The 111,051-nt window shown below is 38.7% G+C and overlaps 2 protein-coding genes across 2 annotated transcripts; one reads left to right on the forward strand and one right to left on the reverse strand.

The window, feature by feature from the left end:
* Positions 1-232: 232 nt before the first annotated feature.
* Positions 233-104,567, forward strand: NECAB3 (N-terminal EF-hand calcium binding protein 3; the record flags this gene model as incomplete). Its single annotated transcript, XM_081324736.1, has 13 exons — positions 233-349; positions 47,768-47,792; positions 50,961-51,069; positions 69,727-69,752; positions 71,341-71,438; positions 97,133-97,269; positions 98,237-98,358; positions 99,815-99,894; positions 100,804-100,857; positions 101,787-101,899; positions 103,688-103,765; positions 103,989-104,080; positions 104,539-104,567. 13 exons carry the CDS (start codon positions 233-235, stop codon positions 104,565-104,567), a joined length of 1,080 nt encoding a protein of 359 aa, XP_081180862.1.
* Positions 73,865-74,944, reverse strand: ACTL10 (actin like 10; the record flags this gene model as incomplete). The annotated part of the gene is made up of 1 exon (XM_081322444.1): positions 73,865-74,944. The coding sequence occupies one exon, from the start codon at positions 74,942-74,944 to the stop codon at positions 73,865-73,867; it is 1,080 nt and encodes a 359-aa protein (XP_081178570.1).
* Positions 104,568-111,051: the final 6,484 nt, after the last annotated feature.

The following is a 111,051-nucleotide window of genomic DNA, read 5'->3' on the forward strand; positions in this document are numbered from 1 at the left end:
CAGCGCAATCTAGGGGAGGGGTTTTAAGCATACACTGAAAGTTGCCTGGAGGCTGGCAAAAGCATCTCTTCGGTGCTCAGTTAGTTGCTGTTTCCAGCTCTTGCACAGCAGCTTCAGCAGCTAACCTTCACTGAATCCAGGACAACCAGGGGGGCAGCAACTTTTTGGAGGGGGAGAGAGATCAGAAAGATCAGCATCGGTGTGAAAGAGTTGACAAATCTCTTGCACGAAGATGATGGCATGTACAGAGATGCTGACAATGTGTTTGCTTTCTGCCAAACATGCTTACCGCATGAAAGCCACAGAGACCCCCCAGCACTATGACAAGGGATTAGCAATTTTTCATGATGTAAGTAGTTGCACAGTGCATGCTTTCTATATTTTGTTCATAGAGTGGTTTTTAGAGAGGTGGGTAGTCTGGACTGTCAACAGTATATGTATATTTGACCTGCAGTTCTTCTCCCCAGTAGTCCCTATTCAAGCTTTCTGAAATGTTGTAGCATAGAAATCAGATTTTTTTTTAAAAAAAGAACTTATTAAGCATCAAGAAAGAAAACAAATAAAACTCTTACTTTTCTGCCTAGAAACTCTCCATTCTATACTTTTGCAGCAAAATGTGTATCTGTATACACAGCGCAGAGATTACAAAGGTCAGAAATGGAATATTAGAAAAGGAGGTAAAAGAACGTAGTTGCCATCTTTCTTGGGAATATAGTCCATGATTTTGAGTAACTGGTGGTTGACAGAAGGGCTTTCCTTTCCTAAAATGGGACTCTGCGTGCACCCTGTCTTTTAGGTCTGTCCTGAAATATTTCAGCTCCGTTCATTTTTGCCCCTCGTCATCCTGCAACTAATTTATATTTCTTTCTGACCCTATTTTTAAAACAGAAATTCTAAATAAAAGCAAATTTATGCATTTTCACTTACGCTGTAGCCCCTGTATTAATAAATGTGATTTATGGGTGGATCTTGATAGAAAGCCATGAAGTATTCAGGTTTCATTTTTGACAAGTGGGATTTCAATTACAATAACAAAAATATGCAAATTAATCAAGCATTATATATGCTTATATAAAAGCTAGAAAATCCAGATGTTTTGGAGAACTTCCAACATCTGCTTGCAATGGCCAGGTTGGCTGGAGATGATGAGTTGAAGTCCAAAATCTATCAAGGATATCAAGTTTCCACCAGGTATCAGCGTTATAGGCGATATACATCCAAAGAAATCATGGCATGACCCCCTTCTTGTAGGCATAGCCATGTTGCAGCGAAGAATCTTGAAGCACTTTGAAGAATAATACATTCACCTGGACATAATATAAACATGCACTTGTTATACACCTGATATAAACTGCAATGGATTGAGATATATTTTTAACCTAATAATTTTTAATCAACTAAATGAAAGAAACTTTTTTTCAGGGAAAAAAGAAGAGGAAGCACTAATTACTATAAAGTTATACAATTATCAGTAGCAAATTGTGTTTGTGTATTGGAGTGTCACTGAATGTATCCAATGATTAATTCATATGTTATATGGATGATGGATGAAGAAAGAGACTGGTAGGATTCAGATTGTATCAGAAGTGAGCAAGGCAGGGAGTTTAGGGCCAAGGTCTAAGGTGCCACTCCATAAAGTTTCCCGTCTTCATTTAAGAATAATACACATTATTTCATTGTCACTGAAATAATTGCCTTTCTAAGGGCTGACATACCAAATTTTAGACCATTTAACTATTTAAGGGAGAGAGAGGCCTATAAGGTTGTGATTTCCAAAACTAGAATTACCTCAACCACTGCAGAGAATTAATACATTAAAATTCGTTTCTTTCTGGAAGTTTCTGGCACACAAATCTGTGTTCCATCTCAGATGCTGTTCAGTTTTTTTCTTCTGCCCATTGATCATTTCTGTGAGCTCTTTTCTCTTTCCCTAGAACTTCTGGCACAAAAAAGGCAATAAGAACTTTGAAAAGCTTTGCAAATGTTCCAAGTGCTTTATGGGAAATAACTGACATGCTGTATTCATACTATTTGTAGACCACTTTTTGGTTAAAAATGCTAATCTAGGTTTATAATACCAAGCTAGGGAAAGCCTGCAAAGTATGGCTTCTGAATTCTTTCCAACATCTTTACCTGCAGTGATCATTCGAGGTGTTAGAATATATGAGAATTTGTGTTTTTGCTCTATTCTTATACTGTATCTGTGCAAGCTGTGGGTAGGTGTGCACTAGGAAGGACAGAGCAGGTTGTCTAGATCAGAGGTCCTCAACATTTTGGACACCATGGAGAAAGTTTTTTCCATGGACAGGAGAGTGCATTGTTTTGTGTGTTGCCTGCATCCCACAGATGGGGCTTTGCTTGTTTGTGCGGACCAGTTGTTGGCATGTCATTGTCTGTACTGGTCCACGGACTGGGGGTTGGGGACCCCTGGTCTAGATGAAGGGTATCTAACCTCAGCCACTTTAAAACCTGTGGACTTCAATTCCCAGAATTCCCCAGCCAGCATGGCATGGCATGGCAGGCTAGGGAATTCTGGGAATTGAAGTCCTCAAGATGACAAATTTAGCATGAAGATGACAGCACGTACAGAGACTGGCTAGGCATTTCTGAGAGTTGAAGTCCACAAATCTTAAAGTGGTCAGGGTTGGACACCCCAATCTATATCATGTGACCTAGAGGGAGAGGGAAAATAGCAGCAGCAATCTAAGATGCTGCCCCATCACCAAGGGATGCAGAACCATGTTTTTCTCACAGCTGCCAGCCTGATTGCCCTTTTCCCTTGCCATTTTCAGAGACCATCTTTCTTTTGCTGGCTTAAGTCCTGTGATGGCAGACATGGACAACCTCTTTTACGTAATAGTTTGGAAAGAATAAAAATGTGCATTCCAATAAAAGTAAAAACTAAACAACTACAGAGCACCAAGTAATAGCAATTGTTCTATATGATGCTTTCAAGTAGGAAATACTATCTGGAAGTATAATGTCATGTGTTCTAATTAAGTGCTCTTTATACTACCAACATTTTCATCGTTATTCTTGACGATATTTTCTAGGCTTCTGTGTTGCCCGGAGCCCGCAAGTTACAAAACTGTAAAATAATAGAGAAATAATGCTGGTAGTCCTCGACTTACAACCATTCATTTAATGACCATTCAAAGTTAAAATGGCACTGAAGAAAGTGACTTATGACTATTTTTCACACTTATGACCATTGCAGCATCGCCAAAAAATTTGGACACGTATTTAACTTAATAGCTCCAGTAATTAACTATGGCAAAGAAACTGGAGCAAAACTTGCTTAACAACCGTCTTGAGCACAATTGTGGTTAGCAGTTGAGGACTATCTGCAGTTGTCATATGTGATAAAATGAATAACAATGTAAAAGACTTTTATGCAGTTGATACATTTGCTCCATAATAGTGTAAGAATGGCTTCTTTTGCTAGACCATCTAATATTATATAGGAAAGTCTGCCTGTATTTTCCCAGACTTCTCTCCTAGCCTGTTCTGTCCTTGACATTTGTGATTGAGTAGACATTTCTGAAAAGACCAATTTTATTGAAATCTGCATAAATTCATTTACAATTCCATCCAGAATCTGAAGTCTCCTAATTGTGTGGGTGTTTAGCCAATCCTGGTAAAAAGTTTCACCACAAAACTTTAATGGGAAAAGGGTGGGATATAAATGGAATTAAAATAAATTAAAATAAAATCACAAATTCAATGGGAAAAACATGGTGGCACCCTCTATTTTCTCTTCCTTTAAGATGTCAAAATGTAACTTTGGATGGGAGTTAATGTGTTAAAATAAGAGCTCATTCTTTCATCAGTTTGTGATAATTACTAGTTGGACTCCTGGTGAGATTTGTCCAGGGTAAAAAAAATACTTTTTGCTAGTATTTAATTTTAAGCTCTTAATAAAATAAGATAAAACAAGTAAGCTTTAAAATTCTCCTGCACTCATATTTAAAATAAGTATATGGGGAACATTTGGCAAATACATTTGCAGCTAAGTTGTTTAATGTATCACTAATTGTCATGCATTGTTAAATCATTATGTTTCAAACACTTAAGAAATGAACTTTTCTAAATGATAATAATAATAATAATAATAATAATAATAATAATAATAATAATAATAATAATAATAATAATAATAATAATAATAATAATAATAATGTTGGAAGGGACCTTGGAGGTCATCTAGTCCAACCCCTGCTCAGGCAGGAAACCCTATACCATTTTGGACAAATGGCTGTCCAGTCTCTTCTTAAAAACTTCCAGTGTTGGAGCATTCACAGCTTCTGGAGGGAGGTTGTTCCACTAGTTAATTCTTCTAACTGTCAGGAAGTTTCTCCTTAGTTCTAGGTTGATTCTTTCCTTGATTAGTTTCCATCCATTGCTTCTTGTCCTGCTTTCAGGTGCTTTGGAGAATAGCTTGACTCCCTCTTCTTTGTGGCAGGCCCTGAGATATTGGAACACTGCTATCATGTCCCCCCTCGTCCTTTTCTTCATTAAACTAGACATACCCAATTCCAGCAGCTGTTCCTTATATGTTTTAGCCTCCAGTCCCCTAATCATCTTTGTTGCTCTTCTCTGTACTCTTTCTAGAGTTTCAACATCTTTTTTACATCGTGGTGACCACTGGATGCAAGTGTGGCCTTACCAAGGCATTGTAAAGTGGTATTAATACTTCATGTGATCTAGATTCTATCCCTCTGTTAATGCAGCCTAGCACTGTGTTGGCTTTTTTGGCAGCTGCAGCACACTGCTGGCTCATATTGAAGTGATTGTCCACTAGGACTCTGAGATCCCTCTCACAGTTACTACTATTGAGCAAGGTACCCCCTATACTATACCTATACATTTGGTTTTTCTTGCCTAAATGTAGAACCTTACTTTTTCACCATTGAATTTCATTTTGTTAGATAGCGCCCAGTGTTCGAGTCTGTCCAGATCCTCCTGTATCTTAAGCCTGTCTTCTGGAGTGTTGGCTATTCCTGCCAGCTTGGTGTCATCTGCAAATTTGATGAGTTCCCCCATCTATCCCCTTGTCCAAATCGTTAATGAAGATGTTGAAGAGCACCCCAAATGTAGGGTTGAAATTTGGTGCATATTTACCTTGGAGTTACACTTCCTGTATACAATAGGAATTCTTTTCAAAGGGAACAGATCTAGCATTATAATTTTAAGAGTTACAGGAATGCAGTGATTCTGACAGTTCCAAACTTCTGTTACTACAGTATCTTCCCCATTTCTGAGTACAAGGGGGAATCAGTCTTTTGTCTTTGATTCCATGTATATAGATAATAGCTTTAAGCCTTGTGACTAACTACACAAATGTAAAGCTCATAAAACTTTGAGAACTGTTAGAAATTGTTGTGCAGAGGTCTCCTTGTGCTAGCAAAGAGTTGCACAAACAAGGAAGGGTACTGAGAGCAGTAAGAGTCACACAGTAACCACAAGAGTACCCTGAGTTGTGAAAACAGAAAGTATTTTACTTTTGAGGTGGTGTAAAAACAAAAATGCACGGTCAAAAAGAAAATAGTCCAGGTCATACACAATAGTAACAGTCCAAGGAGTATTCTTACCGGTCCAGAGGTCAAATACACAGTTCAGGTTTATCACAGTAGTAAACTAACAGTACAGCAAAACAGTAATAGTAGAGAGAGCAGTGAATTCAGAGAGAGAAAGAAGCTACGTTCCTAGCTCCCTCTTATGGTGATGAGAACACTTACGCACCCATTGGCCAATTAACATCTTAAAGTCACAACATCATAGTTTATATATTTTCAACCCAACTATGTAGGCTATCACCATATGCCTAACAAGAACTCAGACATTTTACTCTAGTTACATCACTGCTGTGAAGAATTACCAGTTTTATTTTAGAATCTCTCTCTTTTAGAAACTTTTTTAACTTTGTAGTCATTAGGTATCAGTGGCAAAAATGTTGTTACCCGATGAAGCAAGTTTATCAGATTTTGGTATTTGGAGCAAATGAAATACAGATTTCTCTTCAAAAATGCACAGAATATTTTCTTCTTTCATATAAATGTTTTAAAAGTTGTTTATGACAATACTGGGCAATATCTATTGGAAATAACTTAAGAAATGGCTCAATTTTAAAAAGAAAATAATTTTAAGGGAGGGAATAAAACATAATAACAGAGTATTAGGAACTATATGCACCCACAGTCAAATGGGGCAACAGTACAATAAGCTACTTAATAAATAACTATTATTTCACCAACTGGTATTCCATTGCTACAAAATTCAAGTTAAACATTTTTAGATGTATAACAGATGGTCTCTGTTGAGCAGTTTCATATTCTAGAAATTTCAGGGTTGGAAAATGACCTTATAATTTGATATAAACTCAACTAGAAATAAATCATCTGAATACATAGACATATTCCTGTAAAATACATTAAATTACTTCATTTGGCTAGAAGCAGAAGTTAAGTAGTGATTATTAGTAGCAGTTGATATAATAGTCACTTTAGCATTTAAGAACAGAATACATTTTAAAAGATTGAAAGGAATTTAAAGATATATGGCATTTAAAAATTAAATTAGTTAAAATATTTAAGTATCATCTTAAATCAAAATTTCAATATCTCAAAGTTATATTTTCTATGGTACATAAATACCTTGCAAAAGCATAATATAAACTAAATTAACAGAAAGTTCATATATAAATTAAAATAATAACAAATCATTAATAAATAAAATTAGCAAAACACTGAAATATCAGTGAAGAATAAAGGCATGCTATTGAGTCAAATGGAAAGAACTGAGTTTTTTTTAATGGAAGACAATTTCTATAGAAAGCACTTTAAATTATCTATGAGTAAGAATTATCTTCATTGGCATAATGGAAGGGGAGCCATTTAAGTCTATGGTGGTTAAAAAAAACTGAAGGAATCTGGTTGCACCATTTCAGATCAACAAATGTTATTAAAAGTTTCTTCCTTTCCTTTCCTTTCCTTTCCTTTCCTTTCCTTTCCTTTCCTTTCCTTTCCTTTCCTTTCCTTTCCTTTCCTTTCCTTTCCTTTCCTTTCCTTTCCTTTCCTTTCCTTTCCTTTCCTTTCCTTTCCTTTCCTTTCCTTTCCTTTAGAAGTTCACTTAATCACAAACAGAGTGGCTAAACCAACAAAGGATTTAAATTAGGGTGGCTAGAGATGGACAGGAAAATAGATTAACTAGCCTCTTACCTTTTATTGTCATAGTGACTGTGAGAACACATTGTATTAAACCATAATGAGGTTTATTTTGGGTTGGGTCTTTGGGGAGTTTCAGTCCAATACAGTATATCAACGGAGGGTTAAGCTATTTTATTATCTAAAACTGAAGAAATATTAATGGCTATCAGAGAATTATTATCTCTTGGATTAGGACTAATTAATCCATTCTCTCCATGGAGATATTTGTAAGATGTTGTTGTTGTTAGTTGCGAAGTCGTGTCCGACCCATCGCGACCCTATGGACAATGTTCCTCCAGGCCTTCCTGTCCTCTACTATCTTCTGGAGTCCATTTAAGCTCACACCTACTGCTTCAGTGACTCCATCCAGCCACCTCATTCTCTGTCGTCCCCTTCTTCTAGTGCCCTCAATCTTTCCCAGCATTAGGCTCTTCTCCAGTGAGTCCTTCCTTCTCATTAGGTGGCCAAAGTATTTGAGTTTTAGCTTCAGGATCTGGCCTTCTAAAGAGCAGTCAGGGTTGATCTCCTCTAGGACTGACCGGTTTGATCGCCTTGCAGTCCAAGGAACTCGCAGGAGTCTTCTCCAGCACCACAGTTCAAAGTGCTGGGTTGGGTCAATTCTTTGGCGCTCAACCTTTCTTATGGTCCAGCTTTCACTGCCATACATTGCAACTGGGAAGACCATAGCCTTGACTATACGCACTTTTGTTGACAGGGTGATGTCTCTGCTTTTTAGTGTGCTGTCTAGATTTGCCATGGCTTTCCTCCCGAGGAGCAAGCGTCTTTTAATTTCTTGGCTACAGTCCCCATCTGCAGTGATCTTGGAGCCCAGGAAAATAAAATCTGTCACTACCTCCATTTCTTCCCCATCTATTTGCCAGGAATTGAGAGGGCCAGATGCCATGATCTTGGTTTTCTTAATGTTTAATTTCAATCCAAGTTTTGCACTCTCCTTCTTCACCCGCAACAAGAGGCTCTTTAGTTCTTCTTCACTTTCTGCCATTAGAGTGGTATCATCTGCATATCTTAGGTTGTTGATGTTTCTTCCGGCAATCTTAATTCCAACTTTTGATTCATCTAGCCCTGCCTTTCTCATGATGTGCTCTGCATATATGTTAAACAGGCAAGGCGACAGTATACAGCCTTGCCGGACTCCTTTCCCAATTTTGAACCAATCAGTGGTTCCGTGTCCAGTTCTCACTGTTGCTTCTTGGCCCGCATATAGATTTCTCAAGAGACAAATAAGATGGTCTGGTATGCCCATCTCTTTAAGGACTTGCCAGAGTTTGTTATGATCCACACAATCAAAGGCTTTAGCATAGTCAATGAAGCAGAAGTGGATGTTTTTCTGGAACTCTCTAGCTTTCTCCATGATCCAGCGTAAGTTAGCAATTTGATCTCTAGTTCCTCTGCCTCTTCGAAATCCTGCCTGTACTTCTGGTAGTTCTCGATCCACATACTGCTGGAGTCTAGCTTGTAGGATTTTAAGCATAACTTTACTAGCATGAGAAATGAGTGCAATGGTGCGATAGTTTGAACATTCTTTGGCACTGCCTTTCTTTGGAATTGGAATGTAAACTGATCTTTTCCAATCCTGTGGCCACTGTTGAGTTTTCCAAATTTGCTGGCAAATTGAGTGTAGCACTTTTACTGCATCGTCTTTTAAGATTTTGAATAGCTCAGCTGGAATACTGTCACCTCCACTAGCTTTGTTGTTGCTCAGCTTTTCTAAGGCCCACTTCACTTCACATTCTAGGATGTCTGGCTCGAGGTCAGTGACCACCTCATTGTGATTATCAGGGACGTTAAGCTCATTCTTGTATAGTTCTTCTGTGTAATTTTGCCACCTCTTCTTAATCTCTTCTGCCTCTGTTAGGTCCCTGCCATTTTGGTCCTTTATCATGCCCATTTTTGCATGAAACGTTCCTTTCATCTCTCCAATTTTCTTGAAAAGATCTCTGGTCCTCCCTATTCTATTGTTTTCTTCTATTTCTTTGCATTGTTCATTTAAGAAGGCATTCTTATCTCTTCTAGCTATTCTTTGGAATTCTGCATTTAATTGGGCATATCTTTCTTTTTCTCCCTTGCCTTTCGCTTCCCTCCTTTCCTCAGCTATTTGCAAAGCTTCCTCAGACAGCCATTTTGTAAGATAACAAGATAATTAATGATAATGGGGTTTTACATATAGCCTCTTTGTTGAGACAAAAGTATAATAGGGATAAACATTAATAGAATAGCAGAGAGTCTATGATGATCTTAGGGTTTATAAGAGGTGTGCTTCCAAATGTTTTCACTCTACTACATAGAAGTTATGGAGAAGGGAAATTCACTAGCTGTATGTGTGAATTTTCCTTGAAAGGAGAAAACTTTTTTTGTTTGAACAATTTGTTTTTTGGAAAGGTCCAGAAGCTATTTACTCAAATGTTCCTGAATTCATGTCTATTTCCATGATATTTTCTTTGCAGTAAGACAGATATAGTGTGCTTCCTTCCAGAATGTCTTCTGAATTCTAAGTCTAGTCTACGGCTCTGAAATTTCTTATAGTGATTATCTAAGTACAAAACAAGACCAAGCACACTTAATTTTGGGGGGATCTACTAAGATCAGTTAGATGCTACAAACATTATTCAAAGATGACAGCCTCTCCTAATATGGCTTTATTAAGCTATTTTAACTATTTATCAATAGTTAAAATATTATAATATAAAACAGAGCCAGTTTGGTCTAGTGGTTAAGGTACCAGGCTAGAAAGCAGGAGACAGTGAGTTCAAGTCCTGCCCTAGCCATAAAGCCAACTGGGCCTTGAGTCAGTCGCTCTTTCTGAGCCCTATAGACTTCTTGTGGGGGAAAATATGAGGAGGAAGGTGTGTTGGATATATTCACAATAATAAAGATCAGTTGATACACCTCACATTTCTTATAAATAAGTTATGTTATGGTTTTTAGTATATTAAACAAATATATTGAAGTAATTTCTTTAGGAAACAATTTCTATTTTCTTTTAAATTAGAAAGCTCAATAAGACATTTTAGAATAACAAGCAAAATAGAAATTAAACAAACAGTAGAAATTAGCAGTACAAAAGACAAACAGAAGAAAACCTTTAAGCCTTGGCTAGAGTTCTTGTGTTTTTAGGCTTTATTTGCTTTGCATAGCTGTCATAAGTGGAGAGAAGAATTTGCTAGATAAAGACTGGATTTGTGCAAGGTGGATGTGGGGACACAAAAGGTTTTTAAATTAGAGTAAAGTGGAGAAAGAGCTCTAAAGGGATTCTTGAAGACTGTGAAGATTTATTTCCTGTATACAACAATTGAAGGAAAAGAGTCAACAGCAGACAAAAAGAGATAAATGCATTCACCGCTACTTGACAAGGAAATTGGTCTGAATATATAGGAAAGCTTCAGATCAAATTTCTCTAGAGATAGAAGAGACAATACAGTACAAAAGATTAGTTTTCCTAAGGATCCTGTTCAATCAACTCCTTGGAGCACTATCTGGCTCTGTGCAGTCTGTGAAACTATTAAGCTTCCACAGAAGGGCATTTTTGTGATATCCTTCTCTGAGAAGCTGGAAGAAAATGGAAAACAAATCTGTGGGGCATCCACTTCTGCTTGTCTAAGAAAGTGGACTTGCCCAAAGAGAATCAGTGGATGATTGTCCAAATTGCTGGACTTGAGTGACTGCAATTATAGAACTCACAGCAATCTGCAACACAGATTGACTGGTTTCAGTCCACCAAAATGATGCGTTAGAATAATCATGTCAGTGTTGGGGAAAACAGTATTAGCTAGAGATACTTGACTGACTCATTAACTAAATATTCCATTTTTGATCAAATTAATATATGCTCACTTATACTGAGAAAAATTATCTGGTAGGCTCAGGATCATGTCATGCACACATATTCAACCTAGAGAAACCATTGCTGAAAGAAAATTTTAAAGTATCTTCCAAAATCAAGATTATAGGATAATACTCTACACAATGCACAACTGTTGTCTTTTAGAATACAGATACCTGTACATATTTTTACTTTCCTTATATAGACTCAGAATGAGGACAGAATTATTTTAAAATTTAAGACTAATAGTTTTACATGCATGTAGAATGTAACCTTCATAAATTGGGTACTCTGTGACAGTAAATTTGGGACTATATTTTGTTTACAACATATAGGTCATATGGTAATCTTCACGCTTTAATACATGCATCTCTTTTTCTTTTAAAATGTGTTCCAACTCACAGTTTTAATGTTTTATATAAAAGGGCAGCTATAAAGTCCTGATCAATATAATTTAGTCTGGGAACTTGTCTCCTGCAGAAAGACACTCAAGTGTTTATTGGAAACCACAAATTTGGAACCAAGAGTGTCTCATGAAAGAAGATTTTGGAAATTATTGTGAGTTTATAGCCAATATCATATCCCCTTTTTGATGCTCTTTTATTTTTAAGAAGCATGTTTCTTAGGCCACAGCTAATATCTAGCTCTATACCTGTGAGTAGGGGGAAGTGCTAAAGGGAATAGAATTGAAGCTGGCAGAGGAACAATCATATGGGGTTTGTAGGAAAAAGAGCTATAAACACAATGTTTCTCTGCATTCTCTTTCAAAACAGGCCAGCATAACTCTACCATGGCCTTTGCTATCAGCTCTCGATATGACTTTTATCTGGTAAGAATAATCTATATGGGGTGGGGGTGGGGGGCAGGAAGAAAAGAGGGCAGGTGATCATTGAGTGTCAACTTTAAGGGAATTACCTGCTTGCCCATATTGCACAGCACATGATACAACAGGGCATTGGAACGGCAAGTCTAGATGAAGCAGGAGGGGGTAGGATGGAAGAGCTGACAGGAAGATGAATGCCAGTGCCATCCAATTGCAGCAGTGTGTATCAGCTTGAGTCAGGCCTAGTTAATGAAGCTTGCACAAAGGAAGCACATTATTTTGTTGCAATTAATCAGTCTACATAATTATCTTGCTAATTAGCGCTGAACATCTTGAATTTTGGCTAACATTCCTGCTATAATGCAAATTTTGTTTGTTTCTTAAGCAGACAGATTCTAGGAAAGTAAACTCTGCTTTTTAGATTAAATGAAGATGGGGAAAGGTCATACCCAAACCTATTGCACACATATAAACATACAAATATACATGTGTGTATACATGTTTATGTACATGTATGTATACACACACCACATACATCTAATAATTAATGCTATGATTTTGCTATATGAAGTGCTTTATAACCAAAAAAGATGTGTTAAAATGTATTTTAATTGCAAGATACCTCTGTCCAATATCAAAGCCAGAGAGGTCCAATAAAGTTCTCAAATGAATGAAAGTCTTTTTCCTACTACTGTATTCATGAAATTCTTAATGTGGAGCAGTAAATCAGTCCTTCAGAAGACTTTAGTAGAACAGTCAAGAGACTAATATAAAAATAGGATTTTCCAATGTTTACATAAAAATGTTACTGTAGTTACATTTGATTCTATTTATAGTAATGATAGATACCAAATTTACATCTGTTTTATGTATGCTAATGAGGTACCACATTTAGGGTAGATTGAAATGGAAGAACACAAATAATTGTTATATAGCTGAGTCTGATTTGAAAGAAATGTAGCCACTTGTGTTGCTCATATTAATTCTTCTAAGAGTTAACTATAGTGAGCTTTTTGTATTGTTTCAAAAGTCTGCAAAGCCAGTTTGGTTAGAGGAGAAAAACAATGTCAGTAGTAATGTGACAGTTATTGATTCAAATAGTATTATTTAGATACATAGTACTTACCTTAAAAATAATACTTGCACAGAAAAATAAATCATACATTTTCTGCATGCCAGCTGCAAACAGGCCTTGTAAAATAGGAATTCTGATGTGTTCTTAAGAAGCACAAAACCATTTTTAGATAATGGTGTAAAAATGATTGATAATTTAAAAATGGGCCCGCCTACCGTCCCTAAAGCAAACAAACAAAAGAAAGAAAAAATAAAGATCTGCATTGGTAGAAAACAACTCACTAGCCTAAAGGATGGTGGAGTATTGAACATAACCTATAACATATTCTTAACATTTTAATTGTGCCCACCAGCTAAAGAATGTTGGAAACACATACTGCTAGCCCTGAAAAGATTCACATAAGAGAATTGATCTCACAACTGTTGTTTTGCTAAGCTATTTAAAACTCCAAAGAACCATGATTTTTTTCCCCAGAAGGGCCCTGGAAATCAGAGCCAGAGTAAGACATGTTCTTAGTTAAGGTAGAAGAGCAAAAGGAACTTCTCACCAATCAAAGGCAGGGTGCTCTGTAGCCAAAGTCAGCCAACTTATTAAGGGCTTTGCAAGGAAAATCTCACAGCAGAAATCCCAAAAATAAATAAACATTTGACTTCTCAAAATATCCGAATCAGTTACCGGAGACAGTTACCTCACTCTACTAAAGGTTCAGCCAGTCTTGCTGAGAAATAACTATGCTCTTCTTGCATATGTTTAATGTGATTAGGACATTATGCTGTGGTAAGAAATTGGGCTGCCATATTCAAATAAAACCATCTCAAATTTTCAATGCAGAACTATTCTCACTTCATTAGATACTGGAAGACTCCAGATTACTGGAGGTGACTTGATGTTGAACTGTATCTACATTCAAGGCATCTAGTTGTGGTTATGCAGTATGGACATCTTTTTCTTTTTTAAGAAAGTAAAAATCTAAGGATACTGGAAATCCAGAACTTTAGAAGAACCAGGTTTTCAGAAGCCCCTTCCAGACTGACATTTATTGACCCTTTTTTGTCCCTAAAATATCATCTAAATCAGACACGTCAAACTCGCAATGTCATGTGACATCACGCAATGCATCAGGACAGTTTTGCCATTGCCGGCAATGGGGTGGGCGCAGCTTCCAGATGACGGGTCCGGCCCACAGTCCGGCAGTTTGACACTCCTGATCTAAATTAATCTGTAGTTTTTCAACACAGCCATGGCCCTCTTCTCTGCCTCACTCACAAATGCTGCTTAATAGATACAAATTCAAACAACTGCTAGACTTTAACACCTTTCAGATTTTTTTTAAGAATAGAGACCTAGGAAGCTTCCATATATCACGTCAGTGCTGATCCCTCTATCCTGGCCTTGTCAAGTGACTGGTGGTTACTATCAAAGATTTCAGCTGCATTTTTTCAGCTGTATCTGGTGATGCCAGAGATTAAACCTAGAACATTTGATACTGAAAACATATATTTCTCCTTAGTTATAGGTTGTTTCTCTCCTAGATTAGTTTCCTTCCATTAGTTCCCGTCCTGCCTTCAGGTGTTTTAGAGAATAAGTTGACCCCCTGTAAGGACCTGCCTCAATCAGTCCTCCCAAGAAAGCAGAACTTTTGAAATGGATATCATTTCAAAAGGAACTTTTATTAGGAGATGTTGACAGCAGGAATAGAAGGCAGGATCTGAGGGTTTCTGCGCGAATCAATAGGTCAAAAGAATCAATAGTAATCCCATCCCAACTGCCCATCCAGATGGTTCAAACAGGCCAATCTGCAGGTGTGAAAACGTTGTGGGAACAGTGCAATAAGGCTCCACTTCCAAGACTGTTTGGTCTCCGTGCCGCTTCTTCCACACTCAGAGATAAAGCAGATGTTTGGAGGCACATTCCATTCTCCCCCCAATGGAGAAACATCAAAGAGCAAGGAACAGAGCAAAGGAAATACACACCAGCAACCCCAAGCTTCCCCCTCCCCCCCAAGAGAATGGCAGAACCCAAAAAGAACAAGAAACCCCATGCCCACAGAAAGACAGGGTTCTGACACCCCTCTTCTTTATGGCAACCCCTCAAATATTGGAACACTGTTATCATGTCACCCCAAGTCCTTCTTTTCATTAAGAAGTAAAAATAAACATTAATTCTTTTCATTCATAACTTGGCAGATCAGCAATAGACCTGGCACAGTGTATCTTATTTTTAAGATCTGCAGAGAAGATTTGTATAGGAGAAACTCGCATACACACTTGCACACAGACCGATCTCTTCATCTATAAAGTGGTGAAATGTGTCAGTGTTACCTTTTTCCTTTGCAGAGATCCTTCCTACTTGAACCTATGTGACCTGGCTACTTCCATGGCAACTTCTTCTACTGTTTCCTGTAACTGTGAACATGATGCTTACTGTGCCCAGAAGGATGTGTTTGTTATCTCTAGGTGTAGTTTGTTTCTTTGAAGAAAAAAAACCCCTACGAGCATTGCAAAAGAAAACAGGCTTATAGCAGGCAGCAGGTGTTATTGCTAAGCAGCAGGAAGTTTTATAGGAGGCAGTAAGGTTGCCAGGGGATAAAGGAATTGGCAGAGAGGCCTATATTATTTAAACCTGTTCTATCTGATGTTTCTATTGCTATTATTATCAGAATATAAAATGCATCCTGTTCTTTATGTAATGAATGGGGGCAGATTGGGGACAGGTAAATCAGATGTTACAGAGACTGTTCTGTAGAGGAGCTACTTGTTTTTACAGTTTCATCTTCTACTCTTAAAATGTACTATCAGGGAAAAAAATCAGAATTCAGAACTTTCTGTTCTTCAGAACAATGAGACACAGCTGATTTAATCTGGTAGTTTGACGTTGATGTTTTAGTAAAAACCTGTATACCATTATACAATGACCACATTCTATCTAGCAATTGGATTATGCAGAGTTCAGAGGCTTTGATGTTGAAGGGCACAAAAATTGAAAGACAGTATGAATAAATAAGGGACGCGGTGGCTCAGTGGGTTAGGACGCTGAGCTGGTCGATCAGAAGGTCGGCAGTTTGGCGGGTCGAATCCCGAGTGCTGCATAACAGAGTGAGTGCCTGTTATTCGTCCCAGCTTCTGCCAACCTAGCAGTTCGAAATCATGTAATAATGCAAGTAGAAAAATAGGGACCACTATGGTGGGAAGGTAACAGCGTTCTGTGCGCCTTTGGCCTCTAGTCATGCCGGCCACATGAGCACGGAGACGTCCTCAGACAAGCGCTGGCTCTTCGGCTTTGAAACAGAGATGAGCACCGGCCCCTAGAGTCGGAAACGACTAGCACGCATGTGCGGGGGAACCTTTACCTTTACCTTTATGAATAAACACCTTAGGAAATGGAAACCTACTAGGGATGGGAGAAGAGAGAGTAAGCCTATTTTTTTTATGGGAACCAGAATATAGAGACAGTCATAGAAGTCCAAGCTGTACGACAAAAATCATTATCATGGCACCAATGAACTTTAGAACATCTATGACACTTAAGATGGTCTCCATGGATCCTGAAATATAAAGTATAGTTTTAATTAAAGACATTAAAGGTCTAAAATAAGAATTTTGCAACATTACATAAGAATTCAGTATTCACACAGGAAATCTAGTGCCATTTCAGCCAAGAATGAAATGAAATAATGCGAGACTTTAGCAATCTGATTTGATAATGAATTGGCCTATTATTTGAATTTGGTAGGCCAATTTATTATTCATTTTCAAGCTGGTTGGATGTCTCATTTTCCCATTAAACTTGCCTTATCAACATTTTTCAATTTAGGTATTACCTGGGTCATTAATGAAATACATAAACCAAAGCCTGCTTCAAATTAAGTTAAATATCCTAGTAACAACTCAGGAGTGCTGTGTTGTTGCCTTCTGGAGATGTTGTTGGGGTTTCTCAGTTTAATCTAGAACTCTTGCTTTCCCTGTAGTTTTCCCACCCAAGTGCTAAACAGATTTTTAAAAATTGTATAGGATAAACTTTTTTTGTTGGTGCAGGTGGAACCTAAATACTAAAAGCATTCAATTGGTGAGGAAGTGAGGAACATGTAGGAGTGTAGATTTTCTGATTTTATATTCTGATTTCATACTCTCTTTTTCATGGTTGAGGTTTACACAATTACACTTTATTGTGTAATACAGTTTTAAGCTAACTTCCTACTTATAAGTGGATCCAGTATGAAGTACTGGATGAAGTAACATCACTGTAGAAATTGAAAGTCCAAGCTTTAAACTGGAAATATGTTCAAACTCTTGGCTCAAGGTTATGTGATCAACCTTCCCTTGTATTGGGTTCCATAGTCATACAATGGTCAAATAATAATGTTGCCCAGATCTTGCATGGAAGTCAAAAAGCTTTGATGAGATCATATATGAAAATGCTTTGAGCAGGAATTAGCAAACATTTAAGGTATCAAATGACTTCCAAATCAGAGTAAATCATTTTTTATATTGATAATCTCATATGATTTCAAGCAATCCTATGAGATCTCAGGGTCTCACTCCTAAGAATCATATAGTTTTGTGTAAGAATGCTGAAATTTCTCAAGCTGTCACTTTAAATCTGGGGCAGGAACCTAAGATGAACAATGTTTGGGTGTATGAATTTGTATGGAATTGATATTCTGATCATTTTTACATTGTAAGGTCAGTCTTAGATGTTCCTGGATTTTGGTTTAAAGTTCTGAACTTCTTGAATCTGTACTAAAAAAAGATATGAGTGTTCCCATTAGAATGAATACACTTCCATTTTCTCTGAAGGCTTTTAATTTTTTCTGAAGTGTTTTGAGCTGAGAAGGCAGAGCTTTATAACTGAAAATAATAATGCAAATAAATATCTTTCAGCAATAGAGAATGAAGCTGCCCTGTTGAAGTTTGGTCAGATGAAAACTGGACTGGATGACTGCAAAAAAATATCACATAGAGTCATTTTGTGCACATTCTATGATTGAGTTAGGGAAGCAGAAAAATTGGCATTATGAAACTGATACAAGAATTTGGTTTTCTGAAAATTTCATTCAAGTAAAATGAGTTTTATAGTTAAGGGGAGGACCTTGGAGGCTGAGAAAAATAATCAAGTAGCGCTTCAAAACCTTTGCCCAGTGGGTTTACCATCATTCCCCATCCAGAATCATCTGGAGTTAGGAAAATTAATGAGTATAGAAATAAATCTGTTTCTGAGAAGCTGTCTGATAATATTCATGTAATTTTCATCCAACACACTCAAACGGGAAAAAAGGTATTTATAATTTTTCTTGCTTGGAGACCAATAAATTAGGTTGGCAGTTTATTTCATGCACACTGATCTTGGACACTTCTAGATAGCTTTATGTTTTTTGCAAGCAACCTTTCTCAATTATTTTTCTTTGTCTTTGCCTTGATTTCTGTGAATATAAATTAATATTTAAGATATAACGATGGCTCTTAGGAGACTTGATACTTATAGAACTTTGGTTAGGAATTAAAAAGTCTGTGGAGGAAGACGATAGCCATGAAACTGACAACAGGATCAGAGTCAGTGGTGCCTCTTGAACAGTTTTAGCTTTTTAGTTGAGATAAACTTTTTTTATTGATGGTGATATTGTGAAAGGAACACTGTTCTTTCTATAAGCTGTCACTATAAATGAATCTTTCCTAAAATAAAAAGGTAATTTTAGTTATTGTCTTAGGCTGTTATAATATCAACTTACATATATCTGACCAGAATTAAATTATATTATTCAAATTAATAACTTTTGAAATAATACTTTTCAGGAGATAGGAACAGATAGCTGGATGGACAGACAACCAGACAGAAAATAGATATAGATAGATAAATAAAGAGGGTGGGGGGAGGCAGGCAGGCTAACAGACAGGCAGATATGATTTTGGGTCAGTCCTTTCCCTTGATGGCTTCCTCAACCACTCTCTACTCCTCTCCCTCTCCCTCCCTCTCTCTCTCTCTCTCTCTCTCTCTCTCTCTCACACACACACACACACACACACACACATGCACACACACACACACATGCACACACACACACACACACACACACACACACACACACACAGACACACACACAGAGAGAGATGCAGAGACATAAATCTATAGGTAAAATATACAGATAGTCAATATTACCACTAGCATTGTGCTGTTGTACCTTGTACCCTTCTTTCTGTTATTTAGGGATTATATTTTTATTCTGTTTAAAGAGTTGCATGTTTGCAAGATGGGCAGCATATAAATTGATTGAATGAATGAATTAATAAAAAGGTGGGAAGAGAAAATGTCTTAGGGTATTACCACTGCAAGTAACAGTCTGTTTCCATGCTTAGTTTTTTTTTTTGGGGGGGGGCAGTTTTTGAGGACCTTCTTTCTCAGGAAACACTGTTATTTTCCTCGCTGGCTCAAGCTTATGCAAATGGTGGGATTCAAATATGTGAACAAATGGTTCTCTGTATAGATGCTGCTTCCAGAAGTCCATTCTGAGCCTGGACAACAAAAAATTAGCTACCGGTTCTGCTGAAGTGGTGCAAACCGGCTGAATCCCACCACTGCCTCATGCTCCTAAGATTCCCCCTTCCTCCATCTCTGTGGTGATAAGACCATAAGCCTTATCAGGATGCAGCATATAGAGTTTGTCTTGCTGGCAAACACAGGCTAGGAACCAAGAGTTATGCTGGGTTGATGCTGACTCACCCAATATTATCTGAAACAATAATTCTGCCTTTTGACCCACTCAAGTGGTGATGAAAGTTCTAGAATAAAATCTTGTTCATCAAAGATGTGTTGGCTCCATGGGGAAGGAGAGAATGGAGGGAGGCCAAAACAAGGCTAAATGAGAATCACTTTTGCAAGCATGTCAAGCTGTACTCCTTAACCCTTGAGCAAAAGATTAGCCCTGGGATAATACAGACATTCTAAAATATAGCAACAAATTCAAATAATGTAAACTGCTCAAACATCTATTAATGCTCAGGCAGTGGCAACAACAAAAGTGCTTTTAAAATGGAGAAACAGCAGGAGAAGAGGTACTGCTTCTGCTTTTCTGTTGTTCCTTCAAATTGTTTGTATAAATTGCTTCCTTCTTCCTGCAGTTCTAGATGTATGTTTTTTAAGCATACTCACAATGTAAATTTCTGATGGGTCAAGACAGATTGCAGAAAATGTTGGAGTAGAAAAATATCCACCAGGGAAAACAGTTCAGTACTCCTTCTCCTTGCCACTTCTCTCCTCAAATATGCTTTCAGCATGCAGAAAGTTGCAAATTTGATCCCTGTTACTTTCAATATAGCTGAGAAGAAACCCTGTCTGAACACTTGAAAAAGTGTTGCTATTCAGTGTCAAGCAAAATTGTATAGACCAGCAACTTTACTGCAAAGCAACTTCTTATGTTTATTCTGTTCCTTTGATTTTGAGGACATCCATTTTGCAGAGGCTTCCACAGGTGAGGCCCTGCTGAAGAAAATCATTGCTTTTTTCCTCATAATATAACAAGGCAAGAATAAATATATTATCTTGAATTATTTTAGGAGGAAAGGTCATTTTGATGTGTTGAAGCAAAAGCCTATCATCTGGTAAAGCTAATTCTTCTCTTTATTAAGACTGATAGACTCTTACTACTAACGAACAGAAGTACTTCTAGGAAGAATTAGGAAGTGACTCAACCTCTTATGTAACTCATTATGGGAAAATTAAAATGGGACCAGCACTACTGAGTCCATTTGACAAACACTGAATTTAATTTGCTGTAGTCATCATTACTGGCTTGACTTCCTACATTCTTTATGTCCCTGTTCCTAGAATCATGGACAATTGTCCATCTAAAACAGGAGTGGTCAATATAAGATCCCTGACTCATGCACTTGTATCTTCTAGACTCCTACCCTCTGCTGCTAAAATTCAGTGGCACAGTCACTGAAAATTGACTGAACAGTTTCTTAACATTTAGAGATGGAAAATTCCATTAAAATTATAATAGGCTTACCATTTACAAAGAAAGAAAGCTGCACTTCTGTTTTCCCCAATCCTAGACAAAATAGAAAAACCTGGCTCTGCTCACATTCCTGATAAAAGCTCAATCATTTTGTATTATTGCTTCTTCCACATTACCCTTGTTTCCCCAAAAGTTAAGAGGTCATCAAAAGATGGGCTACTCCTGAATTAGCCCAGCAACATCTAGACATTTTGATACTGACTTTCCAATGTTTCAGGCAAAAAAAAACCTTCCAATCCTCTCTGGAGTTTTAAAGTGGAATCTTTGATAGGCAAATTCATTCTTGTTGTGATTCAGGGCCAGCCTGTGGGTCCGGCAGCCGGCTCGGATGTCTCGGATGACTCAGACGAGGGGGAGGAGGAGGGTGTTGAAGACGAACTTGCTGATGATGGCTTGGAGGCTTCGCAGAGCCCCCAGCCTGGGCCCTCTTCTCAGCTGCGCGAGCCCGACAGTGCGGATGATGATGACCCACAGCTGGCCCTGTTCAAGGACGCCCGACGCAGGAGGCAGTCAAGCAGGAACAAGCAGAGAAAGGCTGTGGGACTCCTCGGAAGGAGGCACAGGGAGGCCATGCCCTGAACTCTAATAAAGGGAGTGTTTGGGGAAGGGCTGGTTGCTGAAAGCAACCGCTCCGTTTGAGGATCACAGTTCCAGTGTTTTGTTTCTTGTTCTGTTGTTTGTGTAATAAATCTTGGCAGACGCCTTCCAGCTTCAGACGCTCTCCAGCCTCTGCCGTTTGTACAGGGGTTGCCTTTCTGCAAGGCCGGTAGCAGGCTGGTTCAGAACAATTCTATGCTGAATGATTGTCATTCCCCCAATTTACCCCATACATAAATTTTAGCCTTTAAGATATAAGGTGTCCATTTACTTTTATATATACTGACTTCAGTTCATCATATTTACAATTATGTGCTAATAAAGGAAGACATTTTTCAGTATTGCAGTGAGGAGAGGAATCTATATAATACTAAAACAGCATATTTGCCTGTTTGTAACCTTATGCGGTGGCTCAGTGGGTTAGGACGCTGAGCTTGTCGATCAGATGGTCGGCAGTTTGGCGGGTCGAATCCCAAGTGCCACATAACAGAGTGAGCGCCTGTTACTCGTCCCAGCTTCTGCCAACCTAGGAGTTCGAAAACACGTATAGATGCAAGTAGAAAAATAGGGACCACTACAGTGGGAAGGTAACAGCATTCTGTGCACCTTTGGCATCTAGTCATGTCGGCCACTTGACCACAGAGACGTCCTCGGACAAGCGCTGGCTCTTTGGCTTTGAAACAGAGCTGAGCACCGGCCCCTAGAGATGGAAACGACTAGCATGCCTGTGCGGGGGAACCTTTACCTTTACCTTTACTAATCTTCCATTGGGCAAAACAATATGTCATGGGAGTAAATTTTTGAACCAAGGTACCTCAAATGGACGAACGTATAGCGAGAATGAAATTTGAGGCAGTTGTGGCTGCATCAGCACCACCATATGGCCGTGACCAGCTATGGTCATGTAATTCTCATTTCCAATTGTCCCTGAAAGCTTAATAACACAATAAGCAGAAATAAGTCAATGGGGAAGCTGGCAGGAAGTGTAAACTCATTTGTGGTTGCTGATGATCTCTGCCAGCTCTCCACAAGCCAAGCCTTGGTTTATGAGACGCCAGCAGGGAACATTGGCAATGGGAAAGCTGGCAGACAAGGTTGCAAATTGCTCAGGTAAGTCTCTCCCATTTGTGCAACCCCTCCCAGCTTCTCTGCTCTCATGCCACACAGCCACTCATGCACTCTGCGCTGCATCCACACATGCCCTCCCTGATCAGTGCAGCACTTTTTTCCCTGTCTGCACAGCACCTCTCATACACTGAAGTGTGCCCCATTCTTGATTCAATGTATGCATCAATGTATGCTGTCCATAACCTGTGCAGCACCTCTCATGCACTCCAATGCACCCTTCCCAACCTGCACAGCACCTCAATGCACCCTCCTTTCTTGACCTGTGTGGTTCCATTATTAATAAAGCTGTTATGATGTTCTATCCCCTCCAGCAAATACAAGATTGGCAGCTAAAATCAACAACCTTGCCTCTCAAGTTTAATCTTCTTGATTAACTATGGATTAATGATGTAGCTAAAGATGTGTCAACCCTTCTCCTTATGGATATCATTTTTTAACCTTTTAAAATCCAAGTGAGAAACTAGAGACTGGGGTCAGAAATGGAGCCAATGTGATATTGTTTCTGATCCTCTAATTAAAGATTAGAACACTGCAAGAAACAGGAAGACTGAGACTTCTGGGATAGGACACTTGAGACCTCCCACTCTTACCTTTCACCCTACAGGTTCAACCCTGTCACTACAGTAACTGAGAAAGTTGTTTGGCCAAAAATAAATGCACTTTAGGTACAGTGGACAAATTAAATTGCAAAGCTTTTGTACACAGTTGGGAAAAGTCTCATTTCCATTTTTACCAGTAGTATTATGACTGGTGCTTGCTAGCTAGTAGTGTATGTGTGAATGATCTTTATCTCACATGCTCTTTTTCTTTCTCTCCCTCTCTCCCTCCCTCTCTCTCTGTCTACCTCCCCCTCCCCCTCTTCCCACCTCCATTTTCATCCACATTTCAATCATCTATGCTTATCTCACAAAATCCTAGAAGATGGGGGATATGTATAACAAAAAAAATCAGAGATTATTCTGGCTTCATTCTGTATATAGTTTTTATTTATATTGCTTTAGTGTTTAACAAAGGGATGCAGTGGCTCAGTGGGTTAGGACGCTGAGCTTGTCGATCAGAAAATCGGCAGTTTGGCAGGTCGAATCCCGAGTGCCGCGTAACAAAGTGAGTGCCTGTTACTCGTCCCAGCTTCTGCCAACCTAGCAGTTCAAAAGCACGTAAAAAATGCAAGTAGAAAAATAGGGACCACTACGGTGGGAAGGTAACAGCGTTCCGTGCGCCTTTGGCGTCTAGTCATGCCGGCCACATGACCATGGAGACGTCCTCGGACAAGCGCTGGCTCTTCAGCTTTGAAACGGAGATGAGCACTAGCCCCTAGAGTCAGAAACAACTAGCACGCATATGCGGGGGAACCTTTACCTTTACCTTTTAGTGTTTAACAAAAACCTTCCGTACCGACTTCCTCCTTCTTCAAATGCTTTAAACATGGAAAGGCTGATCTTGGAGATGACTACGCAGGGTTTCACATAACTGTGAATATAAGTAATTATTTTTTTGCTTTTTCTCCATGTCATTCATATTTAAATTTAAAATAGAAAATTAAAAAGTCCCCAAAATATGTAACTTTATGCACTGACAAATGTTCTATAAAAACTTGATTCTTAGCAGATATTGCCACTCTCTGCAAACGTTCAACTGTTTAGCTGGGGGGGGGGCTAATACTGATTCTTAAAGGGAGGATTTCAGCTGTCATTTAGTGACCCATTTAGTGATCCATTCTTACACATCAATTCTAGTTGAGATAACTATTATTAAATAGACTTTGTTCTAAGGGAGGTAGTAGAGCTGGGAATGGCAAGTTATAATTTTCTAGTCAGAGTTTATGCCTACATTAAGAAATGCAATGACAGCTTCCTTCTTGTTGATTTTTCTACCTCCTTGTGACATCCAGTCCGTTATCTGCTGAAAATCAGTCAGAAGGAAAGTAACAAAGAGTGAGTCCTGGAGTAATGAAACTTGGCAGGCAGTAACATGCATCCACTAGGTATTAGTGATTCTAGAGATGATTTTTGGGTATCTAGAAGGATTATGTTCCACTTCAGCCCCAGCTCTTACACAGTAGCAATAAAATGGCAGCATTGGCATTCTAATTTCCCCCCCTAAAATTCTGGCTCTTGATCACAGTTCAAAAAATATTACAACAACAACAACTTTATCTTCCTTTTGCTTAGGCCCAGTTGGGCCACGTATTGCAACATGTTTGAATGCTACATTATCCCTCTTCCATGAAAAAGTCAAAATATTTGGGCTAGCCCTGGCTCCCTGTTTTCCATAGAGAGCTAAAATACCTCTGATTCTAGAGTTGCCCTTCTTTCTCCAAAAGAATTAAATCTCTGATTCAGAAAGAAATCTTGGCAGCAAAAAGGCTGCCTATTTATATGCCAAGCCATAGTTTTGTTTTTTTCTGGCCCCACAACTGCATACTTTCATCCTATCCTCCTGTTATGTACTGGGCTCTTGAAGAATACCACGTGGGTTGCTGGAGCAGCTAACTGCTCTCCAGCAACCCAGACTACAAGTCTCCTGTGCTGCAATTGGTTATCTCCAGGCGGCAATGGTTGGTTCAAACCTATTGGCTGCCGCCTAGGGGCTAGACTATATATTGCAGCTAGTTGCAGCTTTTTCCCCAGTACAGTTTCTGCATGAAATAAACTATGAGTTACCTTGTACTCACCTATGCGTCGTCATTCCTGCGCCAAAGAACCCACTATTTAACAGTGACAACAAGGGTGGGATCCTGCTTCACTGATTAAGCGTTGAAGTCTACAAGGGAAAGGCAGCATAAGCTGGAGGGAAAAGGCATTTCCCCCCCTCTCAAGGTCGGCTAGCAAGCTACGCTAGCGACCTCGTGCTCAGTGGACTCATTCCCTGAGCCTGGAGCAGGATCCGGAAGAACACAGGAACCAGCAAAAAGAATGCGGAAGGTTGGGAAACTGAGAGAATTCAACGTGAAACACCCGGAGGAATGGCCATCATATTTATCACAAGTAGAAAACTACCTCAGGGCCAATCAGATCGCGGAAGAAGGACTGAAGGCTGCAATGCTACTCTGCATGTGCGGCCCAGCAAACTTTGATTTGGCCGAGAACCTTTTCACACTGACACCGATCGAGGCAGTCTCCTACACAGACCTCAAAAAGAAGCTAACCGGACATTTCCAGCCCAAGATGTCTGAAATAGCTTGGCGGTTCAAGTTCGACCAAAGAGTGCAGCAACTGGGTAAATCAGCTTCAGAGTTCATAGTGGGCCTGAGGCAGGCTGCACGCCTTTGCAAATTTTCAAATTTAGAAGAGCAACTATGAGACCAGCTCGTCTGCGGCCTATGGGACAGAACGCTTCAGCTGAGACTCTTTCCTAGGCCAAATTTAATGTTTTCTGAAGCACAAGATGAGGTGATGGCCGACGAAGCTGCTGGGGGTGCAGTTCAAACAGTACAGCCCACCAAATCGACAAAGTTTGAAGAAATGGTCCACCTTGAGGACACCAAATGCACCGAAGAATCTTCCGAGGAAGAAGAACCTGAAATCAACTGACTCCAAAAGCAACCCAATGCGCAACACCACAACAGCCAACAGCAAGAGGACAGTTACAAAGCAGTTCTCTTACCAAGATGAAAGGGGTGCGGCGGCAACCATTTTCGCGCCAACAGCAGATTTTGATCAGCCACGTGCAGAGCTTGCAGAAGGACAGGCCACATCGCAGTAGTTTGCAGAGCCCGCCAGAGAGACCGGCCACCCAAACACCAGTCGGAAGAACTGACTAGGAGAGGTACTGGGGCCCAGGGTCCAGTTAGTGTGGGTTTTTTCAGAAGCTGTAGAAACATATGCCGCACCAGGGCTTGACGCCCCCTCAAACCCAAATTTAAGCTCATGATAGAGCTACAAGGAGTTCCATGTAAAATGGAATTGGACTCTGGTTCTGCAATTCCAATTATTTCTCAAGACACTTTTAACTTTGTGTGTAGGTGCAGTAACAATTGGGCCAAACTAAGACCCTCAGATATAATCCTAATGGATTTTCAAAATGTTCACATTAAAGTTAAAGGAGAAGCCACTTTGACAGTAAAAATTAAGGGGTTTGGGGGGCACCTGGATGTAATAGTAGTAGGGGGCCCGAGAACGAGTCTCATTGGACTCGATTGGTTTGATGCCTTAGGTATTCAGATTACTGGCATAAACCGGACACAAACTGCAGACCTTGCGTGAGTGTGCGCGGAATACGCAGATGTTTTTGAGTCAACCCTTGGAACATACACAGGCCTGCCTATCTCATTTAAGCTAGATCCCAACATAGTTCCAATCAGGGTTAAGCTTCGTAGGGTCCCCTTTGCCTTAAAACATAAAATTCATTCCAAAATCAATAAACTTGTAGAACAGGGCGTGTTAAAGCCTGTTGATGGTGGGGAGTGGGAAACTCCTATAGTCACTCCACTTAAAGCCAACGGGGAAATTTGCATTTGTGCTGACTATAAATGCACTTTAAATAAAGCCCTCAAGCAACACGCTTACTCGGTCCCAGTGGTTAACCATATTTTAGCCTCCTTGCAAGGGGGTACTATTTTTGCTAAACTTGATTTAGCACAGGCCTATCAGCAATTGCTGGTTGATGAGGCCACAGCCGCGGCTCAAATGATCGTGACTCACAGGGGGGCTTTCAAAGTTAAATGCTTACAGTTTGGAGTCAGTGTTGCACTGGGTATTTTTCAGGGAATCATGGAGCATACATTCAAGGGTATTCAGGGCATCTGCCCTTATTTTGATGATGTTTTTATTGCAGGGGAATCCTCAGAAGTGTTGGCCAGTAGGCTCAAGGCTGTCTTGCAGAGGCTTTGTGAAGCAGGCCTCAAATTAAAAAAGAACAAGTGCTGCTTGACATTGCTGCTGAAACTGCCAAAGATAAAATACTTAGTAGAGTGTTGTCATGGGTATACATGGTCTGGTTGGATAAAAGTCCAGGCTCAGAATTTCAGAGCTATTTTGTCAGAAGGCATGAGTTATCTGCCCACAAGGGGTGTATATTATGGGGAAACAGAGTCATAATTCCCACTTCCCTAAGAGACAGGGTTTTACAATCATTACATGAAGGCCATCCAGGCATTGTCAGAATGAAAGCTTTAGCTAGAAGCTACCTCTGGTGGCCTGGCCTTGATAAGGACATTGAGGCTCAAGTCCATGGTTGTTATACATGCCAGCAATCTAGGCCTGAAATGCCACAGGCTCCAGTTCACAGGTGGGAGGAAATGCACACTTCCTGGTCTAGGGTTTACATAGACTATGCTGGGCCCTTTCAGGGACAGCTCTTCCTTACAGTAGTGGATAGCCACTCCAAATGGCTGGAAGTAATTCCAGTCCCTAACATGACTACTGCTAGGACCATCCAGGTGCTGAGAAAACTCTTTGCCACACATGGGTTGCCAGATGTCTTAGTTTCAGACAATGGGGCCCAGTTCACTGCTGCTGAATTTCAGGCCTTCCTTAGAGCTAATCTCATCAGACATACAACGTCTGCGCCTTTTCATCCATCTTCTAATGGTCAAGCTGAACGCATGGTGAGGACAACGAAGGAAGCACTCAAGCGCATTGTCACAGGTGACTGGCATCACAGATTGGCAGATTTTTTACTCTGCCAGCATTCTACTCCCTGCACTGCTACAGGCAAAAGTCCTGCAGAACTACGTTGGGGGAGACGTTTTATTACTAAACTGGACAGGTTGCATCCAGATAGAGTGGCAGCAGAAGCCTCTCGACCAAAACCCCCAAGGGGGCTGCACATGGGCGATTTGGTTTGGGCCAGGAACTATGGTCAGGGGAATCTGTGGGTTCCTGGTCAAATTACCAAGGCATCTGGACCTCCATCTTATCATCTTGGAGGGAGGGCAAGTTGTCAGACAACACATTGATCAGGTCAGGAAATGGTTTCCAGAATGGACACTGAGTGAGGACTGCATCATAGGTCCCTCCCAAGGTCCTTAAACTTGCGGCCAAGCCAGTCCTCACATGGACTATCAGGACTTTTCCTTCTTAACTGAAGTGGAACCGGAGGGAGAACTGGGGAGCCCTGGAGTGCAACATGGATCCCCTGAAGGAGCAAGTCAACCGAACTTCAGCAACTGCTGTGCCCACTCTGCTGAACAGTCTGACTCTGGGGTGGGCCAACCTGGAGAGGCCAACCAGAGTACATCTAATCCCCTTGACTCAGGCCCACTGGGTAAGCTGGTAGACCACAAAGTGATGGGAACTCCGAGACGTTCCTTTAGGGCACACAAGCCTCCTTCATATCTTGCAGATTACGTTTTAAAATAAAGAGCTATATGTTGTTGCAATTCCTGTTGCCACTACACTACAGAAACTAGTGTTATGATGTAACTATCTAAAAGTGCCATTTTTGAAGCCTATTCATTTAGATGTTGTTTAATAACATTGTAACCTACATTGTGTTTTTACTTTTATTATTATTATCACTTTTACTTTAGTGTGTTTGGATAATGAATCTTGAGAATTGTTGAGACTAATGGGTGTTATTATGGTGTGGTCTAAGAAGGGAGGGGTGTTATGTACTGGGCTCTTGAAGAATACCATGTGGGTTGCTGGAGCAGCTAATGGCTCTCCAGCAACCCAGACTACAAGTCTCCTGTGCTGCAATTGGCTATCTCCAGGCGGCAATGGTTGGTTCAAACCTATTGGCTGCCACCTAGGGGCTAGACTATATATTGCGGCTAGTTGCAGCCTTTTCCCCAGTACAGTTTCTGCACAAAATAAACTATGAGTTACCTTGTACTCAGCTACGCATCGTCATTCCTGCGCCAAAGAACCCGCTATTTAACACCTCCCATCCCCATTAACCTTGGCTATGGTCATCAAAGTTCACCATATGTTTTTACCAAACAGTAAAGTTAATGTGATAAAAACACGTAGAATAGGTTTAAGACTATTTACATTGTTTAAAATTAAATATAACTGGAACAAACACAAAATAGGTACACATCCTTCTTTTAAACACAATCTGAACAAACCAAGTTGGTTTGATTTATACATATAAAGCCATAAATCATAGGTTACAAACCACAAAAATGGATTCACATATCACACAAAATTGAAATGGAAGAAATGACATTATGTTTAGTGAAATGTATAAATCCAGTTTTCCTAGCTTTTAGTCACTTACTCGTTTCCTTTTCCTTTGCTCTTTGCAACCTATGAATGAATATCGGAAACATTTTCTGTCACTTTCTGGAAGAATTAGAATCCCTGTAGATAGATAGGCCATGATTTTTCAGAAGTAGAAGAAAAAGCCACACAGCCTCTTGACATGAGATATTCAGATGCTGATTACGGAACACAATTTATAGCCTAACTATTTCAAAGACTGTGGATCAGAAGAAAGAACAACTGCCAAACAAATTCATATTTAATAAAAGATGATAAAATAATGTGTCTGTACAGGACAGATGAACGTTTGTTAGGAAAATGGTCTCCCTGGCCCAGACAATTGTAATGCATCCTTTTTGTGTAGCAGTCCAGCTCTTAATCATTGCAGCTAGACAAGACAATGTACAATAGTGACGTTTTTATTAGAAAATGAGGGACAAATACATCCCACCTGCAGACTGCACCCTACCTGTACCCACAGTGGGGATTCAAAATGCCAACACACTGTGAGATGCTATTATAGACCTACCAACAGCTGTTCTTGCAGGGGAGGGGAGGGGGGAAAAGATGAGCAGTAATTGTGCTTCAGAAGAAAACAGAAATGCAAGAACCTGAAACATTTTTGTCAAGAATGATTATTGCTCTCTCCTTGTCTCCCATTTTATATCATGTGAAATTCTATTATATTTTTTGCTGGCAGTGTGGAAGTCTCATTGTATTCTGTCACTGAATTTCTGTGCTTGGAGATGTCTTTCTAAAGAGCCCTTCAATTATACTACCTTGAAGCTTAGGTCACTTCAACTACCTACCTTATAGAAATATGTCAGCAAAGGGAAAACAAGATCAGTGACTACCCAATAATATAAGAGCTTATTAAAAGGATGTTGGGTAATTTGTAAGACTGCTGTTTTGTATGTGTATCCTAAAGCAGGATTAAGGCCCACTGTAGCCTTTAGGGGCTTATCTCCTAGTAAGCAACCATATGATCTGTCTATAATGTGGTAAACATCTATCAGTGGTTTTAGCTGGCTTCCAACAATTGTAAAACAATTTTTAAAAAATTGCAAGCATACCCAGAATACCCGTTTAGCATAATGTATATGAAAAGGTTCCACTTGAAATCAATGAAATAATGTTAGAATTGAAACAAGAGCTTATTGTAAGGTCACTAATGTCAGAGTCTGAAATTAACCTAACTTGCTAAAATACTCTCAAAGGATATTAAGCTATGTTTTCATGTTAGTCCTTTGCAAAAAAATATCAGAGATTTTTGCAGAACTTTAGAAACTAGTATACTTATTTTCATATAAGAGTTTGTGGATTACTTAAATAGGAGGGATCCATACAGGCTAATGGGAAAATAAATTTGTTTGTTTCTAAGGTGCCATAAGACTCTTTTCTGTTTTCAGGAACTTACTCTGAAGCAATATTGAGATTTCTCTTCTAGAGAACTCTCGTGATCTCTTTGCAAGCCATATAGTCCAGGCCTGAATGGTTGAATTTTGTACTGCAGAGATGCTTTAATAATTATATACATTTATAATCAACCCAATATTTTTCTTGGGAAGCAAAATGCAAAACCACATCAACATCAACAACTATTTACAGACAGGTACAGTAAAATTGTCCATAATTTATCTAACCATTTACCAGCTAATTTTTCTACATCTGTTACAATTGATTAATATGGAAGCTATTGTACTTCTCATGGAATTAGTTATATACACAAACACAGAGAAATATTTGGCTATATAAATTGAGTTTAAGTCAATATGAGCTAAGCAGGAAATAGTTAATAAACCAGAAAAGATGCTACCCAACAGGCAATTTTAGAAGAATATAAAGTATATTTAAATAAATGTGTGTATATAAGAGAGTATAAAACTGTAAGGAACATGAGTGCTGGGGAAGATGTTACTTGACATTAACATTTTCATTTGGTAGGGAGAAAACTATTACTTAGAAATTCCCAGGCAAACAATAACCCTTAAAAGCTATGGAATAGTAGACACATTTATTATCTACCCACTCACCCACACACACCAGGCACATGTGAAATGGAAAAGCACATCTGAGTCTTTACATAGCTTTTTGCAAAAGGGAGGGGTGTTTTGAAAAGATCAAACTCAATAAGAAGAATGTGTGCTGTATCCAAGTTATTCTCTTAGTCCTGCTTTGCACAGTCTTATTTTTTTTAATGCTAGGGCTGTTACCATTTATCTCCAGCTCAAGAGTAGAGAGGACAAAAATCCACTGTAATTCTTTTGTTCACAGAAATAAACAGGGTACCTATGAGCAATTCTATCATCCTTTCAGTACTGTATTGTTTAAAGCTAGCATAAAAATGGCTGCTGAATGCATTGCTAGGTGCTGGTGTGTGCTACATGATAATTGTTGGCATGAAACCAGACATTAGAAGATCAGCAGAATAGAAATGAACCTGGAGGAGAAGCATAAGGGTGGAGACAGTTATAGGTTGGGCTGATTGTAAGGAATGAGAAAAGAGAAGAGGATTCCTTGCATCATTCTTTTTTACTAGCAGGTGTAGGGAGTTGTTGTTTGGACATAGTGTTTATCAAGATTAATTAACAATAAAAAAAAGATTTCATCCCCTCGAGAGTCATGCTGTGTAACAACATAATAATAAACCTGAAGAACTAGGGCATAGCCATTCTGAACGACCATGAAAAAAACATGCTCATTTCTCTGTAATAGAAAGGAAATCTACTACTAAAATACTCCATTATAAATAGAAACAGAACCATGAAACATTTCAAAGAATAAAATTTAAGCACTATATACCACAGAGTATCAAGAGCACTAATTCATGTGTTGTTTGTGGCCTCTGATTTAATTGGGTTTCAAAAAAGACTAAACATTTTCATTGAGGATAAATATCTAGTCTTGCTGGCTATATTCTATATCACAAGCAACTTATCTCAAATGTCGTTTGCTAGGAAGCAGTAATGGACTATGTTTATTGCCCTGAAATACTCTTTGTGAGCTTCCTAAATTTTGCAGCTTGGAATGGTTAGATCAGATGGTTATTTGATCTAACAGCCTGTTATGCTCTTCTGATGTTTTGGCTCCTTTTCCCAATACAGCTGCTACACATGTTGCTGTGTTTTTTTTTATTAAAAAGTTTTAGCATACATTTTATCTTTAACAGTCCCCCCTCCCCCTCCCATACCCATCCCTCCCTACCCCTCCCCCCCTCCCCCCCCCGACTTCCCAGAGCTAAGTACAGGGTATAAAAACAAAAAAAACACTCATAAACATCCAAATGCTAACAACCATAAACTCTAAAATCTATCACTCTCTAGCTCATATAGGATAACTACAAACACTATTACTATTAAATATAAAAAAAGAAAAAAGAAAAGAAAGGAAGACTTATTCAAATGCTACATGAAACTTTTTAGTCCCATATTTGTTCTGGATATACTCAATCCATTTTCTCCACTCCATAATGTAACGTTCTTGCGAGTGATCTTTCAAATAAGCCGAAATCTTTGCCATCTCTGCCAGGTCAGAAACCTTTAAAGTCCATTCTTCTATAGTCGGCAGTTCCTCCTTCTTCCAATATTGACCTATTAAGAGTCTTGCTGCCGTAGTTAAATTCAACATCAACTTAGTGTCCACAACCGCAGCATCTGTAATTATACCTAACAAAAAAAATTGTGGGCAAAACTTTATCCTTTGCTTGAAAATCTTCTGCATGTTCCACCAAATTTTTATCCAAAAGGCCTTAACCTTTTTACAAGTCCACCATATGTGAAAATATGTTGCATCTTCATCGCCACACCTCCAGCACTTGGGCTGATAGTTCGGATACATACTTGCAAGCTTTTTAGGATCTAGATGCCATCTATAAAACATTTTATAAAAGTTCTCTCTTAAGTTTTGAGCTTGTGTAAATTTTACGTTCCTCACCCAGATCTTTTCCCACGTGTCCATTGTAATAACTTCTTGAATGTTTTGGGCCCATTTTATCATGCAATCTTTAACAATGCAAGATATATCCGTTTGATATGTGCTGGACCCTGCTTTCTAATTTGCTTTATCAGATTTTCATCAGTCATTATAAAACCAGTTTTCTGATCTTCTTTCCACCTGGCCCGTAGCTGAATATATTGGAACCAAGTTTGAACAATCTTCTCATCTCGCAAGAGACTGTACGGTTTCAGACACCAAACATTTCTTTCCAAACTTAAAATCTCCTTATACGTAGTCACATCATGTTTAAAACCAACATTTATATTTTCTATTGCGTGTTTTGGGATTGCCCACAATGGTATCTTACAACCTAACTTATGTCTGTACTTCTTCCAAACTCTCAACAATGCTTGTCTTAAGATATGCGCTTTAAACACATTATCTACCTTTTTATCATACAACAAATATGCATGCCAGCCAAACAACAAGTCATGGCCCTCAAGATTTAATAATCTCTCTTGTGTCAAATTAATCCAATCACTTATTCCTGCTAACGCAGCAGCTTCATAATATAATTTAAGATTGGGCATTTTAAGACCACCTCTTTCACGAGTATCCTGCATAATCTTAAGTTTAACTCGTGGCTTTTTCCCTGCCCAAACAAATTTATTGATACCTCGCTGCCATTCCTCCAGATTAAAATCTTTCTTAAGAACCGGTATCATTTGAAATAAGAATAAAAATTTAGGCAGGACATTCATTTTCACTGCTGCGATTCGCCCCAACAAAGACAATTGCAATTTTTCCCAGCTCTCCATTTCTTTTTGGATTTTTCCCCACAATCTTTCATAGTTATTTTTATATAACTTTGTATTAGAGGGTGACAAAAACACCCCCAAATATTTGACCCTTTTAACAATCTCAAATCCAGTTAGTCCTTCTAAAAGAGCCTTTTGCGATACTGTCATATTTTTGGCCAGAATTTTAGTTTTTTGTGCATTAACTTTAAATCCAGAAACCTTCCCATATTGCATTATTATCTCCATCAGGTCCACAACAGAGTTCTCTGGCTGGGTCACTGTAACAACCAGATCATCTGCGAACGCTCTCAATCTATAATCCTGATCTCTAATTTGTATCCCCTTAATTCTTTCCGAACTCCGTATTTTTACATGTTGCTGTGTTTTATATTATGTTTTGTATTGTTTCTAAATATTGTAAGCCACTCAGAGTTGTTGTGAGATGGGCAGCCATATGAATGGATGGAAAGAAGGAAAGGAGGAAGGACAAAGTAAAATAAATTCCTCAGCAGTTGCCTTTTTAAAATCCCTTTGCTATAAATTTATTTCATCTCCAGATTTTTTTCCAATAGCAACATAGTCATCTGTCTCTCTCTCCCCCCCTCTCTCTCATCTATCTATCTATCTATCTATCTATCTATCTATCTATCTATCTATCTATCTATCTATCTATCTATCTATCTATCTATCTATCATCTATCTATCCATCAACATTCCATTTTATGTTTCAATGGTCAGAAGAAGCTTACAATGGTCTTATGAAATATTATGTAAAAAACAGAAACAAAAAAATGCCTGGAAAGTTCTTTCACAAATAGATAGGAATATCTGATCACATTGTACATTGTGCATTGTATTATACATTATACATATTGTATAGGAGCCATGGTGATGCACTGGTTAGAATGCAGTATTGCAGGCTAACACTGTTCACTGACAGGAGTTTGATTCTGAATGGCTCATAGTCATTCAGCCTTCCATCTTTCTGAGGTTGGTAAAATGAGGATCCAGCTTATTGGGAGCCATATGCTGACCCTGTAAATTGCTTAGAGAGGGATGTAAAGAACTGTGAACTGATATATGTGTTATTGCTATTGTACACGTCCCCTTGCCCTTCTGCCAAAAATGAACTAATTCAAAGATTGATAAAAAAGTACATATCAAAATATCCTTCCAATATTCTGTAATAATTCTTCATGCTCAAAGTATGCAGAATTCTTGCTGCCTTGATAAATTCCAGATGCCAAGGGTAGAAGCAAGAAGAGCTTATTAATTTCCGACAATCATAGTCGCTCAAAAATCATGTTGGGAATCTTGTAAATTTATGACAGTAGAAGGCAAACCCAAACTATATGAATATTCTCTTGGCCTATAACTGGCTGTGTACCTGTCAACCCATGAAGATAGACCAGAATATGAGTCTGCTGTAAAGACCAGGGCTATTTTTATTAAACTAGCTATAGTTACAGACTCCTGCATGTCTGAATGTGCTTCTCCTCTCCCTCATCTTCTCTTCAAGTGAACTAGATAAAGACTTGTCTGAGACATTGCTTGGTTTTAACTCAAGCCTCTCTTATCTGACTGTTGCCTTGGTAGTACCTGTTTCTTCTGTCATTCAAGACCCTTCCTATACCCTCTATTTCACAATAAGCTTTATGTTGTCTCAAAACAGACCTAGTGTGCCTTTTGGTACTTTTTCTTGTCCTTCCTTTGTTTGGCAACAAGCCTAGTTATCATCAGTGTTGAAAATTCTTCCAGTTAGGGAAAACTTTGCGTATGGACTGAAAGCATGTGCCAGCTTGTGCTTTGTCTCAGGCAGTAATCAAACTTGGATTAGCTTTGCAGCAAGAGACTGCCCTGGGCTCTCTCTCTCTCTCTTGCAGTCTCTCTCTCTCTCTCTCTTGCAGTCTCTCTCTCTCTCTCTCTCTCTCTCTCTCTCTCTCTCTCTCTCTCTCTCTCTCTCTCTCTCTCTCTCTCTCTCTCTCTCTCTCTCTCTCTCTCCCTCCCTCCCTCCCTCACTCTCACTCTCACTCTCACTCTCACTCTCACTCTCACTCTCTCTTGTTAAAATATGATGAAGAAAATGCTGCTTTGAAATCTCCAATTTCTGACAAGTGTATTTACAGCATATACATTCCAGTCTAACCTCAGACCCAAAAAATTTATCTTATATAGCTTGAGGGAGAAAACTAGGCAATAATTTATGAGCAGCTAACACTTAAACAGAGTTACAGGTAGTTCCTCTTCTGTTGAACACAAAAGTTTACATCAACTGATTTATGATTCTCTGGAAGGCCATTATAGTATGATGTGTGTGTCATGCAATCCATTCCCTTCCTGCTATTCTCCAGATGCATTGCAACTATTCTCCAATACCTTAGTCAGCACAATAATGCCCATGATGTGAGTTGCTGTCTTAACACTATCTTATTTGTCCCTTTTAGTTATTTCCAATGAGGGCCAGACTGAAACTCATCACTTCTTTTATGAAAGAAAACATTTTCATTTCTTTTTGATACATTCCTGGTATCAAATGACAGCCTTTGGTGCTGTCAGTTGAAAGACTTTGTGCAGTGATTCTATTTTCCCTTTCTAATAAAGCTTTTTTGTGTATGTATCTGTGTTTACCCACTCAATCAAATCCAGCAGGAATCGCACCTGAAGAAACAATGTTAAACATAGGGATGGGTCGAATGAAAGACTGTGATCTTGTGAGGTCAGGTAACAAGGAAATATTGTGTACCACAATATTTCTCAAGAAGAAAGTATTCTGGGGGAAAAACAGAGTTGGGGGAAGAACATTAGGAAGTTCTTTCTGTGGTGAGAAAATTTTTGACTCAACTGATAATTTTTTAATTAAATGTAGAACTTTCTGAACTCTTTCTAATTGACATTTCAAAAATGCACAATTATGTTTTAATACTATGATAACATTGTTGCATGATTTACAGTCTACTGCCACAGGTACCCATAACCTCATATTAGTAAAACAACTAGATTAATTAATTTCTTACAGCAACACTAGCGATTACACAGAAATGTTTTGTTTCGGTGGCAAAATTTGTAATTGCCCATGAACCCTATAAGTCAGAGATGCCAAAACAGAAGATATTCAATGATGAGCTTTTTCATTTTCATTTTGCATTCATTGTGAAAATATGTCTCAAAAATAAATGAACAAATCAATCTTAAGGAAGCCACGGCTGTTTCATGTGTATCTATTGTTCCTCTGTATCAGAAACAGTCATGTTATAGAATTGAGTGAAGGGAGGTAGAATTTTGGGAACACTTTGAATTCTCATTCTGGTGCTTATAGACTTCAATTTGTCACTGATGATACTGAATTCAAAGAAACTTAGGAGGTCATGGCCTCCATGGCAACCCTGGTCTGTCTCAAGTCATCCATTGGCCATTGTACACCAGTGGCTGCATGTTACATCTGGTTTTAGTCTCAGGGCACTCATGACATGATCTAATATTGGAGAAAGTTAACACTGGTCCATTGACATGAACAAATCATTCTTTTGGCTTGCTGATGATGCTTTGCTCCATAGGGAGATATGTCCTACTCAATTGGCCTATTCCAAGCAGGTATGTGCCTTCTGGAATGAGGTGTCCCAAGATTCACATAGCTCCCACCCTGATGATATTCCTTAAAGAGTTAGCTCTTTGCCCAGCTCTTGGGGTAGAGTAGATGAGACACACACACCCACACCATTTATTACATTTTATGTTTGCTTTGTTATTGAATTGCCATCATGATTATTTTGAAGGGTTTTTTTGTACTGTTTGAGTTAATGCTGTGTTTATATTATATATTGTTGTGTGCTCCCCCCCCCAGGTTTGGTTGGAGTAAGATAGTATACATATTGAATAAAACACACAAAATCTTATTTGGTTGGCAGGGATGGAAAAATTAACTTTTTCTCCTTCCTGTGGTCTATGATGATAAGCAGGAGAGGAAAGGATTATTTGCTTCCCCTTCCCCCTTAAGATTACCATATTCATATATTATTCAGCAGTAGCAATTCATTCCAATAAAAGGGGCTATTTGTAGCTCAGGGTTGAAAAAGAGAAGAAAAAAACCAAAAACACCTTTCCACCCAGATTAATATAGATTAACTCCAAGATTAACATCAGACCAATAATCAAGAAGTAAACAATACCCCAATCAAGGAATGGCCAAACAAGCCAACAGTAAACAGCCCAACCAAAGAATCTCTTAAGACCAACCCCACCAACACTGACAGGGCAACACGCTGGAATGTAAACTGAGAGCAAACCCCACTCCTTACTAGCACTGATAATGTCTCTGGAGATTCTCAGCCATCCAGGTCATAGTTGTCTGAAAGGTGCTTTTTTCTTCAAAAGACCACTGGACTGCTTTGTTTGTTTAATTGTTTTGAGGGAGAAAAAGATATGTCCAAGATACTGATAATATTAACTAGTTTGGGTAATGAAATATTTGCAAGAAAACAACTAAGCTCAGAGAGCATCAAGGACCCACTATTATTTCCATTTTAAAAATGATCATGAAAATCTAAATATTGCATGCTTATGGAATTCTGGTCTATATGCTCCATGTACCTGTGGATGATGTCCTCTAGTTTATTGTAAGCGTATATGAAAGTAGGATCCAGAAGTTAATGATAGCTGCATGATATATTCTGGTGAATAATAATAATAAAAGAACCAGATGTGAGTTTTGAAGAAAAAAATGTGCAATTTACTGAATATATGGACTCCAGAGAGGGAGAAAGAATATTCTGTTAAATGATATAGATGGATCAAGATGAGAGAATATTGAAAAAAATATTTGGGCCATTTGGAGGCCCAAGAGTGAATAAGAACAGTAATTGTTTGGTAAGCATTTGCTTAGAAAAAGGACTGTTTCAAATATATAATTGCAGTATTAATTTATTCATAAGTGCAAACATTAAAGGAAGCAAAACTTGAGTACAGAGAGCTTTGAATGTGGGGCAAATCATGTTTGGGTAATAGAAAGAATGGATCTGGGCAGCAGTGATGTAGAAGGTAGGAAGAAACTAGAAGAAATTAGAGTAAAATATAGCCACCACTGAAATAGAAAATAGGAACAGCATAAAAAATAGATTAATTACTCAACAGAATGAATGGAAAGTGGATATATGGAAAGAGGTTAGGGAAACTGTACCAAATTGAAAGAATTAAGCACAGAAGTGTGCAGAGCTGCACTCATGGAAAGTATGAAATCTGATTTTTGTAGAACACTGAAATGGCTCTGGATAATGCATGTAAGAAAGCGACTGCTCTAAAAATGAAAAAGAGAGAAAGGTATTGTATAATACTTATACAGAAAAAAAGATTGCTGCAAAGAATGTAACCAAAGATAGCAAGGAACTGTTAAAAGAACAAAGGAAATGCAAACTGTTTTTTGACTGAAATATTTTTTTCTTTTGTATTTTTTTTAAATTCAATAAAGTTCTCTGGGGGAAAAAGAAAGCATTTTTTTAAGTGGATGAAGTAGGTTAAACGAGAGCTAAACTATTCTCCAAAAGAAAGAAGTGAGAAGTGGTATATAGGGATATTTGTAAGGATGATTTGCAGGGATGGAAAAGCATGAAAAAGCATTGTGAATGGGGTTGGTAGGAACAACACTTACCAATGTTTTCTTGCCTTTTCTTATATCATGTATTTCATGTCCTTGTTTTGCTATTCCACGTCTTCATTGTACATGCCACTGTTCATGTAGAAAAGGGTATGCATGATGGCTATGTATGTAAATCCTTATATCATGCATTCAGCTTTCCTTATCTCCAGAAGACAATCCTGTGATGTACTGAATTAAAGGCATTGCTAGCTTCCATGCAATGAAACACACATTCATGAACACTATGGTGCCAGAGATTATACCCCTAATCCTTTTGCATACTGGTGAGATTAACTCTGTAACAATTGCATTGCCAGAATTATATATATTTCAAATATGTAGTATCTTTACTCAGAAGACTTTGGTTCTTGGTAACAGAGAACAGGTAATGGCAGAGAAAATTCAATGTTTGACATTGAATCTCTATTAAGAAAATTTGGGTGTTAGAAGCTTGCCTCTTTTTTCATCTGGGAAAGAAACTGTAGGTATTTCCACAATGGGATGTCCGAAAAAGTCACAGTGGTGGCCACAACTATATAATTTGGAAGTACCATCTTGTTTTTTTGACACACATCTGCAGATGGCACTTCCAAATTATACAGTTGTGGCCACCATTGTGACTTTTCAGACATCCCATTGTGGAAATACCTACAGTTTTCTGTAGTTATTTTGATCTCTCTGCAAACCTATGCCACCAGAAAATTGTTGATCTTTAAAATGTGGTAAGATGGTTTTTCCTTATTTGTTTGTGGTCAGGGAACGTATGCATTTCTACTGTCAGATTCAAGGATTTTTTTTTCATTTGGTAGCAAAATATAGTGCAGGTCACCTTTTATTATGGTATATTTGAAACCAAATCTTCTTTGTTTAAAGTTGTTGAGAATTTGAAATCAATAAAACATTTGGGTAAAATCAGGCAGAGTTTGGATAGGTGAATAAATCCACCAGTCTAGCTATATGACAAAATTGTATTATATATGTAAACAGTTAATATACATCATTTAACAGGTTGTTTCAACTAGGGAAAACATTCTGACAGGAGAACACGCGGGAACTTTGACAGCTGTCAAAGTTCCCCGCACAGCGCAGGCGCAACCACTGACAGCTCGCGGCTGTCAAAACACCGGACCATGCGGAAGCCTGAGCTGTCAAGAGAAGACGACGCGGATTGGTCCGGATTGACGCGGCGCCAAAATGAACGCTCCTGATTGGCCCTCGCTGACAGCTGCCGGCTATAAAAGCCGGGCAAGTTATTCTATGTTTGCCTTGCTCTAAATAAACCTTTTTAGTAACTAGCCTGTCGTCCCGAGTGGTCCTTCGGCTACTTCACTGGCGACGAGGATGGGATCGCTCCGGAGCTGAAGTCACAGCCAAGGAAGAGAGTTCCTGAGCTGAAGTCACGGCCGAGGACGAGAGTTCCCGGCAAGAGCTGTCACTGGAAGTTTTAACTTCCATAGGAGCGACCCAGGACCGGACGACATGGCAAACTTCGGGCGTGTGAGGGAATTCGATACCCGCCATCCCGAGAGATGGCAATCACACCTAGGCCAGGTCGAGGGATTCCTCCTCGTCAGTAAAATCACTGACGACAGAGCAAAGGCCGCCGCTCTACTATACATCAGCGGACCTCCAGTGTATGATGCTGCCGTGGGCCTGTTCAGCCCGGTGCCCATCACAGAGGTCTCCTACGCGGACCTGGTGGACCAGCTGAACAAGTACTATATGCCGGCTCGCTCAGAACTGTACTGGCGGGTCCAATTCGCCCAGAAGAAACAGCGGCCAGACGAGCCCGCCAACGAGTTCATCGCTGGGGTCAGACACGCCGCGCGGAACTGCTGTTTCCCCGACCTGGAGGACCGCATCAGAGACCAGGTGGTGATCGGGTTGAGGGACGAGAGGCTGCAGAAGAAGCTGACATCCAAACCCGACATGAGCCTGGCAGAGCTGACCAGAGAAATCATGGCCTACGAGCACAACCACAAGAAGAAGCCGACTACTACGACCCCAGAGAGCCCAGCGACCGTCTTCCAAGAAAGCGCCACCCTCAGCGACAGCGAAGAGTCGGTGGATTTCACCGACGGAGAAGCCCTGCAGCGCAGAATGGAACGCAGGCAACCAAGGAGAGGCGACACTTCGGATCGTCGAAGGTCCAGGAACCCCCCTCCGCCACCGCCGCGTTACGAGCAACGGGCCGCCTGCGCCAGCTGCGGGGGCAACCATGCCCGAGGAAGCTGCCGGTTTAGAAACGCTAAGTGCCACAATTGCGGGAAGACCGGCCACATCAAACCGGTGTGCCGCAGCAAGGGCCGTGACAACATCAATGATTTGGAGGCAAACTCCCCAGGTAGGCCAGCTACCCAGGCCAGCAGAGAAAAACCGCCAGGGCCCCTGGTAGAAACAATTGACAGGGTAAACAGCCTGAGCTCAAAGGTTAAGATCAGGGTAAGAATTCAGGGGGTGCCCTGCCTCATGGAAGTGGATTCAGGGTCAGCAGTCTCCTTAATTTTGTTAAAAACTTATCAGGAGATCTGTCAACAAGGCAAGGAAAAAATTCCTCCGAGGCAAACCCAGGTCCACCTAGCAGACTTCCAGAAAACCCCCATTCCTCTGGAAGGGAGGGCTAAGGTTGTCGTGCAGTACAAAGGGTTCAAGGGTCCCTTAGAAGTCCTAGTTACGCCAGGAAACCGCACCAACTTGATAGGGTTAAACTGGTTCGGCCCGCTAGGAATCGCCATAACGGGGGTAAATACAATTCAATCACCCAGCCTAGAAGCCGTTTGCAACAAGTATGCAATCGTCTTCGATGGCACGTTAGGGAAATACACCGGTCCCCCCATCTCCTTACAGTTAAACCCAGCAATCCAACCAATAAAGATAAGAGCTAGGAGAGTACCCTTTGCCCTTAAAGAAAAAATAGAAAACGAACTCGATCGCCTCATAGGTCTCGGGGTGCTCGAACCAACGGAAGGGGGAAGCTGGGAGACCCCTATAGTCACCCCTATTAAACCTAACGGGGAAGTGAGATTATGTGCAGACTATAAAGCGACCCTGAACCTAGCCCTCAGCCCCCACGCTTACCCGGTGCCAGCGGTAAGGGACGTATTTGCTTCCATCCGCTCTGGCGCCATTTTCGCCAAACTTGATCTCACGCAGGCGTATTTGCAACTGCCTGTCACTAATGACACCGCGGAAGCCCAGACAATTGTCACCCACCGCGGTGCCTTTAAAGTGAAAAGGCTCCAATTCGGCATATCGGCTGCCCCGGGTATTTTTCAGGGTATCATGGAGAAAACCCTGAAAGGAATACCCGGGGTCTGCCCCTATTTCGACGATGTTCTTATCGCCGGAGAAAACGAAGCAAACTTAGCTGACAGGCTGTCAGCTGTGCTAAGCCGGCTCAGAGAAGCCGGCCTCAAACTCAAACGGGAAAAGTGCTCTATTGGAGTCACATCCACAGAATTCCTAGGGTACAAAATAGACAGCCAAGGCATCCACCCCACCACAGAAAAACTAAGGGCTATTCAAACAGCACCAAGCCCAAGGAATAAACAAGAGCTCCAAGCTTTTTTAGGATTATTAAACTTTTACCATGCCTTCCTTCCCCATAAAGCCACTATCGCTGAGCCTCTGCATAGGCTCCTGGACAAGGGAACTGTTTGGTCCTGGACCAAAATACATGAGAATAGTTTCCAATCATTAAAAAAGATTATTTGTCACAGCTCAACGATCACCCTTTTCAGAGAAGACACCCCAATATGCATCGCTTGCGATGCCTCTCCCTATGGAATCGGGGCAGTGTTAAGTCATTTATTCAAGGATGGTACACAAAGACCCATAGCCTTTTATTCACGCACTCTGTCTAAAGCAGAAAGGAATTACGCACAAATAGACAGAGAAGCCCTAGCAATAGTCGCAGGGGTGAAAAAATTTCATGACTACCTTTATGGGAGGCCCTTTACTATATTTACAGATCACAAACCCCTTCTGGGCATATTCACGTGGAATAAAACTACACCACAGATTCTCTCTCCGAGAATACTACGGTGGTCCACATTCTTATCGGCCTATTCCTATCAGTTAATACATAAACCGGGGAAGGAATTAGGACACGCAGACTGCCTCAGCAGACTGCCCATTCAAAGCAAGGACTCAGACCCAGCCCCAGCTGGACTGATTCTAGCAATCTCTCAACTTCCAGATTGTCCCCTGTCTGCAAACATTATAGCCAACAATTCAGCTAAAGACAAAATACTTAGCAGAATCCTCAAATGGGCCACAACAGGGTGGCCAGCACAAAACCCACACCCCCAATTCCAGCCATATTTTAGCAGGAAAAATGAAATATCCACTCATAGGGGATGCCTGCTGTGGGGAAATCGGGTCATAATACCAGAGAAGAACATAAACCAAACATTACACATTTTACATGAAGGACATCCAGGCATTGTCAAGATGAAAGCGATGGCTAGAAGTTATGTCTGGTGGCCGGGCATTGATAAAGAGATAGAAAGATATGTGGGAGGGTGCTATACCTGTCAAGCGACCCGAAACGAGCCACCCCAAGCACCAATTCACAAATGGGAAACTACAAGGAACCCATGGTCACGTATACATTTAGATTTCGCAGGACCTATCCAGGGGCAAAGTTTCCTAATTGTAGTGGACAGCTATTCTAAATGGCTAGAAGTCACTCCCCTTAGAAAAACAACGTCAGGAGCCACTATACAAGCCTTAAGGAAAATATTCGCCACACATGGCCTTCCAGACACCATAGTTTCAGACAATGGACCTCAATTCACCTCTCGTGAATTTCAGATGTTCGCTATGAAGAATTGTATTAGGCTGGTCACGTCTGCGCCGTTCCACCCATCGTCGAACGGGATGGCTGAAATTATGGTGCGGTCCACAAAAGAAGCTTTGAAAAAATTCGCAAAGGGGAACTGGCAGCGGCGTCTCAGCCAGTTCCTCATGTCACAACATGCAACTCCATGCACAACAACGGGCAAATCACCGGCGGAACTGAGATGGGGGAGGAGGCTAATAACGCGGCTCGACAGACTGCATCCTGACACATACCCGGAAGAAAAAGAGCACCCCTACCCAAACCGCACACTCAAACCAGGGCAATTGATATGGGCACGGTCATATACGGATAAAAACAAGTGGGTCCAGGGGACAGTACTAAAACAAACGGGACCCATTTCATACCTGATAGCCACCCAAACTCACGGCAACGTACGCCGCCATATCGACCAACTCAGACCCAGACAACCACCACACAACTCAGAACACCAACCAGTGGAACTCGAGCTACAACCCCCCCCAGAAATACTACCTATACCAAACCAAGAAGAAGAACAGCAAGAAAACGAACTACCAGAACCAGACAATCCCCCACTTCCTCGCCGTTCCAACAGGAACCGAAGAGCCCCCGCCTACCTAAAGGACTACCAATGGGCAGGTTCCGGCAACCAAGGGGGAGGGAACGCTCCAGGGGAGGGGTAAGGGGTGTATTATATATGTAAACAGTTAATATACATCATTTAACAGGTTGTTTCAACTAGGGAAAACATTCTGACAGGAGAACACGCGGGAACTTTGACAGCTGTCAAAGTTCCCCGCACAGCGCAGGCGCAACCACTGACAGCTCGCGGCTGTCAAAACACCGGACCATGCGGAAGCCTGAGCTGTCAAGAGAAGACGACGCGGATTGGTCCGGATTGACGCGGCGCCAAAATGAACGCTCCTGATTGGCCCTCGCTGACAGCTGCCGGCTATAAAAGCCGGGCAAGTTATTCTATGTTTGCCTTGCTCTAAATAAACCTTTTTAGTAACTAGCCTGTCGTCCCGAGTGGTCCTTCGGCTACTTCAAAAATCACTTCCATCCCAGCCCCTGCCCAATCCATGTCAAGGAAAGTGATTGGTGATATATTCTACCAGCTGCTGACATTTAGTGGGATAGAAGTGAAAGAAAATCAGGGAAATCCATCTTAATGTGGATAAATAGAGACTACCATTTATTGTTATTATATCTTGTTATGTTATTATATAGCATAATAGGATTGCCATAAGAGAGTAGCAAATTTTATACCAGAATAGGTTTTACTAGCTCCAGGACTTGTGAATAGCACATTGAATTTGGTCATGAGGAAGATCATTGTATATCAAACAGTGCTTTGTAGGAAATCTTGATCTAATGTAGTATATGGACCACAGGTTCACATAGTGAATATACAACTGTTCTACAGTATAATTTGGAATTCTCTGTTTTAGCTCCTACTTTGTACAATGATATATCCACTGAGATCAGATAGGCTCGCAATGTGAATGACCTGTTTATTTATTTACTAGGATTTATATGCCGTTCCAATTGTAACTGTTTCTGAGTGCCTTATAGAACATTACAGTACTGAAATAGGATTAAAATACAATAATAATCCAAAACATAACATAACCAAGTCAAAAATATTCCTTATTATAAACTCAATAATCTATTTTTAGCAGTGATTTAATAATTCCCATCATCTTGAAAAGCCCTCCAGAACTGCAAGATCTTAGCCACTGTGTGGGACACAAGCAAGAATGGGCTGCCTTGATCTCTGCATATACTGTATGCTATTCTGAAGAAGGGATCTGCCCAGGAAAAGATTTTTCCTTGGGGTATCTGGTAGCAGGTTTCCCAAGGGTACAGAACCCATGGCAAGCTTTTCTTGCTAGATCTAACTAGACAAGAAGGTTCTACTTGGAGAAGATGGTCTTGGAAATACCCAGGTCCTAAACCATGAAATACTATAAAGGTGGGATTAACAAAGTATTAGTGTCACGGGGGCAAGCCAAGCTGAATCTGGTACTAATCACGTTGCTGCAATCTGGACCACCTGTAGATTACAAATGGTATCAAGGGCTGACCAGTATAAAATGAATTGCAGTAATCCATGGATTACAAGAGATGACAAAAGCATTTTTTCTATGTTCAGTATTTCTTTTACTACCAACTAATCTTAATGACTGTATAGAGTAATAATATGCTATTATTTTATTTTAGTTTTTTTAAAAATCTATTTGTCTTCATTTACATTTTCATTTTAATTACTTTGAAATTTTGAGTACAAATTTAAAACTGTTATGTATTAAATGAAATGTAATAAAAGTATGAGACCTTTGATGTACATCTAGGATTGTGAGCAAACAAATAGTGCTCCATTTCTTTTCATGGAGGTATCAGATTCAGAATTATTCACATACACGCCCAGAGGAAAGACTGTGATGAGATGGTATGTGTGTTCAGTTGGGTAACTTGGTGCTAAGCACTGCTGGGGAGCTTCAAGATCCTACCTCTAAACTTGACTTGGATTAGACAGTCCTTAATCTAGAGAGCAGGTTTAAGTAGGGGGCTGTCTTCTTTTAAAAGAACACATAGTGTCCTGGCTTTATATGTTCTGTACACATCAATGGGATTGGTTTACTCTGCAGATGCTTTTGTATCTTGAATATGGGTGGGTTTTGATTCACAGACATGCACATAGTGATATGCATATACAAAGCTTGTTTTGAAAACATGTTTTTCTTTTCAGATTTTTCGAAGAGCTGACAAGAATGGTAAGTGAATGAGTACATGACTGTTTTTTAAGCAATGCCACTTGTTTATACAATCTTTTGAATAGAATATATGTAGCTCAGGTTTGAACTGTGAACTATTTGTGCTCTCTGAGCTTGGTTATTTGCTTGCAAAAGTTTTATTACCCAACAAGTGCTATGAGTGCTCAGTTTGCCCCTTATTTCTACAAGTAACATGCTCTGCCAGCATTGGTGGGGGTGGGGTGTGTGTGTTGGTGAGGCTAAGTAATGAAATATCAGCAAGCAAACAATTAAACTCAGAGAGCCTCAGGGACTCCACTAAACAGCCTTTCCTATTTCAAAGGCTAGAGATGGGCAATCAAGACATCTAATAGAATCCTGGCTTTTCTAGAATATCCTTTTAAAAACAGAATTGGGAAAAAAAATTCTACTCCAACTCTCCTCTGAGAAACTCAAGTTGACACATACAATTCTCCCTCATACCCCAATTTTCTCTCATCACAAGATTAGGCTGAGACAGTAAGCAGGCATATACATAGAATGAAGGCTATTGCTAAGCACATTGGTTTGTGCTTTAAATTGTAAGCCGCCCTGAGTCTTCGGAGAAGGGCGGGATATAAATGGGATTAAAATAAAATAAATAAATAAACTGGCTGAAAATGATCCAAAAAATGTAATAACAGGTAGTGCTTGATTTACGATCACAGTTGGGAATGCAACTTTCATCACTAAGCAATGCAGTCATTAAGTGGCTGCATGACCAAGTTTGTGATCTTGTCGCCGTGGTTTTTAATTGAATCATGTGGTTATTAAGCAAATCAGGCTTCCCCCATTGACTTTGCTTGTTGGAATCCCTCTGGAAGGTCATAAATGATAACCACATGAGTCTGGGATGTTACAATTGTTACACTTGAATTTTGATCACGTGACCATATGGATCAGTGTGAGGACCAGTCATAAGTCACTTTTTTCAGTGCTATCATAACTTTGAACAGTCATTAAACAAATGGTCATAGGACTATCTATAGTTTTATGGGGATCTGAATATTCTTTTTTTCAGATCCCAGATTTACATCCTATAGTAACCTCACAGCTTCCAAAATTTTCTGTTAAGGTTGTCATATATATGAAAACTAAGTTTCAATGCTGCCTAAATTTGTTAATAATAAACTCCAGCCTATGGGATGATGTAACATACCTCTAGCCTTAGCAGCCTATTTTGCAACCCATGGTGGATTTTTAATTCCTAGATTTTTTTTCATGCATTTCTCCTCTGCTTATCATGATGATGCTTGCTCATATCATATCCCTTATTCATAAGAATATGTTGTCTTGTCTGTCAATCATTCTTTCTATGTCAATCAATCCACTCATTCCATTTATCTTCTGTTGGCATTAGGTTTCTTCTCTATACTTTAGATTCCCTATATTTCAATCCCTCTCACTCTCAAGAAATTGCTCAGAACTTTACGACTTATATGTTGTTTTATTCAAAGTTAGTTTTGATGAAATCTATTTCACAATTCATGTTTGCTTCATTTTAAATGTACTTTGCAAGGCTTCTTTTCTATTTTGTTTCACACAACATTTGTCATGATTTTCCAAATTTTTAAATGGAAAACTGAGACCAACCTTATTTAACATGTTCAGGAGTGAATTTTAACTAAGCTTTATGATCCTATACTTTGGACCTCTTTGTTTATTAACTGGAAGGTCCACCTTAAGAAGAAAGCAGACCAAACTCAAGAAAATCAGTAACAAGTATAAAGACCTCAAAAGGATACTACAGCATGACATCATAATGCAAATAACAACACTTAGTACATGTGACATGATGTCTGATCGCAAGTACATAAGTCACATGATGATATCATGATGTACATATCAACATTCGCTCCAACCTGCCTCTCTATAGACACCTCTGGCTGTACTGTAATCAGCTCTGTCACCAAGATGGATTTTTAAAAAGTAGTGTTTACACTGATTTTATACATTTTATATTTTATTTTTGCACCTGCCCACCTAGCAGTTCGAAAGTATGAAATGTGAGTAGATAAGTAGGTGCCACTTTGGTGGGAAGGTAACAGCATTCTGTACACCTTTGTTACATAGCCACATGACCACGGAAAATGTCTTCGGACAACACTGGCTCCCTTGGCCAAGACATGGAGATGACCACTACGTTCTAGAGTTGGACATGACAGGACAGGGAAGCCTTCATCTTTTTTTCCTCACAATTTACTCAAGGTTATTCTGTTGAATGTCAAAACTGAATAGTGATATGGATCTGATGTTGATACACTTGTAAATGTAATTTACCACAGATTATTTACAATATTTATTTTAAATGTTTTATGTTTGTGTAGCTAATAGTTTTAATTTTATAAATGGTTTTAATGATTTTTTCCAGGTTTTATATTTTTAAAAAATATAAAGACAACCCCCCAAACCTGAAAAAATATCATGAATTATGATCCTTTTTCGCACCTATGACTGTTGCAGCATCCCCATGGTCATGTGATCAAAATCTGGATGGTGGGCAAATGGCTCATATTTATGACTATCATAGTGTCCTGGGGTCGTTTGAGCTCCTTTTGTGGCTTTCTGACAAGCAAAGTCAATGGGGAAACCAGATTCACTTAACAACTGAGTTACTAAATTAACAACTTCAGTGATTCACTTGACAACTGTGACAAGAAAGGTCATAAAAGGCACTCCATCACTGGAGATTTTTAAGAAGAGGCTAGACAGTCACTTGTAGGTTCTCCTGCTTAAGCGGGGGGCTGGACTAGAAGACTTCCAAGGTCCCTTACAGCTCTATTCTATTCTAAAATGGGGCAAAACTCAATTAACAAGAGAAATTTTGGGCTCAACTGTGGTCGTAGGTTGAGGAGTACCTGTATTAAAAGAAATCAGATATTGGACTGGTCTATGCCCTCAGTTTACAGCTGGTCATGATGTGATCTACAGTTTGACGTGAGACCCCTCAGTCACACTGAGGGGAGGATACTTTGCCCCAATCATTGTTGCTAAATAGAGGCTTATCAATTCTTAGCTGATCTGGATTTCATAATATTCTCCTGATATGGTATATATTGTATTAATCCATATATAGCATACTAGATAGAAAGGTCATCCTGTTCTCTTTTCAAAAAAATATAATTATTCCATGTCTTTATTTAAATGTAGATGACGGGAAGCTGTCATTTGAAGAGTTTAAGAATTGTTGTGCTGATGGCATCCTCAGCTCTGAGGAACTGTGGAAACTGTTCAGTGATATTGACAGACATCATTCAGGGTAAGTAATGGGATGGATAATCTAGCAGCTTTAAAAATGAATTTGTACTTAACCAAATCCCTTCTTGGAAACAGTCATAGTTTTATAGCAGATCACAGATTTTTCATGCAAAAAGTTCTTGGCTTAATCATTTACATTCCAAGAAGGGTTGCAAAGATACCTGTTTGAAATTGTAAAAAGCATCTACCATTCACAAAAAGGAAAGAGGACATAAATTTTGTGGATAGAATTTTTCCCTGGTTTGATTTCAGTTGCTAGAAAAATCCTTAAGCAAACAATGGAATGTAGTTAGCAGAAATGCAAGCATTTTATGATGAGCTGGATGATTTTGCATTTCATGTTTCACACAATGTTTTCATTGTATTTTAGTTGGTGTAGTCTTATTTCATCCTGTCTTTTTTCAATTTCAAAATACAGTATACATTCACCAAAATATGCTGAAGAAACTGCTTTTGTTACACTCAGGTTTATGCTCAATGACCTTCTCTTTCCATCAGATTTATAATGGTACGATTTAATAATTCAGTAAACCTGTAATACATTTTGTCTAAAAAATTTGTATGGCTGCTTTATGTGAAAACAGAAGCACTACTGATTTTCAGGAAGGTGGGCCTGGAAATTAATGCTGCTTTAAGAATAGTCCAGGCTGATCATAAGTAAAATAACCTGTTAACTTCACAGCAGTATGCCTGAATTCCATGAATCAAAATCAGATTTGCTATTTTTGTCCAAGGGCACATTAAAATAATATGTAAATTATCTATGGGATATGCAAGCAATTTAATTTTACCTATCACAGCTATAGCATAACAAATGATCTAATCAACTTCAGTATGTCCCATATCGCATATGAGGATTTTTAAGATAAAATGGATTGAGTAAAACATCTACTGAGTTCACAGCAGAAGGAAGACCTGAATTAAGAACTGTCTAATTCACAATTGCCTAGCCACTAGGCTTTCCAACAATATATATTTATCTTGATTATAGACAATAATTGAGAAATTTAAAAACATTTATCTGGAAGATCAAAAGACAGAAGGCAAATTAACCCATCCTAAGAGCTGGATTTTTAAAATTGTATTTGGATCCTTCTCAGTGGTGATTGTTTTATTACGGTATGTCTTGTTTCACCATCTATGTATAATATCTAGTCTCTTTATTCTTTTCTGGACAATTTTTCTGTTGTTTTATTTCAATTTGATTTTGGCAATGTATTCTGATTTTTATCTCTTAAATATGATGTTGCCAGGTATACCCGGAAGATTTTTTGACATATCTCAGAATAAGACTTCAATCTGAAATTTAGGAAACCTATTGTCAGTCAGTATAAAGTCAACAATACTCAGCCACATAGATCAAAGGCCTGCATTAAGCAACATCTTATGTTTGTAAGGCCAAATAGAAAATAATATGAGCTTCTGTTGGTTGATTATATGTAACAATTAGCAATGCAGGTGTTCATCTAGGTAGCCTGTATGCAAATCCTCCTCAAATGACTGAGTATGTTTAATGGACAGGAGGGGGGAAAGGAACAGAGTCTCATCTTCCATCCCAAACTCTATAGATACACCATGGTTTAACTTTAACTTGCTATCAGAATTCTCAACAAGTATGGGAATGGAAATTCTGGAAGTTACAATTATAACTTGGGTCCCCTGGAGCAGAGTTCCTGGTGGTGTGTGTGTGTGTGTGTGTGTGTGTGTGTGTGTGTGTGTGTGTGTAGGGGATCATTCTGCGCAAGTGGCTGGCAAGTGCATGCATGCACAGCTCCATTTGCATGAGCGGCGTGCATTCCCACCCACCACTCACACAAATGGAGTACACATGCACAAGCTCGCCCTCTGTTCATGCATGTGGGAATGCTCAGGTGCACACACTCACCTGCCATTTCCACAGCCCGGTTGCAAACAGCTCACGGCCCACTACTGGGCTTCAGCCCTGGAGGAAAGCAAATTGACTGCAGCTTGTATATTACAATATACAGTATAAATATTTTACATGCAGAGGGCCTGTTGCATGATTTATACTTTTTTAGTATAAAACTCCTTGTGGAGTTTCCTTGTTTGAACAAGTAAAGGCTCTTTGCATAAACTACAATTCACATGTGAAAATTAGGTTTCTTTTTTATTTGTATCCTTCCTTTATTATTTTTACAAATCATTCAAGGTAGCAAACATATCCAAAATATCTTCTTCCTTCTATTTTTCCCACAATAACAACCTTGTGAGGTGGGTTGGACTGAGAGAGAGTGATTGGCCCAAAATCATCTAGTTCTCTTGGCTAAGGTAGGATTTCACCTCACGGTCTTCCACTTTCTAGCTGGTGCCTTAACCACTACACCAAACTGACTCTTTGGTTGCAATTGTGATGGTTTTCTGCAATTCACTTCTTCTTTTTGAAGATGTGCCATGTGCAGTTACTTTTAAGGAACTATAGTGCACATATCCTAAGGATCCAGAGCCAACTGCAACTGTCATATTCTGTATCCAAAGAGTGAAAGATATAGCTATACAATTATTGTACTTGGCAGTCTGTGGGCAAATTAGAGTAAGTTGTGATGGGGGTCTTCCGATACTCCCATGTAACGCCTCTTCTCCGTGAGCTGCATTGGTTTACAGTTGCCCTCCGGGTGAGATTCAAAATGCTGGTGATGACCTATAAAGCCCTAAATGGCATGGGTCCAGATTATCTTAGGGAGCACCTGCTGCCAGCATCCACTTCCCATCGTCCTGTGTGCTCCCACAGGGAGGGCCTCCTCAGGGTCCCGCCGGTCAGGGAGTGCCGGCGGGTGATCCCCAGGGGGAGAGCGTTCTCGGTGGGTGCGCCTGCCCTATGGAATCAGCTGCCTGTGGATCTCTGGATCACCCCCGACCTTCGCTCGTTTCGCCGGGACCTAAAAACTTGGCTATTTGCCTTAACCAGCCTGGACTGAGGGGTTTTAAGGTTTTAAATTTTAAATTTTAAACTGTTTTGGGGCTATTAATTTTATTTTATTTTAATTTGTACATTGCACTGTTTTAATTTGCCCTGTAAACCTCCCTGAGTCCTTTGGGAAAAGGGCGGTATATAAAGTAAGATGTTAGTCTAGATAATATTCAAAGGCCAACTGAATCTTATAACTACTGTAATTGATATACTGCATTTTGACTGATCTCTGCTCAATATCTCAGCTTTTGGCACCTGCTGATACATTAGATGCCAGAAGCCAATCATGTATACATATTGAATAAATGAGGACTGAAGCTACCACAAAGAAAAATAGATGAGTTATATGACTGGATTGTAAATGATCACAACTTGTTGTCTGTCATAAAAAAACCATATCATTAGAAGACATACACATTATCTAGACCAGTCTTATAATCCAATGCAATTGAATGCCTGTAGCTTTGATACAACATTCCTGTTAAGTGATTATGCATTTTCTGCTTAAAAATTTCTAGTACACTCTAACCTCCACAAATGTCCCTTACACTATATCTTCCTCTTTCCATTTTATAACTTAAACAAGGAATCCATTTCATTGTCTGCTATTTCACATAGTTCACAAGAAACTTCTCTCATATTAGCCTTGATAAATGTACCAATTTTCATACTGATATGTTTACTAAGAAAACAGCACTGCTTTAGCAAGTCATTCTAGTACTGTGAATGCATCTGCATTTAAAACAAAGGCAGCATTTATTTTAACCAATGTTTAGGAGAGTTTAAAAAAGTACTTTAGAGCAGACATGTCAAACACAAGGCCTGGGGGCCAGATCCGGCCCGCGAAGTGGTTTTATGTGGCCCGCGAAGCCATCCTGGAAACAGTGAGGCAACGGCCCCCGCTGCCTTGGCTCTGGCCCAAGCCGTCAGGAGCCAATCTACAATTTTGTGGTGGTCATCTATGCTGAAATACATTCAGTCTTAGCTCCACAAGGCCATCTGGAAACAGCAAGGGACCGGCCCCTGCCGCATTGGCCCCTCCCCCTGGGTGCATGCTAGGGAGATATCCTTTGTGAGGAATGAAGAAATGCACCATCGCCTGGAAGTGGCCAGCACATGGCCCTGCCTACTTTGGGCAGGCTAGGGGCTGGGCAGCGTTGTGCTTCTCTTCAGATTTGTGCCACCCGGCTCAGCCTCTCGGCACTGTGAGGAGAGGGCCATGTGCTGGCCACTTCCAGGCGATGGTGCATTTCTTCATTCCTCATGAAGGATGACACTTCCCCAGCTGCATTTCTTGCCTGTTTTTCTCCCTCCCTCATCTCAAATATTTTCCCATCAGTCTGTTCTTAGGAAGGAAGGAAGGAAGGAAGGAAGGAAGGAAGGAAGGAAGGAAGGAAGGAAGGAAGGAAGGAAGGAAGGAAGGAGAGGGAGGGTCTTAGGGAAGTCCTGCCTTAGTCCTTCCCTCCTGCCCTTTCACCATCCCCTTGCCCCCTTCTCCTGGCCTAACCTGGGTGGTCTCCCATCCTATTGCTAAGGAAGCTTTGGATACAAAGCCAGGTCTCCTCACATGGAGAGGAAGTGGGCCTCCCTCTTGACATTGCCCTCATACCCATCATAAGCAACCTGGCTAAGGAGAGCAAGCACAGCAGCTGGGCACCCCCTTGGGGAAGTGGGGGTGAGCTTAGTGCTGCAGGTGCTTGAGGGCTAGGCTGGGCATTTGACCTCTGCGCCACCGTGCAGCCTCTCCCCCCGCATGGCCTGAGAGGAACAGTGAGGCTCCTCCAGTGGACCATGCTTGGCACTTGCCCCAGTCCCATCTCCTTCTGCCAGAGACCCTCAGATTTATCCCACTCCTGCCCAGGCCCCCATAGGCACCATTGACGCGAACAATGTAGAGCTGGCCATGCCCACCCAGTAGGTCACACACACTCCAGCCATGCCCACCCAGTAGGCCACGCCCACCCTGGCCACACCCACCCGTCCCCTCAAGGGTAACTGCAATACTGATGTGGCCCTCAATGAAATTGAGTTTGACACCTCTGCTTTAGAGTTTCACATAGGCTTCCATCAGAAACCACAGGCTCTGGTTTCTGAGCCATAATCAAGTGAGCAGGCAATATTCATGTCAGTGCAACGCATTCACATGCCTGCAAAGTGGTAAATAAGAAGTGCTCAGATAAATCACTTCTTGCAGTAATCTGTATCTTTGCAAAAGGTACCCAACTGTATGCCTCACATTGGGAGACAGCAAACCTTTACTGCATAAATGAAAAGCAGGTGATCATCATCAATAAAGGAAGAAAAGGGAAGTATGATGCCCAAGGCAGCAAAACAGTAGCCACTTTTGGAGGGAGAAAAAATTATTTACATAATTAATAAAGAAACAGTCAAACTCTCAAGAAGGGCATTGCCTTGCCTTGTATCCTCTCTTTTCTTTTTTCCCCCCTCTGCTGTTTGTTTGGTTTGGTTCATTTATGATTGTACTATATATTACCAAACCGGTTAGGGGACGACAGAGAATGAGGTGGCTGGATGGAGTCACTGAAGCAGTAGGCGTGAGCTTAAATGGACTCCAGAAGATGGTAGAGGACAGGAAGGCCTGGAGGAATGTTGTCCATAGGGTCGCGATGGGTCGGACACAACTTCGCAGCTAACAACAACAACATATTACCAACCATCATCATTTCAAAACAAAAGCAGTTGTTGTACCAAATTTACATCTCATACTAGTGTAGCAGTTGATAGCCAATTTATACATTAGTTTAATGATATGGCAATTTCCCCATTTCTTAGTAAGGAAACAAAGTGAAAATCCATGCCTTTTCACTCTTTTTTGCATGGGTGAGATAGATGCTTGCTCTACTCCCACTCCTTCTCATGACCTGTAATAAAATTGTTGGGAATGATGGGGATTTAATCCAACAAAGCTGGAGAGCACAAGTTGGTTTAGTTTAGGGGCAATGTTTCTCAGCGTTGGCCACTTTAAGACATGTGGTCTTCAGCTCCTAGAATTCCCCAGCTGCCTATGCACTTTGGGGAATTCTGCAAGTTGCCAAGGTTGAGAAAAACTAGTTTAAGATAACCTTAAATATTTTATTCCATTTTATTCCCTTATTTTTACAAAAATTCTCAAGCTGCAACTGCACATTTTTGTTGTCTCTGATCTGATCGGTTGCAGATTTTTAAAAAAGCTTTCAAAGCCTTCTGTCTGCAAAGATTTTTTTTTAATAATTAGCAAAATCAGAGATGTCTCAGATTCAAAGATCTGAAAAATTACAGCCTGACTAGAATACAAAAGACTGTTTTGAATATCTAAAGAATTTCCCCCCTTCCCCTCTCACATTTATTTATTCATTGGATTTTTAGGGCTGCACAATTTAAAAGATATTTTTATTTTATCACTTATCAAAATATCATTGGGTGAAACCTCAATAATTAAATCCTGCAGACTTAATATAAAGCTGTCCTAGGGTGTGCTGCTGTCTCCAGATATATTTTCATATAAGTTTCAGGGAAATTCTCAGATCCAGTGTGAATTCAGCCATCTCTCTCCTTGATATGAACCTTACTGGGTTCTATAAAGTAACAACAAGCAGTTTTGTCTCTTAGGTACGTATCTGTTTTTATGGAAAGCCTATCCACAGAACTGACCTGTGTAACTTTGGTGTCTATACATTGCAAACATTATTTGGAATCAGTGGCTAGTAGTTACGGCCTTGGGAACAAAAATTGCTAGTACTTCTGAACAACCATATAACTAATGCCTACAAACATAAATGCTTGCAATTTAAGCCTGGAAGGGAAATTCTGCTTTTGGCAACTTTTCTGAGTTGCCTTTATTCAAGAAGAAAGATTTTTAAAAAACACAAGATGATTATAGGTTAAAGATAATACATCTACTGTATGCCCCCCCCCAGTTTAAAAATCATATGGAAACACCCTAGGATATCCTGACCTCAGAAAAGTTTAAAAAAAAGGTGGGGGGAGCGGAACAGAGAAAAGGAATGACAGAAGAACTAGAGAGAAACTAAATGATAAGGCAAAAATATACCTGCCTGTCACAATACAGATCTAAATTTAGCTGGCATAACAGCACCTAGGAGCAATGTACTTTTGCAGGTGAATACAAAAAAGAAATAGACATCTCTAAAAATTCAGCATATATTTAATAGCTCATAGTGATGTGGGTTTTTCAAAACAGTATGTATTCCATGAATACCTGAGAGCTGGATTTTTCTGTCAATGGTGTCAACTCCAATATAATGTTCTTTATCTTCTGAAACATCACACTCCAGAGAGCAGTAGCATAGCTTCCCCTTAATGATTCCTTAATCCTGGCCTGAAGCAGTTTTTACAAAAGTGATTAAGTTAACCTCAATGTCTAGCAACAAGTAGTGGTCATTTGAAAAACAAATAAATGTATATGCCAACTCCAGGACAGAGTTGATGTAGCCAGTCCCAGAGTTAAAGAGCATTCAGTTATATTAACATAATAAAATTGGTCCCAATGAATGATTGGAGCTGACAGACTGCTGATGCCCCTAGAAGAACAAGCTACTGTGACTGAGTGACTTTTTATTAATGTTGCCTATGGAGAGCTGAACGAAGCAGAATGAAAAGTGTTTCTTATGGGTGATCACTTTCCTGACTAAATAGCCATGTCTAGAATTGGGAGTTACTGTCTCACCTTGGATATGAATATTGGATATTGTGTGTATGAATAACAATTTAGAATAACAGAGTTGAAGGGATCTTGCAGGTCATGTAGTCCAATCCCTACCCAGGCAGGAGACCCTACACCATTTCTGACAGATTGCAGTCCAGTCTCTTCTTGACAGTCTCCAGTGATGATGCTCTCACAACTTCTGAAGGCAAGCTGTTCCATTGGTTGATTGTTCTCACGGTCAGAAAATTTCTCCTTATTTTTATGTTGAATCTCTCCTTGATTAGTTTCTGTTATTCCTTGTCTGGCCTTCAGGTGCTTTGAAAAATAGGTTGACACCCTCCTCTCTGTGACAGCCCCTCAAATATTGAAACACTGCTATCACATCTCCCCTTATCCTTCTCTTCACTAGACTAGCCATGCCCAGTTCCTGTAACCATTTTTCATATATTTTAGCCTCCAATCCCCTAATCATCTTTCTTACTCTTCTCTACACTCTTTCTAGAGTCTCATCATCTTTTTTATAGTGTGGATATCGAAACTGGATGCAGTATTCTAGGCGTGATCTTACTAAGGTTTTATAGAGTGGTATTAGTACCTCATGTGATCTTGATTGAATTCCTCTGTTAATGCAACTTAGGGTTGCATTGGCTTTCTTGGTTGTCGCTACCCACTGTTGGCTCATATTTAATTGATTGTTCACTAAGACTTGAAAATCTTCTCACAGTTACTACTATTAAGCATGGTTTCACCCAATCTATGTGTACTTTTGTTTTTTCTTGCCTAGGTGTTAGACTTTACTTTTCTCTACATTGAATTTTATTTTTTTTAATCCCATTTATATCCCGCCCTTCTCCGAAGACTCAGGGTGGCTTATAATCTAAAGCACAAATCAAATCAAATTTTGTTAGATAGGGCCAAGTGTTCAAGTTTATCAAGATCCATCTGGATCTTGAGCCTATCATAGGGTATGGGCTATTCCTGTCAGCTTAGTGTCATCTGCAAATTTGATAAGTTCCCCTTCTATTCCCACATCTAAGTCAGTTATGAAGATATTGTACTAGGCCTAAAATGGAACCTTGTGGTACCCCACTGCTTACTTTCCTCCATGTAGACATAGTACCATTAAGGACTACTCATTGAGTATGGTTTGTCAGCCAGTTACAAGTCCATCTGATAGTGATTCTGTCTATCCCATTTTTTTCTAGTTTTCTAAGAAGAAGGTTGTGGTCTACTTTGTCGAAGGCTATGTTGAATTCTAAGTATATTATGTTCACAGCATTTCGCTGGTCTACTAATTTAGTCACTTTGTCAAAGATGAATATATCAGTATATGTATACAATTCCTGAGAAGCATCCCCATGGTCATGTAATCAAAATTCGGACGCTTGGCAACTGACTCATATTTATGACAGTTGCAGTGTCCCAGGCAGTGGTGGGATTCAAATACCTGAACAACCAGTTCTCTGCATGGATGCTGCTTCTGGAAGTCCGTTCTGGGCCTGGGCCTCTGAGGCTCAGAACAAACTTCCAAAAGTGGTGTCCATGCAGTTCAAGTGGGCCATTCTGGGCCTGGGAGGCCTCCCCCAGGCCTCCGAGGCTCAGAAGGGACTTCTGGAAGTGGTGCCCACATACTTCCAGCGGTCTGTTCTGGGCCTTGCAAAAAAAGGGCTAGGGCTTCAGCCGGTTTGCCAAAGTCAACAAAACATTAGCTACCAGTTCTACCGAACCAGTGCGAACTGGCTGAATCCCACCACTGGTCCCAGGGTAATGTGATCACCTTTTGTAATCTTCTGACAAGCAACGGAGAACCCTGGTTCACTTAACAACCATGTTACTAATTTAACAAGTACAGTGATTCATTTAACAACTAAGGCAAGCAAGATCATAAAATGGGGCAAAACTCACTTAACAAATGTCTTGCTTAGCAAAATAAATTTTGGGCTCAATTGTGGTTGTAATTTGAGAACTACCTTTATCAAGAATGGATTATGGGGAGAAATGTTCTATATACCAAAGTGAGAATTAGCAACAATGAAAACAAAAAGTACTGGTGGTTATTTCAGGTATGCTGGGCAAAGCTGGTATGATTCTAATTAAAAAGGTACAAGAGATGGAAATAATTAGGGTTTGGAAGTGCATTCCAGCTTTATACTGGGCAAGGATGTACAGACCAAATTTTTGATAGCAGCTATTTATGATGATGTAAAGCATGCTTACAAATCCTTCCGAGGTAGGTAAAATGAGGACCCAGATTGTTGGGGGCAATAAGCTGACTTTGTAATAATGCCGCTTGGGGTGTGTGTGAAAGCCCTAATAAGCAGGCATATACATAGAATGAAGGCTACTGCTAAGCTTGTAAGCCGCCCTGAGTCTTCGGAGAAGGGCGGGATATAAATGGAATTAAAATAAAATAAAAATAAAATAAAAGCATAGCAAATGGTTCAACAACAAGTGTAGTATAAGCTGCGGATATAAAATGTCTACTTCATTGTTTAAAGTATTTGTGGATAAATTTATAAAAATGTTTGTAATGACATTGTTGGTGTGTGTGTGTGTATATATATATATATATATACATATATATATATATATATATATATATATATATATATATATATATATATATATATATATATATATATATATATATATATATGTAGGTCTAGAGTCTCGGGTTTCTTCCCGCGTTCCTTTCATCTTCAGAAAGTTGTGGCCACAACTTTCTGAAGATGAAAGGAACGCGGGAAGAAACCCGAGACTCTAGACCTACACATACAGACACCCGCGAGAATCTACGAAAACAAATATATATATATATATATATATATATATATATATATATATATATATATATATATATATATATATATATATATATATATATATATATATATATATATATGTTTCTATGCAAATGATTCTGCAAATGATTTGTTGATTAAGAACTATAATTTCCAATGACTGTTAAATTCAGTGATGAAACAAAGAATATGGAATGAACACTAATTTATCAATGAGCCAGCCAGTTGTTTTGCTAATGAAAAATAGAATAAGTAAGTTAGACATAAATGGCAAAAACCAAGAAAAGTTCTGGCCCAGAAAGCACGCTATGCTGCCATCTGTGAATGACATACATTTGATGGGTCCCAAAAAGTGGCCCTTTTCTGCCATGATGCCTACCTTATGAGACATTCTGTGACCCTCTGTAGGAAATGACCAGGCTGAGCCTGAGGGAGGGGCCAAATGCATGAATCCCTTTGCACCCACAAGAGATCTAAGTCCAGCCCACCTTGAATTCCTTCTACCCTCATCTCTTGCTAATTCCCTTGGCAGCTAGGAGTTCAAATTCTTGTAGAGAACTCAAGCTTACAATAAATCTTTATACCCATTTGAACTGTCTGGATCTCCTAATTTTCTTGGCTCTTGACACCCTCTCCCCCCCAAAAGTTAACTCCATCCCTGTTAACATTCAGGAAGTCCCTCGAGACCTGGTTATGTCACCAGGCCAGGGAACTGATGATATTTTAAGATGGCTTCCTTATATTTACTCTCTCAATTTGTAGTTTTTATACAATATTCTAATTTTTTAAACAATATTTTAATTTTTAATAATGATTACCCACATTTTATTGTTTTTATAATGATTGTTAGACTGTTGTTTTATTTGATTGTAGTACACCAGCCAAAGTCACATCTGGTAAGATGGGTGACTATATAAATTTGACAAATACATAAATAAATAAGAGCAGAATCTCCAAATAGACTACATTTTAATGTTAATATTAATTCATAGTTTTGGTGCAATGAGATCTTCATTAGTATGACATTTGTAATATGAATGAAAAATAAGAAAAATGGCATGCTGGTTTCATTTTCTCTAGATTGGCTTTCAAGAAATACCAACTGCTGATTTGTTTTGTGACATAGCAAGAACTTTGGCTAAACAATGGGATGCAAAGAGTAAATTGTGACACTTAGATTATTATGGAAAGGCTGAATCTCATACTTTCCAGTGTGTTTTCAATCCTTTGGGGGAAAGGCTGACATCTGGGAAGATAAATATTTTAGACTGCCTATTCATAATATTTCCTTCCATTCACGCCCCTGCAGAGACACACACCTTCCATCTTTGCTTCAATCCCACAGTGATGATTGCTGACTGAATAAGTAAATAGATTTTATCAAGTAGAAAAATATGCCAATTTATATTCTGAAACTGCCCCCAGAATATACTTCTGATTCTATTTGTTGTTAAAGCATGTCCTAGAAAACATGCCCTTGAGCACCTGAAAAATCTGAATGCTTTAGCAGTCATTGCATCAGACTAGAGCCAAAGAGACATAGTCTTTAGTTCTACTCAATATTGAAACATGATACCAGGGCCACCAATGTTTGTAGGCAGAGTTTCTTTCTTTCCTTCTCTCCTCCTCCTCCTCCTCCTCCTCCTCCTCCTCCTCCTCCTCCAATTTTTGCACTGATGAAATCCCAATGATTTTGAGTGGCCCCCATAACTGAAACGATGAGAATGCAATAATAACCAGTTTTAAATAATAACTGATGATAAGATCAACACACCAGACAAGAAAGCATAGGGATTTCACCCTCCTTGCCAAAGAACTGGGTGAAGAGCCAGGCTTTCAAAGGCTATTCTAAACAGCAGGATGGTGACCATCCAATCATCAGGTGAAATATTATTGGAGAGGGGAGGTGCTGCTATAGGAATGGCATGCTTCCAGGGTTCTAATACATAACATTTGATCAAAGGGACCCAGAATGTGCCAACAACCCACAGGTTTAAATTACCCGGGCAGATTCTAAAGGAAATAAGGTATCCCTCAAATAACCCAGCCAAATGTCATGTAAGTAATCATACCAAGAAACTGGCAACCAGTGAACCTTGCAAAACAGAGATGTAACATGAACATCGCAGTTATGGTATGCCCATTACTGCTTCTGCCACTGCATTCTGGACAACTTAAAGGTTCAAAGGCTGGCCATCTTAAATGCATTGCAATTGTTAAGCCATGAAATCAGGGCACAACTGACTGTCTAAGGGCCCTTCAATCTAGGAGAGGGAGCAACAGCCATTCAGTTTTGTTAGGATTGAGCTGGAGACAGTTCCTTCCCATCCAAAGTCACACAGGTTCCAGGCACTGGTCTAACTTGGCCAGCCCACAAGTGTTGTGATTCAGCATCAGCCTGTGATACTGGCAGCTGAGTCTGATGATTCTGAAGAGGAGGAGGAGGAGGGGGAGAGCCTTTGGTGTCAGAGGGAGGCTCTGATGCACTGCAGGACTCTCAGCCTGGCCCCTCCCATTATGTTCCTCATCAGACTCAGCCGTGTGAGCACGAGGCATTGGACGTAGATGATTCACAGCTGGATCTATTCAGGAATGCTAGAGCAGGAGGCATTACAGCAGAGTAGAACAGAGAAAGGCCATGAGGCAACACAGTGAGAGAAGGAGAAGGCAATGAGAAGCCACAACTTGGGACTGCTGATAAAAGGGGAAGGTGTGGGAGGTACTGGTTGCTGAAGGCAACCATTTGAATATATTCTGCTAGAGTCCTGGTCTGTTATTCCTGTTTAACTCTTGTTTGAACTTTTGGTTTAACTCTTGTTTGAACTTTTGATTTCTTTGTAAATAAATTTGGTTGGGTTTTTCCAGCCTGTTGACTATAAAAAGGGGTTGTCCCTGACATTCAAACAGGGCTGGTTGTAGGCTGGAACAGAACAACAATAGGAATATATAATTGGGTATCATCAAACTAGAAGATAACTTCATCCGATGATTTATTGTAGATGTTGAAAATTTGGGGAGACAGAGTAGAATGATGCAGCACCCATAGAGGAGGGGCCTAGGGAGGTACCTACCCCTCAACCAACACCAACTGAAACCAGCACTGTAGAAAGGAAAGTAACCATCATAAAATGGTGCCCCCCTCCCGATCCACACACATACCTGGGCAACATGAACAAAGGCCTCATACCATTTACCATTCCAGGTAGTAACTAATGCCTCAGCTGAACTCCCCATTAGATCCTCAGGAAAAATCCCAAGCTCTCATTGAAAGCCCTTTGGGTGCATCATTAATATATACCACATTTTCTCACCTGACTTAATTTTTAAGTGATTTTAATTAAAAAAAATAAATATATAAGAAGATGGCATTCTGCAGAGCAAAATATCAGCTTCTAGCATCATTTTTATTTATAAGAATCTGTAAGGTTCACTTGTGCTTTATAAGCATTCATTTAAACAATGTTTTCTTTCAGAAATGTGTCCAGTTGCCCAGTAATTAGATTTCTGCCTTTTGGGCAATTTGTTGGTAAATATATATTTTGTAGTTAGCCACAGACACCCTAGTAATTCATGAACAAGATGGTTCTGTACTGCGGTAACTACTTTTTGAGATTATTTACAGTGTAGTTTCTCATTATCCTATGCTGAGTGAGAAGGTAAAGTGCAGGGAGAAACAATTATACCTTCTTTGGTTCTCTAGAGGAAGCATGGGAGATGAATGAAATCAAGGCAACAAAGATCCAAGTGTTACTAATTTGATGTACAAATCACAAAGTAAACTAACTGAATTTCTTAATCCTGCTCTCTTGTTCTGATTATCTCTGTAGCATACAAAGATAAATGCATCTACTGGAACATGTAATGAAAGTATTATTAATTTTCTTTTGAAAATGTTCCAAATTTATCACTAAAAAGTATTTCTGCAAACCTCAGCTTAAAAGACCATTTATCTGCATGAGAAGTTGTGCCAAACCAAAGCAGGAAAAAGAAGGTATACAACATAGGGCCCAGGAGGGGACCCTCTGTTGTGGAGTGATGTTGTGGATGTTATTTTTGCTTGCCTCCTCAGTTCTGGATTCCAGGGTAGGTGCCCTATAGGGACAGATAGTAGGGGGTAAAGATATTGCTGCTAATCCTACAAATCACATCTTACCCCAGCTGACAGTGATTTTATCCATTCAATATCATTCAGTCTTATAACCTTTCATTGGAAATGCAAGAATAAAAACCAAGAACATCTTTATTAAGTTGCATAAGCAATACAATAAAATGTTCTTGAAGAGTTTTGACCGCTATTTTGTATGAATGCTAAATTACCATCAGCATCATAATGATGATTAGTACCATTATCTCATTGTATACTGCCATGCCTTCAAGAGGTTAAAAGAAGAACAATTTGATGTTGGCAAAACAACTTGAAAATGACTAGTGCCATTACATTCTTTTTGTACTTGCTCCTAAAGTTGCTCATGGACAATTTGGCTGAATAGAATTAATACACCATAAAGCACTTTGCGAAAGCAATATACTACTGTAATGTATTACTCAAAGAACAATTAAAGCGTAATATTTCTGTTCTGCAAACTATGCAGTCAGCGTTCCGTTTTACAGCAGCTTGGTTTTCTTGAGGTTTGCCTTAGCAATAAATTATTCAGCATTTTAATTATTAATTAGTTAATGTTTGTTACAAATTCAGAAGATTAAAAGGGTTCAGTAAGTACAAAATACAGTTGGTTTCCTTGTGGAAACAGGAAGCAATATGTCTTTAGGCAGTGTGGTCATTCACACACTTACAGATATTTAGCTGCAAAGAAGCCTTCAAAAACCTTAAATGCTTTTATTAATATGGTATCATAAACCCTGAAAGTTTAGCATCTAAGGTTAAAAAAAATAGTGTATTCAGAAGACAAAGGCTGCCATACACAAAAAGCCACCCAGAAACTGATTAATTAGTAGATCCCACTTCCATCTCTGTCTACCACTACCTGCTTTAAAGCAGCTAATTTCCTTAATCCTAGTGGTTTTCCATGTTCTGATGCATTAATCAAACTAAGCATAACAGCACAATTGAACTGATCCTCCTTAGCAATAACCACAGTGTTCAAGGGAGCTTACTGTCAGGTAACTCGGTATTAGATGGCCTGCGATTAGTCTATTTTCAGTGGTATATCATATAAAGACTGTACATTAGGGCACAATTTTGAAGCATAGAACAGTGGTTACTTAAATTAAATACCTCCAGATACCTGGAGACATTGGCTCATGGAGGGTTAACGTGGCTGACTTCTGCTGTCATATTAATTCCCAGATTGCTTTGGGGGATTTGTAGATCCAAGGCTTGCTGGAGGCTGTCTAACTGGGGTACAATTTCATTTAATTATTGTAATATAAAAAGTAATCTTTCTGCAGGCAGAAGGCAAGCCTCCTTGGAAGGATTAGTGATACAGTTGTTATTTGTGGAGTAGGGGGACACCAGGAGTTTGTTCCAGGAGGTTCTCTCACTGTTCCAGGGATGATTTGGGCAGAGTCTTTGAAGAGCTGAGGAAGTAAATGGGTGCTGCACTATTGTAGTCTTTGGTGGTAAAAGGGTTCCTGGGGGTGTAGATCCATTGCTCACATTTTTAGTTCCTCTATGGTTGCTTTTTTGCTTTGTTAGATTTCAGGGTATGTTCCAGTAACATTGCAGGTGCTGATGTGGGTTCTTCTCTTCTTGTCCTTGAATGTATTTGGAGGTTGTTGGGTTGAGCCAGAAGTAGTCACCATCTTGGCTCCTCTGATGTTTGTGATTGTTTTTGCACTGAAATATAATTCTTCTTTAATATTCTTTCTCACTATTTTTTTTAAAAAAATATTGGTCTATGAGAAGCATCTATTTTCAGTGAAACAGACGGCACAGAGTTATTACTGTAACAGAAAGCCAAATGTGACACTGAGGGAAACTTACAATGTGGCCAATGTGGCCTAACCCATACTCTGTGAAACAGTATGCAGAATGAGAAAGAGAGAGTACTGTACAGAGTCCTCTATTTACTTATCTAGCCTCCCCCCAAAAAAATCCATCTCAGAGAACCCAATGGGCTTTCTTTTGAGTAAATATTTCCTCAAGGTTCTACATTTAGGCAAGAAAAACCAAATGCACAGGTACAGTATAGGTGGTACCTTGCTCAATAGTAGCAACTGTGAGAGGGATCTCGGAGTCCTAGTGGACAATCACTTAAATATGAGCCAGCAGTGTGCTGCAGCTGCCAAAAAAGCCAACACAGTGAAGTACTAATACCACTTTACAATGCCTTGGTAAGGCCACACCTGGAATACTGCATCCAGTTTTGGTCACCACGATGTAAAAAAGATGTTGAGATTTTAGAAAGAGTACAGAGAAGAGCAACAAAGATGATTAGGGGACTGGAGGCTAAAACATATAAGAAAAGGTTGCTGGAATTGGGTATGTCTAGTTTAATGAAGAGAAGGATGAGGGGGGACATGATAGCAGTGTTCCAATATATTCCAATGTATACCTTCCTTCCTCTGTACACCGCCCCGAGTCCCTCGGGAGAAGGGCGGTTTATAAAAACTAATAAATAAATAAATAAATAAAATATCTCAGGGGCTGCCCCAAAGAAGAGGGAGTCAAGCTATTCCCCAAAGCAGGACAAGAAACAATGGATGGAAACTAACCAAAGAGAGAAGCAACCTAGAACAAAGGAGAAACTTCCTGACTGTTATAACAATTAACCAGTGGAACAACCTGCCTCCAGAAGCTGTGAAGGCTCCAACACGGGAAGTTTTTAAGAAGAGACTTGACAGCCATTTGTCTGAAATGGTATAGGGTTTCCTGTTTGAGCAGGGGGTTGGACTAGATGACCTCCAAGGTCCCTTCCAACATTATTTTTGTTGTTTTTTTATTATTATTTTATTTTATTTTTTCCCCAAAATCCCACCCACCCCAAACCACCCCCCTTCCCCCCCACTTCCCAGAGCTAAATACAGGGTATAATTATAATAATCATATTCTAGCTAAAGACTATCCATAATATAAAATTAACCAAATTCATAATGTGCTTTAACTCCCCTTTAACATAAATACATACAAAGTACTAACACTAAAATTAATAACAATATCCCTCTAAAATCTACTCATAAGCTAAATGGAACTTTTTAGTCCCATATTTATTCTGAATATAATCTATCCATCTCCTCCAAACTTAAATATATCTTTCTTGTGAATGATCCTTCAAGTAAGCAGAAATCTTAGACATTTCTGCAAGATTCGAAACTTTAAACACCCATTCTTCTATTGTAGGCAAACTATCCTTCTTCCAATATTGTCCCACCAGTAACCATGCTGCTGTTAATTTTTGTTGTTGTTGTTGTTGTTGTTGTTATTGTTATTAAGCAAGGTTCATAGGAGAAGTACTTTAACAGAGCATGTGTTTTACAGGCAGTTTCCCTATCATGAGAAGGCTGAGAAAAAACTGTCCTATGTGTTTAGAAAAGGGAATTTCAACATGACAATCAGCCTCATTTGTTCTGCTTCCTTCCTATCTCCCCTCTGTCTACTGATCCCATCTTATTTACACAGAAATAGAAGGATCTGGTGATGGAGAGCATGATGGCCTAAAGTCTGTGTGCCAAGCTATACTTGCAGATCCTCCTCCTCCTCCTCCTCCTCCTCCTCCTCCTCCTCCTCCTCCTCCTCCTCCTCCTCCTCCTCCTCCTCCTTCTCTCTCTCTCTCTCTCTCTCTCTCTCTCTCTCACACACACACACACACACACACACACAAACACACACACAGAGATACATTTTTAAGTGTCCACCTCCCTTCTAGAAGCAGGACCTCTGCCCATGTGTTCCCCTGACTGTTCTATTCTCTGAACTCTAGACCACAACTCTAATTGGCAGAGACAATGTTGAGTCAGAGGTGCCATAATTTCAGGGCTTCCCCAGGGCCCATTCAGACTTACCCTATTTTATAGTACGCTATAGTAATTGCAAGATACATTGTCTGAATAATACCTCCATAAGACTGATGTTTAAAATTATATATTGCAAAATGTTATAGAGTTAAACAGAAAAATACTGAAGCCTACCATATGACATATTTTGTAAGACCTCAGATAATGCTGTTTCTATAATCTTGAAATGAAGATAAGTCAGCAACCTTAATTGTCAGTTTCCATTTTCCTTCTTTTATAAACTGTTTCCCTCAAGCTCTTATTAATCATCTCATAAAAATATTTTCTTTTTTCTGTGTGTTTCTACAGCAATTTAGAGACGGAGAAGTTGTGTGGTAAGTACTCAATAGGTACTCTTCCCTTAATATATCTGGGGGTGGGATTTTTTGCCCCTTCTTAAATGCAATCTATTTCTCTTCTCTGCATTGGACAAAAAGCTTGTTCTTTCCTCCAGTATGGTGCCCTAGAGATGTGCTTGGACCATTTTTGCCAAAATTTCCAACACATTGGCCAAAATTATTTTAGGAGTTTCAGTTGTGACACATTCAAAAAGTGCCATATTTATGAACCTGCCCTGTACTATTCTCTAATGCCACAGAAATTGATTGTGATCTTGAAACACAGATTATATGATAATGGAACATTATCTATTATCTAACAGATAAAAAATAATAAGGGTGGGCATTAATCTTCCCAAGGAGCCATGTGAGAAACTGGGATTGTTATGGAGGGCTGCTGCCATGGCCCTGCCCCCAGCATCCCACCCCCTGCCAACACCAATGCCAACCCTTTGGGCCAGAGAGGGATAGCTGAAGGATGTGGTCTGTGGGCCATAAAATGCCCAGGTATGCAATACAGGTAGTCCTCTACTTACAACAGTTTATTTAGTGACTGTTTGAAGTTACAATGATATGGGAAGAAGTGAGTTATGATCATTTTTCACACTTATGACCTTTGCAGCATCCTCATGGTCAGTGATCAAAATTCAGATGCTTGACAACTGGTTCCTATTCATGACGGGATCGTGTTATCACCTTTTGTGATCTTCTGACAAGCAAAGTCAATGGGGAAGCCAGATTCACTTAACAACTATATTATTAACTTAACAACTGCAGTAATTCACTTAACAACTGTGGCAAGGAAGGTCATAAAATAGGGCAAAACTCACTTAACAAATGTCTGGCTTAACCATAGAAATTTGGGGCTCAGTTGTGGTCATATTGCTTTAAAACCATGAGGATAAAATGGCATGCTGTTTTTGAATTAATGAGCCTTTCTGCATGGCCATTTTATTATACAGGCTCTGCCGGTTGTAAACTATTGACAGCCAACCAGTTTAATACTCTGCAAAATCTGAAACACTCTCCTTCTTACCATGCTGTGAAAACCAGATATTTTTTTCCCCTTGGTGCTTTAATTCCTGATGAAGCTTTTATTCTAACAAGGTTCACCCTGTGTTAGTCAGATTCTGCTTTCTCACCGGATGGACTACAGACTGTTTGCCTCCTAACTGTGTTTCACTCAGCCCAGCTTAAAAAAAAGAAGCTGTAGTACTAGCAAACATACTTCATAGAGTGTGCTAAATTTGTGCTATGCTGAAAACTTCTTGCTTCTTTTTTCATGATGAGAGGGGGGTTGTTTGTTAATTCATGGGACCTTGGGAAAAATCTCACAAGAGGGAAATAAAGTCAGCAAGAAGGAACCTTGGCTGTCATTTCTCATTGCTCAGCTATTGGCTTAATTCAGTATTGTAGTGATTGCCTCAAGGTGTTCCCTGAAAGCGCCGAATTTTCCTGAGCTGGGAGGATGGAGTAGGAAAATTGTAGGTTGTATTTAAAATATTTTGAGAAGGACTTAAAAATGGAATGGGTGGTTGTGTGGCAGAGTACAGTAACAAAAGCATTTTCTTCCTTTCTGCTGCAGATTATTTCTCAGAACATCTTGGAGAATACAGACATGTTTTGTCTGCTCTGGAGCAACTCAACACGGCTGTCTTATCAGCTATGGATAAAACCAAATTGGTAAGTGTGAGTTTCTTTCCAATATTATTCTTATGGATGGCTTTAATTAGCTTCCTTTACCTACTTTTGAATATACTTGGTGCAATGTAATGGACATTCCAAGCCTTTATTGTGCTCATGGGAATGTGTATTCCAGAGATCAATTAAGGGAAAAAAATAGTTTAATTTATTCCAACCTGGGACAAAGCTTCACAGAGGCAATTAGCTAAGAACCTTTGGGTCATTTAGAATATCCAAATTTTTATAAGTATATAAAATGGATCAATTTTCTATTTTAAATTGCTCTCATACACCTAAGGCCCAGCTTTTTTTTTTACTTCTAAGCACAACTACTAAGGTATAGGCTTATTTCAGAAAACATGTATTGGACAGCAGAAGAAAGAGAATGGCTTTCAGAATACTGAGTTGTAGAGGGTTACTACTGATAGAAAAGGATAAATGTGTGGATTCCAGATAGTTTTTATTCAATGAAAAAAATAACGTGGGCTCAATAAGACAGTAATAACACATACTGTATAGCTGTGGAATCCAAATGGAGAGTTATTGTAGGATGTTAGCTTGCCATAAATTTGATCTTTCAGATGAACCTGGAACAGGAATGTACCATCTATGAATTCAGAGCTCTATATGGTTTCCAAACTTGTTGGTATAAATTCCATAATTCCTCTAAATGTTGCTACTGGGTCATAATTTATAATATAATGGAAAAATGAAATTGTTACATAAATGAATAGCAATTACATGGACAGTTATCAGTTATACTGAATTTATTTAAATTAAATCAGTTTTAGGCTTTGGTCCTACACATTTTTTTTCTTGGGCCTTGCCATATATTGTGCTGCAGACACTGACACACAATTCAAAGTCCAGATACAGTCCTTTACCACAAAAAGAGAAACCAATCATAATGAAAAAAAGAACAAAGAAAATTGTAGAATATGAAATCTCTCTCTTTTTCTCCATGCCAATACCAGTTTTATTGGTAAATGGGGTAGGAAAAATGTTCATAATTACGTACATACATTGCATTTGTTGGTAATGAATCACACTAGGCTGTACACAGCAAGCTGAAGGTTGTGTTTCCAAAGGGGCCAAGATCTCAATTTTCTAGGTTTTTATTTGCCTAAGCATTTTAAGGGTTCTAATGGCAACATTTAAAAGTACCTATTTTTCTTTTTAAACCAAAGCCAGCTCCATCCCCCCAAACCCCAAAATAGCATATAGTAAGTTCAGAAGTTGTCTATCAGAGGAGCTTCTGGGAATTGAAAAGGCTATTGGAGGGCCTGCTTTAAAAGACCAATTAAATAACGTCGTATTCTACTCCAAAAATGACAATGATATATATTCAAACTTTGATGGAAGATTATCTGTTTTGATTATCTGAAATGTTTAACATTCCTCCTAATTCTCTGGATCACAGATCAACTCAAATGGAAGATAAAACAATTCCAAACCCAATAATACTGTTTCAGATAGTCTCAGAATATATTGGAAAGGAAAGAATAACAGATTTTTGATGTTTCTTCTGATGAAATTCCTCTATAAGATAGGCATGACGCAAAAGTCATATCTGAGTAATGTCCTTCCTATTTGAGTAGGATAAACATTTGTTTGACCTGATTAAGGACTACCTGTACGAGAATATCCCGTTATTCTGAAAAGCAAATTTTGGAATATACTGTAAATAGAATGAATCAGAAAGACTAAAGACTAAAACATTGTTCTTCAAACTCAGTGGCCTAAGCGTAGCTACATATTGTGAGAATTGTAATCCAATATATCTGGATTGCAGTAGCCGAATATTGCTGCTCTGGAACTTAAACTAGCATATAATAAAAATATTTAAATGAAGCTAAATCTATATCCTATGTTAATTTACATTAGTTCTATACCAATGTGTGATTTCACATAATTGTATTGATTTTTTTTCTTGAAATAATGAGAATGTGCTATAAGTTTATATATTTAATATTTTATATTTACACTGTTTTGTATCGGAGGAGCCTCCATTCAAGTATGAAGATAGCTAAGAGTTTTCTTCTTTAAGGAATTTCCTTGCCATTATGAAAGAGTAATATATTCAGGTAGCTTTGGGGTTAATAGTTTGTTTTTTGCTGGATACTTCTTTTTCAACCTTCAGAAAACAGTTATGAAAATATATGGCTCTACCTTGACTGCATAATATATTAACACAATAATATTGCCATAAATTATACTTCTCTGAATATTGACAGCATAGAAGTTATTTTGTCCATGGATTTCTCTCTGCTCATATTAATATTTAGAATTTTGGTTGGATAGAAAATACAGTCACAAATAGAGAACAACTGTGTTCTTATTCTCTTCCCCATTAATGTCTTGTTATATAGCTCTATTTTAATGACTAGGGTGATAGTCATCTGAATGTCATTGAAACATATCTTAACCTACTTAAATTTCTTGTGCACATATGCTGCTCCGTGCTCTTGATAGTCTTGTTTTCTCATCCACAAGCTTTGGAAAGAGCTGAGTGAGGCTGCCAAGGAACCCCCAAGCCAAACTGCTGTACTTCTTTTTGGGGAAGCCAGAATTTTAATAAAATACTCTCTACCATGAAATAAAGCATTCAGTTCCAAGCACATCCTCTCTGGAAAACCAGGAAACAATGAAGAACCTCCTGACAGCACAACATTATTAATGATGTCTCCTTTGAACTTATCCGGAACCTTCTGCAGACTTTGGAAGACCAAATGATGAAGTCCTGGAGAGCTCTGGTTGAGCAGATGGGGCTTGAACAATGGCTCTGGGCAGCAAAAGCGTTCTTTGTCTATAGTTAACAAGTGCCCATCAGGGGCCTCAATGCTCACAGGTTCATGGCAAGTTTTCTCTTGGAGATCCCTTTTGTAGTCCATAGACACATAGCAGTAGTTTTTCTTAAGTTGTGTTACCATCTTTTTGTTCAAGGTGCTAAGAAGATATACATTGTTTGAGCTGTTTAGCAGCAAGTTATGCATGTATTTGCAGAGACCATTTCCAGCCACATCCAGTCGATAGATACCTTCCATACATGTTTGCCCAGCATATATTGGAGTAACATGGGAAATCCCTGCTCCAGCTTCTATAGCCAGTCCAGTAATTCTACCACAGTAACAGAGTGAGAGGAACCCTGTATTGGCCACATACAAAGCTGGGACACTAAACCCTTCAAAAAATACCTCTGCCATCTTCTCTCTGTTTGTGGTCGGACAGGAAGGGGAATCACTTGTCAATATTGGATGGTCCTCAGTGGAAACTTGCAACCCACAATAAAAGAGATGGCTCCATAAATTCTCCATGGCTTGCCAATCTAGTATAATACCATGCTTTAGTGGCTGAGTTTGCAATTTTTCACCACTGAGAGAACAGTCAGGATGATAGATAGGAGGAAGAGATGCAGTTTTCATCACAATTCTTGGTTTTTCTTCACCTGCAAAGCCTAATCGACAGAAACTGCTGCCATTGTCTACTACAAGTGCAACTTTCTCCATAATCTTGCACTATGCCTCTTTGATGTCCTGAATGAGAAAAGCAATGGGAAATAAAAGAAGGGGAAAGAAACCAAACTTTTAAAAATGCATTTATTGTCTCAGGGACTTATAACTGCTGTGCTTTTAATCACTATTTGATTGAGGAAGAAACTCAGGATATCAATCCTATAGAAGAAATATTCAACATTGAAGAAAAGGGGGAAATTGTTTTCAGCTCCCATTGGGACTGCTTTAATGAGTGGTTAGATCAGTGATGACGAACCTTTTAGAGACAGAGTGCTGAAACTGCAACCCAAAACCCACTTATGTATCGTTGGGGGCCGGGTGGGTGTGGCCCATTGGGTGGGCGTGGCTGCAGTGGTAATGGCAGACTGGGTGGGACTAAAAGTTCAATCAATCAATTCCAACTTTGCGAGATCTTTTTTCCCCCCACCCCGCGAGAAGTTGAAATTTGATTGATTGAACTTTTTTTTTTTGCACACGGAGGCAGAGGCCTAAAGCGAAAAGGTTTTATAAAACCTAGCTGAAGGCCTAGGACTGGGACGACAGCACAGGTGCCCACAGAGAGGGATCTGTGTGCCACCTGTGGCATGCGTGCCATAGGTTCACCACCATGGGTTAGATAAACAAAGCAGAACCTGCTTGGGAAATACTATTGCTGGAAAGTAAGGTACAAATTATATAAATAAAAGAATAGTAAAAACATGTCATTTCAGGACCAGATATAATAGCACAGAAATATTTTTAATGCAAAGTGATACGTTTCTTTGTAGACCAAAGAAACATTAACTGACATAATGTTTGTCAGCATTGTTAATAATGTGTAATATTCCCATCAGTTTAGAGACTGATCATTCTTAGCAAAACTGAGGGTTTTTTGGTCCTTTGTATTAGGGTTTGTTTTGTTTTTTTACAGATGAATAAAAAAGGTTATAAAAATATAGTTCATATTTCAAGTTCTCAAGTGAATTTACCTTTGGAGTAAAGTACAGCTATAATTTTTACAAGTTACAGATACAACACCCAATGCTATATGAGTGAGGGACACGTCGTAGAAGCCCTTCTAACATTGCAAGCAATCCAGAGAAATATATTCTCATTTTGTATTCATGATATAATATCACTGAAATCCATGACATACAGTAGTCCTTAATACTCTTAGAAAATGTTATGATTTTCAGAGAACATGTAGGGAAATCAGTAGTGCGATTCAGCCAGTTTGCACCAGTTTGCAGAACCGGTAGCTAATTTTTTGTTGCCCAGGCCCAGAATGGACTTCTGGAAGTGGCATCCACACAGAGAACCAGTTGTTCACATGTTTGAATCCCACCACTGAGGAAAATCCATGACAAAAATCTTGCATGCTACTTCTAAATGCCCAGGAGATCTGTATAAATGCAGGCTCTATCTCGCCCATATGTTATTGCATCCTGTATTTCCTTCCAAATATTTTTGTGAGACTTAAAGAACTCTTGTGTTATTTTTGGAAGGTCTTTTTGTGGAAAAGGACAGTTCTGTCCCATCAGAATCTGAGAAAGTGGAGTCTATGTGGCCTCCTTTTCTTAGGTCCTGGTTTTATTGTAGGGCTTAAACAATCTTTCTTCTCTTGCTAAATCCACATGGAGATTACTGGCAATGTGTAGAGGAGGGGCAAGCTGAACAGTTCAGGAGAGCTGGTTTATGAGGCCAGATTGCTTGGAACTGATACCTTCCTCAAGCCAAGGAAGGACCGATGAGAGGCAGCTGAGTTTAGGTGAGATTTAACTATTAGAATATACAAGTAAACACAACAGGTGACTAAGATTGCTGGAAACAATTTTTCTTCCTACCTGACCTCCAGAAATCTCAGCCATAATTTCTTAACAGAGATTGCTCAAAACTTGTTTGTATCTGTTGCACTGGGTTATACTTTTCATACATGAACAGAGTGTTATTGTACCTTTCTAGAGCATCCTTGTTTGAACAGATTTATATATTCACACTCTCAGCCGACCTCTTTACTCTCATTCTCTCAGTGTTGTTAATATCAATGTCTCTTGATATTCAAGTTCCTAACAATTTTCACAGCATTTGTAATGTAGTAATTGATAAGGGATGGAATATGTTCTGATCCACGAATCTGCTCACTAACCTTTAACAACACTCCTGGAAACCTCTAGGCAAGAGAACCTTGGGACAGATGCTGGCCAAACTGAGAATCAGTAGTTGGTGGATGAAGATATTCAAGCTCACTAGGAATTCTTAGATTCCACTGGTTTTCCCCCTCAAAAATTCACTTTTATGATGTCATCAGATTCTATCATGCCTTCTTTCCCTTCTCTTTATACATATTTCAAACATATTAGTTCTGTTTGACATCTGACTCAACAGTGTTATTTTTATCCAGCTAGCTTGCTCCCCATCTTTTCTTCACAACAATCAGAACATTTTTCTTTCCAGGATTTCCAGGTAGACTCCTATTCAGAAACTAGTAAAAAATCAAGTAATGTAGTAGTTAGACTAGGACAGGGGAGACCTAGATTCAAATTCATCCTCAGTCGAGGATTCAGTGAGTGAATCCTTGGCCAGTCTCTCTATCTCAGTCCAGCTTATTCCACAGGCTTCTTGTGGGAAAAATGCAGAAAAGGTCTGGTATCTATGCAAACCTGAGCTGTTAACTTAATGGAAAGCTTGGATATACAATAAATCCCAATGTTTAGTTCCAATCTTAATATTTCATAATGAAAAATCATATTTTTGTTTTTAAAAAGCCAGGTATAATATAATTATATCATTACCATATTCACTCATATTGTCATTAGAAACGGTGGCGATATTATCAGTATGATCTAGATAATAACATGAAAACCAGTTATAAAATAATGAAATGTCTCAGGAAGTAAAGAGGAAAGGCTTCCATGTGTCATAGTTGGCATTCCATAAACTGGTCCCCACTACTTTCTTATTTATTTCCATCTACTTATAAATTGCGTAGGAGCAGTCCGTAATGCAGTGAACTTCAGTCAGAAGAAACAGCTTGAAAATTGTGTTGGGGGGCAGGGCAGGAGAGAAGAAGGGAGAGAGATGAGTTGCAAGAGAATCTTATAGGTCAAGACATTGCATTATATTGACACCATTGAACATCAGCCTGCTGGATTTGATCCAGCAGTCAAGCCTGCCAGAATCATTTGAAATCAAGATTTTACCCTCCAAATTGCTAGCTGATCTCCTTACTTTATATCAACTACAAATATAATAAGTATCCATTCAATCCCATCCCTTTCCATTCTATCTTTATCAAGTTATAAACTTGTTGACCAGCACAAGCTGACAATGGAGCTCTGCAGGACTTCAGTTATTATTTCTGTTAGAGTGATGCAGCACCTTTAACAAGCACAATTATTCAAACAATTGCAAATCTTCTGGACCACAATGCTCTTTAGCTCATTTTATCCACACAAAAATATCATCAGAGACCTTGTCAAAAATTTTAGTGGCCCAGCCTCCATTTACCAGTCTTTGTCAAGTCCCAGGTGAGATCAAAGCACATTGCAACTGTAGCCATGTGTCTAGAGAATTTTATGGCATAGATAGGCATATTTTTTTTTTTGGCTGAGGAGCCCTGTTAATCCTTGGCTAATAAAGTGTATGGGGAAAAAGGAAGGCACAAATAGGTTCAGCAATACATTGGTCAGGCAAACATACCGTTTATATACGTTACATATATATGCATTTCCATTTTGAAATATATATTCTTTCCTTATGATACACCTCAGGATATACATGCCTATCTTTCCCTCTTTCCACAAAAATGCAGAACATACATGCTTGTGTATACACAATCTTTTTGCAACAGAATTTCTGCAGAATAGTTTTTTCACAATCACATTATTCGTGGTCTGTCCTTTTACTGTAGATGTGAGGAGATTTCTAGAAAATGGCACCTGTAAAATTTTGCATTGGATGCAAAAACCAATTAAAAATGAATAGAGAAGCTTATGCATTGATCAGGCCTCTGGCAGGCCTAGTGTTACTGTTAAATCAGCAAGGCAGTTGCCTAGAAAGGTAAATATTGAATGTCACAGAAGGGCAACAAATTGTTATCTACAATGTTTTTTTAGCACTAGGTTTTTGCTGTTAGAAATGGAAAGTTACATTTTGAGGTAGGGTCTTCATGTGTGCCTAATTTAGGATCAAGAGCATCTTAACTTGGGGAGAATAGGAGATTTTCTACTGTGCCTTAGGCAGCAAAATGTCTTGGCTGAGCCTTAACCACAGAGAAGACCCCTGTGAGTTGATGGAATCTATAGTTTATTGTTTATTTTTAAAAAGTACCATCTTTCAGTGATAGTATAACAGAGTCAGAGGGGACCTTGGAGGTCTTCTAGTCCAATTCTCTGCTCAGGATCTAGATGATGAAACACATGCTGGCATCTTCAAATTCAGCTTCTCTTCTAGAAAATTAAGAACTCTATGTAAGAACTGTTGTGCTCGAGACGTAATATATACCTGAGGTGCATTAACCCAAATGGGTATAAAATGCTTTGGATTCCAAAATCTCAAGTAAGGCACAGTCTCTTAATCATCACCTGTTCTTTGTCCCTGACAGCTACAAATCTTATATCCAGAATATATAAATTTACAAATCAATTTGCAATTGCCTAGCTGTTCTTATAAAAACTGAAATAAAATGTAAGAATCCTGCAATCAAAGTGGGATGAAATGTGAATTTGTGTGTTAGGTAGTTTGGATATTTATTGAAATATTAGATCTCTGCACAGTTAGTCCACAACCTATGACTACAATTGAGCCCAAAATTTATGTTTTTCAACTTTTCTTGTCACATTTGTTAACTGAATCACTGCATTTGTTAGATTAGTAACACGGTTGTTAAGTGAATCTGGTTTCCCCATTGACTTTCTTATCAGAAGGTTGCAAAAGGTGATCACATGATCCCAGGACACTGCAACCATCATAAATGTGAGTCAGTTGTCAAGCGTCTCAGTGTAAATCACCTGAGGATGCTGTAACGATCATAAGTGTGAAAAATGGTCATAAGTCATTTTTTCCAGTGCTGTTGTAACTTTGAACAGTCACTAAATGAACCGCTGTAAGTCGAGGAGTACCTGTATTAACATAATTCAATTTCTAATCTGGTGGATTGTGTTTCAATTAATGTAATACTGTATTTCCCCAAAAATAAGACCCAGTCTTTTTTTTTTTACACCAAAAGACGCATTAGGACTTATTTTGGGGGAAACACGCTATCAGGGTGATCAGCCCGGCCGGATGCCCTGCTCCATGGCATGCACACAAGAGGCACCAAGCACATGAGGCCCAACAGTGTCCAGCAGCAGACACAGTGCGCCGGCCCTTTAGTGTAGCGCAGGTAACATATGAGCCTGGTAAAAGTCATAGCTATTTTAAGAATTCAAAAAGAGTCTTCATAAAACACACCTATACATTTTGAAATATTTGATGGTTTGTGCAGCCACATCTCCATAGGTTCTAGAGTGAATCTCTATTTGTTGATCCTCCTCATCCTGCCTTTGAAGCCACTAATAGTTGTTTGTCCCATGAGACAATATAAAATCTGATAGAAGAGAATATTTGTAGCTCAGGGTTGAACTGCAGGGTCCTCAGTGCTCCCTGAGCTTAGTGATTTCAAAAGAGACAATTAAAAAAACCAAAAAGGAAACAAGAACACCAAACATCAAGATTAACATTAGATTAACAATCAAGAAGTAAATATCCCAATCGAAAAGCTACCAATGCAGACAAACAAGCTAATAGTAAAGAACAGTCTAATCAAGAACCACTGAAATCACTCCCACCAACAGTGACAGGACAAGCCACTAGTATATGAGAGCAAACCCCTCTCCCTTCTAGCACTGATGATGCTGCCTAGTTTGGTAATGAAACACCTGCAAGAAAACAACCAAGCTCAGAGAGCACCAAAGACCACATAATATAAAATCCAATATGAAAAGACCTAAAGGAAATAAAATTCTCAAGAATCTTCAAGCTTTTGTCATCTGCTGTTGATCTCTAATAATGTTAACTGAACTGAAGTTCTTGGATGCCAGTAAGTAGGAACATACAAAATGTACCCCTTTAAAGCATAACTTTAATTAGTACTCTATCAATTTAACTTTTAGTATCTTTGATACCTCTAATACATGACTACGTAGTTGCAGTAAGGTTCAATTTTGTCCCCTTGGAATTTTTGTTTGTTATGTTGCAGTGCATCAGTGACCACAATGAATGTTATGTCATGTTACCATTAACTGTCAACAAAATACAAGAGTCTATGCACGTGAGAAAAAGCCCCAATGCATTCAGGAGTTTTTTACATAAGCACCCATTTGAGAGCATACAAAATACAACAAGACTTTTGAGATGCTCAAGGTGGTTTATTGCGTTCCCACGTTTTGGAGGTGTTCATTTCCAGCCATTGATTTGGCAACATAAGATGTTCGTTCACAGGCCAGTTTGTCCCTTCATGCCTATTGGATGTATGGTGTACCAATGCTTGATTTTATTCTTGGCAATCGCTGAATCTCCCTCTGCTGTTGATTTCTCCGCTTCGACCAAGAAAAACAAAGTGAGCAGTCTCCGCATCTTCCGCATTTCGCAATCTCCACCTCCTCGCCGTGCTGCTGAGGGAAATGGCAATGAGGGGCTGGTTTTGTCTCCACGGCAGCCCCTCAGCTCTGGTCGGCTGTAAATATTTACTCTGTTTCCCAGGGGAAAGGAGAACAGGGGGAGGACTTTTGAACCATGAGACAGTTTTCCAAGAGGAGGCAGCAGCACTACCTTGACCTGTAAGCAAAACAGAAACTTCCTAGTAAATGATGCCCTTCTTTCCTCAGATATCGTGAGCCTCTCTCTGACCCTGTGCTACAGCTTAGACTGGGCACTTTTTTGCACTAGATAGAGTCTAGACTCTAATCTGTTGTTGTTTTTTTACTAACATGCTATTTTCACATTTTGGGGGGGAGGAAATACCCTGATTAACATCTGATTGCTCTGATTAACATATGGCAGAAATAATGAGAAAATCTAGGACAGAGGTAGGCAGAAGGTAGATTAGAATCTACTGTCTGAATTCTGGTTGAATTCAACAGACCTTTATTTACAGATGCATCAGATTAATCTGTATTTTGCAGGATCACAGATGCGGATTTGTGCATATACTGTACATGGCTCATCTCAGAAGATGACTTGGTGAAGTAAGAAATTGTTTCTGCTATATAAGATTTCATACAATATTTAATTCCTTCTTAAAGCCACTAGGGACGCGGTGGCTCAGTGGGCTAGGACACTGAGCTTGTCGATCAGAAGGTCGGCAGTTTGGTGGGTTGAATCCCAAGTGCCGTGTAGCAGAGTGAGCGCCTGTTACTCGTCCCAGCTTCTGCCAACCTAGCAGTTCGAAAGTATGTAAAACTGCAAGTAGAAAAATAGGGACCACTACGGTGAGAAGGTAACAGTGTTCCGTGCGCCTTTGGCGTCTAGTCATGCTGGCCACATGACCATGGAGACGTCCTCGGACAAGCGCTGGCTCTTCGGCTTTGAAACAGAGATGAGCACCGGCCCCTAGAGTCGGAAATGACTGGCACGCATGTGCGGGGGAACCTTTACCTTTTACCTTTACCTTTAAAGCCACTAGTTTGCATTATAATCTGATTCTAGAAATTGGGAGGATTTTTTATATCTCATCTAGCATATTTTTTACCAGTATCTTAGTTCTAGGTTTGGTGACACACAGAGTAAAAAAAAAAAAGAGGATTCCTTAAGCTGAGTTCTTGTTGACTTGGTGTTTCGTCCAGATAGTTTTCTTGGTAGATTTATGGAAATGAATTATCATTGCTTTTTCTTGGATATTTTTACTTCCCAATTAGTTTGCAGCCACGGGATTTCCTTGTAATCTCTCTAATCCAGATTCAATTCTATTTAACTTTTTGGGAATTAAGTAAGATAAGTGCTATCACCTGGTGTGATTCAGAGAAAATTTGGGAGTGTTGAGGTGAGGAATTTATGGGAAATGATTAGACTAGCTCTATAAAGGAAGAGTGAAATAATATATAGGAAGAATAAAGCCTTGCAGATATAGAACGACAGAATCTGTAATGCAAATCTGGACAAATGTCTTGTTGTAATGGGGAGTCTAGGTAAAGAGCCTATAGGTCTCTATTGCAGGAAAACAGGAATATAATCCAAATCCAAGAAAAATAGGTTTAAGCCACTGGTATAGCATGAGTTTGACTATTTCCCAGGAAGTTTTTGATTCTCAGCAACTTTTTATTTTATTTACTTTATTTTATTTATATCTCATCTTTTTTTATTTTTACAATGACTTCCTCCTCCCATTTTCCCCACAACAACCACCCTGTGAGGTGGGTTGGGCTGAGAGAGAGTGACTGGTGCAAAGCCACCCAGCAGGCTTTCATGCTAAGGAAGAACTTGAACTCATAGTTTCCCATTTTCTAGCCTGATGCTAGAAAACCACTAGACTTAATTAATGGGTGGATAATCTATCCCTAACCTATTCTTTCAGGTCTACATAGCATGAGTACAAAGTATTAAAATGTCGTTTAACTATTCCTATACAGTAGATAAAGATCTAGAATAACATTATATTAAACATGCACGTATAGAACAGAACTCGTGCTGTAGCCTGCAGTGGTGGGATTCAGCTAGTTCACACCAGTTCGGGAGAACTGGTAGCTAATTTTTTGTTGCCCAGGCTCAGAATGGACTTCCTGAAGCGGCACCCACACAGAGAACTGGTTGTTCATTTATTTGAATGCCACCACTGCTTGGAGGGAGTGTGTTTGTGACTTTGGGGTGTTTTGAGCAAATACCATTCCAAGAGTTCTATCTTTTGGAAACTTCTACAGAAAGATTCATATTGAATCAAGCTGGAAAGTTTTCTATTTCAGATTATTCATTTGTAGTATATGAAATGCAGGCAAAGTATGAAAGATTGATGTAAGAGTGGAGTACTTGAGCTCAACTTTCCCCACCTTATTGATGAACAGAAAAAGACAGCTTTTTTATTAAAAAAAGAAATAACAACTAAAATCAGACAAATTAAGAAATGTTTTAAATTTTTGCAGAGCAAACATCTGAATAGTATCACATGACTGCAGTTTTACCGCTATTTGATTACCATACCATGGGGCCTTTCAGGCACCTTCAGTTTTGTCCATATATATGAAATGTATGCTTAAACTATATCATGTTACAGATATAGTTTGTGTTCTATATTGTTTGCTGAGCAGCGGGTGATTTCAGAATATTACACAGTCTTTCACACACTTTACTCAGATCCTCCAGAAACTTTGCAGCTTATTTTTATAAGATCATTTGATCCATTTACTACCCATGAAAACACTGTGTGCCAGTGAAAAAGACACGCAAACAGTCCTACCATGTTAATTGTAATATTTTAAGTAGGTTAAACATTGTATTTTCTGCAATATTAATATTCAAGCCAGAAACACCTTTGCCTACTTTTTTAGGGCAATTCACCTTTTAAATTCTTTCCTAAATACTATTTTTCAATGAACTTCTGAATAAATAAGCTGCCTTGTTCTAACTTGTCTTCCAATAATCAATATTTTTTCATCTTCAGTATTCTTCCTTCTTACTTAATTTTGTCTAGATTGTGTTTCATAGTTTTTAAATATTCAAACTGATATCTATTCCTTTGCTACATGATAAACTAGTGATGCTGTTTCAAAGTTTGTTCTTTTTACTTCAGATTTATAAAAGTTTTGTTTTATGTTTTGTGGGCAGAGTATTAAATGTTAGGTAATGCTTATAACTAAAATGATATTGAAAATTGAAACATATCATTAACAACTGCTATTTAGAAATGCTATTTTTTACAGGTTGGAAGAGACCTAGGAAAAAGAGAATGCTAAATGTTGAAAGGCCCTTCTGTGATATTATAGTGCTTTTGGGGGGGGGCTTCATTAAAAGAATACACTTGCTGCACTTGGGGAAGGCCCACATAGTACAATATGCTGCATTGTTCAGGCAAAATCCTTCACAAGCAATGTGCTTCTTTGTTTAATAGCAAAGTAGCCACATTGCTTCTCTTGGTAGCTTTTTCTAGCAGTTCCAGTAGCCAAAAGAGATTCTTCTATATGTGCTATACAAGCAGAGGAGAATCCTCTGTTGCTTCCAATTACTGGAAATGCCAGGCATGGTATAAAGGTAACATAAGCAATATTGCTTCTTTGTTTAATCTTGTGCCTTCTTGCCTTGGGAAGGGTGAATTGTATGGTTTCCATCTCACGAGTGCTCTGATCAAGACAAAGCTAAGTTGTTTTACAGAAACTACAGTATACTTTGCTGAGTAAAACTGATCTGGGCCTATCTCACTTACTGAACAGCACAAATACACAAGTTTATTATTTATTTTGCACTTCCTATTCAACGGAAACTTCCAAGAGAAAGGTCAATCTCAAAAAATTAAATATAGGTAAGAGTCATGAAATGCAAAAGGCAACAAAACTTGCAAGCCAAGTGCAAACAATCAGAAAGATTAAAATTCAATCTGCAACGTTCTGGACAATGGCTAGATGGCAGCATGGAGTTTTCTGTATTTCTGTTGCATCAATTGGTAATAGGGATTTATACAGCCCAAATCTTGTATGCATAGTCTAAATAGCTTGAAAAAATGTACTTTCCTATACAACAAAGTATATGTCTGATGGAGATTTTTGTTCATCACTTAAGACATTCTCAGCCACAGTAACCAACCATATCCCCTCCAACAGCAGTGATAATTTTCTGCTCTGATTAGGCCAATGTTACAATGCTTTCTCAAGGTGCACGACTCTAGAAATAAAGACTTCACCTTTCAGAATTCTCAATACAGACATGTTGGTTGGTGAATTCTGGGAATTGAAATCCATGTATCCAGTGGTGGGATTCAAATATGTGAACAACTGGTTCTCTGTGTAGATGCCACTTCCGGAAGTCCATTCTAGGCCTAGGCGACAAAAAATTAGCTACTGGTTCTGCCGAAGTGGTGTGAACCGGCTGTATCCCATCACTTCATGTCTTCTGAGGAGGCTATGAAAAACTAGAAATAATACATCTGAAAAACTCTCAATAAATAGGTCAGCTGGTACTTACAGTGGCCTGGTCTTTTTTAAGGAGAATGACAAGTCCTCTTTTTTCTTTGTGTTTTTCTTGGTCTATGATCTTTTCTGACTTAGTTTTTTTAACATTCCTATGGGAGGTGTTATTTCCCATCATGCCACCAAATTAGTGGACTTTCCTCCTTGGGAAGCAATTGTAGCAATGTTGCTACCAGCTGTATCTGAACCAGGTGCTCTAACACCAGGAACAATTATGATGTCACGCAACTTCACTAGATGATCTTACAATGGTTGAGATGTATACTACCAAGCCCTTTAAGGCTGTAATCATAGCTAAACTATACTAAATGGCCTTCCCGGAATGATGCTCTTGATTAGGGTCCCAATGTATCTGGAGACTGGAGAGGGTTCTTTTTTGTTGAACAGCAACAAAAAGCTGGATAATTTAGAAAAAAGAACATCAAGCCAACCCTCCACATTTTACAAATTAAAATAAGGAACAGTGTTTTATTCCAAGGTTCACTTCTAAGCTTCATATTCCCAGAAGCTGACAGCTCGGTTCCTATATTTTTCTTTTTTTTTATTGAAAAGTTTTACGGTACATTTTTAAATACAAAACCCCTCCCCTCCCCCTCCCCTCTCCCCAAACCTCCCCAACTCTCCCCTCCCCTCTCCCCCCCTCCCCGACTTCCCAGAGCTAAATACAGGGTATAAAAATACAAACAAACATAATCTAAAATATGGAAACAACAATAAAATATTAAATTCTATCACACTTTAACTCTTAATAAAATAACTACAAGCTAGTTATACATCATATAAATCCACTACTTATTCAAATGCTAAGTGAAAATTTTTAGTCCCATATTTATTCTGGATATAATCAATCCATCTTCTCCACTCCACAATATATCTCTGTTGTGATTGGTCTTTCAAATATGCTGAAATCTTTGCCATTCCCACCAAATTGGAAACTTTTAAAGTCCATTCTTCTATAGTCGGCAGTTCTTCCTTCTTCCAATATTGCGCTACTAAAAGTCTCGCTGCCGTAATTAAATTCAACATCAGCTTAGTGTCCACAACGGTAATATCTGTGATAAAGCCCAGTAAAAAAAATTGCGGATAAAACTTTATCCTTTATCCTTTTCTTGAATATTTTTCATCATATTTTTCAACTGTTCTGTAATAGCCTGGCCTCCACTAATTTAAAAGGCAAATACAATGATATTTTAATGTATTGCTAAGCTTAGAGTTGGGAAAACTATCCCGATCAGAATGTTTAAGTCTGAAATATACAGCAGCTGCTGCTGTGTAGAAAATATCACTCTGTGCATAGTTAATTAGTTAAAATGATTTAAATGTTTTCATTGGATGTTTTATATATGAGGCTGTGTTTTGTTTGTTTACTGCTAGTTGTATAGATTGTACAGTAAACTGAATAATATACATTATGGTATATTAGCATTCATACTCAGATCTTTTTTGTCACTCTGAAAATTCAGTAAGATTAATTGAATATGGGCTGCAAAAACATGGACAGCCACTAGATCAGGCATATCAAACTGCCAGCCCATGGGCCGGATGCATCATGCCAAAGCCGCGCCCACCCCATTGCCAGTAATGGGGGAAAAGTCACAATACATCACGTGACATCATGTGACTTCATGAGTTTGATATGCCTGCACTAGATTGATGCAAAAAGAAATTGGGGGATTTGTTTTTACTTATTTATTTATTTAGTTGGATGGTTGGTGGATGGGTGAGTGGTTTTTATCCCACCTTTATTAGTAACCCAAGGGGACGAATATTCCTAATGCTCCTTCTCCTATTTTCCCCTGCACAGCGAATTGTGCTGAACGTGACTGTAAAGTCACCTGACTTTCATGTCTAAGGCAGACCTAGAATTCACATTCTCCTTTGCTGCAAGTAATATCTTGTAATGCTTTCTGGGTGGTTCTTGAATCTGATTAATTTGAAAAATAAACAGAATTCTCTGCGGTCTTAGCTGTCCACTTTTTGCACTGGACTGTGTCCTACCTGGCTGGTTAAAGCAGGCTGGAAATTGGAATCAGGCAATAATCAATGCTTCTTTAGTGGAAGAGAAGGTTCTGTGAACCTAGGAGCATATTAGATCCTATGGAACGGGATGATTCCATCAAACTTTCCATTTTGGAGGAAGGTTGTTGAGAAAATAGTGGAGCTTCAGTTACAGAGGACTCTGAAGGATATAGATTATGCAGACCAATGGCAGTCTTGTTTCAGATCTAGTCATTGGACAGACATATATATTGGTTAGTCTCATGGATGACCTCAGGAGGGACTTAGAGGAAGGGAGGGAGCATGAACATTTTTGATATTGTAAATCTGATTTTCTTCAGGATCATCTATCCAATTTAGGAACTGGAGACAAACATTTTTGGTGGTTTTACTCTTTCTGATTCAGTCAGTGATAGCACAGAAGGAAAGGTGAAGTCTACTCTACATACAAATATAATTCAATTTATTAATCTGTATACTACTAAAAGTCTTGTTCCCATAACTATTAACTGAGGAAAATGGTGCATCATAGGGCAATACCTTTTGAACCAAGATACCCTAAATGGGTTAACTTATAGAATGAGTCCAAAATCTGATTCTGGAATTGAAATTTCAGCAACTTTTACATTAAAAACATTTTATAATATAAAAGTTATCATAAAACAGTTTATGACATAATACAAAATGTCGTAAAACATTTCCTGTGCTGATGTTTGACTTTGCTATACAGTGCAACACAGCCTATTTTCAAGGCAAATACTTCTCTGAATGTATCCTAACTTTTTCAATAAATGGAGCACATTAGAAATTCTGTCATTGTTTGAAGGCGTTGAGAAAATATCTCTGAAAAGATGACCTAATAGTCATAGGTTGTGTAGTAGTTAATAAATCTAATCTAATTCCCCCAAAATAAGATCTGGTCTTATATTTTTTTTTCTTCCTCCAAAAGAGGCATTAGGTCTTATTTTCAGGGGATGTCTTATTTTGTTCACTGTCTCGCTTCGCAGCAGTGGCACCAACAACCCTGACTAGCAGGAGCTTGTGTGGCCTCCACCATCCCACTTCTTCTTCAGCCGCTTGCCACCTCTCCCATGCATAGTCCCCTGGCCTCCGTTTTGCCAGAAGAGGCCTTCAGGAATGGCCTCTGCAGCCGAGAACAGAGCCCCGGGTTGATGTACGGGTTGTCCCCTGGCCTCTGTTTTGCTCCTCCATGCTAAGCTCCAGGAAAACTATGCCAGTTGGTGCTGGGCAAGGAAGGCCAGTCTCCCCTTTCCCAATGGTTCTGCAAAGCTCTTGAGGAGCAGATTGCTTCCTGCCAGGTTGGCCTTGGCACCCACTTTGGATGGCAAACAGAAAAGCTTTGTTCTTTTTCTCCAGGGCCTTTGAAATTGCCCCCTTCCTTCACTTTTCTGCCTTAAAATCCAGAGCATGCATGTTTTCTTCCTGATCAGCTCAGGATACAGTAGCTACCATATGATTTTTGTAAGAAGCTGAGTGTACCAGTATGTGTGAGTCCAGCCCCCTCAGCATGCACCAGGCCAGCCCGGCCCTGCAGGAAGCAGATCTGCTCCTCCACACAAAACCTCAACGGCTTTTCAGAACCATGGGGGAAGGGGAACCTGGCCTTCCTTGCCCAGCTCCAGCTTCATATGAAGGACGAACACAACGCCGGGAGTAGAAGTGGCAGAAAACAGGATTGCCATTTCCAGAACAGAGTAGGGAGATTCGGGCTGATGCAGGGCAGTGAGAAAGTACAGACAAGCAATTGCTGTTCCGGCTGGAACGGAGACCACCCAAAAAGACTGTTGCTTCATGCAAGCGGGTACGACTCTGCTGACCGAGCTCCTCAGGGCTGCTTGAGAAGCTTTGTTCCTGGGTGGTGGCAGGTGAAACCGACCACCCTGCAGCCATTTTATGCCTCTGCCTCTGCCTCTCCCTCAGGTAACTTACTCTGCCCCTCTTTACTTTTAGCGTTCATGGAAGCCCATGCCTTTCCTGCCCTTAAGTTTCTCTTTGGGTTCTATGCTAACCCCCAGAGATCTGCATTTGTCTGCCGTAAAAACTTAGGTCAGCCCCACAGCAAAAGCCATCCCCACTCCCCATCGTCCATGTAAAAATCAGGCTAGGGCTTATTTTCAAGATAGGTCTTATTTTTGAGGAAATACGGTAATCCCTTATTCACAAATGAAGCAATTAATCAAATAGTCATCTGGATTTTTGCAGGCTGGATATGATAGAAATATTTCTAATAATAACTGACTGATAACAGAAAACTGGAGTTCTTTTTAGTGCACAGTTACTGTGTCAGGGATTAGAACATCATGTATATAAATAATGATGAGTCTCTTCCAATAAGTCCATTTCAGAGTAAGAGTCTATTTGTTTCGAGCTTGATGTTATGGATCACATACACTAGAAATGGATAAACTATAAACCTAACAATATTGTGACATTTCAATTCTTAGCCATTCCAATCAACCTGGCCAATATTAAGGAGCATTAGGGACTAACACACACACACACATTGTATATACAGACAGGCACACAGTGTTTATATCTTGCATTTTAGTGATATAAATAGTTTTGTAATGTGGCACACTGACATCTTCAAATGGGGTTGTTGACCTGTCAAATATTTAAAAGTGAGCTTTTTTAGACATTTGTAATACCAAATGTATTACAAATGTCTACCAAAATATATAGTGCAGATTGTTCAGAACCATTGAAAGTTAACGAAGGCATAGAATTTATAATCAGGCTTGGAATTCCAGCCATCACAGCATTCCCAGGGTCATGTGATTATGATCTCGGCACTTGGTGTCACAATTACAACATCACAGTGAGATGAGGTCATGTGATTGTCATTTCCAATAAAGCAAAGCCAATTGGAAAATTACAAGGAAGTTGTAAAATGCTCCTGCTTCCATGGTTTTATTTTGTCCGCCTGTACTCCATGGTGTCTACGCACAGCACCCACCCACAGCATATTAAATATCCAAGTAAAATACCACTTTTCCAGACACCCACATTCTGTCACATGCATTCACATAACATTTCCTGTGTTGTTTGAGTTTTCATTAATTTCCCTGGCATTCTCCATTTCTTTACCACCAGTAATAATAAAAAGCAGCAATTTCATAAATGCTTCTGTGAGTTAGGATTGTTATGTATCCACTGCTGGAATGTATGTTTATCATATTTCCAACAAATAGAATTCTGAAAGCAGAGAGAAGGTGGAAGAAAGGATCAATTAGCATATTTATAAGGCTAAAAATAGCAGGATGAAAAGCTCCTGTGGTCACAGCTGAAGTATACTGGAGCTAGCCATTTGCTGCTTGGCTTTAAATAAATCAAGAGACATCTTCCTCCTCTATCTCTCCTTTTTCCATTGAATATAAAGGAGTTCAGAAAAATTAATAGACAAATGCTAATGATTGATGAACATCTTCAAAGAAATTACATGGGGCAAAATTTCTTTGTGGAAAAACCTCCCTTTTTTCTTCTTGAAATTCATTGTGAGTGCTTTGGCATTTTCTCCATTCCTTAACTCAGAATAGTTTTTGGTATTTTATAATTCATCTGGTCCTAATCGTCTTTATTCATATTCATGTTCATGTTTATATTTATACACAGACACCTCTTGTGCAGGTATGTTACATCCTGGCCTTTGGCCAGTCACTCTGTGTCAGCACAATTCACCTCAAAGGGTGGTCGTGGGAATCACAGAAGAAAGAAGCTGTGTTGAATTGAGTTATTTGTAAAAATAATAAAGGTGGAATACAAATAAATAAATAAATACACTTGTTTTAGATTTGGTTTCAAGCCTTAGGCTTCATTCTAGCTAATCAATTAACCTTTGCAAACAAATATTCTAAAACTTTGACTAAGGGGCTGATTTTTAGGGAATAATTCTAATTACAGCACACTGTCCATATTCATTGTTGCTATCTTGTCACTATTTATTCTTAAACCTAATATACAGTAAGGCTCTTGGTTTATAGCATCTTAAATAATTAAGAATGATTACTATGGCAAAAAGAAATACATTAATGGTAGAATTGCTATGTTGCGTAAATAAAATCTGCTAAGTTTGTAAGCCGCCCTGAGTCTTCGGAGAAGGGCGGGATATAAATGGAATTAAAAAAAAAATCATGGAGTTAGTCTTCCTCATTCACAGTTATGTGGGACCATTTGCCTCCTTAGTTTCTATTCTGTAACAGAGTGAGCGCCTGTTACTCATCCCAGCTTCTGCCAACCTAGCAGTTCGAAAGCACATAAAAATGCAAGTAGAAAAATAGGGACCACTGTGGTGGGAAGGTAACAGCATTCCGTGCGCCTTTGGCGTCTAGTCATGCCGGCCACATGACCACGGAGACGTCCTTGGACAAGTGCTGGCTCTTCGGCTTTGAAACGGAGATGAGCACCGGCCCCTAGAGTCGGAAATGACTAGCATGCATGTGCGGGGGAACCTTTACCTTTACCTTTACCTAGTTTCTATTATGTCCAAATGTTATTTCCATTTTCTCATTATCATCCTCAACTGTGGTATTTTCTAAAGTTCCTGATCATCAATCATGAGTGGCAGCCATGAAATTAGAGGGCAGGCAGTTTACATAGCCAACTAGTTTTACTCTAAACATTTGCATAAGCTGATGGCATAATCAATATATTTTAGTCTGCCATTGGAAGTTGAAATAGTATAGTGGTTAAAAGTCTTGATGAAAACTCAAGAAACATGCTTCCTCTATTGCTGCTTCTATCCTTTGGTGGAATATTTTCTGCCAAGATTCAGCAACTTTTCTTCCTCTTTCCATCATACCTCAGTCTGCCCATCACAATCACAGTATTACTCACACTGCTTCACACTCTTGCCCTCCAAAACGTTCTCCTCCATACCCTGCCAGGTCTTGTCCAGGTTGTATTATATTATTTTTCACCCAGATAATAACTATCAGAGATCAAGCTACTTAGCAGGCTTCTAGGTACTTTTCCATGTGTACATTTTGGTCTAATTTTCTGGTGTTAATTCAGCTTTCAGTTGTTTCTATTTTGTAATCAATCAATATCAATCAGTATAGAACTGGAAGGGAGCATGGAGGTCTTCTAGTCCAGCCCCCTGCTCAAGCAGGAGTCCCTATATCATTTCAAACAAGTGGCTGTCCAGTCTGATGGAGCACCCACAATGTCTGAAGGCAAGCTTTTCCACTGGTTAATTGTCCTCACTGTTAGGAAGTTTGTCCTTAATTCCATGTTGCTCCTCTCCTTGATTAGTTTCAACTGTTATTTCTTGTCTTGCCTTCTGGTGCTTTGGAAAATAAATACACTGATGAAAATTAGTAGCAATAATAATAGTATCCTCTGTAAAGATGCAATAACAGACCATTTCCTTTTTCTCTATTATTCTTTTTCATTAATTACTGTCAATCTTTATTGTTATTATTGTATAGGTTGCCTTACAGTAAGTGCAAGCAACAGCCATTTTGCAATTTTGTTGCAGAAACTAAGTAGCTCTATGGATCCTGACCAAATTACAAATACAGAATGTCTCATAGTTCCTGATTAATCCAAAGCAAAATATATACTTTGGCAGAGATAAAATTGAAGACTAAGTCTCCTGGATGACAGTCTCATTCTTTCTCAACTGACTTATAACATCTCATTATTATCTCAGTATCTTTTTCCAGAACACAGTTGTTAATATCAGTTTAGGAGATGAATGCATTGTATAGATGAATTAATTTATTTGCTAAGAGCCTATCCTATGATTTATATTTTTTCCCCATGTTCTGTGTCTTACATAATGTAACTCTTTAAAATTCGAGCATATGGGAAATTTCTATTACATTAATATAAATTCCATTTAATAAATGAAAACAATTGCTATTCCTATTTAATTAGGCACTAAGGTTCATATTATATCTTCATAAATAGAAAATGGCAAATAAAAAGTTTAATCGTGTAGGAAAAAATATAGTTGGGTACTTTGTTGTCTTTTTATTACTATTATAATGTTCATGAATTAGGAAAGATAAAACATCAAAAGATTTATTGATGAATTAAATTTCTAAATTAGAAATGTACACAATCTGTAGATTAATCAACTATTATTATTCATTTAATTAAAAACCAATTCCAAAAATATATTAAAAGGACATATGTTTATTTTTGGGTGTTATTTTGACTTTAGTTTGTTTCCATAACTAGCATTCTTCAAACCATACTGGTAATTATGGAAGTTGTGAATTTGATTTTGATTGGCTTTGAATGAGATTGGCCTTGTATATGCTATGTTGTTGTTGTTTTGCTGTTTTGGAAAGTTTTAACCTGAATGTAGTCACTCAGATAAATAGACAGACATAGGACTACAACAGATCTGGAGACTCCTGGGATAAAAAACACTATTATAAATGTTCTAGATCAGGGGTATCAAACTGCTGGCCCATGGGCCGGTTTCATCATACCAAAGCCACGCCCACCCCATTGCTGGCAATGCAAAAAGAGTTGTGATATGTCAGAACAGGTCACATGATGTGGCGAGTTTGACACCCATGTTCTAGATATTTCCTTTAAGAATGAGAGGCACCTTTGGTTTATTGAACTTTGAACAAACTTGCATGTCCTTCAGTATCTGATGTTTTTTTAGTTTTTAGTAATTGACAACTAGTACTAAATTGTGTGTATTTTCTTTTGCCTGTCTTGCAAATTGGGGTGGGGGGAAGAGTTGAAAAGCAAATTGAAAGCAGGACAATGTAGATGTTTTTATAACATGCGATTACTACTAAATAGTAGTGATACTACTACTATTACTACTAAACTAATGAGATTTTTACCTGTATGTGAAAACCTAAGCCTTTTCACTACAATTAAACAAATCTTTAATAAATCGGTTTCTCATTTTATCCAAACTAAGAAATCTGTACTTATCCCCAGATTTTGTGCTAAGGGAGGATATATAAATGTATTTTAAACTTTGGTTAACATTGTGAGTTGTTCTGAAGCAGATATTAGCAATATATTAATTTGCACCTTCCAAGAGATTCAATTAACAAAAGGTTTATATTGTTATATTTTATTTTATTAAAGTTAGATTGTATGGATGATTTCAGGACAGAAATAGTAATGCTAGATAAGTTAATCCATAGTTATACAATGAGGTCAAGTCTATTATGTCTAGGCTCTTAGTAGTAATTTATCTGGATGGATGAAAATTGAAGTAACTGTTTTATATGGATTATCCTTATTGCTGGTTCATAGTGGAGAAAAGCAAGGCAGCATAAAAGTTCCCCACTGTTTCTATATATTATTGCCTGGGTTGTGGTTGCATTGTTTAAAAAGATCTTTTATTTCACTCTTCACAAAAGTAAAGGCTCTTTGCTTCCAGCATAGCTCAGTGTTAAGTACTTTTATGTACTCCATCTCATTGCAGTAGAAAACTTCAGGTGAAGTCAACATAATAAATTACCAAATGATATTTAGGTACTTTATAATATGCGCACAGTTTATAGCACACAAATCTCCATGTAATTTTCTTTCAAAAAATTTCAAAGGTCAAGTATGTTAGTCTTTTGCAACAAAGCCAACAAAAAGTGTAGTCCTTTTAGAGTAACTGTTGGTCCTTGAGGGAGTGGAATAAAATAGCCCTATTTAGAGTAGAAAAATAGGGACCACTATGGTGGGAAGGTAACAGCGTTCCGTGCACCTTTGGCGTCTAGTCATGCCGGCCACATGACCACGGAGACGTTCTCGGACAAATGCTGGCTCTTCGGCTTTGAAACGGAGATGAGCACCGGCCCCTAGAGTTGGAAATGACTAGCACGCATGTGCGGGGGAACCTTTACCTTTACTTTACCTTTAGAGTGGCAAAAGTGGAACTTTAAATTATCAATGTTTTTATAAAAACTACTGTATATATATAAAAATAAAATCTAGATCAAATATTTTTTTAAAAAAAGAAAAACCCTTTATTTTCAGGTATATAGAACTGTGCTGGCTAAATATATAAAGGCATTTTTTTAAAAAAAGGAAATTTCATTAAATCTGATCTAGACTAAATTATATAAAGCGTAGAACCTACAAAAGTTCAAATATATTCTTCTTATTTCCAAGTAGATGTATACAGGATTGCATCCTTAGTTCAGTGGATTTACATAAGGATAAGTACATCTGAATATGCAAAGGTCTAAACATAATTCTTGTCTGCAACTCTCCAAGGCATACAGTTCTTTTCCCAGCTCCAAACAATTGGTTGACTACCATTTTTAAACCTTGTCTTTTATTTATTATAATATAGACAGTTATTTCTTATTCTGGATTATGATAGTTATGTACTATAGAGAGCTTTAGGATTTTCCAAGATGAGGAAAAAAGGCATTATTGCTTTGCTTGGGAAAAAATATATGAAATATTTTAATAAGTTAATGTAAGGATAGTGTCTCTATATGTCCTATTTTTTAAAAAGGCTAGAATTTTGTAGCTGAGTCAGAGGCACCGAGCAGAAATATTCAACATAGTTTCTGTGGGCACCAATGCACCTACAGATATTTCTGTGAAAACCACCAAAGTGCCCTGTTTCACCTGCCTGTTTGGGGGTTGTCTTTGAAAAACTATTTTTTAAAAAAATAAAAGAAACATTTTACCAACATTTTATCAAAGTCTAGCATCACCGTTATTTCCAAGAATGTCTGTGGCTCTCCCCCAAAGATTAGAAAATAAAAGTGGCAGTGACTGCAACCCAATCCTCTGTTTGGAGGTATGCCTATTTATCCAAAAAACAAGCTGGACACATTGGAAGCCTAGAAGAGTTGGCAGGATGCAATATCATTAGTTGCTTTCTGGAATTTGGGTGTTTTGGGAGTGACCAAAATCATTTTAACAGGCAGCTGTCTTAATCAATATTTCCTTCCTCTGGCATGGTAGCCATTTTGTGACAGTACCAGCTATATTTATTAAAAAACTGAATTGTTCCCACTGACCTAAAAAATATTCTCTTTCCCTACTCTAGCAGTGCTGGGAGAAATTATCTATTAGTACTCAGCTGCCTCTTTAACTCCTACAGGCATATGAGAGTTCCTCCAAGATGGAACAGTTTATGACTCGCTTCCTTCTGCGGGAGACAATGAACCAGATACAGTCTCTGCAAGTCTCCCTAGAGTGTGCTGCAGATACTATTGAAGAACAGAGTGGCCGAGAAAGGTAAAACAACCACCTGGGCAGTATAGTAGAGGCCAAAAAATTAAGAGTGAGGTTGAACTCAGTTTCTATCATTTTCTAAGTCTCCTCATCTACTCTGTAAAGATTAATTCTACCATATCTACAGTTTTAGGTCCATTCCCCCTGCATTTGTATCTTTGTGTGGGCTTCTTTACTATTCACAAAATAAGCATGCTCCAGATGAGCGCGCTGTTGAAGATGTAAAACCTGTCCTGATTATAGTTGTATTGACTCAATACTATTGGGATACACTAGAACAGGGGTGTCAAACTGGATGTGTCACATGCAGGCCACACCCACTCTGGCTCCGCAAAGGCAAAAAACATCGTGATACGTCACAATTTGTCATGTGAGGCGATCGAGTTTGATATGTCATGCACTAGAACAGGGATCCCCAATCCCCAGTCCGTGGACTAGTACTGGTACTGGGCCATTGCATGCCAGCAACTGGTCTGCACAAACAAGCATACAACCCCCCACTTCCGGTCCACGGAAAAACCTCTCTCCAGGTAACTGGTCCCTGGTGCGCAAAACGTTGGGGACCTCTGCACTAGAAGATACTGTAAATTATCAGTAGAAATCCTGCCTTGTTAATTATTCAACTTGTTAATTGTAGCTGGGGGGAAATAGATACGGTAAGTAGAATATCATTAGAATTGAATCTTAATATCCCGGAAGTAACCCTGAATCTCCCTGAAGTAAAACCTCAGTTGGCAACATTTCTGCAGTAATGTTTTGCATTACTGGAGAATTAAACAGTTAAAAAGAAAGGAAGGTGAATGAGAGCCCACATATTTTAGCTCACATGTATGTTTTAGAGCATGCATGCCTTTTATTTCTCACTTTGTGTTGTTATCATGAAAAATGAGGAATCATGCAAGCAGAATCAGAGATGGCAAGATAGTGATTATTCTTAGGATATGTACTGTCTTGATGTTATGCTTCTTAGGAATAATACGAACAAATCAGAAGTTTTAAATGGTCAACACACTGCAAAAAGATGTGGCCGAAGAATTCAGAAGAACGTCTGCTATTCTCCTACAGATCCATATTCTGGGATGCTGACCACAGGTATTGGCAGCTTTCGTCATTCTGATTCCTGGATTTACATTAGTATGAGCATGCTTTACTGCAGAGAATTAACTGTAAAAAAAAGGCTCAACAATGTTTGAATAGACAAAACGGTACACAAATTATTTGATCAATACCATAGCTAGTTTACATAGTAATAAGCATCACAGGGCAGCCATTGTTTTGAAGGCCAAAAGGTGCTTTTAATGGTCTAATGTGCTCAGTGTGGAGCTGCCCTTGTGCTTCATCTGAGAACTGGAAGTAGTAGAGTGGGATACCTGAGCATAACCATGTAGCACCATTGTAGAAGCAGTTGTATTGGCTGCCACCAGCTGAAGAGTTTTGCTTATAACATAGAAAACTCTAGGCAATTTAGGATCAGGTTACCTGACAGATTATCCTCACCACTTGATCAAAATCATCAGGGAAGGTCCTGCTGTATATCTTAAGATTGCCTGAGGGTCATCTTGTGGTTAATAGTGGCCAGGCCTTCTCTGTGGTTGACCGGAACTCTGGAATGTTTCCCCTGATATTTTTGAGGTGCCTATTTGTTTTTTTCCTTCTCACATACACTTTTATTTATGCATGCATGCATTCAGATCAGTCTTAACTCCTGCTGATTGTTTCCTCCTAGTTTTCAGCTACCAAATGTTTGAGCTACAAAGCTTTTAGCTGTTGACTGGTGTGATGTGATTTTATTGTTATCTTGTTATATAGTATTTTATTACATTTTGTGGTATGTAAAGTGGAAGTGATTCACTTCCATAAAGTTTTTCCATCCTATTGAATCACTGATGCTGAAACCTGTAAAATTGATTCAACTTTACTCTATATAGTGAAGGACTGCCACACTTCGAGGGATCCCTTTTACTAAGGCTTTATTGAAGGAAATGTTCTCTTAAAGTTCTGCACAGCTGTAGTTATGTAAGGCCTCTCAGACTTTTGTTTGTAAAAATGTTTGGAATGATTTTTTTAAAGTAAATAAATGAGATGTCCTTTATCAAAGAACACACTGAGAGAGAAACGTCAGCTGATTAACTATTTTTTCTCCATCACATCTAACTAGACAGTTAGGCTTAACTATGATCTTGAAAACAGCTTGAAAAGCAGCATTTCTGATTTGTGAATAAGCAACATGCCAAGACTTTCCCATATTACTGTTTTCATCACAAGAGTGACATGAGAAAGGATGCTCACTAATGATAATATAATCCCTATAATGGTTTAGCACTTCCCAATCTAGGTTTTGGCTTCTGTTATCTAAAGCATGAAATTATTCAATATTTGTTGTTTTAAGGAAAATATCAGAGAAAATATAGTAATATTCCTTTGTGAACAGGGAGCTGAAGAGGAGTAATATCCTACTAGAATGTTTTTTCTATATTCCATTTGGCTGGGAAAGCTACTTGTCTGTGATTTCAGCTGAGTCTTTTTTTTTTTGTTGGATTACATTCAGGTGTTTGTGTGGAAACTGATAGCCAGTGGCCATCTGAAATTACCCTGCTACAACAACTCATCGGCAAACTGGAATGTAAGGTGGGCCAGCAAATGAAACTGAAAAATTGATAAAATGGGAACTTTATCTTGAAGCATTTTCCCATGATACTGATTATTTGGATTTGAGTGTTTGGAATTGCATCTAAACACACTCAATAACTTACAACATTTTTCCAGTCCTTATTTACTCTTGATATACCAAATGGGCCTTTGGGCATCAAATGTAATAAGATTGTCTCTAGTGACACTTGCCTAGCTTTATCCTGGAACTTAAAAAACTCCTTAGAGATGCTTGACAATTTTATTTGTTCTTGTACTGAGCTTCTATTCTTAATTAGAATTTAATATCATAGCTGGATCAACTTTTAAGAATTACCTTCAATCATACAAAAGGCCTACAACAAGTTTAGGTTACAAATAAATGTTCATGAACCCAAGTTTTAAAATAGGCTCAAAAGCAACCAAAATTAACCAGGGAAGTTTCAAACATCTGTGTATGGCTAGTATGTTCAGACATAATTTCTGAGATATGCAAGAGATATGCATAAAAATGTCCACCTATTTTAAGGAGAACTGTAAATGACATTTTAAATCAGGTTATAAAAAATGGCTTTTTCTCTATTGCCAGAATTGTCCATGGATGGAGAAATGTTGCTTGCAGAGTACAGAATTATTTATGCAGCTCTCTATATATCAGTAGTAATGTGACAAATGTGACAAATAGATGACAGACTATTTGAATGATCTCTTAGCCTTTCCCATCCTGGCATTCCCCAGATGTGAGAAGACTATGACCCCTAGACTGCCTAGCCAGCATGGCCAGACTATTAAAAGGGCATAATGAAATGATTGTGAATGCCTAATGAAAAGGACAATTATGTGAAATCAATTATGTATCTCAACTACTCTGTAACTTATTTCCTTTCATAATAATTCTGAATTTCTTAGGGTCCAAGGCTGGAGCCTTTGAAATATAATATGGTCTGCAAAGGAACAGATTCCGTGAGTTTCTGTACTGTGCTTTTTGTTTATTTGATAGTGCATGATGATGCACTAGAAACAAGCCAATTCATATATTAGAACTGTATTAATAGAAATAATTAGATAGATAGATAGATAGATGATAGATAGATGATAGATAGATGATAGATAGATAGATAGATAGATAGATAGATAGATAGATAGATAGATAGATAGATAGATAGATAAATAAATAAAAATAATTCATATATTGGTTGCTATACAAGAAAAAAATCAGCAACCTCTGAGGATAAAAGAAAGGCTACTATAGATTACTTTACCATATTGCAAGGATTTTGAAAGGTGAAGCTTGTTGTACTACAGTTTGGCAAACATGGGGAAATGTGTATGCATTCTATCCCAACTTTTAAAACTCTAATCATTTTGTCCCCAAGTCCTGACCCTGATGCCTTTTCCACTGCATTTGCTTTGGAAATGCAGAACAACTGGTTGCCAATTGGCTAGAGTTTCCACCTTGTCCTATGTGCTACTCCTGCCATTTCTTCCCTCTCTCCAGAAATAAAAGCCTTAGTTGTCTTAATTTCCCTCCCCCCATCTTTCCTGATCAATTCTATTAATTGTTCTGATATATCCAATGTGGATATTCTATTCCCCCAACCCTTTGAGGTAGTCTAGTAGATTGGGCAAACGGGGAGAATTCTAAGTGTGATTCCACTTTTTTGAGTCTTCCATTGGAATTCTGAGAAGGGAGGATAGCTGGCCAATTGGCAGGCAGAGATGATACTAGTAAAATATGATTGTCAGGCTGGATGTGGATCAAGAATACTTACTTTTAGTGGGTGAGCCTTTAGAGTTATTCCTGAACTGCATTGTATTTCTAACTCCATATTGATAGAAATTTCAAATTTTCTCTCCTTTGGCTATCTCTTTCCCATTCCCCATTTTGGCAGCACATCTTGGTGGCACAGAGACAGATCTCAGTGGCAGAAAGTGGATTAGTGGCATTTTGCCAAATTCTCCAAACCTACACAGAAACCACAGTTGGACAGAGCAGTTGCCTACAGTAAGTCTCCAAGAAAATGATTTTTCATAGGTTGTTTGGATGAGATGTATATTTAGAAAAAGATAGCAAAGCTCTCTTTCTTCAGCATTATGAACCTTACTTTTCTCTCAATAATTTAAAGGAAACTATTTATGTTTATGGAGTGTTGTTTTATACGCTAATCCCGATATCCATAAAGTTCACTTTCCAATAAACGGCTCCATAAAGTAGATGGATACTGAAATACAAGAGGCAGACTCTTTACAAAGATGTACTCTTGCTTCTTCTGTACAGTTGAAATAGAAACTCGGAAAACAAATATATGGTTTGTAAGGGTGTGCTCATGTGGCTTTGAGTTCAGTCCCATCCTGTTCTTCGTAGTGCTATCATTATAAAAACTGCTCACGAATATTCTAGGTAATTGAAACATGCTACTAACTGCCTGAAATATAGCTGCAAATAGAGTGTGACCTTACCAAAAAAAAGCAAGAAACAACCTCAATTAATGCTTCATTTAGTACCATTTAAGTGTACACACAGACACATTGAAATGAAGAAAATTAATCTGATTTCAAATTGGGATATTAACCCATCTTTATAGTTTATTGGAATGTTCAGTCTACAGTTAACAACTGTAGGACAAAATAAATTCTGGAACTCAAGAGTCTCTACGGATTCTGAAGAAACTAAATTAAATGCTGATTTTCATTCAGTATGGAAATTATTATGCATGATGTTTGCTTTGTTGTTGGGATGCTATCTTATGATTATTTTGAGGATTTTCTGTGCTTGTTTTGGTTCATTTTGTGTATGCTGTGAGCCTCCCAGAGACAGCTGGAGTTGAAGCAGCACTCAAACCGAATGAATAAAACATATAACTTCTACAGTAGAGTTACATCTGCGCTCAACATTAAACTACTGCACAAAACACCAGCTCAGTATCATGTTCTGTCCCCTCAATCTTTTCCCCTATTAGGTACTTTTGCTAGTCTCCAGGGGCATCAAAGTATGTATTTCTCCAAATCACTCTCTGCCACTCTCTAGGTGACTATAAGAAAAACCAGTAAACATTATCAGGGGATGAGGCAGGGAGGGGGACAATGTGAGGGTAGCATTTTTAGCAGTAGTCTTGGGACAAATATAACTACTGTGATCTATTTGTTTAATGGGTCATACTAAGTTAAGTTTCAGAATAGTAGATTACTGTTAATGCAGAATATTATTATATCTCTTTGTCTTGGAAATCAAGTGAAGAGTGGCCTTTCAGATAAAAACTTCAGATTCTGTTACTTATCTTACCTTTGTATCAGTTTCATGCACCCATGATCCCATGCCATCCCATCCCACACCAATTTCTTTCTGGTTCACTTATGGCAAAAGAGAAACTGCTCTAGTGTGAGTTTTCAAGCAGAATACTTGGAGTTCAATGTTCCAAAGGCAACTGCAGTGAGGACAAATTATGAGCTGGTGTGGGATGGATTCTGAAGGCTATAAAATGGTGGTGGTGAGGGAGGGACCTCCATTGTATATATAGACTGGGTAATTAATTTCAGCACCATAACATGCTACATGTTCCTTTACAAAGAAATAATTAGTAATGAAATATAATTTAAAACAATGAATAATAAAAAATGAAAATAATTTTCTTTTCTTTGAGGGTAGTAAAAGAAATTCATTCATGAATCATTGAGGAGGAGGTAGAAGAGTGGGCTGATTGTAGACACTGGCATCCTATTTATATACACAGCATGGTTTATGATATATAGTAATAATATTTTTTCTTAATAACTTCCCTTTTTTGCTTTGCAGTGTGTCTGCCCACAAACTGGCGAGTGATACCTCCTTCATCCTCTATGAATTATGGCAAGATGTAGAATCTTGGAGAAGGTGATTCCTAAAAATCATCAATAACTTATATCGAGGCTAAATACAATTCCACAAAAGTGATTTACATTTTTATGAGCAAAACGGGGTATGTGCATGTGAAAGATTCCTGTTAGGTTGAGCAAAATTCAGACATTCAAATATACAAAACCTGCTAATTGTTGTCCTTAGATGCAGAAAATGCCTGTCACTCATTTTTAAAATCTTTTTTTTAAATTGTTTTTAGCCATCTGCAGTCAGATAATAGTAAGAGGTTCCAGCATGCCATCACTGATTTTTTGGATGCTCCAGAGCTCTTGACCACTATGCTGTTCCCAGGTAAGATAATGCGTAGTGATTATGTATCATCAAGTCCATGTCAACTCTTAGCAACCACTTAGATTTTCTCCATGAAATGCTTAATAAACAGCTGATTTTCAGTTTCCTCTGGTGAGCAAAACACAAGTTTTGACACTGTGACCGTTCTCAGTTTGATAAGACATATTTTAAGAATTAGCAACGTTTTCAGGCTATGGTCATAATTGTGCAATTTTACACCTTTGGTGAGATGGGTGGAAAAATAAGTTTAATAACTAATTAGCTAAATAGAAATATAGCCAGACTGTAAGCCATAATTATTAAGCCATGTTAAGCTTAGTACATTGTATCTACATGGAAAAAAGGCTTATTTTAAGTCTAAAACCTGTAGATTATGAGGTCAAGAATCATGTATTACAACTTAGTGTAAACTGGTTTGCCTCTTTAAAGTTTGTAAATGTTTTCATTTCTTCCTTTAGCTTCCTGGTGGATTATGAATAATAACTGAGAGCAACTCATAATGTCTCAACGCAACCAGCATGTGATGGATCAAGCAGCATCTTTCCAATACAGCCTTCCTTCCAGAGGTGCCCATTCTTGTCCTACCCTCTGCGATGTTATTTTCTTTTTCTGTATAAGTGTGGAATGCTTCCTTTCTTCTGTAGACATGTAAACAAGATGGCCTTGTCATCTTTCCTGAACATGACTTATACCCACCTTTCATTCTAACATATAATTTTCATTCAGACCTGTATTATAGCCTTGCTTGCCCTTTTGGCTATAAGAAGTGACTATCCCTGAAGCATGATAGTAATGCAACAATTGATTGTCCACAAGTGCTGGTGCACAAAGGGAACAAAATTAGAACATTGGGCACGGTGAGTGTAAAGGCTGAAGGAGGAAGTCATCAATATGTGGGTTTTTTTACATCACAAGAAAATATAGCAGGATCTACTTCCCATGTCATTGAATTTCATTTGAAATGAAGCCATCAGTTAATATAGTGCCTGGGTGATCCTGTCTGGAATTTGAATTTTTCCAGAACTCTTACCAGATTTGCATTCTAGATGCTATATTGGGTTTGCACAAGTTTCAAAATTCAGAATTCAATTTTGAATTTAGAAATGTGTATATGTTTCAGCAAATATGTTTGAAGATAGATTCCCTGGTACAGTGCTAGTCTGGAAGTTTGCAGTCCAGATGTGAATTCTAATCCATTATTTGAAATTCTTTCTGTTTTTCATTTTACCTTTAAAAGCAACTCCTCTTGGTTCTGGTATTTTTTGTGGGGTTTCTTTTTGCAAGTTTAAAAAGTTTTAATTGGCATACTGTTAAAATCTTGACTGCTTTTCTATTTAACTTTCCATGATTTGTAAGTCTCTCAGAGTCTCACTGGGGAAATGGGCAGCAAATAAATTTAATAAATAAAAAAAACAAAAGCAATTATAATGAACAAAAATGTAGGCTGAATGTGGGAATGCTTTCATTTTACAGTCTGGCTGAGCAGTCTGACAGCATATTAAGTAGAATAATGTTATGTTACATATTTTTGACTGCATAAATATATCAAATATCAGCTGAGATATATAAAATTGGAAATTTAAATAAATATAATGTGGAATATAAATTTAAAGGAATAAACAGTTGGTAAGGATTTCACAAGCAAGCAAGCAAGCAGCCTTGCGCAGATTAAAACTGTTTAAATTTATTCTTTTTTCTAAGAACTGTAAGTTTTTGAGATGAAAGTTACGAGTGTGCAACATATCCAGCACCTTCTTTAAATTTTAATTTAAAGGTCAAGTTGGGAAAGAGAGATTAATTTTGTGGAATATGCTCATGATCTCATGATTCAGGCAGTCTCTGACTGGCTGATCTTTGGTAATGTGCAATCAAGCACCACCTGTACTATTATAAATAGTTTATTATATTTATTGATTATAAATAAAATGGAGCTAAAAATAAGAATTTTGCACGCTACCTGGAAAAGAGGAATTGCTTTCTCAGAAATGGTACTTAGATGTTATGCCATTTGTAAATGATTTTATATTTTATGAATGTTTCTTCTGTAAGAATGGGGAAATTGTTCATTTTTAAATAAAATAAGTTGCAATGCAAGGATGTAAAACAGCTTTGTAAAATTAATAAAAGCCTGATTATTTAACATTATTTCTGTGTATATGTAATTAGTAATCAAAACACGGTTGTATCCTCTACTTTTCTTGTCTCATAATAAACAATTCTGTACTCCTGCTATAGCCTGGCTAAATTTTACTCTGTTCCTTCTGATTAATCTTCCTAAATTTCTTCATGTGAAAATAGCAGCTAGAGAAAGTCTAATGAAATTTCTTCCCCCCCAAAATGTTGTCTCATATTCTTTAATAAAGATTGATGTGCTTAAGGGTTGTTTTTTGTTTAATTTTATTTTTTTGTAAACTGTTTCTCTTGAAGACATGTTGCTTTTTTCAGTAGAGGGCAAGACGAGAGATAGGTAAACATTTGTTGTCTTAAGACCTGCACTAAACATTTTCATTCCTGCCAATCTTCAATATTTAAGATAGTTTGTTGATGAACTGAATAGGTGCTGTCTATTGTGTTAATAGATCTTTATGTTTCTGTGAGCAAACATCCTTCCAACTGTCTTCACCCCTCTGATTTCCCACACATTAATTAAATCCAAGAGAAATGATTGTGACATATTTTCTCCCATTAGGGGACAACAGCAGCACTCTCCCACAGTTCCGACAATAATAAGTTAAAAAAAACTCCACCAAGAGTAAGTCAAATAATGTTCTCCAATATCTTGGGATTAGGTAGTAAAATTGAAAACTCTTACAAAAGATTTTTTTACAAAGCAGATTACAATACATCATTAAGACATTATGCAAAATTTACTAGGGAACATATGGTAGAATATCCCCTTCTATTTGGCCCTGAATCATTCTCTCACGGAAAATTGATTTTTCTTTTGAACCACAGTGAATCAGTTGTTCTACAACTTAGTAGCACTAATGTTTGCAATTAAATATCACCTGAGTCTTATCTTTTTAGGAGCTGTATTGTCTGTTCTATGTCCTAGTTCTAAGACAGGGTAGAAAAATCAATGGCTATTAAATTCACATCCATCATTTGTCCTGGTTAGACCAGGCTGCAACTGTGCAATCATTCTTCATGAGATAAGGCAGTCAAACAATGCTTCTTTCTTAAGCTCTCAAGTGCTATACACATTGTCAGATTGTCCATTTATCAATACATCCCTATATCTTTCCAGAAGAAAAAGACTTTTTTTTTGCAAGAAAAATCAACCCACATTGATTTACAAAATTGCTGCAAGAAAATGGATTTACATTGGTAAACTGACAGTGATCTAGCAGCACATATGAAAGTTTAGGCTTTGAGTTTTTTTTTAAACTCAGAAATCCAGGTGGAAGAAACTTTGCAGGTCAATCTCTCCAATGTATTGCTCAGTGCCAGGATGGTAAAAGTAAGTGCTTATACAGTAAGACTTCCCAACCTAATTCCCTCCAGGAATGCTGAAATTGCATTTCCATTATCTAGCACATAAAGTTGGAGTAGCTAAGAATTACAATCCCAAAATATCTGAAGTTGAGAGACTGTTGTGATGAAGACAAGATTAGCTACTTAACAGCAATTCTTTGAGCAACCATTTATGAATTCAACATGAGTTGTTATTGCCCCAGTGAGAATATTCTAGAACTTCAGAATTAGTTGTTGGCAATCCTGTCTCCCTAGCATATCATGTGACTAAGCAGGCTCCTTCAGAACTCCTTCAGTTTCTAAAACCAACACAGAATATCTGAAGATACACTGAAATCATTTGAGATCTAGCATGATAGAAAGATGGATCCAAAGATAACCATTAAAAAGGAAGTATCCAGTTTTTTCTTGTGATTTCTTATTTACATATATGTATGAGCAGCATATTTCTTAATTATAACTAAAGGTGACTAAGGACAAATCATCCAGTGTTTGTTTTGTCTAGAGTACGTCTGCTGCAATCAATAGTCCTAGATAATAATAATAATAATAATAATAATAATAATAATAATAATAATAATAATAATAATAATAATAATAATAATAAGAAGAAGAAGAAGAAGAAGAAGAAGAAGAAGAAGAAGAAGAAGAAGAAGAAGAAGAAGAAGAAGAAGAAGTTGGAGGGGACCTTGGAGGTCATCTAGTCCAACCCCCTGCTCAGGCAGGAAACCCTATACCATTTCAGGCAAATGGCTGTCCAGTCTCTTCTTAAAAACTTCCAGTGTTGGAGCATTCACCACTTCTGGAGGCAGGTTGTTCCACTGGTTAATTGTTCTAACTGTCAGGAAGTTTCTCCTTAGTTCTAGGTTGCTTCTCTCCTTGACTAGTTTCCATCCATTGCTTCTTGTCCTGCTTTCAGGTGCTTTCGAGAATAGCTTGACTCCCTCTTCTATGTGGCAGCCCCTGAGATATTGGAACACTGCTATCATGTCACCCCTCACCCTTCTCTTCATTAAACTACACATACCCAATTCCAGCAACCATTCCCTATATGTTTTAGCCTCCAGTCCCCCAATCATCTTGGTTGCTCTTCTCTGTACCCTTTCTAGAGTCTCGTCATCTTTTTTACATCGTGGTGACCAAAACTGGATGCAGTATTCCAGGTGTGGCCTTACCAAGGCATTGTAAAGTGGTATTAGTACTTCACTTGATCTTGATTCTATCCCTCTGTTAATGCAGCCTAACACTGTGTTGGCTTTTTTGGCAGCTGCAGCACACTGCTGGCTCACATTGAAGTGATTGTATACTAGGACTCCAAGATCCCTCTCACAGTTACTACTATTGAGCAAGGTACCACCTATACTATACCTGTGCATTTGATTTTTCCTGCCTAAATGTAGAACCTTACTTTTTTCACCATTGAATTTCATTTTGTTAGATAGCACCCAGTGTTTGAGTCTGTCCAGATCCTCCTGTATTTTAAGCCTATCTTCTCGAGTATTGGCTATTCCTGCCAGCTTGGTGTCATCTGCAAATTTGATGAGTTCCCATCTACCCCCTCATCCAAATCGTTAGTGAAGATATTGAAGAGCACTGGGCCCAGAACAGAGCCCTGGGGCACCCCACTACACACTTCCTTACATGTAGATGCAGTTCCATTGAGGACCACACGCTGAGTACGGCCTGTCAGCAAGCTATGAATCCATCTGGTGGTGATGCTATCTAACCCACATTTTTCTATCTTATCAAGTAGTAGGTTGTGATCTACTTTATCAAATGCCTTACTGAAGTCCAAGTAAATTATATCTACAGCATTCCTCTGGTCCACTAATTTTGTCACTTGGTCAAAGAATGTAATAAGATTTGTCTGGCATGATCTGTTTTTGACAAACCCATGCTGACTTTTAGTGATGACTTTGTTTGCATCAAGGTGTTTGCTGATTTGTTGTTTGATTATCTTTTCCAGAATCTTCCCAGGTATTGAGGTCAGGCTGATAGGTCTGTAGTTTCTTGGATCTATTTTTTCCCTTTTTTGAAGATGGGAACTACATCAGCTCTCTTCCAGTCCTCTGGTAGTTCCCCAGTGCTCCAGGATCTTTGAAAAATATAGTTCAGTGGTTCTGAGATCACGTCTGCTAGTTCCTTGAGAACTTTGGGGTGTAATCCATCTGGTCCTGGTGATTTGAACTCGTGTAGGCTGGACAGGTGTTCTTACCATTTTCTTGCCTATCTTAACTTGCGTTTCTGTTCTGCTTTTTATGGCACTGGTTTTGGTAGGTTGGACTGTTTTTTCCCTTTGTGTAAAGACAGATGCAAAAAACGAGTTAAATAGTTCTGTTTTCTCCCTATTGCTTGTCACCTTCTTTGAAGATGAAGGTAGATGGCTGAATCCAGATTGTTATTTAGTAGAACTCCAAAACTAGAAAACTCTGGAGTGAGCTTGGATAAGAAGAGGCCATATATTTTGATCCATTTATAATTAAATCTGACAGTTTCCACTGGAGAAATACAATACTGAAAGACTATGCTTTTAGATGGGCCAAGATGTAATCAAATTGCAACTTGCTGATTCTCCTTAATCTTTGCCAGGGCTTTGGTCAAGTGAGAAAGGGCAGAAAACTATATTTGTTTCAAGAAAAAAAACTGTCATTGAGCAGCTGTGATCTGTCCCATTTCGTCTGTAAAGGTTAGGTGTTTACAACTTGTTATTTTGTGGTGCAAACAGAATTTTTTCATTGGGGTAGATTTCTTGTTTCATTGTGGGGCATAGAAAGTAACTGGCATTGTATGTGTGTACAGGTTTGTAGAGGTATTGGAACATTAGAAAAACCACAAGAGACTACCTCATGTCAACTGGGTTTCTTACTAATTCCAAGATATGTGCTGGCTGGGGTTGAAACACAAATAGGAGAAATACTAAGAATCTCCAGGCTGACCGGTGAATATCAGTCTCAGTGGATATCAGAAGACTGAGTTTCTGGCTTTAGACCATTGTGGAAGTTCCTTGCGCAAAGTGGAGGAATCTGTAGAGTTTGCCAAACCAGTACACAAATCATGTGGCAATGGCAGCAGTAAAGATCAGCTGCTTGGGACTTCTGGTTTTGCATGGTAGCAACAGGTAATAGGCTTGTGGATTCTCCACACACCCCGTGGCTAATTTCACCCTGCCTGGGGATCCTAAATGGGTCTAAGTCACCCTGGAGAGGCGATGAAGAAAGAAGGGTGCTCCAGAAATTCTGGAATGGCAGCGGCCATTTCGTTCAACTTGAGGAAAGCCTTCTAACCCAACAGGAGAAAGGCTGGCTGTATTGCATCAACCAGCCCAAGCTACTAGCAACCGAAGTCCAAAAGCACTAACCAGCACAACTGTGAACAGTGTGTCTGAAACTGTGTGAGGAATTCAATCTTCTCTTTTCTATTCTACATTTAATTTCCTGGAAAACATCTCCAAGAAGCAAAATACCTCCAAAAGGGAAGCAGGGGGATTTCCATCCCAC

Source organism: Vipera berus (assembly GCF_964194415.1).
Source record: "Vipera berus genome assembly, chromosome: 3".
Taxonomy (NCBI): Eukaryota; Metazoa; Chordata; class Lepidosauria; order Squamata; family Viperidae; genus Vipera; species Vipera berus.